The sequence below is a fragment of the Tauraco erythrolophus genome, chromosome 1 (assembly GCF_009769465.1).
Source record: "Tauraco erythrolophus isolate bTauEry1 chromosome 1, bTauEry1.pri, whole genome shotgun sequence".
In the NCBI taxonomy this organism is placed as follows: domain Eukaryota; kingdom Metazoa; phylum Chordata; class Aves; order Musophagiformes; family Musophagidae; genus Tauraco; species Tauraco erythrolophus.
This window is the reverse complement of record NC_141465.1, coordinates 118,908,968-119,030,863: the sequence shown is the minus strand read 5'-3', so window position 1 is coordinate 119,030,863 and position 121,896 is coordinate 118,908,968. Positions and strand designations below refer to the sequence as shown.

The 121,896-nt window shown below is 43.5% G+C and overlaps 2 protein-coding genes across 3 annotated transcripts in view; one reads left to right on the top strand and one right to left on the bottom strand.

Moving 5' to 3' along the window:
* Positions 1-548: 548 nt before the first annotated feature.
* Positions 549-58,367, bottom strand: ALKBH8 (alkB homolog 8, tRNA methyltransferase). Its single transcript, XM_086621786.1, has 13 exons — positions 58,342-58,367; positions 54,868-54,910; positions 53,442-53,582; positions 51,745-51,985; positions 50,652-50,783; positions 49,693-49,788; positions 48,178-48,282; positions 42,444-42,514; positions 19,331-19,437; positions 14,800-14,954; positions 13,745-14,010; positions 2,224-2,373; positions 549-1,246 (listed from the first exon to the last, which is right to left on the bottom strand). Exons 3-13 carry the CDS (start codon positions 53,571-53,573, stop codon positions 677-679), a joined length of 2,025 nt encoding a protein of 674 aa, XP_086477912.1. The 5' UTR covers positions 53,574-53,582; positions 54,868-54,910; positions 58,342-58,367; the 3' UTR covers positions 549-676.
* A 61,015-nt stretch (positions 58,368-119,382) lies between these two features.
* Positions 119,383-121,896, top strand: part of ELMOD1 (ELMO domain containing 1) — a 17,804-nt gene continuing 15,290 nt past the window's right edge. Inside the window, exons 1-3 of one of the 2 annotated variants that reach the window (XM_086613600.1) lie at positions 119,383-119,542; positions 119,703-119,731; positions 119,822-119,919. In XM_086613600.1, coding sequence (XP_086469726.1) covers positions 119,398-119,542; positions 119,703-119,731; positions 119,822-119,919 — 272 coding nt within the window. In that variant the 5' untranslated portion in view covers positions 119,383-119,397. The remainder of the gene's footprint in view (positions 119,543-119,702; positions 119,732-119,821; positions 119,920-121,896) is intronic. The other variant, XM_009992777.2, reaches the window with a different exon arrangement.

The following is a 121,896-nucleotide window of genomic DNA, read 5'->3' as shown; positions in this document are numbered from 1 at the left end:
GAAACCTGGGGAGTCCCATGAATTGTAGGTGCTTGAAGGTCAAGAAAGACAAAAAGGGCTGTGGTATCTCAGTGGCTTTCCAGTTCCTCTTGTGGAAATCATTAGTACTGAGACCAAGAAAAGAGTAAATTCCAAGCTGAAAGAGATCTGTGACCCCCGACAGATGCCAAAATGGGCAGGACCCTCTACTGAACTTTAGGCAATGTCTTGACTCTTCGGCTGAACTGCTTCACATGCCGTTCATTCCTTCCTGCCTGACCCACAGTTTTATACAGCAAACACCTTTACCTTTCCTGCCCAGAGCTTCATTCTAATTAGCCGTGGTCTGTAGGGAGATCACTACAGCTACACCCGCATACTGGTGTAAGAGAAGCGAGAACCAGGCCCTTTGTCTTTAAAAGCTCAACACTGGCCTTACTGATTTCCACAGCCAGTATTTTCCACTTAATCCTGTTCACTGTAATTCACAAAAGTAAAATAAACGCTCTGCAGAGGTAGTATCTGAGTTTGGCCATTATTTTGTTAACATATGCACACAGTGTTAGTTACTGTTATTAACTCAATAACAATCTTTATTCTGCTATTTTCAAAGAGGTAATAGCTGCAGTCTGGATCAAAAATACCTTTCACACTGTAAAAAACAAACCACCATAGGTGGTGGAGGAAACACCATAGGCTACAACTTTTCTAGCACCACACACCAGTTTCCCTGATCGTAGTAACTCTTTTGTACCCTCACACAATCCAGGGATCTGCATGCAGCTTCCAGTTCCCCTTCACAGAACACATGGTAATAGCGGTGGAAAACAGGGCTGGGTTCTTGTGATTCCTTGGAGCTAGCTGGAAATGAGACTGTACCGACACTTTCCCCTTTCCTTTTGGCGCCACCTTTCAGGTGCCAGGGAACCAGCAAATCTTGAGAGTGAAAGGAGGTTCGGTTAGTGTGGACAGGCAGTTTGGAGTCTGTGACTGGCTTTGCATCACAGCCTTCGTCCTTCGAGTTGCTAAGGACTTGGTCAGAACATGCTGAGTCTTGGCTGCTGCTATCAGGCATTTGATCACTAAGAGGTCTCTGGGCCATGCCAGTCTTGATTCGCTCCTCCTTGTCTTTACTGCCATTCTTTTCCTTAAGGTATTTAGACTTTTGGTTTTTGTGTTCTTGTTCCATTGCCCAGACATAAATGAGTGCCATTCCACCAGGTCTTAGAAGCCGGGCTAGTTCACGGATAGCAGCCAGTCTCCTCTCCTATAAAGGAAAAGCAAAAGCGTGAAGTTAGTACGTAAACAAAGAGACAGAAGATGGAATGGCAGCAACTCCTCCTTATTGTCCCCGCCAAGACCAATAAAAAACAGAGGAATTTTTTCCACTATTAAATTTTCATTCATAATATAGTCAATCACTATGCGCAAGCCAAGACATTTTCCTGAATGCAATCCTCTTTCCATTTGAAAACAGTGCTGTGCTGAGCAGGATTTCTTGGACGTATCAGCCTGGTTGGAAATGACACAGGCCTCTTCGAGAAGGTTGTTCAATATCTAAAATCCCTGATTCAGATCTACTGTACCTGATTATACACACCCTAAATTTGCAGCCAAAGGACTCAGATTTATGGCTTAAACACAGGTCGTCTGACCAACCAAACAAAGGTATATCAGCCTTCTCCAAAACAGACTTCTTCCTGCTTTTTATATTGCATTTGGAAACATTCCCTTAGGCCTCACCCCACATTATGGCTCCATGACCTAGAAGCTTGTTACAATCACAGAGCTCCTACCAGGAGAAGCTTACTACATAGCCCAAAGATATGACAGACTAGCGAGTAGTGTCCCTGTTGTTCTTTGCAGATGGACAATGAAGGCACAGAGGAAAAAACCATGAGATCTGCTCCAGATCTGAGCCGGGAAGTAACATATCTCTTGATTCCCAAAGCAGAGCCCCCTTCTCCAGTGTCATTAACTGTAAGCAAATGAAAATGAAACACAAACACCTAGATCAAAGTGCCAGAAGGAGCAAGGGCAGAAAGGAGAAAGTTTAAGAAGCAGCAGCAGCACAACAGCTTAACTCTGCTCTGACAACTACTTACATCAAGTGCGAACCTTCAATTTCCCCCATTTTCTTCTTCCCTTTTGCTCCCATAAGCCCAAACTAGCCGTTTTTTGTAGTATTAGTAGCTCTGCACAACAATACAACAGTACAGGGGAGTACAGAGTGGGGTGACTTACCGCTGTTGAGAAATGGTGGATTACAGCAATAGAGATGCAGGCGTCGCAAGAACCACTGCGGATCGGCACTGACAGGGCATCACAGACAAGAGCCTGGAAATTTTTTTCTCCACAAATATCCACCAGGTTTTTGCTGCGATCACAGCCAACCTGTAACAGAAAGTGTTTCATTAAGCTTTTCATAAAAGGATAATTACAAGACTGGAAATTGATTTTCACTTGATGCTTACAGTAACAGAGTCATCACAGTCTCCTACCGAGGTAACATATTTTAGTTAAAATATGAAAAACGAGAGCTAGTGTGAGAAAATAGCCTTAAGTAAGAGGAATATAGGGTTTCCACGTATAGACAAAAAGAAAAAAAAAAAACAAACTGATGCTTACTTGAAACGAAGATGGCAGACTGGGTATTAGACAGCTCATTATAGCACCCTGATTTTGAACCAGCTTAAGACAGAACAGGTTTCAAACTAACTTTTCCTCAAAATTGGCTCTTAAGATATCATGAAACCAGCAAAACAAGAGGTGACCTAAACTCAGTATCTTCTTTTCCTGTCAATTGCCATTTGTAACCCAGCAACATCTGAAGCAGCCAAACACTGAACTCACAAAAGCTGAATCTACAAATGCAAATGACAACCTGGTGACCTTACTGGCATCAAGTCCCACAGCTTCACTAACCACCCAGATTTTGTCATTTCAGTATAAGTAAGGAAGCGCTCAGGTACAGTCCTCTTCATTCTCAGTACCATAATCCACAAAAATTTAAGCACAACATAATTTTCCAAGGTTCTGTACAGTCCAAATGAAGTGATCCCTAGGAACTATTTCAGGGCACCTCGAAATGTTTCTTTTTTCCCACTTTGAACCTTGCCCCGTGTTCAGGTCAAAGATGGTAAGAAAAAGTATCTAGAAGTTTATGTGCTTGCAAAAAAACAATAAATCCAAACTGATCAAGATCCTTCTGGAAGAACAAATGCAGCAAGGCTTGCATGACCCTCATTTTCATGTCTGCCACGCACATTGAATACACAAAGCAAAGACTTGCTACCAAGTAGTGTATCAAACTAAGCTTGCATAAGACTATTAAATTTATTTTTGTTTTCAATGATCAGCAACAAGTAGATAGCAGAGAACAGATTCAGAATCCTAAATAATTACTGCTGACAGTGTTTATTGCATTCGACACAGAAAGAATACTAAACCGTCCTTGATGCAAGAAGAATAGCAAACAATTTGCTCTGGTTAATCAACCCCGCAGAGACAACAGTACTGTCAAAATTAAAAATCTCTTTTGCAATGATTAATGAAAATATATTTATTTTCCAATATAACTTTTCATCTTATCGGTTCAAATCATTTTAGCTTCCATCTACCATCCAATTTTTTAAGAAAACCAGGATTCTGTTCCATCATATATCCTGAAAGATTCCAGGTAAACTGCTTTCTAGTCAGGTCCCTGACTTTTGGTCCTAAGTAAATGAAACAGTTGTGAAAATGCCAACCTGACAACCCAAGATAATCCTCCACAAAATCAGTACTATGAATATTTATCTATTGCTCTGCCAATTAGCTCTAAACAGACCTGAAAAGATCAATCTTAGCATTGCTTTCTTCCCATTTATTCCTTGGCCTCATCTCTGTGTTTACTGAAGCACTGAGTGAGTAGTGTTATTTATGAATTAAAAAAGGTAACTCTTGTTCACTTGGAAGTAAACATAAATTCCCATCATTTCACACTGGAAGCCAACTGAAGTGTCTTTAAATTACTCTCATCATGGAATGGATTTAGCTGACAACCTGCATGTTAGAGATTCCACGCCTCATTACCAGTGCCTTCAACTACTTTTGCAATTAAGACATTAGCATGCAGTATTTAATAAAGCTCAAAGGACCAAATTCACTGCGGGCAGAAGGAGGGGGAAGAACACTTGCAACTTCCACTGACAACAAGCTTTTCCAGAAAGAATTGCTTCGGCCCAGCGTGTCTATAGTAAAAACGAGCTGGATAATGGAACTCAATCCTCCCCTCCCGAAATGACCTTGAAAAGGACTACACTCTACGTTGATGAAATCCAGTGAACTGAGAATGAGAACAAAGGTGTTACTGCCAGAATGTGAAGTCCTCATTTGCATCTAAATTATATCAAATAATTACGAAGTCAGGCTTACTTGTATTGTCATAGTTATTAAAGTGAATCTACATCCAAAGCAAAAAGATACTGTTTCACAATGAAAATGGAGACCTTGAAATGGATCACTCTGAATGCACAGCTGCTCTAAAACAGATATATCAAGCTAAAACTTTCTGTGGGTTCAAATGTAAACATTATTATAGGTGCTATGCATATATGCATAAATGCTGAACACAGGGAGTCACCACAGATATGCCTGATGCTGAAGCTATGCAAATTTAGCATCCTTACTAGAATTATCTCTGCATGATGTTTGGAAAGAATTATAATCACCACATTCCTGCATTTTGTAGCTCAGAAGAAACATGCATTCATTAAAAAACAAAATACATTCAGCCGCTTAGAAAACAAAAAACCAGCAAAAAGCAGCTAACTTCAGTGGTGCAATGCCAGCTCACAGCTGGAAAATGAGTCTATCCATGCTTTTTATAAATATAGAAAACATTTACAGCAAGGAGCAGAGACCTCAAACTCAATTTTGCTACTAACTGATTTCTACATTCTGAAGCACATGGAAGCTTTGATGTGATGAAGCTTCATTTACAGAAAACAGTTCAAAGGAATGTTTTAATTTAGAATATGTTTATTTTTCTCCAATTAAACATGTAATCAAAACATCAAAAAATAATCTCAAAATATAACGGGAATGCTTTAATTTTTGCCAGTTCATATCTCTAATTTTAATGCTCAGCACAGGATACTGTCCTCGCTGACATCTCTTCTAGAAGAGTGGAGAAAGGTAGATGAATTCAAGACCAGGTTGGATGAGGATTTGAGCAACCTGATCTAGTGGAAGGTGTCCCTGCCCATGGCAGGGGGGTTGGAACTAGATGATCTTTGAGGTCCCTTCAGCCCAAACCATTCTATGACTCTATGAGTTATTACTAGCTCAGTGTCCAAAATCAGAATCTAGTCTATCTCTTGGGGAACCAAGCTGTACACATTTTTAAGGTTCCCTATTTCTTACTATCTGTGAGTCTTCTCAAATACTTCTCATACCTGTTTTCCCAGTTTTCCACATCAAATTCCTTGCACAAGCACTCCCATTTCTCATATATATCTCAAATAGCATGGCTGACTATTCAACTGAATCCATCTCTTCACCAGTTCACCTCTCAGCAAGTTGCTCTACACCTTTTAGTTTCTCAGACTTTACTCCAAGTAGCCATTCCCACATCCCTGCCTTTTCAGCAGGTACCTCCACCCCACTCTCCACTGCTTTTTGTGATGTGGACAATGGATCACAGGATCTCCAGAGTGGCCACTGACACCTATATACAGGGGCTCAGACTCCACGTACATTTTTAACAGGGATTTCAGACACTGATTTTCACTGTATCTGGAAAAACACTAACTGCACCAAACTTTTGTTTCAAGCCAGGAAATCTGTATTAGCATGGACTCTGTAACTAGAACCCCAGCAAACAAAACTTATCAAAGAGGCAAAACCATGTGGAAGGGTGGAAGCAAGGACAGGTAGCCTGGGAAGAATACAGAGTGATTGTCCGAGTAACCAGAGATCAGGTTAGGAAAGCTAAAGCCCTGATAGAGTTAAATCTGGCCAGGGACATCAAGGGCAACAAGAAAAACTTCTATAGATATGTCAGTGATAAAAAGAGATCTAGGGAAAATGTAGGCCCTCTCCGGAACGAAACGGGGGACCTGGCTACCCAGGATATGGAGAAGGCTGAGGTTCTCAATGACTTCTTTGCCTCAGTCTTCACTGGCAAGAGCTCCAGCTGCACAGCCCAAGTCACAGAAGGCAAAGGCAGGGACTGGGAGAATGAAGAACCGCCCACTGTAGGAGAAGATCAGGTTCGAGACCATCTAAAGAACCTGAAGGTGGACAAGTCCATGGGACCTGATGAGGTGCACCCGCGGGTCCTGAGGGAACTGGCAGAAGAAGTTGTTAAGCCACTATCCATCATATTTCAGAAGTCATGGCAGTCTGGTGATGTTCCCGGTGACTGGAAAAAGGGAAACATAGCCCCCATCTTTAAAAAGGGAAAAAAAGAAGACCCAGGTAACTACAGGCCAGTCAGTCTCACCTCTGTGCCCGGCATGATCATGGAGCAGATCCTCCTGGCGACTATGCTGAGGCAAATGAAAAAAAAGGAGGTGATTGGTGACAGCCAGCATGGCTTCACTAAGGGCAAATCCTAATTTGGTGGCCTTCTATGATGAGGTTACAGCATTGATGGATAGGGGAAGAGCAACTGACATCATCTACCTGGACTTATCCAAAGCATTTGACACTGTCCCAACACAACATCCTTGTCTTTAAACTGGAGAGACACGGATTTGACAGACGGACCACTCGGTGGATAAGGAATTGGCTGGATGGTCGCACTCAAAGAGTTGTGGTCAATGCTTCAATGTCCAAGTGGAGGCCTGTGACGAGTGGTGCTGCTCAGGGGTCAGTACTGGGGCCAGTGCTATTTAACATCTTTGTTGGCAACATGGACAGTGGGATCGAGTGCACCCTCAGCAAGTTTGCAGATGACATCAAGCTGTGTGGTGTTGTGGACACACTGGAGGGAAGGGATGCCATCCAGAGGGACCTTGACAGGCTGGAGAAAAGGGCCTGTGAGAACCTCATGAAGTTCAACAAGGCCAAGTGCAAGGTCTTGCACATGGGTCGGGGCAATCCCAAGCACAAGTACAGGCTGGGCGGAGAATGGATTGAGAGCAGCCCTGAGGAAAAGGACTTGGGAGTGCTGGTCAATGAGAAGCAGCTCAACATGAGCTGGCAATGTGCGCTGGCAGCCCAGAAAGCCAACTGTATCCTGGGCTGCATCAAAAGGAGTGTGGCCAACAGGTCGAGGGAGGTGATTCTGCCCCTCTACTATGCTCTCGTGAGACGCCACCTGGAATACTGTGTTCAGCTCTGGGGTCTCCAACATAATGACATGGAGCTGTTGGAGCAGGTCCAGAGGATGGCCATGAAGATGATCTGAGGGCTAGAACACCTCTGCTATGAAGACAGGCTGAGAGAGTTGGGGCTGTTCAGCCTGCAGAAGAGAAGGCTTCAGGGTGATCCTATTGCAGCCTTCTAGTACTTAAAGGGGGCCTACAGGAAAGCTGGAGAGGGACTTTTTACAAGGGCATGTAGCAAGAGGACAAGGGGCAATGGCTTTAAACTGAAAGAGGGCAGATTTAGATTGGATATAAGGAAGAAATTTTTCACTCTGAGGGTGGTGAGGCAGCGGAACAGGTGGCCCAGAGAAGCTGTAGATGCCCCATCCCTGGAAGTGTTCAAGGCCAGGTTGGATGGGGCTTTGGGCAACCTGGTGTAGTGAAGGGTTTCCCTGCCCATGGCAGGGGGGTTTGGAACTAGATGATCTTTGAGGTCCCTTCCAACCCTAACCATTCTATGATTCTACGTTGTTATTCTGGCACACAGCACCCTTTCTTTAGGGCACACTGGGGCAAACCTTTAGACTAGTGGAAGTATCAAAAAAGACTAAGATGAAAGAGGATAAGGGAAGGAAGAAACAAACGTAACACCTGTGATTTGTCTGAGTTTGCAACAGCTCTGTACTGGTGTCCTGGGAATGAGATAACACAGGCAGATATTCCATCCTGCTCTTTTGCATTCCCAGCCACCTTCACCTCCTCCATTTCAGCCAGGAGTTGCTAAAGTAAGTTTTATAAAATCTACGTAATGCAGAGGTTTGGAATAGATCATTAGAGGGCAAAAGACACTAAATAAATAGCTTGCTTTGTAATGATGCTGCAAATCTGCAAGAGATAAATCCTCTTGCAAGCTTAAAGATAGGTAAAGACAGGTCGATGTTGCCTACCATTATGTATTTTCTTTCTATGTTATCTCACTATAACTAACACTACCTGGTAGAATTAGTTCATTTAAGTATCTGGAAACCTGATTGATTCAGCACATTAGAAACTGATGAAGGAAACGACATCTAATTCTGAAATCCAGCCGCCAAATAGAATTATGTGGCTCCCCGGAGAAACACCTCAGCTATAACTAATAGCACGAGAGCCTCAGGGAACCAAATTACATTCCAGCAAACACACACACACACAGAGAAAAAGAGACACAGCCATGGCAAGACAGACAAATCTCCTTGCTCCAGTTGGTCTGGGTCAGGCCTTTAGCATTCCTTTCACATAGTGTTTTGGTTTTCCATTCTGTACAGTCAGGGTGTCTGTGGAAACAAAATGCTATGTCTAAACCATGAAGTTCATTTCTCAATGACAAAGAACGTGAACCAAGTTGAGCAGTTCAGCATTTGTTCTGGTTTTGTGCTGTTGTTGCCCAGTTCCTTCTGAGCAATCTTCATCCCAGATCTCCCATCATTTTAATGATTCCTACTCACTGAGAAAAAAGGGCAGGAAAGGTTCCTCTGCCTTGCCCTCTGATCACTAAAATAGAGTGAACTGGCTCCAAATATACTCCTGCAAGTAGCTTAGTCCTTCCTGCTTTTACCCACTAAGACGATGGGATAGGAACCTGTTCTCAATCAACACGGACTCGGTATAACTAAAACCCACCCACCATTATGCAACCGTACTGCTGCAAATCTTCACCCTCTCGCTTCCCCACATCCTGGCAAAATCAAACTTTTATACAGTTTCAGTGGATTCCAGTTTGGAACAGTGATGCAGAAAACAGAGATGTACATCTCACAGCAAAAGGGTGTCTTACAAGGTGATGTGAAATACAAGCAACATTACTGATTACCTTGGAAGGACACGCACTACAGTAACAGGAATGTCCGTATTGAAGCAAAGCCTTTGGGCTCCTACATTGCCATCTTCTTTCTTCCTAGCATCAATATTCCGGCAAGGAGAGTAATTTCTTCATATATATAAAGAAAAAATATCTACCCAACTGCATTTTCAGTTGTTTGTTACTGGATTTCCCACCAGTTTATCAGTTCAATTGAAACTGTAAAACCACAAAATTGAAAGGCTGCAGTGTCTTTCACTCACACTCTAGCCCCATGAGGATGCCAAACACGCCTGTGGGGATTTACATATCACCACATCTACCTGAACACCGGAAAGTGGGAGACAGAGCTAAAGCTCATAAAAATTGATGAGATACATTGCAATGATGTCAACTAGCTCTGGAATGAAACCCTTGTGGTGATGGGGGCATGGGTAAGGCTGAAATGCAGCATTCTGTAAAAATAAAGGCCCTGCTTACAGGTATTAAGCTTGAAAGCCCTTAAATTTAAACTGATAAAATAATTCCCTCAAATGAGGTTGAGTGGGGAGGGGATTGTGCAAAAAAACCCCTAAAACTATTTCTCTCTGTGTTCATGCAAACATTAAAAAATCTGGGCAAGACAGAAAAAGTAATCTGAAACTTTATTAAATTCAATCTTTCTCCTGTTTTTGTCCCAGCTACATCAGACTTGGATTTCATCTCTCACTCAAACATTCTTAATCTGAATTTGTTTGTCATGAAATTGTTGCTCTTTCACTGTGTCAGAATAACATAACCACTGCAGCACTGTTATGGACTTGTGCATTTCATTGTCACACAACCATACGCAAGTGGAGTGTGGCCAGCAGGTCGAGGGAGGTGATTCTCCCCCTCTACTCTGCCCTTGTGAGACCTCACTTGGAGTACTGCGTCCAGTTCTGGAGCCCCCAACATAAGAAGGACATGGACCAGTTGGAGAGGGTCCAGAGGAGGGCCACGAAGATGATAAGAGGGCTGGAGCACCTTTCCTCTGAGGACAGGCTGAAAGAGTTGGGGCTGTTCAGCCTGGAGAAGAGGAGGCTCCGGGGTGACCTTATAGCGGTCTTCCAGTACCTCAAGGGGGCCTACAGGAAAGATGGGGAGAGGCTGTTCAGGAGGGCCAGTTATGATAGGACAAGGGGTAATGGTTTTAAAATAGAGGGAGGTAGGTTCAGGTTGGATATTAGGAAAAAATTTTTTACTATGAGAGTGGTAGAACACTGGAACAGGTTGCCCAGAGAGGTGGTGGATGCTCCATCCCTGGAGACGTTCAAGGCCAGGTTGGACAAGGCCCTGAGCAACCTGATCTAGTTGGAGATATCCCTGTTCCTTGCAGGGGGGTTGGACTAGATGACCTTCGAAGGTCCCTTCCAGCCCTAACCATTCTATGATTCTATGATTCTAAGTAGGTAAGTCTATGTGTAATTATCCAAATAAACTGAAGTAAATACAACAGCACAGGCCACAGTGGAGACATTTTCAGACAGTACTTGAAGATTAAAATCATCAGGAGAGCTACCTTAGCTTTGATCTACCATTAGTGCTTCTACTTAAAGTATCTTATCTAGAAATTCTTATCCTTCAGGAAGTGCTTGCCTCAGGTTTTCTGTGTTTCTGAGTCAAAATACACCAAGCTACATGGCTGTACTGACAGCCCTCTACTCAACCCCTAAATAACTCCTAATTTCACAGCATTGCTTTAGTGCTGCTTTCCCAACAGGACCTAGGCTAAGAGCTCTAGTGCATTGTGCATAAAAACTTACCATGAGCCACAGCAATTACTGTGAAGGAAAGGCTGCAGCAATTTATTAAGTTTCTGCCTGGATTTTATGCCCCTGTGTCAAGAGGAGTAAATGAAGGAGGAAACTGATTCCATGCATCTAGAGAGCACTCTCCTTACCCCAACGATGCACCTGATACACAAAGCATATTCTTTAACCCCTCACCCTTGAATCCATGTCCAACCCCTGGTAAATGGAAGTAAGACAATATGAGAAGCAGTCCATTCTGTTGAGCCCAAATAAGAACCCAGGAGGACAACAACTGGAAAGACTGCTCCTTTCTCCCTCAGATAAAAAGAACTGTTGAACAGGCTGACTCATGCAACACAGTCACTAGACCAAGGAGATGAACTACCAGTAATAATACTGGTATGTCGCAAACACTTGTTCTACAGTACTTCCTATAAGTCAGTATGGCAAGGGAATAGAGGTAAAAATCCCATTAAGGCACATATGAGTACCGGTTTCCTATAAATCCGAATCCACAAAATAAAGAACTGACATCAGTCACTCCCGCAGCCACAGAAATAGCAAAGTATTTAAAGCAGCACCTTGCTTCAAATATGAGCCATTACCAGTTGCTTTAGAGGAAGATGCGCACAAAAAAAAAAAAAAAAAATCATCGGGACAGCTCACTCTCTAAAAAGCTGAACATAAGAAAAATGTCTTGCTAAGTCCTGTCTACTGGCACTTTCCTTCAAGTCAAAGAACAAGGGTTTGCATTACCTACGAACAAAGTGATCTTATGTGTCTCAGAAGAATTTGACCCAATCCCTCTCACTGCTGCTCAGTGCTTTCTGTCATTTTGCAATGGTAAGTTCCATCCAATAAACGGCACCAAGCACACCCAAAGTATTTTGTCTTCTCAGCAGAAAAGAGATCGCTGCAGTTTAACCTGCTCCCAAACCGTCAGGTCCCCTTGGATCATCTCATTGTCCTCACTAGTAGCAACTATCCATGCTAAGTGGTGTGACACCCACTGACAACCCTTCATCAGTACTGAGTGACATCCAACAGTCCTACCTTCCTTTGTGCCCAAACCAGTGTAACACCACATCGTTCCTCTCCCCTATAGTAATCCAGTTCTCTAGTCCTTTTGAGATACCTTGTCAAAAGTTTAAAAACATCTGTAAACACAACATACACCAGTTTTTCTTTAACTGCACTTTGGCTGACATATAAAAACAAATATAGTAGCAAGAAGGAGTCACATCCATCCTCTTGAGACTCTCTGCTAGCCAGCAGATGAAAATAAGCAAATGCAAAGTTTAGAGTCTAGCTCCAACCAAGAAACAGTTGTTACCAGTAGAAAATAAAACGTCAAGAGAAGCCTTCTGAATGAAGCAATTCCCAGATTCTGTTTTTCAACTGTCTCAACTGTTTCTTTAAAAGTTTCCTCCCTTTCGCTGTTATTTTTCACCTTCTGGATTTCTCCTGCAGGAACATACGAAATGAGGTAACTCCTAAAGTAAAAGAGGAGAGGGTACGTGACCTTTCTTTCCCTTAGTCGGTTAGCTGTGGGGTCCACAACACAGACTGGTGCTGGCAATTTCTCGACACAGCATCTTGCTGAGATTATGCGTTAAAAGCCTTCCACGAACCTACACAACAGCAATTTACCAAATTCATTCTAGGACCAGGTGACCACCATGGTACTCTGACAAACTTTTCTCCTAATTAGGTTTTCTTACAGGAGTGAAAGACTAAATGTACTGATCATTAATAATTATTCTCAGGCTACAGCATTCAGGCATAAACATGCCTACTTCTGAATCAGCTGGTTTTGTTCTGGCTTATAAGAACAGTAATGGAAATAAATCCATTACTAATACACACAGGGCTGTAAATATCAACTTATGTTTTATAGTTGAATATAAATAGCAGGACAGAAACTCCTGAAACCGACAAACAAGTCTGACTTTTATTATTAATAATGAATGCTTTGCCTTACATAGAAGTTTTCAAGCCTGGTGGATTTCAAAGTGTTTCACAGTACAAGCATATGAAAAAAAAGTCACATAGATTGGGTAAAAACAACAGGAAGTTTGACCCTTGCAAAACTGGCTTTGAAACATCTGCAATAAAAATTATCTCTTGGTTCATATATGTATGTGCTTCATGTCTCCCTGACAGGAAGGGATAAAAGTAAAACTGGGCTAAGTACGGACTGCGAGACAGGGAAGGTGATGAGAACATCAGCAAGAATGATGTCAGAACTGTCTAAAAGTGCAGAAAAGGGAGTGAGAGAAAAGCCAGACATCCGCTGAAGTTGAGACTCCTCCATGAATTCTATGTTGGCATATTTACTGGGCCTATGCAGAGTCAGAGGTGGAATAGCTAAACATGACATCAGTCACAAGTGAGCCACGCCACCAGTGCAAAGGGAACTGAAGAGGATATATGAAAAGTAGTACAGCCCCTGGAGATTTCAGGGACATGTACATGGCATTCCCCACCCCCCAGCCAAGTGAAAAACTTGTTGGAAGTATTCAAACTGCCCAACCATTTTTCCCTTTTAATAAGCTTATTCAACAACAACAACAAAGGCTGAAGTATCTGTTACAATTTTTCAATCTATTGCACCCATTACTATTTTTTTTATGAACATATTTTGACTTGCAAAGCAAAAGTGGCTTTCAAAAAGGAAAAGGGTGATGCACAAAGTGAATGGATGTGGAAACCTAACACAATTGGTAATTGATCTTGGATCAGCAAACAGTTTTCTGTTCTTGGCACTCTTCCCACAACAGAAGCTCCAACGTGCTACAACTGCACGATGGGATAAACATCAGTTCCAATGAAAACAAACGAGAGTAGCTACTACTTACCATGTACAAATCCTTGTTGATGCCCAGGTACTTCCCATTACCACAACCAACATCAGCCACTATTGACCCTTTAGGTAGGGACCTGAGAAACTCTACAATGCGGGGCCATGGGCTATGCCTGGTACTGCTGAAGTGTGTGGCAATCTCTTCGTACACCCTGTGTACATAGTCTTGCTCCAGCTTCAAGGCCTCCACCTCACTGCAGGGAAATGAAGGTTCTACTTGTCTTTGCTGTCCTTTCTGGCTGTCACAGACAGACGGGTAAACTAGATACAGCAACAGATACACAAACCATAGATTTTTTTAAAGTCATTCCTTGTTGGTTAAACTTATTTAGCAAAATAAAATTAGAAGTAAAATATTAATATGCAAAAAATGCTCCATTCCTCCTTCACTTTTAAAAACTGAAATGCAGGTCAAGCTGCAGTAATGTTTGATGACCTTAAAACAAGCAACCTGCCCACGTGTACTAGAGGCCGCCTGCAGCTATCATTCATCCTGCTATGTTAACGAGGTTTATGTTTTCAAAAGTGAGACAGTGCCCCTAATATCAAAGATCATGACATCATTGCAATTCAGCCTCTGAAATTCTGTTCTGAGGGCACAAATGGACTTCAATTCCATGTAATCATTGAGTCACCTATCTATTATTACCTGTACTGCCCTAAGGCACTGACATGGCTCTGTCACTGCAGATCTGAGTGCTTCTCCTTCTCTAAGGTACTTATTTTCACAAAATTACAGTCCCATTCAAATAAAAAAAAAAAACAACAAACTGACAGCAACCTGAAGAATAGTAGCAACTTCTATTCTGTTGCATTATTCTGGCACTTGGGGTCCCAATGAAATTCAAGATTCCAGATTACTTGCCTGGCTCTAGAGCCAGACAAATGCCTTCCTGTAGAGAGAAACTCCAGCAACCACACAGATGCAACCAATTCAAGCCATACAGTATGCCTAACCCTGAGCCATTCAGGAATGGCTACCAGGACTGCCAGAACTATTATGGGTGATAAATAACAATTTTGACTTGAAGATCGCCTCAAGACACTTACTGCAATTGCAAGGGCTTCTCCTCACTTTCCTGAATGTAAACGATGTCCTTGTTTCTCTTCGATTTAGTGTTAAATCTCCAGCATTGGCAGTGATTAGTCCAACTTTTTGCCCAAGCTCAGATGCTTGAATGACATCATATTTTCGAGGCGTAATCCTAAAACAAAGTAACACCAAATAAAAGAATAATTCACTTTGCATCAGCAAAAAACCCCAATCTATCTTTATAGGAAGGCAATTCTTACAGACTGTGACAAGTGTGATGACAGCACGCTATTCAATGTACTGCTGCTTCTCAGTTTTCAACTACTCAATTTCAGAGAAAAAGAGGAGCTGACACAAACTAATGACATTAATTAGTGTTATTTATTTGCAAGTAATTACATTTCCCTTCCCTCCCTTCCTTTCCTTCCATGAAGTTTAATTGTTTATTTTGCTAAGACTTACATTTTTATATATATTTTATGCAAAAATATATATTTGTTGAAGATAAAATACACCACTAAAAACAGTAGCTATGGGTATAAAAACACAGAACTGGCTGAGCTGTACAACAGCAGACTGAAGTTTCTTGATACAAACGGGCCTCTACACCAAATTCTGCTTTGCAACAGAATGACTTTCCATTTATTGACAACAGAAGACGTAAAGAATGTAGCACTTGGGAGATTTGCTAAAATGCCTAAAGGGAGAAACTCTGCTGCAGATCTTTCTTGACCAAAATCTATCTATCAATCAAGCAAACTGGGAGCAGAGCTTCTTAAGCTACCTCCGGATTTGGCAGGGAACTTAATGAAACACAAAAACATTTTTGCAAGGACAAAATTCATAAAATGAAAGTAATTTGGAACTTTCTTAGGGTGACAAAAGTTTCAAATAATTTTATGAATAAGTTTAAATCACAAATAAGTACCGAAACCAAGAATTTTTAATAGCTTTACAAAAGGATCTCTCTCAAAGCTGAGAAGAGCAAAATGAGAAAGTAAAACATGAAACACAACACAAGACAAGAGAAACAGCTGCACCCACATGTAGTTTCCCCTAACTTGCACATTGGAAAAAGCAGATACTCTTGGAACAAAATGGAATCTTTTGAGGGAAACAGCTTAGCACTTCAAAGCTGTTACTGTCACTCGGAAACACTTCCTGAACTTAGTCATCAAGGAGATTAATGCAGAAATTTCATTGGGGTGGGGGGAGAATCTCTAAGGAATTGGCCTCTCAGTGAAGCCCCTTTAGAGCTGCTGACTTCAAAGTATCTGACTCCCAGCAAGACAAACTCTCGGTATAAAACTGACGTCCATGTTGGTTAGCTGAGTTTAACCCTCACAGGTTGAGCCAAAAGAGGAAAAAAAGTCTCACAACTATTAATAAAGTAGAGCATTCAGTTTCATCTCAAATTTCTACTGGAACTTTTTTACAAGTCGTTGACCAATAATGCCTGTACTTAACCAAGGAGAACCATCCAAATGCCGAGAAGGCAGCATGCAGCCTGATCAGCATTCCCATACTTTGCTGTATGCCATCTTTCCTACCACAAGGAAGCTGATCTCTAATCCAGTCACAAGGAAAAAGACTACAGGTCCTTTCTGTCCGGAAATCAGGAAGCAGCACGTTGATGCTCCATCTAGTTGTTGCAAAAAGGAGACACAGAGCAGCCCAAAGAATGGAAATCTCCCAAAGGCAGCCATGGAAAGGATGGGATCTAAAAAAGAGCTGCCTTGTTCGTGGCAGATAATGAAGCTATGATGAAATAATCAGCTGAGGATGTCTCTCCCTGGACAGAAGAACTTCAAATCCCAAGTTTGCAGATCTTCTGTTTAATTTTCTTTTGTTCTTGTAGCAATAAACTAAGCATATCAGCTAATGTTTTCAGAAATAAGTCATCTTTTCCAAGGTTCTAGTTTCAACATACATAATTTCCTTTTTCCTATACTACAAGCAAGAACTCTATATAAAGGCTGGGCTAAAAACAGGATTCCTAATGTCAAAAATAAAATGCTACACATCCTCTTGCTTGGCATAGTTATTTTACTATTGCAGTGTCAGGAATGATGTTTTGCCAGGTTACCCAACCAAACCCGAACCTCATCAGAAAAAACATCACAAATTAACCTCATCAGAAAGTCGTAATTTTACTTTCACCTATAAGAGAAAAAGAGCACATACCTTTTGCTCTCCTTGATGACACTGTATAGCTTATTTCTTAACCATATATTTCTCTTTCAGAGAGAACAGAACAAAAATCCTTTTCCTGTGCACTTTGTTAACAGGGTCAAAACGAAGTCTCCAATTCTCTTGACATCCAAATATACATATAGAAAACATTTCCAGAATAATTCCAAAACTGAACCTTTTGCTCTCTAATTTGACTTCTGAGGAGTAGATAAAGGCACCACAAATTATCTTAAATACATCCTGTTGTTACATATGCAAGAGAATTACACTTGCTTGCTGGACGATTCATGTTGTTGACTACAACAGTATGCTCCACTAGCATGCTGGAAAGCTTACCCCATTTCAGTATCTTGACCCACTACTGTTTGCAAAAATACACAGGAAAAACTATTTTTAGAAAAGGTTGACAAGCGCTGGGACAGGACTAAATTTTACATGAGCAGAAAAATCTGGGATCTTCATTTTAAATGTAGTTTATATCATTGATTCTCAAAAGACAACCATCACTTCATAGAACCACAGAATCATAGAACTGTCTGGTTGGAAGAGACCTTCAAGATCATCGAGTCCAACTAATCCATTCTCTGCCCAGCCTGTACTTGTGCTTGGGATTGCCACGACCCACGTGCAGAACCTTGCACTTGGCCTTGTTGAACTTCATGAGATTCTCACAGGCCCACCTCTCCAGCCTGTCAAGGTCCCTCTGGATGGCATCCCTTCCCTCCAGCGTGTCCACAACACCACACAGTCACAAGTGAATTAAGTAATAATCTCATTCCAGCTCTTAGTAGGCAGGTGCAGCACCCGAACCTGAATGCCTGCTGGCAAGTATTTCAAGTGTCCTGGGTGCATCCATCCCCCTCCTGGGAGCTGGGCTGCCCAGAGTCAGCTTGGAAAGAGCAGAGCTGGTGGCCTTGGAGAAAGCTGTCATGAAGACAGTCAGAGGCCTCAGCAAGGGCCATCCCTCCTTCCCCTGGGAGCTGCTTTCAAACGAAGGCTGTCCCGCTGGGCCTTCACCCAGCTACAGCCCCAGATGCTGTGTCTGTGCACAGCCACTGCCCCACTGATCTGGGCCTTGACCCCCAGGCTGACATCCCAACCTGGCCTCAACCCAGCCCCATGGAGCTGCCTGATGCCCGGGGTTGGGGGCTGCCCCCAGCTCCCCTGGCCAGCAACAGCACTGATGTGGAAACCACACTATGTTCTCAGAGTTGCAGGTAACCTTTCCAAGAGATGACTGACAGTATTTGACAGGATAGAGCAAGAAGCTCATAATGCTGGTGTCTGTGTTCAGTCTTGAATATCAAAAAACAAGACTTCACTGACCTGGGCTTCTATAACGATGCACATCAGAAGTACCAGCTGCTTTTTACAACTATTTAATTTAATGAGGGAATATACAGGTGGTATAAGTGCTCTATAAAAATGAACAATGTAAAGGTCATTGAGGAGTTCATATTCACACTTCTCCAGAATATAAATTAACCAGTAAAATTAAAAGGCAGAAAATCTTCTGCCAATAAAAAGGATTTGGTGTTTAATTTACACAGAACATAATTAGTCTCTCCAACTGACTGCTGCAACCACTGATGGCTTGGGTCAAAGGAAGAAACATTTACCATGGGTATTTCTGTCCAATATGAGGATTTCCATATTCTCCTGAAGTACACTACTGTCACTCTCAGAGCTTGTCAGGGTTTCAGCCTTTTGCTAATTTCAGCGCTCCTATTGTAAGTATCTCCCAGCAGTGTATGATTTAAAAAGTATGTATTTAAACTCTACAATAAGCAAAGTCTCACGATATATTTCAAATAATCTATTTTCCAGGATCCCAAACCTACTCTAGTACAATGCAGGCTTATCAGTAGTTAAAGTGTCCCTAAACCAGCTGGGAAGAGCTCAGAAAGATTCCCCTTTATCACCCTCATGCCCTCTGCACAGGGGAACTCACTCTCTTCTCTAAAGACTGGCATATGTGACCCAATGGGAAATGCTGTGGGCTGAAAAAGAGAGAAAGGAAATGGTGAAGCTAATTGCACTACAATCATTCTTTGCCAGCTCAGAGTCATTGAGGACTTTCACACCACAGATGTAAGTGAGAGCAATTTCCAAGTGAAACTTCACTTGTGACAGCAGCAGGAAACTGCAGCTCAGGGATTGGCAATTAGCTTCCCAATATACCCATTTTTTTCAATTTAACATGAGCAGCATCTGAGCAGAGGAGTGAATTTGTATAATAATTATAAAACTTCATTTGTTTCAGAGCAATTCTAAATACAGGATGTCATTAACAAAGCACATAAACAACATATATTATTCTGCTATTATCAGCAATGCACGGACTCTTGCACATACCCATGTGTCCACAGGTATCTGGATTCTCCAGCCATCACCAATAAACTGCATCTGGGCAGCATAATTGCCACTGTATGGCCATCAGGGTGTTTGAAATCCATCACAATCTAAAAAGAAACAAAACCAGCCACCACGAATGAGCATGACTCACAGAGCTTCATATACATGCCAGGCACTCTCAAGTCCTAGCTTTGCCTTTTCAATGTCTTTATCAGAATATCACCATGAAACAGCTACATATTTCCTAGGGATGCAAAAGCCTCGGGGTCGCTGTCCTTAAGATCTCTCCCTTTCAGCACTGTGTTCAAAAATTTGAGAAAGTCACAAACATATGTGTGTGTGTGTGTATATATAATTAAAATACTAAATATAGACATATACTTATTTTCTTTTCACAGTAATAGCTTTCTTTGGGAGGATATGGTAGCACCGTTTAATCTCTGTGTATCCTGCAAGGAAAGAATTACCACCCCTCAACTAAAGGCAACTGCATAAGAGGAGGAGAGGGCTCATTTGCTGTGACTCAGGCATCTGAAAGTTACCTACCTGGGCTAAGGCAGTCAGCTACTGTCTTTTTGTGAAGTCTATGGAGAGAGAGATAAGTATCTCCACAGAGTGAGTCATCCTAGTCTAAAACGTAGAGCTAAGTGATGTGGAATGACCCTATGCCCTCTGGAAATGCCTACCCATTCAGAGCAGATTGAGCCCAGACAATTAATTCAGAGTAGATATATAACATTTAGATAACCACTATTAGGCGAGAGAAATAATATCCAACTCGCCCATGTTTCTTGGAGGTTTACAGCACAACAAGCACACACACTCTCCCAAGATCCTGACTAACATGCCAACTACCAGACCATCCTCTTATTATTTGCCACCTGGCTTCTAGCCATGGCAATATACTGAGGTAACGCTTTCAGCTTTATTCCAATTTCACAGCCCAGATGGCAGCGCTACATTTTGCTTCTGCTTCAGCTAGGAATGTTATCCTTTTACATTCCCCAAATGAGAGAAACTCTTGCTGTGGAAAATAAGGAGCAGGCCCTTTAAGCAAGCCAAATGAGTTACAGAAGACTTACCAAAAAAGAAAAGTGGTCAAAAACTATTCAAGTCAGCAGTTCCAGTTATACTGGAGAATTAGCACCACGAAAGTGCTGCCACCTGATTTGTAACCTATGAAGTATGCAATTTAAAAGCAGTGCAGACTTACTACGGTATGCCAGATCAAAACAAATTAAGCAGTTCTGCTTCTGCATACAGATGCATTTAACAAAGAGAAAACAGTGGTGCAATGATCAGTCATTCAGCACAAAAAAATCAGCAAGACCGAAACTGAACAAGCAAGACTTTTAAACACTACAAATTACCTCTTACAACATTTACTATTTAACGTTGTGCACACTGAAGCAAACTACAGTGGCATTTACATTTTTAGGAAAAAAATTATTTATGCTGTAGTACCACCCACATAGAGTGACATAGCTTCTCCTGTTGAGCTATCTAAATTTAAGGCAAGAAATGATGATGGTGACAAAGAGAGGCCGAAAGGGGAAGAGAGATATCGGGGAACAGGAATAAAGCCTACCTATAAACTCTGATTAAAGATTACAAAACTTTCCAATAGCTACACAAAGAGATGAATGGCAGCCACCTGCTAATACACTCCTTCCCCTGCACCAAGTTATTTCTTCTAGGTATCCTCAAAGAAGCATGGGGTGAAGAAGAAGAAAACACAGTGGCTTCACAGATCTGATGGGGAGGCTGCCCCATAAAGCGCGACTAGGTGCAAGGCTCCGTAAAAAGATGTAGTTATCTGGCAAGGCAAAGAAACCAGAGGATAACTAATCAGGACCAGCAACGGAAAAGAAAAGGAAAGGAAAAGCATGAAAAGAAAAGAAGTGGAGAGAGAAGTGGTCAGATGAAATGGGTGAGATGGTATCTGAGTCTGTCTTTTACCTCTCTGGCTCACTGCTGTTGCGGGACAGGTGTGAGGGGACAAGACAGACTGGGTTCTTCAGAAGCATGGCAGAATACAACTAATGAATAAACCTGAGACTCTGTCCAGACTCCTTCCTGGAGGCTCAGTTACCCCACTGTCCCTCTTTCTGGGTCAGTAGTAGCTACAAAGCTCTGTTCTTGCAGATGATGTTCAAGAACTGCACTTTCTCCAAGAGTCAATGAAGAGACCTCCATGGAGTCCCCTACACTTCCAGTTCCCATCTCCCCCCAGGGCCCAGAAGAGGACCTCGTTCTCTTTCACTTCTGCACGTCAGGCTGGGGACTCTACATGAAGCAGAGGGAAGCAGTTCCTCCAGCCCCCTGCTTTCTCCGCTGCTTTACCTCGTGCATCTCCAATTCCCTTTTTCCCCCACCAACTGCACGGCCCCAGAGTCTCTTCATAGAAGATGCTCCTCAACCCCTGTCCTGTTAACAACTGCGCATCCGAAATAGCAGAAGCTCAGAGTGCTCTGTAACAGATAGCACGTTGGGAATGAGAGGCCACAAAACTATCCCTAGTAGCTGGACTTTCAGGCAGAAATGGCAGGAAAATAGACAGTAAAAGAGGAGAGCATGTCCTCCTGGTTGAATTTCAGCTATGCTAAGCCAACAAAAGAACACATGGAACAAAATTTCTGATGGTGCAGCATTTGAGGCTGAAAAGCAGGAGATTATCTATGTAACATCTTGCAAGTCTAGTCCTCACCAGCACAGGATCCCAGCTCTGTCCCTGCTCCCTTCTTCTCTGTGGAGGAAAAGCTTCTGTACTATCATCTCACACTGTGTGGCTGCTCCCCTTCTAAATGAATTTCATCCTTATGACAAGCTGTGATGATTTCGGGAGGAAAACATAAATAAAGGATTAATTTACTTGCAAACGGGCAATGACATTAAGTAATTAGCAGTAATTGGAAGAGTCAAAAATCCAAATCCAAAACTGACTTTCACTTACGAGGCAGACAGAGATCCTCAGCTAGAATATATTAGAATTGTGCACTTTTTCTATTAACAACAAATTTGACATTGCACTTCAAACAGAGAAGCAAATTTAAGACACCTAGTGTGAACATCTGAAGAAAATTAGTGCAATTCCTATGCTTCATTCCTTATCTAGAATAACTGCACCTGAATGCTTAAAAAAAAAAAACAAGCAAGAGTACTTCTATCCTTTGTTTACAGTACAGTAGAGAACATTTAACCTAGAAAGGTTTTTGAAGAACTCTGTTCTTATCTCTGAAAAGCCTATTACTGACTGAAGTAGATAACATTCCCACACTCCTATATGTGTCTTTATCCTGGCAGAAAATTCTAAATTGTCACTGTCCACACACATGCACACAAAAGATTAATACATTTGGTCCTCTTTTTAATTTACTAAGGACTCACAATCGATAAAGCAACTCTGCCACTGCTGAATCAATCTGCTTCATGACAGCTTTGCTCCACAGGAGCTATTTCCAATTACTATTTTCGTTTTTACCTATTTTCTTTTTTCTCTTAGATGGCAGAGTCAATAAAGATCAAATTTCCAGCTAGCCTATGGTGTACTATCCAGAGATTACATTCAAAAAATAAAAACAGTGGATGCTTTGATCTTATACAACTTCTATCTTCTTTCTTTGTGCTATGGAAAAAGTGTGTCTCTAAATATACAAAAAAATACTTAAAAAGAATCAAACAGCTAATAATACCTACTTGTGGTTTTAAATAACTTGTCATAATGCCAGGTTATTTAAGAGAGAGTGTTTATGACGAGGGAGCATAGGAAGCAGTAAACAGCTTTCAAGGATGGCTAAACATCAAAGCAAAGGGACACCCACACCACGAACATTGTTCCTGTGGCATAAAATACAGCAAAACACAGAAACCAGGAAAGAATCCAGCATAAAAGAAAAAGGGAAGAAAGTATGTTTTTCTTAACTCCTCAGGGAATGAGAAGTCTGCACTGCCTTTCAGTGCAATGATACTTTACTTCATGAAAGAGCAGGAGGATGGACGTGAATGACTGGTCTATCAAATAAGTAACGATCCAAAGGCAAAACAGAAATCATGCAACAGGGCTCTAAGGACAATGTCAATAAGGATTTCACTGCTACAGCTTGGAATGACAATATTGTTTCGCTAAGCTTTGTCTCTGATGCAATTTGTATTTGATGTTAATAGACTACCTTAGACAAAACATACTCTAAAACTGAAAAAAGTACAATGTAGAATGCTTCTCAAGTCTCTGACATTATTTACTGAATTTTCAGAGAGCAAAGACATATTATCAGCCTACATAGCAGTTTCCCACATGTAGAACAGATGAAATGGAATGTCTACTTCAAAGACAGCTAAGAGGTTTAAAGCCCACACACGGAGCTTGAACAACACCGTGGGGCTCCGTGCAGAGGCAGGAGCCTGCGGGCTTACACAGGACCGAGACAATCAATGGTGCCTTTAACTGCAAAAACCATGCTAAATTCCAAAATGTGGAATTCAGAAAAATGCTGAGATTTAAGGAGAAAGAGAATGGGATTATCTCCTCTGAATAATCTACCTCATAGGAAATCTATCTTATGTAACATATGCTGATATTTACATCCTATATCATGTTCATACCTAGCCATACTTCAGAAGATGAGCGCAACATTGACAATCATGATGATGAAATATTTCAGTGCTGCCTACCTCAAAAATCTCTCAACACATGCACAGGTCTCCCCCATATCAGATTTATGCCAAAGCACACCATCTCTTGCTAAGCCTGCTTATCTACTTAGGCACTACAGTGATGCTACTCACATGCTTACTACACTTGCTAGGTTTTCTTTCTTCAAAACTTGTATTCAATGTTCCATCCATGCAATACATTAGTATCTTCCTGAATTTTCTGTGTCACTCTAAGTATATATTTCTTCCTCTTACTTGAAGTCTATAGAATCATAGAATCATAGAATGGTTAGGGCTGGAAGGGACCTTCAAAGGTCATCTAGTCCAACCCCCCTGCAAGGAACAGGGATATCTCCAACTAGATCAGGTTGCTCAGGGCCTCGTCCAACCTGGCCTTGAACGTCTCCAGGGATGGAGCTTCCACCACCTCTCTGGGCAACCTGTTCCAGTGTTCTACAACTCTCATGGTAAAAAATTTTTTCCTAATATCCAACCTGAATCTACCTCCCTCTATTTTAAAACCATTGCCCCTTGTCCTATCACAACAGGCCCTCCTGAACAGCCTCTCCCCATCTTTCTTGTAGGCCCCCTTGAGGTACTGGAAGACCACTATAAGGTCACCCCGGATCCTCCTCTTCTCCAGGCTGAACAGCCCCAACTCTTTCAGCCTGTCCTCATAGGAAAGGTGCTCCAGCCCTCTTATCATCTTCGTGGCCCTCCTCTGGACCCTCTCCAACTGGTCCATGTCCTTCTTATGTTGGGGGCTCCAGAACTGGACGCAGTACTCCAAGTGAGGTCTCACGAGGGCAGAGTAGAGGGGAAGAATCCCCTCTCTCGACCTGCTGGCCACGCTCCTCTTGATGCAGCCCAGGATGCGGTTGGCCTTCTGGGCTGCAAGAGCACATTGCCGGCTCATATTGAGCTTCTCGTCCACCAGTACTCCCAAGTCCTTCTCCCGATCCATTCACCACCCAGTCTGTATTTGTGCCTGGGATTGCCATGACCCAGATGTAGGACCTTGCATTTGGCCTGGCTGAACTTCATGAGGTTGACACGGGCCCACCTCTCCAGCCTGTCGAGGTCCCTCTGGATGGCATCCCTCCCTTCCAGCGTGTCCACAGCACCACACAGCTTGGTGTCATTGGCGAACTTGCTGAGGGTGCACTCCATGCCACTGTCCACGTTACCGACAAAGATGTTGAAGAGGGCCGGGCCCAACACGGACCCCTGAGGGACGCCACTCGTGACCGGTCTCCACTTGGACATCGAGCCGTTGACCACTACTCTCTGAGTGTGGCCATTGAGCCAATTCCTTATCCACCGAGTGGTCCATCCATCAAACCCATGCCTCTCTAGTTTAGAGAGAAGAATGTCGTGCGGGACAGTGTCAAAAGCTTTGCACAAGTCCAGGTAGATGATATCCATTGGTCGACCCTTGTCCACCGATGCTGTCACCCCATCATAAAAGGCCACCAAGTTGGTCAGGCACGATCTGCCTTTGGTGAAGACATGTTGGCTGTCACCCATGTTGCCCTCCATGTGCCTTAGCATGGTTCCCAGGAGAATCTGCTCCATGACCTTGCCAGGCACAGAGGTGAGGCTGACCGGTCTGTAGTTGTTCGGGTCCTCCTTGTTCCCCTTTTTAAATATGGGGGTTATGTTCCCTCTCTTCCAGTCATCGGGGACCTCGCCAGACCGCCACGACTTCTCAAATACAATGGCCAGTGGCTTGGCAACTTCATCCGCCAGTTCCTTCAGGACCCGCGGATGGATCTCATCAGGTCCCATGGACTTGTGCACCTTCAAGTTCCTCAGATGTTCTCAAACCTGCTCTTCAAGTACAGCATGAACGTTTAAAAACTATTTCAACATATGGACAACACTTCATTCTTTTCTCTCTGAGGTCTCACCTTGTTATGATTTTCTTGATAAACCCGAGGAGATGGGTGTATCCACTGAACAGCATACCATAACTATTAGGTATGCCATTGACTCCACAATACAAATTCTCTTGTTGTTTTTACTCTGTTTACAAGATTCACATCGTGCAGAAGAAGAAACCTTCTGCAATTTCTAAGCCAACTCTTGTTGGATGGAGAAGCTTCCAATCCTCTGCAGGCCCTTGTTGTCACAGCTAGCTGGAATATACACCACTTTCCTTTTGTACCCGGGGATGCATCTCTTGAGGTTCACCAACTCCAAGATATTAGAAGTTACTAGTCATCCCACTAGCTGGATGGCAGCTCCTTATAGTGTCCAACAGGGTGGCTGCTCTGCCCAGCCTCAGTAGAGGTTGGGATCCTGGTGGCACATTTTGCAGCATCACATTAACTTGTGACTGCTGCTGTTCCCACTCCAAGGTCTCTCCCTGCCGCTACAAGTTCTTATGGTTCACTCATACGTCTTCTCAAGCTGACTCTTCTTTGTTTCAAAAGCCTCTTTGTAAATGCAGGGTTACTGTTTAATCATGCTGATTGAACAGCCAGACTAAAAGAAGAACACAACAAACCTAACCCATTAAAGATTACCCATCAAATATGCCAGTTCCAACTAACTCTAAAAGCATCAAGTTTCTTTTGTGTGTCAGGACATCATCACCTGTGGCCTTTGCACCTTCCCAGATCATTACCTGTGCTAAAACTCAATGTTGAATATTAGACTCCTACATTAAAGACCTTCAATCCCTACAGTAAAAGGCAATAGCTGCGTTACCACTGCTTCCATCTCTCTGCCACCACAGGAATAAATTTCTCCTTTTTGGAAATTGCTATCCAACCCCAGTATATGACCTTGATGTCCTTTTGTGAATCCAGAGACAAGGACTCAGTCAAGTTCTCAACAACATCAAGTTTATTCAATTTCACTAACATTCCATTTTCATCCTTTAACAAATCACCTCCCTAGCTCTTAGCTTAAACTCTTTAAGGACACAGAAAGCAAGAGGCTAATGCTGTTAGTCTTCATTTAATTTCTTTTATTGACTTAGCCTCCTCTGAAATATTTTCCATTCTTTCAGTCATATATCTTCCCTCACATCTGTGGGTGCTACTACACTGACACACAGAGAATTAAATCCACCTACACCAGGGCAGAATGCGCCCCAAATGTATGAAATCACTCATTTTTCTTTCCAAAAGAAAGGAAATTGCCAAGATTTTGTATCACTTGCCCTCTCATGGAGTACAGTTCAATGGAAGTGCACAAGAGGACTCTTACACTCTCTAATCCTAGTGGCCTCCAGAGGGCTCAATCTGTTCAAGATATAATGCCCAGACATCACAAGAAAGCAGTTCTGCATCCTCAGCCTTGCACTTAATGTATTACTCTCATGTCCTGAAACCAAATAATCCTTACTTACATGTTCAATGCTTACAAAGAGTCTATCAAGAAACCACTGGAGAAGTTCTTACAACACACACGCAACTGTTCCGTAATGTGTACAGCTTTATATGCAAGTACGATGATGTTTACAGGATCCTGGTATGCACATTGTACATGTGGTGCTGTGGCATATCTGTAATTCACACATTTAGAACTTGCAAGTTCAAGAGATTTTAAACATCTAAGCAGAAAAGGAAATACTTCAGTGTTCAAAAAGATTGTATCACATTTTTAAATCACTAATCATTTAAAAATATCTGTGGAAACACACTATAATCAGCAATTTCCATGTTACTAAGGTTGCAAATATATGTAGCAGGACTCTTTTCAACCATAATTTTATTTCCATGCCACCCTATCTGTACATTTATCATCCTGTCATTGACCATTACAACCTTTAATTGCAAGTTTTCTACAATAAAAGTGGTGTAAGGGACTGTGAACAGAGCCTGCACGTAACATAAACAACAACTGATACAGGACAAACCAGACCGTGGCTGAGTAATACCACCAAACATGGAATAAAACACCTACAGCAATGAGAGTCATTTACAGGAAAGAAGACCTCAAGTACTCAACGTTCAGGGTGTACACTCATACCACATCCTAGTGTGGCACAGACCAACCAGCTGTTGTACCAACCAGCTGTTGTACCAACCAGCTGTTGTACCATAGCCCTAGTTCTTACAAGGGTCAGGATATTTCAAGGCACAGGTAAATCATGCTGCATATTCATTATCCTGTATAGTGGAAAACCATCCTCCCTCACTCTCTACACACACTGGGATGTTCCTCAGACCTTACTCTGCCCTGCTGGTCTCAGCTTTCTGCTGCAATACTGTAGTACAGGAATCCAAGCTAAGTCATAGGGTAGAAACAGCCAATTCAGTTCACGATTAAGACATCTACGTTCGGATATAGATTTTTAAAAATCCTGTTTGGGACCTGAAACCTGTGAAACCAGACACTAGATGTCTAGCTCAGCATGAGCTCCATCACCCGCTACGCTGGACTGACTCAAACCCCATTCATTACAGAGGAGCTCAGGCATGCAGTGCACGTGCATGCACCTACCTGTAAACACTAAAATTTCAGTGTCTTGATCCTGGACTGAATACCACTGACAACACGTTATTTAATAAGGCAGCCAAGTATGGATTCAGCAGATGCCTCAACTCTGTTTAAAACAGTCCTGCCTTAATTAAAACCTCTTCCCGCACTATTATCATGATAATTTTGCCCCCTACATACTGAGAAAGTAGTACAGAAATAGTCCAGTGCTGAATATCTGTAATTCAAAAGGATGAAATGATAAGTTTGCTCAGCCTGAGTGTGAAACAAAGGTCAACTAGCCCTTCTCACAACTCCATCTAACACTGTCCCAGACACCATTACAGTAACAGAGAATTGGCAGAATAGAAGACACACGAACTGTGCCTTCCCGACCTAATTCTTGCGTCATACCTCACAAGAGCTGACAAGACACAGTTTTCAATCTATTGCTATAGAAACTACCATATGGCCTGTTCCTTAATCCTCTACATCTCCACTGTGAAAGGGAAATCTACTGAAGAACGAAGATCTGCGCATGAATTTTCAGAAATGGCTTAAATACATAAAGAAAAGTCATTCCTTAGAAGACAAGAGCATATTAACTCTCAAAAAAAAACCCAAACAAAAACCAACCAAACAACAATGAATGAAAGCCACGTTCTTGGTTAATGATGTCACCTAAGGCCATAAAGTATAATTCAAAACACAGCAGGACATAGAAAGACTTCTTTAAAATCATTTGAAGAAAAAAGTTTTATAAATTCACACAATTGCCATGTTTCACCTCACTGCAGTACCACACACCTGACACACACCTATTATTTTAAAGCAGGTAAAACAATCAAAAAGGAAAAACACGTTTTGAAGTTTGGATAGGCAGTATTCCAACACTGCTGATTTTCATCACAAGCAACGTCATCTCTTCTCTCATTCCCTCCTTCTGCTTCAATAGCTGAATGAGTGACTTTACATAATGCAGCCAAAAGTTACACAGAAGGGCTCTACCATGGCCTCAGCATCTGGCCCTGAATTTACAATGGCTTGCATGAAAATGCACTGCAGAGATGTATGCAGTAACAGAGGAAGAGGAGGAGCAGGAACAAGAACATCTAAGAAGGAACTGTGAAGTGTCCAGTTTTCACCACCTTCAGCTGCACCATCAACCTTTCCTTTCAATCATTCTTCTGTAGCCCCATCAAGCAGACCAGAGCTTCACCCACCTTGCCCCTGCACCACACCACGAGGCTGCCTGACCACCTTCTTCTCCACTAAGAGCACACCTCTTCCACTGCCTTGAATCCGAATCTTTCTGTTGAGTGTAAAAGCATCGCAGGTTTGACAGCTCTGGCTCCAGCACACTTTTAACCGCCCTAAATTGCCAGTTCCTCTGTGAAAATTTCCAGAGTTGACTCTACTGAAACAAGAGCTCTGTGGAGAATCTCCTCCTGAAACACTCAACATAGCTGGAAAGAAAAACAGACACAGAACATTGCAGTATGCGAAATGCTCAGATTTTAAAAGATATTATAAATGCAGGCAGACTTCAACTCCCATTTGCTACACTTACTGGTATTATCAAAGTCCAGTTCAAAGCCAAGAGAGACAATACACCACAGCAGAAGCTTAACAAGTTAAGCTTGTTTCTTTGCTTATAGACTACTTGCGATTATCGACTGACTTCTTGCCATTTCTACATGAAATTTGCCATAGTCTAAAAATAGGCTCCTATGACAATGGAGATGACATCACTGGCTAATGAAATTAGATTTCTTTATTGAATTCCAGAACTGAAGTACAGCTGAAATGCAACAGCTAAAGATAACGACTTTTTAATGCCCTAGAGTTCAGCCTGTTTGCTGTTAATTTGTGGCAGACACCAGGATTCCATTTCATGCATCAAGTTCTGATCTTCTAAAAATAACATGGGGAATAGAAACAGCTTCGACTGATAAATCTCTCATAGAAATTAAAAATTGTTTAAAAAAATAAAAAAATTACTAACTACTCAAACAACAATAGAGAGGTTTCTGTAAAAAAAAAAAATTGAACCATATTTCAAGAACGACAATCCAAACACAAACATAATTTCAGTTGTAAAAATATTAATTGAAATGTAAATTTAAATGCTGTTAGTTTTCTTCTATTACAATGATCACATTTTTCACAGGAATAAATAGCAATTTCATATTTAAACAGTTAATTCATCTCACCACCACTGAAAAGTAGTTCATGTATCATAGTGAAAGGTACATGGGGGGAGTGAAGTGGAACAAGAGGAAAAAAAGTTTTAATTTAAAAAAAGCATTTTTGTGCATCTTAATCTAGAGTTTGTTTGCGTTTTTTCCAAATTTTTATCTATGTACATATTTCCTACCACATGAAAACCAATTAGAAGTCTCCAGCAATAGCAGGACACTTTTTAGAGAGTACGTTTGCTTCCACTGACAAATTCAACATCTGTATCTGTGTGCCACAGCAAAGCCATAACAGCCAGACGTTTGAGAACTGGAAATGAAATGATGCTGTCTCAACACAAAAATAATCAGACTACAGAAACAGCAAATAGCCTGGAGACAATAGGTCTGTTAAAAACAGAATCAAGTTGGTAAAGGAATCCTGCAGAAGTTTTCCTTCATTATTTAGCAGCTATGACCACAGTCAGAAAATTGTAAGCCCTACTGCAAACTTTTTAGAAAGTGTTTCACTCACAGTAGGATTTTGGTGTGATTGTGAGAAAAGTAACTGGAACTATATGACATTTTTCATAGCATCTCTATATATTTTTCCATGGGATATTGAGTGGATTTCATTTTCAAATTCCTCCTAATTGCAATTTTTTTTGTCTCTTTTTCCATATTCACCTCAGACGCACTGCTGACACAGCTGCCCAGAGGAGTTCATGAGATAATGAGAACATTCTTCCCACGTCCCTTTCTCAACACCAACCACTCAAAGAAAACACAGGATGCTAAAAGAGCAACCAACTGACTGGGAAGAAAGCAAAGTGGTACAAATCAAGAGGTGCTGCAGCTCTGCCTTCCCTCTCAGCTGCCAAAACAATGGACCACGTGCAAGAAACATACTGCTACACAGAATGGAGTAAGGCAACTTCCCACTCTAGCACACCCAGGAGAAGTATCTCACCAAGTCACAGCATATTCCGCAGATCAGAGATCCCACAGCAATCAAACCACAGGCTGCCCTTTCTCAGCACAGCTTTATGGAAAGGCACGGCAGGTGACAAGTTTCTTTCTTTTGCGGAAAAGAAGGAAGGCTGGTATGCACCCAACAAAAGCGAGACAGGAGACAAAGCCCTGCAGAGCTGTTGGCCCAGTACTGGCCCACTAAGAGTAAATGCCAGACCTTGGAGACTTACCACAGGGACAACTCATACAAACAAGCACCTGGAAACTATGTCTCACCAATATGAAAGGGAGAAAAAAAAGATTATTTTTTACATATAAAAGTTTAAAATACAGGCTCTGTCATTGCTTAGTTTTGGTTTTGTTCTGCCCAAGTAGCTGGGGAGGTAGTGGAGAAGGTCAGATTTCCATGCTGCTATCTTGTTTCTCAAAAAATTACTGCCACACAGCTTCTAGAAAAATAATGTGAGTTCCGGGGGGCAATTCTGTCCAAATGCTGCTCTTGTAGCATCTCTGTGAAAATCAAGATTGATTAGCAGATTCCTACAGCACTTGAGAAACAAATGCTTGTCTGCATTAGTTGCACACAGTGGGTGCCTTGCTGTTGTTACCTTTGACTAAAATAGGAATTAGCCTATAAACAACCAAGGTCATGGAAGGAGGTGATTAGGTATTGCAGGACAGGTTCCCTCTGAGTGATTTACATGAAAGTTGGACTTTCAAGATCCTTACAAAGGTTAAAATAACTGATCAGGTGGAAACATCAGCAGGACACATTGATGCCTGTGAACAGAATCCTGTACGCAAACAGGAAGAGACATCCAGCACAGAAATAAAAACTCAGAACAGTATGTTTACTGAATATTCACCTTTCCCAAAAGAGACAGTAGAAGACTACTATAAATATTCCCATGAAGAGCTGTAGGCATTGTTGCTTATCTCAGAGGGCACAATTCAACATTCAATTACATCAACAGAAAGTTCTCCCTCGATTTTGACGGGTCTTGTATCTGATCCAAGCTCAATGAAAGTACATTATGGTATGACATGGACAGAAAGAAACACGCAGGACATATTTATACAGAGTAAAAGCAAACAGGAGAGACGGATTTATGAAGCCTGATGCATTTAACTTGTGGTGCTCAGGACATCTTTCACACAGAGAAACTCTTAAGTAGTTTTCAAAAATGAAATACGGCTTTAAATGGAACAAACCAACTAAACTTGGTATACAATTATAAATATAGTCCACTTGAGTTTCCAGCTAAATGATACAGAAACCAGTGTAAATCACTATTCTTCAAGAGCTGATAAAATCCATGACTGCTTAGAAGAATGCAGCTCAAGAAATGTGTCTCACGGATCTGTAAAGCACACTATCGAGCTTTGGGAATCCCCCCAGACTCACTTGAACAAACTTCTGAACTCAGCATTACATTGTAGTCGTTAAAATAAATGTCTTCCATTTGAGTTGAGACATTCTAGTTCTGCCAATCCAATTTCTTTTCAAATATTGATTGCTATTACTACTATCTCACCTACTATAATCATGCTGTTAGCATGGACAGAGGAAAAAACTTTGGTATAGCCACTAACAGAGTAATTCCTTAAATAGGTAAGATGCTTTCTGTCTTCCCTTAGAAGAAAAATAAAGCAACGTAAATGTAAACAGTAAATTAAACAGAATGAGAACTAACCAAGTTAGAGCTCATACAAGACAAGATACTAACTGCCAAAGGCTGGGTACAATCTAGACTTTCTGAAGGCTTCTAACAAAATCTCTCAAACAGCTATTACAGAAACAGCTGCTGTAAGAACAGCTACAGGTTTCTGTTTGTTAAGCAAGACAAATTAGAAATAGATCAACAGATAAGAAGCAAAAGTGCTGGAAAAATGGTCAATTACCAGCCTGAGAGATGAGTAACAGCAGCATACCTCATCCTATCAGTTCTAGGACGACCATCAGTCACACATACTTCAAAAGTCTGGTGGAGTTTTTCTTTGTAATGTTGCTCGATTTTCAAGGCTTAAGAGAGCCATGGCTTTTCTTTACAGATCAAGGCACTTAGTATCTGTAGGCTAAGGCATGATGAATATGAGTTCAGACAAACAGAAAGTAGGCAGCAGAGGTCAAGGATGATCCGCACACGGCCCCAGTTTAACCCTGAGCCACAAAGCTGACCCAAGACCCTGAAGCTTCCCTTTCGCAGACATTAGGTCAGGGGCCTAGCCAGAGCATCACAGCAGTTCTCAGTGTTTACACCAGCCTTCTGCCAGGCCAAGGCCCAGGGATAGGAAGCAGAGTAAGGCACTAAAGGAGGAAAAGCAGATGCTAAGGAGAAGAGAATGACAAGACTGGGGTTTCCACATCAGGGCTGGATATTAGGAAAATGGGACAGAACAACATAAGTCACAGTATGGTGCCAACACAACACACCCTTCAGGAAAACTATGGCTGTGCTTCACCTTCTGGTATGGGGCAGTGCATGTACCCCAGTCTTGGGCAGAGCAGGGTAGAGCTGATGAGGAGGGACTGCAGGGTGTCACTTGCTGTTTATTGGGGGCTAGATCTGCAACCAGGAAGGGAAAATTCGTTTATGGGTTGTATATACTCATTGTACTACTTAGCTCATTATAGAAACGCTACCTCTGTATTGCTAACAGTCTAATGAATCGAGGCTTACATGACAGCATGTAAAATGGCAAATTGGGAAAAGTGGAAAAACAGAAATCTCAATATTGATCAAGCTCCTGCTGCAAACCTGCAAAAGGAAATTTGACACAGCTGCAAACTTGGCCAGGCTCCTAAGATGAAATACTGTAAAATTACATATCTTTAGAGACACCAAATGGAGGCACTGAAAATAACACCTAACTCAAAACCAGAAAATTCTCAACAGAAAGGACTGCTCCCTGTTTTGCAATAACCTTCTTCTAACTCACGGACACAAGACATATGGTTTGCCATTAAGCTTAATAAAAATAACTCTGAACTAAATTTACCCCATTGCCTTTCCTCTCCTACTATGACAACTTTTGAATTAAAGAAAGTTGTATTCAATAACACATTGAAACTGATACTAATCAATATATTCAGTGTACCAGCTCCTATAAAGAAAGGGTGAATGTGATGATTTATAAAATGCCATGACAAGCCCATAGGATGTTCTGGAAGTTTCACTTTATTCTGCAGTTTCCCAGGAGATGCCAAAAAAAAACAGAGAAGTGATTAGCCTGAGACCCTCGTTTTTCCTGGAGTATTACAGACAAGACACATCACATGTCTCACTGCTCTGCCCTCAAACTATTTAGTAGTTTTCATAAGTGAGGCAGAAGTACAAAGTAATAGTGAGATATTTCTCCCTCAAATCAAGTATAATCCATCTTGTAAACTCCCCAAAACACAACGTATTGCTCCAACTAGAATAAAATTGAGCCACTTGATTTCTCTGTGCCTCTTGACAAAGCCGTTCCATGTGCATGAAATAGGAAAGAGATTGGAAAGAGAATCTCGCACCTCCGTTTCCACCTCATTTCATACAAGCGTTAAGAACTTGGGTTGCTGTACATTATCTGATGCAAGACAAATGCAGTGTTATTAAGAATCATGCCCTTATTTTCTTCTCAAAATTGTTCGTTCATATTTAAGATGAACGTATATGCCACATGCCAATAACTATTCCTTTTTCAACATAAATCATAGAATCATAGAATGGTTAGGGCTGGAAGGGACCTTCAAAGGTCATCTAGTCCAACCCCCCTGCAAGAAACAGGGACATCTCCAACTAGATCAGGTTGCTCAGGGCCTTGTCCAACCTGGCCTTGAACGTCTCCAGGGATGGAGCATCCACCACCTCTCTGGGCAACCTGTTCCAGTGTTCTACCACTCTCATAGTAAAAAATTTTTTCCTAATATCCAACCTGAACCTACCTCCCTCTATTTTAAAACCATTACCCCTTGTCCTATCATAACTGGCCCTCCTGAACAGCCTCTCCCCATCTTTCCTGTAGGCCCCCTTGAGGTACTGGAAGACCGCTATAAGGTCACCCCGGAGCCTCCTCTTCTCCAGGCTGAACAGCCCCAACTCTTTCAGCCTGTCCTCATAGGAAAGGTGCTCCAGCCCTCTTATCATCTTCGTGGCCCTCCTCTGGACCCTCTCCAACTGGTCCATGTCCTTCTTATGTTGGGGACTCCAGAACTGGACGCAGTACTCCAAGTGAGGTCTCACGAGGGCAGAGTAGAGGGGGAGAATCACCTCCCTCGACCTGCTGGCCACGCTCCTCTTGATGCAGCCCAGGACGCGGTTGGCCTTCTGGGCCGCAAGAGCACATTGCCGGCTCATATCGAGCTTCTCGTCCACCAGTACTCCCAAGTCCTTCTCCTCAGGGCTGCTCTCGATCCAATCACCACCCAGTCTGTATTTATGCCTGGGATTGCCACGACCCAGATGTAGGACCTTGCATTTGGCCTGGTTAAACTTCATGAGGTTGGTACGGGCCCACCTCTCCAGCCTGTCAAGGTCCCTCTGGATGGCATCCCTCCCTTCCAGCGTGTCGACGGCACCACACAGCTTGGTGTCATCGGCGAACTTGCTGAGGGTGCACTCCATGCCACTGTCCACGTCACCAACAAAGATGTTGAAGAGGGCCGGGCCCAAAACGGACCCCTGAGGGACGCCACTTGTGACCGGTCTCCACTTGGACATTGAGCCGTTGACCACTACTCTCTGAGTGCGGCCATTGAGCCAATTCCTTATCCACCGAGTGGTCCATCCATCAAACCCATGACTCTCTAGTTTAGAGAGAAGAATGTCGTGCGGGACAGTGTCAAAAGCTTTGCACAAGTCCAGGTAGATGACATCCATTGGTCGACCCTTGTCCACCGATGCTGTCACCCCATCGTAAAAGGCCACCAAGTTGGTCAGGCACGATCTGCCTTTGGTGAAGACATGTTGGCTGTCACCCACCACCTCCTTGCTCTCCATGTGCCTTAGCATGGTTCCCAGGAGAATCTGCTCCATGACCTTGCCAGGCACAGAGGTGAGGCTGACCGGTCTGTAGTTGCCCGGGTCCTCCTTGTTCCCCTTTTTAAAAATGGGGGTTATGTTCCCTCTCTTCCAGTCATCGGGGACCTCGCCAGACCGCCACGACTTCTCGAATACAATAGCCAGTGGCTTGGCAACTTCATCCGCCAGTTCCTTCAGGACCCGCGGATGGATCTCATCAGGTCCCATGGACTTGTGCACCTTCAAGTTCCTCAGATGTTCTCGAACCTGGTCTTCAAGTACAGTGGGCGGTGGTTCATCCTCACAGTCCCTGCTAGTTCTTTCCACAGCTTGGGTGGTAAGACAAGAGGCTTTACCATTGAAGACTGAGGCAAAAAATTCATTGAGTACCTCAGCCTTCTCTATGTCCCGGGTAACCAGAGCACCAAGTCTGCAGAAACAAATTAGACTTACAATGATCCCGCCAACAAAATAGTACGAAGTGCTTTGTTACTGGATATAAAATCCTTCACCACTGAGGAAAAGATTGATTCTCAATAATGGGATTTAGGTTGCAAGGTATCACTGAAGACGGCAGTGCCATCAAGGGCAGCTGGAGACACGTCACCAGCGGCATACCCTAGGGTTGAAACTGGGGCTAACAGTGTTTAACATCTTTATTATGACCTGGACGTTGGGGCAGAGTGCACCCTCAGCAAGTTTACAGGCAGTAGAAAACCAGGCAGAGCAGCTGATACAGCAGATGTTTGTATCATCATTCAGAGGGACCTGGACAGGCTGAAGAACTGGTGTCAACAAGAACCTCATGGAGTTCAACAAAGGAAAGTGCAAAGCCCTGCACCTGGTCAGCAATAACCCCAAGCATCACTATACACTGGAGCTGATCAGCCAGAAAGCAGCTTTGCCAAAAAGGACCTTGTGGTCCTGGTCGACAGGAAGTTGAACATGAGCCACCAATGTATTCTTGCAGAAAAAAAAAAAAAAAAAAGCCAACAGCCTCCTGGGTTACATTAGGAAGAGCAATGCCAGCAGGTCAAGGAGGCGATCCTTCCTCTCTCCTCAGCACTGGTGAGGATGCATCTAGAACATTGTGTCCAACACTGGGATAGACTGGGCTTCTCACTACAAGAAAGATATAGACCCCCTGGAGCAAGTCCAGCATAGGGCCATGAACATGATTAAGAAGTATCTTTATATGAGGCGATGCTGAGAGAGCTGGGATTGATCGGCTTGGAGAAGACATGGCTCAGGCTCAGATAAGATGCCTCTTACTAACGTGTATAAATATCTGATGGGAGGGAATGAAGAAGAGCTTGGCTCCCTCTTCCTAGTAGTGTCCATCAACAGCACAAGAGACAATGGGCACAATTTAAAACCCATGCGATTCCATCTAAACACAAAAAAATAGGTCTTTTTTTACTGTGATGGAGGTCAAACACTGCCCAGTGCAGTTGTGGAGTCTCCATCTGCAGAGATATTCGAAACACAACTGGACAATAGTCTTGGACAACCTGATTTAGCTGACTCTGCTTGAGCAAGGGCCTTGGACTAGGTGACCTCAAGAGGTCCCTTCAAACCCAAACAACTCTGTGGTTCTGTAAAGATAATGTAAGAACTTTTAGAACCTATGCTGATAACTAAGGCACTAGTCTAGGAAAGCACTTGTGTTTAGTCCCCTGCTCTGCCACACACTTCTTTTTCAGAAGCCAAAGCAGTGATTTTAGTTTCCAATCTCCCTAATGCAGATCCTGGAAGGGCAAACATACAAACAATCGAAAGAACAGCTCTTTCCACTACTTAGTATAAAAATAAACTATATGAGGTATTCTGCTTTCTTTTCTTCCTTTGATGTGCCCGGTTAGCCAACTTCCAAAACAAGATACACCACCAGCTGGGCTGTAAGGTTATTTCTTTATGGCAATTTTAAATGTATGCATTTACTATTGAGGAGAATAAAGAAAGGACAAGACACACAAATTCGTTTACATATGTTTTCCGTTACGTTGCAGCCTAATTTATGTTAAAAAAAAAAAGTCACACTACAAAGTGAAGAATAGTGAGAAGAAGAGACAGATAACAAAGCTTGATGATGTACATGCAATTCCGATTGTCATCAGTGTGTGAATTTTGTGCACAGTAAGCTTTAATGGGAACAGAGTACAGGGCTTCACTCCTAAAACAGCTAACACATATTATTGCAATTGATATTTATATTTTAAAATCAGATGAAGAACTAAGTGCACAAGAACTCATTTAAGAAATCAGCAAATGTTGTAAAAGTATCAGAAAGAGAAGCCATCAAATAATGCAGCATTTCATGGGTCACTGGCTTGTTTTGTGTGCTTTGATTGTCTGCACCTGAAAAGTGCATTAATGGCCCAGTAGGAGAAGGCACTGAAATTTGGGAGCTATCTAACAGACTGTATCCAATGCCTATGCCTGACATAACTAGAAGTGGCCAGGTCTGGCTGTTTCCCTGATTGAAACGTACACATTCCAATTTTTAACAGCATCATAACGCTCCAGGTAGTCCACTTCCCGGAAAGGTTTGTATTTCTCAGGTGATTAACATCACTCTGCTTCTGGCCATCTCTGAGACCATTACAAAGGTGTGCTGTAATATAATAATCCAGAAATGCACCGCCTATGGTGCCTCATGAATGAAGAAACAGAGCATCTGTGCCAGAGTTGGCCTTTTAATAGAAATGGAAAGGGTAAGAAAGCCTGGGGCTGCAGACTGAGGCAGAATATCTGAAATTACAGGAACAATACAGTTTTCATAAAGTAAACTAAAGCAACTTTTTTTTATTTATTTACAAGATCAACATAGGAACAGCTGTAACTTGGGGTCATCTACAGTTGCTGTGCTGCTGTGAATACTGAGTATGTATCAGAAAAATTAAACTTAGGATGGATAAACTGCGCAGAATATCAATTAGAGCCCTTGTCCTAAAGAAATTGCATGACAGAAATGGACATGTTACCTAGCATGGAGGTGTTGGTACTGTTAAAGACAACATTGCGGTTGATCAGAGGAGAATATACTATCTCTGAGACAAAGCTAAGTGCAGAAGCCACATGAGGAAGTGGCCCCACATTGGGAGATTCCAAGGCAAAAGCAGTAAGAACTCTACTGCCACTGTGCATATCACCCTCACAACTAATCCCAGACGTTCCTACTCTAGACTGGATGCTTTTGTGTGTGCTGGACAAACACATTCATGGCCAGGCTAAGAGGACTAGCAACACTGACACCCCATTTTCAAGTGACCAAGAACACAGATGTGCCACTGCCACACATGTTAATGAAAAAGCTATCCTTCCTTAGACTCACCTCTAGTCCTGGGAGCTCTACATCCACTACACAAGTTGCAAGAAAAGAGGAAGTCAATACCAAAGCCCAGACTAAAGATTCAAAAAATGTCAGTACTCAGAATATCCCGCCATGTTCCTCTATCTGCCTAAAGAGTAAGACAAACCAAGAGCAATAATCACAGTTGTTTTGTTACAGGAGAATGCTATCGGTAACACAAGTACAATCTATAAGCACACACATCTGTGTCATCTACACACCACTACCAGAAAAAACAAGTAGCAGATTAGAACATTCCCATACAGCATTCATAGCTTTTCAATGGAAAGATTCAAAAGTTAAACCTTCATTACCCACTGCAATAACTTGTTCTTAGCCTTGTTAAGCTTCTAGTTAACCAGTAATGTGGGAATGCAGAGCAATACATGTAACTCCCCTGTCACAAAAAGCCCAAGACAGCCATGAAAGCAGGCCTTGCAGATGTGTACAATATGCTATCAAGAAACGCACAGGAAGATGGGAAGGTGTGGTGGGTTGACCCTGGCTGGACACCAGGTATCCACTAAAGCTGCTCTATCACTCCCTTCCTCAGCTGGACAGGAGACAATACAACAAAAGGCTTGTGGGTTGAGATAAGGACAGGGAGATATTCACCCATCAAGGTCACAGGTAAAACAGACTCAACTTGGGAAAGTTAGTTTAATTTATTACCAATCAAATCAGAATAAGATAACGAGAAAATCAAATCTTAAAACACCTTACCCTACCTCTCCCTTCTTCCCAGGATCAACTTTACTCATGATTTTCTCTACTTCCTCCCCCACAGTGGCACAGGGGGACACGGAACGGTGGTTGCGGTCGGTTGTTTCTGCCACTCCTTCCTCCTCAGGGAGAGGACTCCTTACACTCTTCTTCTGCTCCAGTGTAGGGTCCCTTCCATGGGGTGCAGTCCTTCAGGAATAGACTGCTCGAGTGTTGGTCCCTCACAGGGTCACAAGTCTTGCCAGCAAACCTGCTCCAGCATGGGCTCCTCTCCACAGGTCCTGCCAAGAACCTCCTCCAGTGCAAGCTTCTCATAGGGTCATAGCCTCCTCCGGGCATCCACCTGCTCCGGCATGAGGTCCTCCATGAGATGCAGGTGGATATCTGCTCCATCATTAACATCCATGGGCTGCAGGGGGACAGCCTGCCTTACCATGATCTTCACCACAGGCTGGAGGGAAACCTCTGCTCCAGTGCACCTCTTCACGGTGCTTCTTCACTGACCTCGGTGTCTGCAGAGTTGTTTCTCTCATATCCCACTCCTCTCTCCCCACCACCGCACCGGGCCTGACCAGCCAGCAGCCCTGATGGGATGAGCTCCACCAAGCAGGCACTCCAGAGCTGGGAGCTTTGGAGTGCTCCCAGAGTTTCGACTGAGGGGGAATGAAGGCCTTTCACCAACACCGCCGGGCTGTGGGGAGCTGCTCCCTGGCCTGGGGCAGCCTGCAAGGCACCCCAGCCGCACCACTGCGGCCACCGCCTCACTGTCAGGCAAGGGGCAGTGGCCCAGCACAGACAGCTGCCCCACACCTCCTGTCTGTGCTGCAGGTTCCCCCAGTGCTCCCCACACACACTCTTTCCTTCTGAACTCTTATCCCGAGGCACTACCACCGTTGCTGATGGGCTTGGCCTTGGCCAGCGGCAGGTCCGTCTTGCAGCTGGCTGGCATGGGCTCTATTAAACACAGGGGAAGCTTCTAGCAGCCTCTCACAGAAGCCACCTCTGTAGCCTCACTGCTACCAAAACCTTGCCACGCACACCCAACACAGAAGGCCAAGTAGCAGACTTGCTGCAGTAGTGCCTAAGGCAGAGAAAGTAACAATTTGTAAAGCAGAGACGGGCACAGATGCAGCAGATGAATCCAAATAGAGTAAAAGTAAAGACGCTAATTAGAGCACTGAGACTACATGATACAGACTGTTTTCAGTCCTACTCTTGATACACTGCATGACTTCATGCTAGTCTACCATTCTTTGAAGTCTACCCCCTTCAAAGTGGGAAGGGTCCCACTTTGTCCACATCATCTGCATATGTTGGAAGCTCATGAGATCAGAGTCTACCTCTGACTAGTTCAGTAGGTTCAGACTTTGACTGAACCTTCCACAAATAGTACATCTACATTAGCCTACTGTAAACATACTGAACATAAAAATAATGGGAGGCTTACATAGACCAGAGGGAACAGCAGATGACACAGGGAAAAATTAAAATAGAAACATAAACAGGAGTGATACACTTTCTAAGATGAATACAAAATGAAGGAAGGTCAATGGAGAACTGGATGCTAAGATTTAAAAATACGGTATTTAAAAATCACTGGTATCACTGGCAAATCTTCCAGTGACAACATCTCATTGCAGTTACTTATTTAATTAGCATATCACATTACCTTATGTGCTTGATATTAAACTCAGATGAGTGTGAACAGATACCATGGAAAAAATCAAAGTAACTTGTATTAAACAATATAAAAATGATACTTCTCAGTAAAGCATCATCAAAACACACACAAACATTTTTACCTCAGCTCCTAAACTGAGAGAGATTATTTCATCCTCAAAAGCGGAATGTGTATCAATGTGAGGAGGAATTCCTGCATAAGAAAAACGAAAAAAGTCAGTATAATAATAACAAAGTGCTATCTCTGTTAGCAAGCTCTGTTTCCATGGATGTTCATATAGAAAACTGGGACGTATGGTTGAACAAACATAGTATATCATAAACAAAGGAGTTGCCTTCCAAAAGAATTCAGGACAATTGTCTCATTTACACACCCAGATTAGATGCACACAGTTAACATGTGTCCCATATCTATATTTCTGGAAATATCTATATTTCCACTATATATCTATAGTGGAAATATCTATATTCCTGGAAATAAGACAGTTCAGGTCACCCAAAGGCCTCACTCACCCTCCCTCTGAAGACACCAAATGCTCTCCGTGCTGAAGAGAGCACCTGAAATCACTATGCTCTCCTCTTCGGCAGTTTAGCACTTAGCACTGAGAGTTGTGCTATGTTAGGTGATTTGAGGCCTTAGTTCATCCATGATCATGTATTTCTCCCTCACTCTCTTCACAGAGAGGGAGTGATGTGAAACACCCCCTCCATTGCTGAGCAAACGACTGCGCTAAGGATCTCAGCTTCAGAACTAGGACCTATCATCATGAATGGAGGCGCTGTCAGGGTCAAATCCCGCCTCTGCTGTGCGGTTCCCGGCAAACTCCACAAGCCACTGCCAGGCTAATCGCTGGGCAGTACATCTGTTGGTGTGCGTACGAGTAAACATGCATAGTTGAGAATTGCCAAAAGGACAGCAATTTTTTTTTTTTTTTTAATTTTTCATTCAGATCTGCAGATTGTAAAGAAACTGCCATTACCCGCACCTCATACCACACATTTTAACACCAAACACTGAAAACAGCAGTGTGCATGCCACAGCAAGGCACCGCTGCACGGTGGGGAACTGTAGCCAGCAGTGGAGCAAGGCCAGCAGATAGCTTGGGAAGAACTGCAACTACACCTTCCTTTGACACCATAGCAGGCCCAGACAGGTGAGAGTAACTCCTATGTGATCCAAACCAAAGTAGTTATATTTGCTTACTAAAAACCTCGACTCAACGTTCCTTTTGGACACTATCAAATTATATAATCATAGAATGGTTAGGGTTGGAAGGGACCTGAGCTGAAAACAGTTTTTCCTAACAGTGTCAGCCAGCCCTACAAAGCATCCTTATTATATGCCAGATTTTACCTGCAGATGTAAATATTCCGAATTCCATTAGTTTCAGTGAAAGCAATACAAGTGTTTTATGAGGTCAACATTTAATCTGATAAAAAGAATCAGCGAGACTTGAAAACCAAGGACACATACCTGTTTGTTTGCTCATAACTTTGCCTCAGTATAAAGCACTGACACTGCCTTTAGATGCACACTGAAGTCAGTGCAATTCACTGTGCAAGAGGAGAACATCAACCACCCTCTTCAGCATCACCCAGACAATTCAATCAAGACCACACTGACCTATCTACTTGCTGTTTATACTTGTCATGGTTTGATGTGGAGGGGGTGGGGGTTCTGGTGGTAGGAGAGGGGTTTTGCTCCCTGCGACCTCCCCGGTTTTGGAACCGGGTTAGGCTTAGTTCTGGCCACCAGATCAGACTGCCATCCCCCTCGGGGTTGAGCCAATAGGGCGCCTCTGCGAATTGCCCTATTTAAGTCAGGACAAAGGAACCGGAAAAGGTGCTTTGCCCAGGAGCGAGCAGAGAAGGGAGGAGGGCACTGCCCCCACTCCCTGGCTCCCGGCCGGGCAGCTGCCTGCGTCGGGCCGGCGCCGCCCATGGAGAATGGCGGCGGCGGAGCCAGCTGGGGAACTCAGGGGCACCCCACTCCCAGGGTGCCCAGTGGGCTGAGTTCACCTGGAGAGGACTGAGATCTGAGAGAAACACCCGCATCGACAGCAGGTCAGTGAGGATGGAGCGGGAGGAGGTGTGCCGGAGCCGAGTTTCCCCTGCAGCTGATGGTGAGATAGCAGGCGGCCCCCCTGCAACCAGGACGGCCTCGGTGGAGTAGAGACCCACTCGCAGCCCGTGGGGAGAAGATGCCTGAGCCTGAGGATGGTCGTGTTGCGATGCACGACAAGGCAGAGAGGCATCTGGAGTCTGCATGACGACCCACGCCGGAGCGAGTGGCTACAACTCCCTAAGTATCCGAGACTCTGGTAAAGCCCACACTGGAGCAATCTGTGGGGAAGGATTGCTTCCTGTGGGCTGGACTCACGCTGGAGAAGTTTGTGGATTTTTCCTCGTGGGTAGGGGATCCACTGGAGCAGGGGAAAAGGGTGTAAGGACTCCTCCTCCTTTGAGACAGAAGCAGCAGTTAACAGCACGGAATGAACTGACCTGCACTCCCCCAGTCCCTGCCCCCTGTGCTGCTGGGGGGAGGAGGTAGAGCCGGGAGGAAAAGGAAAGGGAGGGGGGGAAGGTGTCGGTTTTAAGATCTGGTTTTGTTTCTTTCTGTCCTCTCGAGTAACCGGTTTTGTTTCCCTTTGTCCTTCTAAGTAACCATTAATAAACTGTTTTGCTTTGAGAAAGCCCTGTCTGTTTTGCCCGGGACCATGGTTGGTGGGTGCTCCCTCTGTTCTTGTCTCAACCCTCAGTCCCTTTGGTTTTTTTTTCTCTCCTCTCTATTTTACTGGAGAAGGAGAGACTGTGTGAGTTTTAGTTGCTGGATCAGCCTAAAACCACGACAATACTCCATATATGCAGCACACAGTAAGAGACAGACACCTAAGCAATCAAAAGTGGATGGTAACTTTCATGTGTAAATCTACTTTAAACATTATTAGACGCCTGAATGAAAACAGTGCCCTCAAAAAGGAGTTCGTTTAGCGTGTTTTAAGTGTGGCCGCTACAGCTTAGATACCCAAAGTCATCAGTCACTTTTTAAAATCTCAAGTGTAATTTTCAGTGACAATCTGGCCCAGAACACAGATACTAAAGATATCAATCTGACTGCCCTCTGTGCTCATTCATATCCTAACAATTTGCACTTAAGAAAGGGTATTTTGCTTTGGGTTTCTTTGTGGTTTGTTTTTTTTTTTCTCAGAAAAACTGCTTCTATTCATGATAGAAATCTACAATTCTAACTGATCTCCAATGTCCCAGCCAGAAGTACACGACTGTATCAATTTAACAGATTGTCAGATACATAAACAAATAGGATCAGCTTTTCAGACCTTTCTTTGGCAGACATTGTATTAGCTGTCAGACATTAATTCTGAAAGAAAAGCTGTTGTCCTTTCTTCCTAAGGACAAATGAGATACTCACTCTAGAAAGCAAGCCAGATACTTAGCCTTAATGACTGACCTTAGCAAAAAGCACAGCATGTGATTTATTCCCTAGAAGTGTGATTAGAAACTAAGTCCTCTTCAGATGTCCCCAGTTTGGGAAAGATTACAAAAATACAGTAATTTCTTATTCCTCAGATAAGGGAACACTAGTTGCATCGTACATAAGAGTCCATATATCACATATACGAACATGATATCATATGTTATTATAATAATATATTATATCATGTATCTTGCTGTTAGTAAGAGCAAGAGACATCTCCTGGAGACTGTATGCACAGTACACAGAGTAAGAAGAGTCTGGAATGAAAAAATGCACTTGACTACAAAACCAAATATGACTATTCATTCCTATATCTTTCTATGGTGAGTTTCCATGTTATGGCCTTGGACTCTGAAACATCATCAATTTCCATAACAGTGGTATCAAAAACTGTACTTCTAAACACAAGCTCCCGGGTTCAGAAACCAGTATGAAGACTTTCATTTTGATTCAAAGCATCTCTGGTGACAGAGGAAATACACTAAGCAGGTGCTTAAATTCTGTCTCTACACCATGTCACATTTCATAGAATCATAGAATGGTTTGGGTTGGAAGGGACCTCAAAGATCATCTAGTTCCAACCCCCCTGCCATGGGCAGACACGTTCCACTAGATCAGGTTGCTCAAAGCCTCATCCAATCTGGCCTTGAACACTTCCAGGGATAGGGCATCCACAACTTCTCTGGGCCACCTGTTCCACTGCCTCGCCACCCTCTGAGTGAAAAATTTCTTCCTTGTATCTAATCGAAATCTGTCCTCTTTCAGTTTAAAGCCATTGCCCCTTGTCCTGTCACTACACGCCCTTGTAAAATGTCCCTCCTCAGCTTTCCTGTAGGCCCCCTTTAAGTACTGCAAGGCTGCTATAAGATCACCCTGGAGCCTTCTCTTCTCCAGGCTGAACAGCCCCAACTCTCTCAGCCTATCTTCATAGCAGAGGTGTTCCAGCCCTTGGATCATCTTCGTGGCCCTCTTCTGGACTCACTCCAGCAGCTCCATGTCCTTCTCGTGTTGGGGACTGCAGAGCTGGATGCAGTATTCCAGGTGGGGTCTCACGAGAGCAGAGGGGCAGAATCACTTCCCTCGACCTGCTGGCCACACTGCTTTGGATGCAGCCCAGAATACAGCTGGCTTTCTGGGCTGCCAGTGCACATTGCCAGCTCATGTTGAGCTTCTCATCCACCAGCACTCCCAAGTCCTTTTCCTCAGGGCTGCTCTCAATCCATTCTTCGCCCAGCCTGTACTTGTGTTTGGGATTGCCCGACCCACGTGCAGGACCTTGCACTTGGCCTTGTTGAACTTCATGAGGTTCTCACAGGCCCACCTCTCCAGTCTGTCAAGGTCCCTCTGGATGGCACCCCTTCCCTCCGGCATGTCCACAACACCAAACAACTTGGTGTCATCTGCAAGCTTGCTGAGGGTGCACTTGATCCCACTGTCCATCTCACCAACAAAGATGTTAAATAGCACCGGCCCCAGTACTGACCCCTGAGGAACACCACTCATCACTGGCCGACATTGAACCGTTGACCTCAACTCTTTGAGTGCGACCATCCAGTCAATTCCTTATCCATCAAGTGGTCCATCCAACAAAACCATGTCTTTCCAGTTTAGAGACAAGGATATCATGTGGGACAGTATCAAATGCTTTGGATAAGTCCAGGTAGACGATGTCAGTTGCTCTTCCCCTATCCATCAATGCTGTAACCTCATCATCTATATTTCTGGAAATAAGTATTTAGATGATACTCTCTTCTGATTTTCGGTTACGTTGTACTGGTTTGGATAGAGTGAATTTTCTTCACAGTAGGTTATATGGAGCTGTTTTTTGCATCTGTGCTGAAACAGTGCTGATAATACATGGATGCTTTAGCTATTGCTGAACAGTGCTTATAGAGAGTCAAAGTCAAGGTCCTTTCTGGTTCTCACACCTCCCTGCTAGTGAGTCAGCTGTGGGTGCACAGAAGTTGGGAGGGGACAGAGCTGGAACAGCTGACCAAAGGGATATTCGTACCATATGACATCGTGCTCAGTCAATAAAACTAGAGGTGATGTTTACTGGGGATGCCATTACTCACAGGGACTGGCTGAGCATTGGTTGGCTGACAGTGAGCAATTATTTGGGGAGGTTTTTTGCATCACTTGTTTTTGTTTTGGTTTATTTCCTTTTTTTTAAAAAAAAAAAACTTATTAAACTGTCTTTGTCTCAACCCATGAGTTTTCTCACTTTTACCTTTCTGATTCTCTCCCCATCTCAATGAGGTGGAGCAAACTAGTGGCTGTGCGGTGCTTACTTGCCTACTAGGGTTAAACCACAACATAAGGTAAAGAGCTCAAAATTTTTGAGGGACAAATGAACTTACCTTGTCCAGGCTCATACTGATTTACAGTCAGTTGATCAGGTTTATTTTTGATATATCCCTGCTTCAAGCACTTCTCCAAGAACAGGTCACAAATTTCAGGAAGACCTAGTTATAGAAAAAGAGTCTCTGAGCAAGACAGGACAGCTTTTTATATTGTTATCTTTTCTTTTTATAATAAATATAATAACTGGAGAAAATACATGGAAACGGCTTTGTAGATATGTAAGTCCATCTTTAATAGTGATCACTCTGCATTTGTTGTAATACACCCATTGGAATTGTGTGCCTGATCTGCAAGTCTGATATATGTAAAGCATCTCCATAGAAAGGCCATTCCTCCAAGACCTCCACATTCAGAAGCAGATCATGCCTTACAAATGCAAATTGCACTATATCTACCCATAAATAAAAGCATATCAAATCAGAGGCAAAGTTTCCACCAACTACAGTAAAAAAGTTGCAATCAGGAAGCAAAATTATTATGCAGAAAGTCAGAAGTTGTGCAGAGAGCTCTCTAAAAAATTTACCCTCTCAAAATCTGTTACTGCATTAGATTAAATATAATAATAATACAAAAAACACCTGTTGCAAGTTAAACTGTTTTTGAAACGGGAATGACAGTTACAGTCCTTCACCAAAACTTCGGTTTGCTATTTCACCCGAGGACTTCATTATAAAATTCTGTTGGAGGTAACACTTACAAACATGTTAGTAATAGCTCTTCCACAAATCTATCAAATTTTATTTTTTAATCGTTCTCCCTCAATGAAGTGTTTATGCTTTTCTCAAACATAAAACAGTCTACCTGTGAGACCAGAAAACAGCTCAAATATTGATGCTTTTACAATTATAGAGCTACACTGTTAAAACCACAATGTAACCAGAATCCTTCTGTTGGAAGCTATATCCACCCCAATTCACATGCATCGCCTTAAACACCTTCAAGTTTTATAGGAATTTAACTCTCCTATTTACTATTTTTAAATCTAAGACTACAAGATGACTCATTTGTTTTGCTCTGACTCACAGCTCTCAATTCCAAATAAGACTTACTCAGACCTTTTCAAAATTGCTTTCAGTCCAAAGGAAATTTTATTTTGGCATGCATCCAGCAAGCTTCAAGCTAGTCAAGATAAATATACAGTGCAATACACACCTCAAACAAATGAGTATGTAATTTGTAACACATAATCATTTTAAGAAACAAAAGCTAAAAAGAGTAACAATTACAATTCAAAAAAACCTTATTTGAGGGGACCTCAATAAAGGGCAGCAACCCTTAGCTGGAAGGGACTGGAAAACAAGCTTCAAGCACTCACTGTAATTCGGAATGGATCTCATTCCAAAGCACTGTTCAGTGTGCACTTAAGATGCAGTGAAGGCTCTCCTTTTATTAGAATCTCACCTCCTCTTTAATTAGAATCTCATATCCATTTCTCAGCAAGGCTTAAAGGCTTTATGTAATGATTTAAACATCAGTGCAAAGTAAGCATGATTTAATAAGAAAGTTCTCACCTCCAGGCAAAGGTTTGTCTTTATCAACATTGTTGTTATCATAGCAAAACTCATATCCAAAATGTTTTACTCTTCTATGCTTTAAAGTCTTCTGGGCTGTAAAATACACAAGTTTAAAGTAAGATTAGACTACATTAAACAGTATAGGCAACTTGCTATGCTCCCCTATTCCATCTGACCTGCTACACCTAAACATTCTTTAATTAACAGTTAAAACAACGTATGTGACCCTTGTCCTTCACACTTCTACCTTATTACCTTTTGTATTTCAAACCTCATATTCACTGTTGCTTGAAGTCAAACTGATGGTGGTTTTGCATATGCAAGAAGTAGAGACAACCAATTTTCTTGAGCCATGCTTAATTCATCTTTATTCTTGGCCTGATCTCTGAACTTGCGCTTGATTAATATCCTATGGATACAGCAGGATCCTTCACCAATCACCAAGTTACATGTTAGCTACGGTCAACATAATCCTTTGTGTTGTTCCAAGGAACAAAATTTACACAGAAACACTGAAGTAAATTCCATGAACAATTCTTATTAAGAGATTCGACTCCACAGAGCTCAAGTGAAAGCACAAAAGCATCCAGAGCGTGTCTCGCTGACTTCTTTTTTTATTTAAGAGAAGACACAGTCCTTCAGTTGGACATCAAATTACAACGGTAACCTTCACAGAACAGTCTTGTGCTTGGTACAAGACACCTAAAAAAGACATTAGTTCTTTCTGGATACAGGAATATTATTCAAGTGAATTCATACCAGAATGCCAAATCCAAGTGCTCAGGGCAAGTGGCCTATGACCTGCAATATAAGACCCAATTTCTAAAATACTAAGAACAAACACACAGTGATTTCAAACAATACATTTACCAAGATGTAGGCTTCTTGTAAACTGAAACCGTAGGAAAAAACAGCATAAAAGTATGGAAGGTCTGGATGTCTATGGTTTTGCCCACCATTTTGAGTATCTTCATCTCCCATCCAGTCAATACTTTCCAACATCCTCATTTCTTCCTCTGGAGAAATAATCTTTTCAATGACCATTAGGCCTGGAGGCAAGCTCGTAGGAACAGCATTCTGCCAGAAAACTAGAGTGTATGGAAAAAGAGAATGTTGTCACTGTTTAGAGAAAATAAAACCACGTGTTCCCTATAGGGACATTTATTATGTATGAGAATAAAGTAAATATTTCTTCAGCTATACTAAAATGATACAATGGAGCCTTCATTGGGGTCTTATTTGCTGAATGATGATCCCTTTTTGGCAGGACAAAACAGGGTAAGTGACAAGTTATGCATCATGCAAAGCACCTTCTAAAGATTTTACTGCATAAGACCAACAAGACCCCACACTATTCAAATGCAAAACCAGTTGTGAATTTCCTGCCAAAATAATGGTAAAAAGAATTTCCCAATCACTTCCAAGATTCTACCTGCCTTTCATTGTAATTTTATAGAACTTTAGTGATTTACCAAATCGCCAGATTACACTCTGTACAGAGAAGTCATCTGTAATCAAATACGGAAGAGTATAATGCAATCCCTAGGTGGACACAAAATGCTGGTGATGTAGGGTCGCTCAGTTTGCTATCCTAATAGCTTAAAAAAGCTATTCGCTGGCAGAGCGTACAGACCAACACCAGGAACCCTTTTCACTAGACGCTATAAAAGTTCACAGAAAGAGCAACAGTTCTTGTACCAGATAGCTTATAGTCAGCCATAAAGAAAGTCTGGTGAGAAGGGGGAAAAGGAGTAAAGGAGTTGAAATTAGAGCATCCTATCATGAACTACAAGGAGCAAAGATTATTTTATGTCTGAAAGTCTGGTGAGAAGGGGGAAAAGGAGTAAAGGAGTTGAAATTAGAGCATCCTATCATGAACTACAAGGAGCAAAGATTATTTTATGTCTTGAATCTTAGATTCTGGCTTTCACTCTCTGTGTCTGCTTACAAACATTAGCATGCTTTTAGCTATACTTACAACCTAGGAAATAAAAGCAAAGGGAAGCAGTTGCAGGAAGCTGGATATATAACACAGCAGAAAAATTACACCTTTTTCCACAAAATTAATATATAGAACAATGTTTTGGCCAAAGTCTTCCAGTGTTACTTCTTTTCCATTAAGTGCATCGAAGGCTTTCTTGGCTTCTTCTGTTGTCCCATATTTCACAAACGAATATGGCTTATTCGATGGCATTAAGAGTGTTTCCACCAATCCATATTCTTCTACTATTCTGAGCAGTTGGTGTCTACTCATCCCATTACCAAGACCGGCATTGGCAATAACCAGGCTCTAATTGAAGAGGAATAAAAAAAAAAAAAAAAATGCAGAATTAGTGATTACTGTTAGTTCACTTAGAAGTAACACTACCAAGAAAGTAGCTCTGTAAAGAAAAATTAAACCCATGCGTACTCCTTTACGTATTCCACACAAGGAACTTACATTTCAATGTGCTTGGTATATGAGGCTGAGGTAACCTTTGTTTGCCCAGCACATATTCTTGCTTGTTTCATACACCACTTACTCAAATCTTCTGTCATTGATGAGCATCTAGCTGGACCCCAAAATGACTCTTTGGATAGATCACGTGGATCATCTGGTGTCTGGGGAAGTGTTGCAGGAAACAAGTCCTGGATTATGGACCCATTTCCAAGCAATGCTAGAAAAACACAGTCCCTACTCCAAAGAGCTTAAAATATATACAAAACTGCTGGGTCATTTTAGGTTATGTCCAGGTAGTGTGAAATCTGAGAGAAGACTAAGCCAAATTTTGTTACAAAGAAGTATAAAGATCTAACTGATGTTTCCCTGTTTGAATGGGAAAAATTTGCAGGATCGAGATGAACAAGGCTAGAGTAAATAACATTGTTCTACAGTGTTTCAAGCCATTAGCACCTCCCCAAAACCGATGGAGGGAAATCATAAACTCTCTCTCAAACTTCTTCCCTTTCTGTCTGCAGGTTCCTGTCACTTACTTTTTGCTACAGCAGGATCTGCGAGGTCACCCTCTGATTGCTGTAACTCTCTACTGTGGCAGAAAACTACAAATTAAAAAGCTGCGTAGTAGGTTGAAGTGGCTTATGGTAAAGTTCATTGAGCACCATAAGAAAGCAGAATTCCCTCTTCTCTTGTGCCCTTCTGTGCAAGGGAAGAGAAAGTTGTCCCCTTTTCAATAGCTGCAAGTGAGTCAATCAGTTCGAGTCCCACAGAATCACAGCCTAAATCAATTTAGGTGAAAAAAACAATGTGGAAAAGATTTTTAAGAGAGACATGTTTTTAACAGGGAGTTAAACAGATGAGACAAACTATACTTGATAAAGTAGTACAGAGGAAATAAAGATACAAAAGCTAATACCCAGAGAAGAACAGAACTAAAAAAAAAAAGAGAGAAAGAAAGAGAAGAAAAGTTTATCTACTTCAATAAGGTAACATTTCCCATGTTTCCTCCTCCCCAACCCAAGGAACTACTGTTTCAGATTAAAAAAAAAACCCAAAACAAACAAAAAAAAAAAAAAAGAAAGAAAAACAAAGAAAAAAAAACACCACCACTTATCCAAAGCCCATTAAAGTCTGTCCATAGACATTAAGCTGCTCAAGTACCATTCAGCTTTGAAATCAAAGTCACAGAAAACCCTCAATCTCAGGAAGTGCATTTTGGAGAACTGCACTTTAGACAAAGCATATGTGAGAATAGAACACAGATAAGCTGCATTTTCACACTACCATCAAAATCAGAACTAGCAGTCACCTGTGTGGCATGGGAGACACACTCAATGCCCTCATGTCTCATCAAAGTATGCTGAGCTCTGACCTGCTTCCTCAATACCTTCTTCTTCATTTTATGGACTTTCAAATGATCTTCACTGGTTTTAACTTCCATGCTGGTAATCTGGGAAGCAGAAGTAACAACACACAGTAAGTGTCCTGTTTGAAAAAAAATCCTTCAGTCTGCTCTAGAGATACAGCCTCCCCATCTCGTGTGTCAGCTCTAGGATAGCAATAGGACTTCAATTCCAGATTTTATGATTATTTGGGGCTGACAAAACTGAGTCTGCAAAGTACATTCTTCCTCAGTCAATAGCATGGTTTTCCCCATCTCTGAAGTTCTGTTATTAAACTCTCTTTTATTAAGAGGATCTCTCCCCCCAAAAAAAAAGTTTTTATAAAGATTGCCATGATGCTAGATGTAATTTTCCAGTTTTTCTCTTCCCCTTCACTCCTTTATTCGCAATATCATTACATCCCCTTGCAGTCGTTAACCTGCCTGCCCCTTCTGGTCTCATATAGTAGTTTCAATTAATTTTTTTCTCTCCACAGTAGAACAAGAGAAAAAAAAATGTGGAACTGCCATGAGATTTGTATCATCTTAGATCCTAAGTTATTCATGCCTTATCAAATGCTTAAGTTGGAGATGAACTGTTCCCATTTGGCTCCTTCTTCCTAACTGCCACTTTCATATGTGAATATGACATTCGGCAAAAATTGCCTTTTTTTCCAGAGTTGAAAAATGAGTTCAATACTTAGACACTCAAGAACTAGCAACCAGGATGTGCCACACCTCATTTAGCACATCTCCCAAGGCCAAATGTCACACAAATCACATTCCTGTCATAAGGAGGAAGAGAAAACTGTACATACATTAATTAACTATTGAAATTAGTGGCAACACAGCCAGTGTGTGCCACAACCTACCAGTGAGCTACTTAACGGTCACTGGCCTTCTCCAGGCTTTGTTTCATCTTTTGCAACTTCTGGTCTACTGCTACATTGAGATCACACAGTCCCTTCCTACATCCCTCTGAGCCTACTTTCTTTTTCTTTCTCCCTTTCCACTTCCTTCAAATCAAAGGGAAGAGTTCAGACCTCCGGTAAGACTATGAAAAAGCTCCCAGACATTGATGTGGCTAGACTCTGTCCTTCTCCTCTCCCTATAGCACAATCCTTCATGTGTATTCTAGGGTATTCATAGAATCATCATAGAATCACAGAATTCTTCTCTTCTTTCCCAAAAATCCTCCTAACAGTACATCTGGACAATTCACCTGCAGTTGTCTGTCCTTTTCCAGTCTTTTATTATCATTGATCTGATAATAATCCTTCCAAAAATGTTTTTGTTTCTGTTTTTTAGGAAAAAAAATCAAACTACTCCAACAGTGAGTCATCCACTTGCATACCTTCTGGCTTGCAAGACTGCGTAGCTGCTTCCCAATACCTAATCTGCAGACACAATCATGATAACATGATGATGTACCCCAGGAAAATTGCAAAGGTAAAAAAAAAAAAAATCATATTAGTATTTAATGCAACTTTATATTGAATGACTTTGCAAATTTTTTCTTTTAAACAAATGCAAATACGCTAGTAAAATTGTTATTACAATACTAAAGAGTTGCATAAGAGCTCTAAGTATGCATTCCCAATGACTGCTGCAGCACTACCACCATCTACACGCACAACTATTAATGGCACCAAAAGAGAAAAATCTTTAAAGGGAATCAGAGTGACAAAAACACCCCATGGAAATAACAGATTCTAATCCTCCAAAAACGAGCAGAATAAATGCTGCCAAAGAAGCCTCAGTCTTTTGCCACTCCTTACCATTTGTTGGCTCTTCCTCCTACCACTTTGCTCTTCTACTCCCAAACCCAATTTTACAGCAGTCTCAAAGGAATTAAAACACTCATCAAACAAAACGAATTGGCAACAACTTCAAGCAAACCTAGCAAGTTACTGGCATGGTAGGCTCCAACAATCCTGTTCTGAAATGGCTTCAGATGCCTGCTATCGAGGTTTGAGATGGCACACGCACGGCCCTAGCAGTCTGCACTCAAATAATGCTGTTTTGCAGGAGGTTAAAGTTTTTACACAAATCCTAGCCACATAAAGATCACATTTACATCCAAGCCTGACAAAAAAAACTAATAAATTACTCAGCACCAAGATCCATTCTACCACCATTAGACTCTTGCCAGTTCCTAGGGTCCCTTACTCAGCGCTAATAATAAGCATGCTAACAGGCCATGGAGGAAAAATGCATGAAAAGGAAACCTCTCAAGTGACAATACTCTAACAGAGCACAATTTCAGAAAAAGAATGAGACTATTGAAATAATTATTCCATGTGATTTCAGAAACATAAAGAGACTGAAAAGATCAACGGGTTACAGAGTCAATCTTAATTTCTGTAAAATAATTTTTATTACAAATGTCTTAGAAACTGTCTCCCATTTCCCTTCAAAGCAACAGTGCTCGCCAAGGGCTTTTTGTATATTTTATAATCCGATTTTCTCCCTTCCTAAATCTCTGGGTACTTTCTTAAATAATCTTTTCCCCTTCTTGATGACAGACCTGCACACAAGCCACAGCTCATTCTTTGAGAAAACCACACTTGCTTCTGAAGACAAATAGTTCAAAATAAGTTTTCTTGTTTAGAATTCTTCACTTAATCTCCAAATACGGTTAAACACACAGAAAGCAACGATCCTCTTAACCTTCATTAGTTTAATAACAATCAAGAAATCTCAAACCTGCTCAGACTAAAAAAGCACAGCGAGACGCAAAGAACCCAACAAAAGATAAATGGAAGCAAAGGTAGTACAGGGTGGGGGGGGGAGGAAGTTGCATAAAAAGTTTACATCAAGTACATTCCCCCAAGTCCATCTAATGGGCTACCCTTATCAGGATTCATTTGATTTGCCGGCTCGTTCAGCAAGCTTACCATGACCAAGCGGCCCAATTAACAGATCTGGTCCAAAAGGCTTGGCCTGTCCAACTTTATTTGCCATACACAGGTGAACAGAGACCAACAGCTTTACAGACCACCCATGCACAGGTGCTTATCTTCTGGGGAAGGTGACAAGCAGTCTCAGACTACTTCACAGGAAAGTATAGGAGAGACACATCCTTGGTTTGGTGAGGTGGAGTTACAGAAAGAGAGTAGAAATACGGGCTGAGTTTCCTCTTTGGAACCATGCAAATCCGGTTCAGATGGAAAAGCATGGAGCCTACGTACAACACCCACACTAGTCAGATCACTGCCATGCAGACTCTGCAGAATAGACCCAGCCAGAAGAAAAGGCTATAGAACTGAAAGGCTCAGGCCTCTCACGTAACATCTACACCTCTGCGCACTGGAAGACTCCATCTGATATCAGAGGAAAGCATGTCTGAGTTTAGTCAGGCCTTTAGTCAGGTCCTGACAAACTCCCACATTTTCCCGGCAAAAGCCAAAAATGGTCACATATTTGGCAAACTAGCACAGACACTGAAGTTGAAAGACTACTTTTCATCCTTTCATAATCCCTGAACTAAACAACAGAAGAAGGGGCAGATGAGGTGTGACTCAGCTGCCTAAACAATGGCATTTGAAACTGGCATGGATGCCCTATTCTGCCCAGAGAAGACCTTCCCTACATGCCATGTCATGCTTGCCAGCATCAGTCAGATGCCCCCAGCCCCTGAAGGCAGCTCAAACAACACAACCTGCATCGCTAAGACATACAGAACCTTCCCTTGGTCTCTGTCTGACCTGGACCTAAACTCTCTGCCTTGTCTGTTGCATCATTACTCAAGGCTCAATTCTACAGGCACAGAAATCAACAGTCTGTCTTGATTTCCGAGTTGAGGAATCACACTCAACTGTACAGAAGTGGAAGACTTTATTTGGTAGCGTCTCACACCCCCCCTTTACAAAGGCCAACATGACTACAGAAGAAAAAAGCATGCAGCTATGGATAATTCCTTACTGTTTTCACCTCCTTTCACAAGTACTAATAAAGAAGTAGCTCCTGAAAACACACTGAAACAGTCTCTCACGCAATGCTACCTCGGGTTACAGCAGGTCACACAACTGGCCTGAAATCCCTGCGAAGGTTAATGTAAAGCTTTAATGTGATCGGGGAACCTTGTTTGTAGCAGAAGCGACTTCTGAAAACGAAAGCGCGTCGCTACCGGAGCGGAGCCGAAGGGCCGCTGTCAGCAGAGGGAGCGCCGCGCTCGCTTACCAAGTTCGGCAGCCGAGTATTCCGTTTTGGCTCGGCTCCGTGCCGCGGACACGTACACACAAACGTATACAGCCGCTGCACACACACAGACATCAAAACTCGCCGCAAAAAAGAAGAAAATCAGGAGCCCTGATGGGAAGATTTAAGAGTCCCGGCACTGGCCAAATCGGACTGACGGCGCCGGTACGGCCCTGCGGCTGTCCCCACGCCATCGCCCCAGCGACAGCCAGCACGGAGACCTGCCACCCACACCCCGCAAATGCACGGACTCTTAAAAATAACAACGATAACAAGAATAACAACGGGAATGTGCGCGTGCTGTTCTGCGCTGACTAAACCCGGTGGGGGGACGAGACGGGGCGACGGACGGACTGCGAAAGCTGAGAGGCAGCCGCAGGGGCTGACCCGGCCTTGCCCCCTCCTCGCACCACCCCGCCCTGACAGCGCCGGGGCCGGCGCCATGCCGCGCGGGCTCGGCTGCCCCGCACTCGGCGGGCCGGCGGGGAGGGAAGCCCAGCCCGCAGCAGGGACAGCCCGCGCTCCGGCTGCCACCGCGGCGGCCGGCCTGCTCCCGCTCTCCCAGCCGGGAGGCGGGCGGGACGGGCGCCGCAGCCCCGGGCCCGGCCGGCGCGGCCCGGCACGTTACCTGGGTGGAGGCGGCCATGTTAGGGCAGGCGGGCAGCCCGCCACCGCCTCCACCGCTCCGTCATGGCGCCGCCCCGCCCCCGGTCCGCCCCGGGCAGGGGGGGCTGCGGTTCCCGCTGCCGATCGGGCGGCGGGTCTGCTGAGGATCGTTACCGAGGCAAAGCGTCTGCCCCGTTATCACACGGTGAAGGAAGCCAGACCTCTCCGACACCAAGCGCTGCTCTCCGCCAAGTTTCCCTGGTGACCAGGGCGGAGTTTTCCCGGGGCGTGCGGCCGCGGGCACACAGCGGCCCGGCGGAGGGACGCGTGTGCCCGGGGCTTGTGCCCGCGGCACTGAGGGGAACTGCCGGTATGGCGAGAGGAGGGGAGCGAGAGCGGCCCCTTTAGGCCCCCGCCTCGGGCGTGCACTCACTGTAGCGGCTCCATCTCCTTGTTCCGCCCGCTCGGTGCTGCCCGGCTCCGCCTGCCGGCCGGCCTTCCGCTCGCCACCTGCTGTCTCCGAGCAGAACCAGCTCTTTGTCGTCCTCCTTCCCGACAGAAGAAAAGCCATGTTTGAAACCCACCTGCAATAGAGCACCGTCCTTTGTCCCTCTTCACTGAGGGCCGTTTGGGGCAGAGCCTCCTCCAGTGCAGGGGATCCAAAAAGCGGACCCGCTAACCATACCTTCATAGTGCACCCTTTGACCAGCTCAGCCCTTTCCTCCTCCTTTATCTAAAATACTGAAGTTCAGCATTACTTACTTTTTCTGTCTTTACCTGACAAGTATTCTACTTCTCACTGTGGCTTACTTCCTAAAAACTGTCTTTTTTTTTTTTTTGCCCCCTCTCTATTTAAATACCAAGCTGATTTTTTAACCTCTTGTGGGTATTTAACCTTTCTCAAGATCAATTAGGTGTGTGATTTCCAGGTGGGTGGTACATAAGGTGACTGATGAGTCTGTAAACCTGTAGTCAGAAGCCAGCTCCTCAACTTTGTCCCAGGTCCACACTCTGGAGGAGCCTCCCCATACCATTAGGGAGGGCTATGCTTACCGAGAAAAAACATCTTTCTCTTTCCCTTGGAGCATATACCATCCCCTGTGTTAGGGACATGTGTGCAGTAGGTACACACGCACTACGGATGTGAGGCTGATGGGGCACATCCACCAGCTTGTGGAGATAGCATTTGATCAGAAAGGTGGTCCCACTTCTGTCCTTCCACCATAGTCTGTCGCATTACATCACTTTCCATCTTTGACCCACATAATGAGTAGTGAGGTGTTATGGTAGCACAAATCTTTTGCTTAAGTTTTCTCATATGTAAAATGTGAACATTAACTGCTTAGCTAGTAAGAGTATAGTAAGGAGCTTGTTAACCTTTGCAAACACTAAGCATTAGCATCATCTGGTCTTTTTGTAAGCCAGAATGAATGAGGGGAAAGAACAACCAGACAACTTCAACAGCTGCTGTTCTATTAAAACATTCTCTGAGGCCCTCAGCCCTGGAAACCGCCAAACCTGAAAGCTACTGAAAGGGTGATCCTAATGAAAACGGTTTGTAACTCATTACCAATTTGTTTTGACAAGTGGAAAATACCTGCCCAAAGGTTGTTTCTGTTAAGTGTCGACATTCCTGTTCAAAGCCCTGATTGTGTGGGCTGTCCGTTCTTCTACTTGGCTGTCCATGTGTCGTTTATCCCACTGGGATGCATTGTTGGTAGGTAAGAAATAGACATAGACTTAGTGGAATGTTACATCTCAGAGCACAAACCAAAAGGTTTTGGCAGCTGCCTGACTCTGTGCTCATCAATCATCATTTGGGGGTTATTCTGCTTTATTATATTGAAAACTGCTTTCTGGGGTAGACTCACTGTGCATTTTTTTCTTGAAATATCTCTGTATGATTAGCATTGGTCAAGAATTTGTGATGGATATTGCAATATTTCCTTTGCAAATGCATCAAGATTTTACTTCTATGAACAACATTCTCACACAGGAAATTTCCACTGATTAAAAGAAAAACAGTTAAAGGCTGGTTATGGGGTTTTAAATACAAGCTTATTTTGGTCGAACTGGAACTGTTACTCCCTTTATAATTTAAGCCCTGAAGCACTGTGCAGTCCCTTCTCACGCTAGATAAACATGAGTACAGAATCCTCCTACAGATTCCACAGTGCTTATTGACCACAAGTAAAAATACATCTTCATATGGTTAACAACATTGTCACTGACTAACCTACAAAATAGTTCACAGAAGTGGGGATTCAAATAAATTTACATGTGATGTTAATATAATCTCTGATTAAAAGTACTTTGGGAGAAATCTCAATATTTCTAAAAAAAAAATCAATTTTTTATAATTATAATATTTTGGTTTTAAAATTCACAAAATATTCTAGTTTGAAATTAAGTTTTCTTAGTTTTCTTAAGCAAAAAAAAAACAAACAAACCTGTTTATATCAGAAAATCTTGTCTCTGACTCTATTTTTTTTGATTGATAACCGGGAAACGACTTCTAAAGCAGAATGTCATGCTTGCACTTCCTCATGGGTGAGAAATAAAATGCTGCTGACTTTTCAAGGAGCAAATTACAATGCTCACTAGGCTGCTAGCTGTTTTATCTTCGCCACACTCCTAGGGAGAGCCAGGGCATCTGGCTGTTACTTCTAATTCCCCATCCACTTCATATGACAGTAAGTAAACAGATACTACCACTTGCTGTTCCTTAACGAAATATAGGTTACTGGTCCATACATGGAAAGACAATCTTACTACCTTTTCTACCACTGCAAGCCAAGCCATGCTTTAGCCTAATGTGATCACACTGGATTTCCGTCACTTTCAAACCCAATTGAAAGAAAATCACAGGAAGATAGTAGGATTTGCTGTACCAAATCTCTTGATTTAAGAAGCTGCAGTTTAAGAATCATGACAAATAGGATATGTTTCAGGATAGCAGTTTGTTACAGAAATAAGAAGAAACCTCTTAGTACAAAATCCAGCTCAAAATCTCCCGTGACTAGTACTGTAGAGGAGTACCATAGTAAATTATGAGACACAAGATGGATTGTTTTAGGATAGCATTCACTTAATAGTTAAGGACTTTGACAAATATCTGTTGACCTAAATTCAAAATGTGCTACTGCTGCTGCTTGTGATAGTAAAATTCTCCATAACAAACCTCTGCAATGCCAAAGGCTTATATTTTTCAGGAAGATAGCAAGGCTGGCTCTGTGCTGCATGTCATTTTGATGCTACATTTGTGCTGTTCAATGCTAGATTTCATCTTTCTTTCTAAAAATGAAAAACAGCCAAAAAACAACTTCAAGAATTTTTTAGCAATTGCGTAAGACCAACAAGAGATGTGAGAAATCTAAGCCCTGGTAAAATCAATGGGAGTTGTGATAATTATTACAAAGAAGGCAGGTTTTATCCTTATTTTCAAATACTAGCAAACAAAAATCTTTTCTTCTCAAGAGACTTAAAATGTCAAGCATATAACGTCAAGCACAAAATATGCTTTCAGATTTCTAAGCTTTAGGCTACACTCTCTTCATATCTCCAAGCTGTTTTCCGCAAACATAAGACTTTGGAGTACTTTTTTTTTCCTTTCCTTTAATAAAAGCTGAAATTTTTCTGAAATCTCTAGAGTCAGGGTAATGGAACTTTAAGAAATAAATTAAATAGCATAAATCTTATTATAAAATTGTAAGATTTTGCAACACCGGTTTTGTGGCACAAGTGCATGATTATTGGCAAGTTCAATTCCATCGTTAGGAGGTACCATCCTCTTGTGAAGCAAGTTTCTTTCGCGTGACAATCCAACTTTTTCCGAGCAGGCAGACTTCAGTTCTGTGCTGGGACAGCTACAGATCTTGTCATCCGGAGAACTGAACCAATCAGTGGATGTTTAAGATTGGGCAGAGGTTAGCTAAATTAAGCACTTTGCCATGAGATTGTACTCGGAGAAAGTTTTAACTTCTGTTGTCAGACACTGCAAAGTTGTGCCTACCTTGCTGGGTCACCATTAATATCCCTCTGGTACTGGGACCACAGTCCTATAGGCTTCAATAAACAGAAAATCTTTGACACCTTCCTGGAGAGTCCTCAGAAAATTCCTATGAGCTTTCAAGCGCAAGATAGAAATTACTGTAGTTATGATGCGCATGCTGCGCATGGAGACCTTTCATTATTGGTATGGCCAGTCCAAAGCTCCAGCTTTTGCAGGTTTGCAGATGACGCCAAGCTGTGTGGTGTGGTGGACACGCTGGAGGGAAGGGATGCCATCCAGAGGAACCTTGACAGACTGGAGAGGTGGGCCTGTGAGAACCTCATGAAGTTCAACAAGGCCAAGTGCAAGGTCTTGCACATGGGTCGGGGCAATCCCAAGCACAAGAACAAGCTGGGCAGAGAATGGATTGAGAGCAGCCCTGAGGAAAAGGACTTGGGAGTGCTGGTGGATGAGAAGCTCAACATGAGCCGGCAATGTGCACTGGCAGCTCAGAAGGTCAACCTTATCCTGGGCTGCATCCAAAGCAGCATGGCCAGCAGGTCGAGGGAGGTGATTCTGCCCCTCTACTCTGCTCTCGTGAGACCCCACCTGGAATACTGCATTCAGCTCTGGAGTTCCCAGCACAAGAAGGACATGGTGCTGCTGGAGCAGGTCCAGAGGAGGGCCACAAAGATAATCCGAGGGCTGGAACACCTCTGCTATGAAGACAGGCTGAGAGAGTTGGGGCTGTTCAGCCTGGAGAAGAGAAGGCTCCGGGGTGATCTTATAGCAGCCTTCCAGTACTTAAAGGGGGCCTACAGGAAAGCTGGAGAGGGACTCTTTACCAGGGCATGTAGTGATAGGACAAGGGGCAATGGCTTTGAACTGAAAGAGGACAGATTTCGATTAGATATAAGGAAGAAATTTTTCACTCAGAGGGTGGTGAGACACTGGAACAAGTTGCCCAGAGAAGTTGTTGCTGTCTCATCCCTGGAAGTGTTCAAGGCCGGGTTGGATGAGGCTTTGGGCAACCTGGTCTAGTGGAGGATTTCTCTGCCCCTGGCAGGGGCGTTGGAACTAGATGATCTTTGAGGTCCCTTCCAACCCTAACCATTCTATGATTCTATGATTCTATGATTCCTATAACACTTGCACATAGATGTCAACAAACAGAGAATTTCCTCATTTCATTAAGGAAGAATCTAAGAGATGTAAATTCCCTAAGTACAATTACTGGGAAGTATGATACCCATGAAGACCAGCTAAAAGGTCGCAATGCAGCTCCTGATATGCTGTCTCCTGCCAGCTTTTTCTGCTCACATAAAACCTCTGTGAATGGTCCTCATCCTTCAAAGTCCCACATGCACCAATACTAAGCAAATCGTCCATTGCAGACACTTATTTTGCCCTCAGTTTTAATTTTCTATATTTTCTGTGGCCATAAGCAATCTCGGAAGACTTTGGGCTTTAAATCTTTCCAAAGCCGTGCCTTCTCTGCTGTGAGAACGTACTGACATTTCCACTCTAGGACAGGAAGCCTCATGCAGTTTGGAGCAGTGGGCCACTGTCAGGTTCTCATCAAGCACCATGCACTTTATCATGACAGTTCTGTTTGAAAATACTATGAAACTATGATACTACATGATAGGTCCATGAACCACCTACCAGAGTCTTGGGGATGATTAAATCCATAAATGACTGCTGGAAACACTTCTCCAAAAAATTCCCGAATCCTCTAGTGGCTCTCTGCTGAACAGGAGCTGCTGCTTTCACTGCCTAGGTGACTCTCTGCAATTTGGACAAAGTCTGTGGAAGATCTTCTTATGCCAATCTAGTTCACTTTCCAGGGTGACAGAAAAGTAAAATGACGTACTGAAAGAACCATACAAAATATGGATTTCCCTCCAAATCACTGAACCCATCAACACATGGTGTAGTTGAGCCTCAAAAGCAACGCTGTTAGAAAGATTCAGACAAAATATTTCTGTTTTCTCTGGCACAAAGGCTGAAAATCATAATTTCTTCTTCAAAGCCTGCATGTACTTTACATTCTCTTCTTGCTTTTTATGCCTGTTTTCCATGATGAGACAGGAAATACTATTTTTTGGAATTACTGATTGAATTATATTATTCTCTTCTGGCCCTACAGTCAAAATCTTACACTAACCTGACAAAACCCAGTTCTGTCACAAGCAATTAGGATTTGGTAGGCATTCAGAAAGCAATGCGACCCTACACAGGGATCCTCCCTGATATCTACACTGGATAGGCAGTCTGCTTTCCTGCATATCCTTGGAAACCATCCTTTCTCAGAGTTATCCTTCAGGGCATAAATGTATCAATAAGGACGATCATGGAATACCAAGCAGTGAATTTGTCTCTTCATCAATCAGTTTTTAAGGATATAGTGCTTGCAGGCCAAACACAATCTTCAAAATTAATTTTTAAAGCCATAGTATTGTTTACATACAAGGAACTAAATATTGCATTTTCATCATAAGTGAGATTCTCAGTGCCACTAGTGAGACTGGAGAGAATACTGCAATGTATTCCTTAGACTGGGACTCTATCCTTTCAGCCCCTTTCAGGCATTATTGCAGTTCACATTACCTGTTGTTCATGCAATAGATTCACCTTCTTTGGAAGAAGAATAGCTGTGCAACCGTAAGTTAACATTTTCTACACAAAACCATGGTCAGTTTCTCAGGTCACCCCACTTGCTGCTCCTGTAAACCAGTTTACATTGACTTCTCTGGACCTGTATGCATACTTATCTGAAAAACAGAAGTTGTAAGTTTTTCAACTGAATAGGCCAAAAAAAAGAGATGCATCCAAACTTACGGGAATTTTTTTTTTACAAACACCACTTCTCTGTGACTGAGTTTGCCAATTTGTATGACATTTACATAAATATTTACCCAACTTGCCAAGGGTTGTGAATCTTCATGAATCATTGTTTGTGTAACACTTCGTAATCCTTGAATGAAATGTAGCATATGCATTCAGAGTATGGATCTGGTTAATGTCAGAGGATAAAGGAAAAGAAGAACAGATAAAAAATGATCACATTACTTTTTTTTCCCCGTGTTCAAGATTAATTTCAAAGAAATTCTCTCTTACAAATACAAATCTTTCTCTTTCACACAGACATAATATGGTTGGTACACATCTTAGTGAAGAAGATTAGGACACAGTCTAATGTTAATCAGCATTTTCAAGTTTGTTCACTTTTATTAAGATAAAAAGCAGGCGTTAGCATATAGTATTTGAAATTCACACCTACATCGCTTTATTTTACTCTTTCTGTATAGAAATATAAACAGAGATATTTAAATTAAAATATTATAACATTAAATGCTTTTAATTCATACATAGGCAAAGTCCTTTTTGGCAAATTTCTTTGCTTCAAGAGTCGGATAAACTAAATGAGCATACTGGCTGCTTCACTTAGCTGTCATCTCTGTAAAGGCTGTATGAGTAAGCCTGACACACTTCATCTCTCATGTTATCATCATCTACATGCTTTTGTTATTGTCTTTCGTGTTAAATTTTACAGCATCTTCAGTCAGTATGGCACTGTAAATGAACTAAATAACTAGGAGAGAGGTTTAAGAAATGATCATAAAGGTTATGTGCATCCTGCTTTAGTCGCTGTAATATCAGTGCATGAGAGCCATGTAATACACCATCTCAGGACAATTCTGTATTTGACACTTGTCCTGAGCTAGGCACAAAGAACTGCCAGCAGTTCAATATTTCGAAGTAGAGTGTTGACACATTTGAAGCATCACAATGATTTCATAATCATTGTGACATTTGAAATAGATACTCAAACTCAGCAAGAAAATATTTTTTAGTTTGAGAAACCAGATTTCTTAAGCAAACAAAATTATAGATGTTAAAGATTGGAAATATATTTTATCATTCTTCTCTTCACTGCAGCAGGATGGCTTTTTTTAACACACTTGTATAGTGTTCTGCAGCTCAATTGTAGGAATGCATTTTGGGCAGGAGGATATCTGCAGGGAAGTCCCCATACACCCACCAATTACACAGGACACTGTCCTAGGAATGAAATCAGCTGTGACATATGAAGCACACGGACTCTGTAAGTGCAAAGACAGAATTGAAGTTTATTTTCCCTTTACCATATTTATAGCATACAGAGCCCCTTCCCATGCTCCAATCAACAATGGAATCATGTATTTGTGCATTCTTAAGTTTTAGGCAGCAGTCCAAGCATGTACACACCTCCCTGTTTTGTTCCAGATGTTTTTGTCATGGGACGTGCACGGCCTTGATGCCGACCTTCCTGCATGCTTTGCTTTCTTAAACAACAATGTCCTTTGTTTGATCTCTGGAGCATCTTGATATTATTGCAGGGCTTGGAGACGAACAGCAGTAGGGAGAAACCCTGTCTTTTCCCTCAACTCATAATCCTCTTCTCTATCCACAATTCCCCCTTTTTTGTTTATCACAACTCCATGGATTACTAAAACCGCCATGACGCATGCTTCTACCTTTTGTGCTCATCTTATTGCAGTCCAAGGAAACTGAAACAACACTAGAAATAAAATCAACAACAACCTCCAACAGCAATAAGAATCCATATGCATGAGTTAAGGCTAGAGAACCAATTTTTCAGATTAATCCAGGATAAATCTTAGCTTACGTAATACAACTTGAAAAGATAGGATTTTCTAAAAACCTACAACACTATTCATTACATATCGATACATTTAAAACAGAGGTTAATGCAAACATATAAGGATGAGAAGTACATATCATTACAGAGATATTGTGTAATAATGTTAGATTCTCTTGAGTGCTACCTTTTGCCATGTGTACTTGAAACACTCATCTGTCAAAAAACGTCAAGGCTAATTTTCAACCTTGCTCATGGATGGGGGAATAAGACCCATTATATATAATTTGTAAAAGAGGCCTGGAAGACCCTCCGCCGTGTCATGCTAATGAATGACAACCATGGTGGAACAGTAAAACAGTCTCATTACCATCCCAAAACACTCCAAATTGCCCCCAATCTATAATCTGTTCCGTTGTATCATTTCGTGTTCTTGGGTTTCTTGAACGACATGGTTTCCAGCCAAATAATCCATGGACTTAAATGCCTTTATGCCAATGCGCGCAGCATGGGGAATAAGCAAGAGGAGTTAGAAGTGTATGCGCGCCTGTTGGGATATGATCTTATTGGTATCACGGAGACGTGGTGGGATGACTCCTATGACTGGAGTGTCAGAATAGAAGGGTACAGGCTCTTTAGGAAGGATAGGCAGGGAAGAAGAGGAGGAGGAGTTGCCCTCTATGTCAAGGACCAGCTAGAGTGCATGGAGCTGCACCTGGGGACGAATGAGGTCCCGACTGAGAGCTTATGGGTTAGGATTAAAGGCAGAGCAGGGACAGAGGACGTAGTAGTAGGGGTCTGCTACAGACCACCTGACCAGGAGGACTGGGTGGATGAGGCCCTCTACAGACAGATAGGAGCTGCCTCACGTTCACGAGCCCTGGTCCTTATGGGGAACTTCAACCACCCTGATATCTGTTGAAAGGACAACAAAGCAAGGCACAGGCAATCCAGGAGGTTCCTGGAATGCATGGATGACAACTTCCTTCTCCAAGTGGTAGAGGAACCAACGAGGAGAGGTTCTATGCTGGACCTTGTTCTCACTAACAATGAAGTGTCGGAGAAGTCTTCTGGCTGCTGCGTGGGCTAAATGAGCAGCACCTGTGGCTTGTTAAAACAGGTGCTGTGAGTTACCCTGGGAAGCCGGAAGCCACATGACCTATGGCTGGTTAAAAGTGAGGCGCTCCCTCCTGGAAGTGGGGTATTTTTCTCCTGGGTATTGGAGAGGTTGGAGTAGTGGCTGAAGCTCTCTTGTGATATCCAAAAGCCTTCTGAGTGAGATAACATGACTGCAACAACCCTTTGTTGTGATTCAGTGTGATGAGGATACCTTCAGTTTGTGGCATCTGGTGACCCTGATGTGATCTGTTGGGACATGAACTTTTTGGACCGCAGGGTGAAGTGCGGTAGAAATGAAGGAGTGGTGAAGAAGCTCTGACTTCAACTAGTACCAGAAGGTATGTGTGTTCATGTGGGGCTCCAGGGACAGAGTTTGGATTGAAAAAATGGGACAAAACCTTGTAAAAGAGAATCAAGCCTTTGCTACTCTTAAGTCTGTGATAATGGCTGTGGGAGCCAATATAAGTGATGAGGACCTTTATAAATTACTGGATTGGGCATTAGAGCAGGAAGGCCTAGTGAATCTTAGCACAGCCTTTAGCCTTGAGCTCTGGAAAAAGCTGGGGGACAAGCTACTCCTTGAGGCTGTATTTGAGCATAAGGACTTGACTGAAATTGACCTGCTGCGTACATGTGGGGCCCTGGATGTTTTAATACAAAAAGGGGTGGAAGAAGAAAATGAATTATCAGACTATAAATCTGTGGGTGAAGGTTTGGAAGGAGATAATGAGCTGCAGTGATCATGAAATGGTAGAATTCAAGATCATAGAATCATAGAATCGTTAGGGCTGGAAGGGACCTTCAAAGGTCATCTAGTCCAACCCCCCTGCAAGGAACAGGGATATCTCCAACTAGATCAGGTTGCTCAGGGCCTCATCCAACCAGGCCTTGAACGTCTCCAGGGATGGAGCATCCACCACCTCTCTGGGCAACCTGTTCCAGTGTTCTACAACTCTCATGGTAAAAAATTTTTTCCTAATATCCAACCTGAATCTACCTCCCTCTATTTTAAAACCATTACCCCTTGTCCTATCACAACTGGCCCTCCTGAACAGCCTCTCCCCATCTTTCTTGTAGGCCCCCTTGAGGTACTGGAAGACCACTATAAGGTCACCCCGGATCCTCCTCTTCTCCAGGCTGAACAGCCCCAACTCTTTCAGCCTGTCCTCATAGGAAAGGTGCTCCAGCCCTCTTATCATCTTCGTGGCCCTCCTCTGGACCCTCTCCAACTGGTCCATGTCCTTCTTATGTTGGGGACTCCAGAACTGGACGCAATACTCCAAGTGAGGTCTCACGAGGGCAGAGTAGAGGGGCAGAATCACCTCCCTCGACCTGCTGGCCACGCTCCTCTTGATGCAGCCCAGGACGCGGTTGGCCTTCTGGGCCGCAAGAGCACATTGCCGGCTCATATTGAGCTTCTCGTCCACCAGTACTCCCAAGTCCTTCTCCTCAGGGCTGCTCACGATCCATTCTCCGCCCAGTCTGTATTTGTGCCTGGGATTGCCATGACCCAGATGTAGGACCTTGCACTTGGCCTGGTTAAACTTCATGAGGTTGGTACGGGCCCACCTCTCCAGCCTGTCAAGGTCCCTCTGGATGGCATCCCTCCCTTCCAGCGTGTCAACGGCACCACACAGCTTGGTGTCATCGGCGAACTTGCTGAGGGTGCACTCCATGCCACTGTCCACGTCACCGACAAAGATGTTGAAGAGGGCCGGGCCCAACACGGACCCCTGAGGGACGCCACTCGTGACCGGTCTCCACATGGACATCGAGCTGTTGACCACTACTCTCTGAGTACGGCCATTGAGCCAATTCCTTATCCACCGAGTGGTCCATCCATCAAACCCATGCCTCTCTAGTTTAGAGAGAAGAATGTCGTGCGGGACAGTGTCAAAAGCTTTGCACAAGTCCAGGTAGATGACATCCGTTGGTCGACCCTTGTCCACCGATGTTGTCACCCCATCATAAAAGGCCACCAAGTTGGTCAGGCACGATCTGCCTTTGGTGAAGCCATGTTGGCTGTCACCCACCACCTCCTTGCTCTCCATGTGCCTTAGCATGGTTCCCAGGAGAATCTGCTCCATGACCTTGCCAGGCACAGAGGTGAGGCTGACCGGCCTGTAGTTGCCCGGGTCCTCCTTGTTCCCCTTTTTAAAAATGGGGGTTATGTTCCCTCTCTTCCAGTCATTGGGGACCTTGCCAGACTGCCACGACTTCTCAAATACAATGGCCAGTGGCTTGGCAACTTCATCTGCCAGTGATGATACTTAGGTGTCGGGGAAGTTTCCTGGCTACTATATGGGAAGCACCTGTGCCTTGTTGAGACAGGTGCTGTGAGTCACGGTGGTCAGCTGGAGACCATGTGACCTATGGGAGGTTTAAAGGTGGGGCACTCCCAAGAGGGAGTGGGGCATTTCCCTCCTAGAGTGTGGAGTGGTAGCAGCCCCTGGAGAGTGGTGTTTTGTAGCTCTCTGTTAGAAGTCTTTGATTGTGGTATAGACCTTTGGAGTGAAACAAACCTTCTGATATACGAGGAGAATCACAACGGCCTTCTGGGTTGTGATTCCCGAAGACGAGATACCAGCGGTCCACGACATCTGGTGACCCCGACGTGATTCGTTGAAACGTGAACTGCCTGGACCGCAGGGTGAAGTGCGGTAAACACAAGATACAGAGCCCAGCGAAGCTTGAGAAGTGGCAGAAGCTGCAGACCGACCTAGACACCTGGAACAAGGTGAGCCGTTGGGAGTTAAAATGGGCCAGAATTTTGTCAAGGAGAATCAGACCTTCACTTTCCTTAAATCTGCGGCAATGGCTGCGGGGGCCAATATAAGTAATGAAGACTTATATTATTTACTTAACTGGGCAGCGGGACACGAAGACCTAGTTGGCCTCACCTTCACCTTTAACCTAGAACTTTGGAAAAGGCTGGGGGATAAGCTACTTTGTGAAGTAGTCCTTGGGAAAAAGGATTTAACCGATATTGACCTGCTGCGTACGTGGGAAGCCCTGGATAATATAATTCAAAAGGGGTCGGCAGAAGAGGAGGAAGAGGAATTAACAGATTATGTATCAGCGAGCGAAGGATATGAAGGGGGCAACGAACTGTCTGAGGGAGACGGTGTGGACAGCGAATTAGACGTATCCTCGCTGTTCGCGGAAATCAACAAAGTTGCGGGGACTATGCAGGAAATCTGCCCCACCCTCCAGGAGATACTGGAGCGTCCCCCACCCTTTGCCCCAGCAGCCCCCCCTTCCTCCTCAGGAGGTATCGAGCCTATGGCTCCGCCGCTTGATTTAATGACCCCACCCCTGGCAATTTCATATCCGGCAACATATATGGCGCAGGTACGAGCAATGCAGCCGTTATTAGTACGCCAGGCCATGACGATGCTGCAAGGTATATCCCAACAGTTAGCAGCTGTAGTAGAGATGCTGCATCAGGCCATGACCCCCCCTACAGTAAAAGAAATTATAAAAGAAACCTCTGAGGTGAGTAACAGCTCAGCTGGGGAGCTACTGCCGGTTTCTCGACCAAGGAAAAAGTCACCAAAACCCGCCTGTTTAGTTGAACCAGACCCCCTGGGAGCCCCCAAAGCAACAGTTCAGCCTCGTGACCCAGTCCGTTACTGGGACGAGGTTCGGATAAAAGCAGTAAAGGGTGGAGACTGGGACTTGGTCCAAGCCCTGGGGGTACCAGTTGATAATAAAGATTCAACTGCAACAGAAATGGGAGGAGGGCCGGGTGTATTCCCTGTAGAACTAGCCCTCCCGGGCTCCAACCAGCCCAATCGACACTTGGGCTGGTCCTGGAAGGTAATTCAAGACATGCAGAAAGCGGTAGCACGGTACGGAGCGAATTCTCCAGCAGTAACACAGTTATTATGGTTACTGAACTTAGAAATACTAGTGCCATATGACTTCCAACATCTGGCTCAGGTGATGTTCCAGCCGATACAGTGCTCCGTTTTCATGAATGTCTGGAGACAGCTGGCCGACCATCAGGCATTAGAGAACATCCAATTGCCCCAGGGTGACCCCTGCTATGCTGTAGGCACAGACGTATTAATGGGGACAGGTCATGTCTTTAGTAATCCAACAATCCAGGCGCAGTGGCATCCCCAGATTCTTGAACAAGTCAAACAAATAGGGATGCAAGCCCTTATGCGCACAACAGAAATGGCGGAGCCCAGGGCGAGGTACTCCACGATCAAACAAGGAGCCAAGGAGCCCTTTCTACAATTCGTAGAAAGATTACAAGGGGCAATAGAAAAACAAATATATGACAGTAAACTACGGGCACTATTGACAAAACAGCTGGCAAAAGATAATGCCAACCCCGATTGTCGGAGAGTTATTGAAGGATTGCCGGGGGACCCCTCTCTAGAAGAAATGGTGATTGCATGTGCCAAAGTCGGGCCCGTAGAAAGCGAGATGACCACATTGGCCACTGCTCTAACTAAACAAAGATGTTATATTTGTGGGAGAATAGGTCATCTCGCCAAAAACTGCAAATCAAACGGCCGGCCGGGAAACAGCAGAAAGAGAAAGCGTGCACAGATGTCTTATGGTCCAGGCAAGCCCTTTGCGGGAACGCTGCAACAGCCGCAGACCAGTCCAGAAAAGACCGCAGAGGGAATGTTAAAGCAGCCGGAAAAGCAGCCAGAGCAGCCAGGGTGGATGTATCCATCGTCGTCAGAACAATGGATATATCCACCGCCAATGTGGTATGATAAAAAAATATGAGAACGACTTCCCCATGACCTGGTTCCAAGGTGTTTGACAAACGGCGATGGAAAATGGAATCGAAATGTTGGAAACCCCTAAAGGCTGCGAGGCATTTTTTTTTTAAAAAAGAAAGGGGGAATTGTTGGGGAAGTTTCCTGGCTGCTATATGGGAAGCACCTGTGCCTTGTTTAGACAGGTGCTGTGAGTCACGGTGGTCAGCTGGAGACCATGTGACCTATGGGAGGCTTAAAGGTGGGGCACTCCCAAGAGGGAGTGGGGCATTTCCCTCCTAGAGTGTGGAGTGGTAGCAGCCCCTGGAGAGTGGTGTTTTGTAGCTCTCTGTTAGAAGTCTTTGATTGTGGTATAGACCTTTGGAGTGAAACAAACCTTCTGATATACGAGGAGAATCACAACGGCCTTCTGGGTTGTGATTCCCGAAGACGAGATACCAGCGGTCCACGACACTTAGGGAAGCAAGGAGGGTGCATAGCAGGCTCACTACCCTGGATTTCAGGAAAGCAGACTTTGGCCTCTTCAAGGATCTCCTTGCTAGAGTACAATGGAATGAGGCCCTGAAGGGAAGAGGGGCACAAGAAAGCTGGTTAATATTCAAGGATCACCTCCTCCAAGCTCAGGAGCGGTGCATCCCAACAAAGAGAAAGTCAGGTAGGAACACCAGGAGGCCTGCATGGATGAATAAGGAGCTCCTGGACCAGCTCAGGCACAAAAAGAAAGCCTATAGGGGGTGGAAGCAAGGACAGGTAGCCTGGGAAGAATACAGAAATTGTCCGGCCAACAAGAGATCAGGTTAGGAAAGCCAAAGCCCTGATAGAGTTAAATCTGGCCAGGGACATCAAGGGCAACAAGAAAGGCTTCTATAGATATGTCAGTGATAAAAAGATCTAGGGAAAATGTAGGCCCTCTCTGGAAGGAAACGGAGACCTGGCTACCCAGGATATGGAGAAGGCTGAGGTTCTCAATGACTTCTTTGCCTCTGTCTTCACTGGCAAGAGCTCTAGCGGCACGGCCCAAGTCACAGAAGGCAAAGGCAGGGACTGGGAGAATGAAGAACCGCCTGTTGTAGGAGATCAGGACCGAGACCATCTAAAGAACCTGAAGGTGGACAAGTCCATGGGACCAGACAAGGTGCATCCGCAGGTCCTGAGGGAACTGGCAGATGAAGTTGCTAAGCCACTATCCATCATATTTCAGAAGTCGTGGCAATCTGGTGAAGTTCCCAATGACTGGAAAAGGGGAAACATAGCCCCCATCTTTAAAAAGGGGGGAAAAAAGAAGACCCAGGGAACTACAGGACAGTCAGTCTCACCTCTGTGCCTGGCAAGATCATGGAGCAGATCCTCCTGGCAACTATGCTAAGGCACATAGAAAACAAGGAGGTGATTGGTGACAGCCAACATGGCTTCACTAAGGGCAAATCCTGCCTGACTAATTTGGTGGCCTTCTATGATGAGGTTACAGCATTGATGGATAGGGGAAGAGCAACTGACATCATCTACCTGGACTTATCCAAAGCATTTGATACTGTCCCACACGACATCCTTATCTCTAAACTGGAAAGACGTGGTTTTGATGGATAGACCACTCGGTGGATAAGGAATTGGCTGGATGGTCGCACTCAAAGAGTTGTGGTCAACGGTTCAATGTCCACGTGGAGGCCAGTGACGAGTGGTGTTCCTCAGGGGTCAGTACTGGGACCAGTGCTATTTAACATCTTTGTTGGAGACATGGACAGTGGGATCGAGTGCACCCTCAGCAAGTTTGCAGATTGACACCAAGTTGTGTGGTGTTGTGGACATGCTGGAGGGAAGGGATGCCATCCAGAGGGACCTTGACAGGCTGGAGAAAAGGGCCTGTGAGAACCTCATGAAGTTCAACAAGGCCAAGTGCAAGGTCCTGCATGTGGGTTGGGGTAATCCCAAGCACAAATACAGGCTGGGCGGAGAATGGATTGAGAGCAGCCCTGAGGAAAAGGACTTGGGAGTGCTGGTGGATGAGAAGCTCAACATGAGCCCGCAATGTGCGCTGGCAGCCCAGAAAGCCAACCGTATCCTGGGCTGCATCAAAAGGAGTGTGGCCAGCAGGTCAAGGGAGGTGATTCTGCCCCTCTACTCTGCTATCGTGAGACCCCACCTGGAATATTGTGTTCAGCTCTGCAGTCCCCAACACAAGAAGGACATGGAGCTACTGGAGCAAGTCCAGAGGAGGGCCACGAAGATGATCAGAGGGCTGGAGCACCTCTGCTATGAAGACAGGCTGAGAGAGTTGGGGCTGTTCAGCCTGGAGAAGAGAAGGCTCCGGGGTGATCTTATAGCAGCTTTCCAGTACCTAACGGGGGCCTACAGGAAAGCTGGTGAGGGACTTTTTACTAGGGTGTGTAGTGATAGGACAGGGGGCAATGGATGCAAACTGAAAGAGGGCAGATTTAGGTTAGATATAAGAAAGAATTTTTTTGCATTGAGGGTGGAGAGACACTGGAACAGGTTGCCCAGAGAAGTTTTAGATGCCCCATCCCTGGAAGTGTTCAAGGCCAGGTTGGATGAGGCTTTGGGCAGCCTGGTGTAGTGGAGGGTTTCCCTGCCCATGGCAGGGGCGTTGGAACTAGATGATCTTTCAGGTCCCTTCCAACCCTAACCATTCTATGATTCTAAATACTGCAGCTCTGTTTTCTCTATTAAAAACTTTATGGTATGCAATTCAAGCTCGAGTTCATCCATATTACATTCCGCGTATTCATAGTCATACCAATTTGCCAGGTTTTATGACAGAAGGCAACGCCAGGGCTGACATGCTAGCTAACCCTGCATAGGTAGCACTTCAGCCTGATAAAATCACACAAGCCAAGGCATCGCATAGTTTCTTCCATGAAAGTGCGCATACCCTGCAGAAACAGTTCCACTTAACGCCCACTGAGGCTCGGGACATTGTCAGCGCTTGCGCTGACTGCCACGGACTTGCGGCACCTCTGCCATCGGGGGTAAACCCCAGAGGCCTAAAGGCCCTGCAGCTTTGGCAGACGGATGTAACGTATGTTCCTGAATTTGGCAGGTTTAAGTATGTGCACGTGTCTATTGACACTTTCTCCTCAGCCATGTGGGCATCTGCTCAGACTGGGGAGAAAGGTTGCGGTGTCATTGACCCTTGGAAACTCGCTTTTGCGATCTTGGGCGTGCCTTTTTCTGTGAAAACCAATAATGGCCTGGCCTGTGTCTCACAGAAGACATGGTAGTTTTTACACCTATGGGGTGTAGATCATACTTTGGGTATTCCGCATTCTCCTACTGGCCAAGCCATTGTTGAACGCGGTCATGGCACCTTGAAGCGTGTTTTAGAGAAACAAAAAGGGGGAATGCATGGAGAAACCCCACAGAGTCGTCTAGAAAAAGCATTATATACAATTAACCATTTTATGGTACCACTAAATTCAAATAATCCTGTTATTCTGAATCACTTTCTTTCATTACAGTCTTCAGGTGAGACACACCTGCCCCGAGCGAAAGTCTGGGTATGGGACCTACTCATTAAGATGTGGGAAGGCCTGTGTGAGCTTATTGCTTGGGGTCGTGGGTATGCTTGTGTTTCCACAGATACTGGGGTACGATGGCTACCTGCGAGATGCATTCACCCTGACCTGCGGCACCAGAAGCAGAACGGGCAATGTTCGAACAATGGCCAGAATGCAGATCATCAATCAAATGATCCTTCTAATGGAAATAATGACAGAGATATCAGCCGTCAACCCATTCCTTCTACAAGCAGAGACTAAATTTTAAGTCTTCTTTGGAACATTGGTCTGCTTGGAGCTGCCTGAAGCCTTCCCGTTGCGACAACTGGTGACCCTGATGTGATCCGGCCGCTACTAAGATCAGAAGGTACGTGCTTCTGTAGATGGGGCTCCAAGGGACGAACTCTAGATTAGAAAGATGGGACAAAACTCTGCAAAAGAGAGCATGATGTTTTCCATACTTAAATCTGCAATAACAGTCACAGGTGCTAAAATAAGTGATGAAGCTCTCTGTGAGCTGCTAAATTGGGTGGCAGAACATGAATGCCTGGCTGACCTTAACACCCCCTTTAGCTCAGAAACATGGAAGCAGCTAGGGGATAAGTTAATTTATGAAACAGTGCTTGGATGAAAGATCCTGACTGGCCTATTACGTATTTGGGGGACTGTATATGATGTGATGAAGAGATGGACAGGAGAAAGAAAGGAAAAAGAATCGCCAGATTCTGATGAATCTGCAACTGAAGTTTCTGAAGGGGACGATGAGTTATCCGAAGGGGGACTGACCCCGAACAGCACGGGCAGTGCACCAGTTGTGCCCTTGCTGTCCTCAGATACTGAGAAAGTTGTGGGGACTGCACGGAGGCTTTACCCCTCCTTGCGAGATTATGTCCTAACCAAGTATCCTCCTCCTCGCGATTTTATGATGCCAGAATACTCCTCCAGACAAGACAAAGCATCAGAGCGTCCCCCACCCTTGGACCCAACAGCCCCCCCTTCCTCTTCTGCATCACAGCCGGTTACTTTGGCCAATACAGCAGAACCTGTTCTTCCTACTGCTCTGCCATTTGCCCCTCAACCGGGCCAGGCACCACAAGGACCGTTCCCGGGCATGGCACCCTGGTTTTCTGCAACTTCATGTCCTGCGCCATCATCCATAGCACCCGGCTATCTACCACGGGCACACGTGGAGCAACCCCCAACAATGCATTTTGTAATACACCAGGTTATGGTAGTATTGCAAGGAATGTCACAGCAACTAACAGCATTGATGGAGATGTTGCGGCAGGTTACTGCTGCTGGATCTGTGCCGGGACAACCTGGGCTGGCTGTGCCAACCAGCCCAGCAATGGCCCCGGAAGTGGCACCGAGCATGCCACTGACAGCTCCGGCAGTGGCACCTTCACAGATAGTGGTGCCGCCACAAGCTTCAACAACCCGAACTTCATCTCCGTGGACTGCTCCACAACCAACCACAGCCTCTGCCTCCACACCACCCATTGGCCCAGCATCTGCACCCTGTCAGAAACCATCGGACACACCCCTGCCTGATGATGTTTCAACACTGCAGGAAGCCGTGGCAATGGTCAGACAACAGCAAACATGGCCGGCCCACAACCATCCCTGGACGCTTCCTGAATGTAAGGTGACTGTACGTCCAAAAAATTCAAAACGGTTTTGGGAAGAAGTCAAGAGGCGGGCTCTGGAGGCTGGGGATTGGGACCTAATAGAAAAAGTCGGGTTGCCTGAAAAGGGGCCTGAACAGGTTGTTGAACCAACAGAGGATATTATCCAAACCTTTCCAGTACAAAAAGCGCTTCCCAACTCAGGCCAGATTGATAAACATGAAACTATTGCCTGGAAAGTAGTCCAAGATCTGCAAACCAAAGTAGCACAATATGGACTAGACTCTCCTCAGGTCATGCAGATTATCAGGATATTGAATACTGACCTACTTTCCCCATTTGATATTAAACATCTAGGTCAGGTATTATTTCAACCTGTGCAATATACTGTTTTCGAGGCCAATTGGAGAAGAATGGCTGGAAGAGCTGCAGCTGGGAATATGCAGTTACCTCCAACTGACCCTAGATACGGAGCTCCAGCAGATGCTCTACTGGGAGCTAATGCTTTTGCTGATCCCGATTTCCAAGCTACATGGCATCCTCAAGTTCTTGAGCAAGCTCAAAAGATCGGCATGGGAGCCCCATTGAAAGGCATAGATATGGCTGCCCCGAAAACATGATATGTGAAGATGTATCAGGGGCAGAAAGAACATTTTTTTGTTCTTTGTAGAGAAAATTGCTGCAGCCCTCGAAAAACAGGTTGAAGATGAAAACTTGAGACAGCTATTATGCAAGCAGCTGGCAAAAGACAAGGCCAATGAAGACTGTAGGAAAAGCGTAAATCCTATGCCAGGGGAACCCACACTGACAGAAATGATTGAAGTGTGTTCTAAGCTGGAATCCGAAAGTTATAAATCTGCTCTGGCTACAATTCTGTGGCCTATTCAACTCAAAAACTCTGATCTGGAACCGAAAAGACAACCTAAGAGTGAGAATAGACAAAGACAGACCAGACAAAAAAGAAGAAACAAGGATAACAGGAGACCTGCTTGCTGTATAAGATGCGATAAGCCAGGCCATTCTGCAAGATACTGTGAATCCTTGTACCACGCCAATGGTCGACCTCTGACACGCTTGGGAAACTTCCCCAGGAGCGCAATGGGGATGTGCGCTCAGACAGAAATGTTTCCCCAGGGCATGGTACCAACTCAGGCCTACTCAGCCAGCTTACAGCCAGCCCCAAGGGATCAGCTGGAGTGGATGTGCACACCGCAACAACAGTCGTGTTAGAATCCTGTTGTGTCTATAAGGTTCCCTTGGATGCATTTGGGCCTCTAGGACATGGGCTGAGTGCATTGTTGGTGGGAAGATCTAGTGCCACCATTTCAGGGATCTTTGTGCACCCAGGAATTATTGATGCCAACTTTACAGGACAGATTTGTGCCATGGTTTCCACACCCACTCCCCCTGTTACTATTTTGGAAAAAACTCAAATCGCTCAACTTGTGCCCTTCAAGTCATGTGTTCCTAAGGCAAAACAACAAAGTCGTGAAGGTGGTGGCTTTGGTTCTACAGGACTTCCACAGGTTTATTGGACTGCAGATATCTCTAGCCAAAAGCCACAGATGACCTGTACCTTAATATTGCCAAATGCCCAGCCGTCCAGGATTCGGCTCCAAGGCTTGATTGACACGGGTGCTGATGTGACAATCATCTCCTTCTCTGCGTGGCCTCCTACCTGGCCTTTAGCCCCTGTGGGGTCAGCCATTGCAGGACTGGGAGGAACTGCACAGAGTTATCTAAGCGAACGACCTGTGGTGGTGAAGAATGCAGAGGGTCAAACAGCTACGATTTGGCCCTATGTCACTACAGCTCCGTTTAACCTCTGGGGGCGGGGTGTCTTGGCGGCCTGGGGTGTACAAATTGGGACAAATTTTTGATGGGGGCCACTGTACTGAAGGGCGCACAGTATCCTACGTTGCCTTTATGGTGGATAGCAAACAAACCCATCTGGCAACCCCAGTGGCCCCTACTGAAAGAAAAATTAGTCGCCCTTCATCACCTATTTAAGGAATAACTACAACAGGGACACCTTGAACCTTCTACTAGTCCCTGGAATACTCCTGTCTTTCTAATTAAGAAGAAATCAGGAAAATGGAGATTGCTGCTAGATCTCCGAAAAATCAATGCAGTTCCACTAAATTAAAATAATCTCGTTATTTTGAATCATTTTCTTTCATTACAGTCTTCGGGCAAGACGCACCTGCCTTGAGCGAAAGTCTGGGTACGGGACCTACTCACTAAGACGTGGGAAGGCCCGTGTGAGCTTATTGCTTGGGGTCGTGGGTATGCTTGCATTTCCACAGATACTGGGGTATGATGGCTACCCGCAACATGCGTCCGCCCTGACCTGCAACATCAGAAACAGAACAGGCAACGTTTGAACAATGGCCAGAATGCAGATCATCAATCGAATGATCCTTCTAATGGAAATAATGACAGAGATATCAGCCATCAACCCATTCCTTCTACAAGCAGAGACTAAATTTTAAGTCTCGGTTGGAGTCAGAATGTTAGAGCCCTTAAGGCTATTTAAAATTAATAACTGAATGTATAACTGGTTTGCTAGATGTATCTCCCATGGCATTGCTGGAAAATCTCCCTGCCCACTTTAAATTAGTCTTAAACAAAAAGGGGGAATTGTGGAAAAATCTTCTGGCTGCTGCACCATCCTGTGAAAGTTCTTTCCCCATGCAGACCAGCTAAGAAACACCTGTGGCTCGTTACACTGGGAAAGGTGCCTTAAAACAGGTGCTGTAGCATTCAGCCAATCCCTCTGGGAGATGGTCAAATGACCAATAGCCTTGACCCATCTAGTAAACCATGTGACTTCTGACTAATTAAGGTGGGGCGTTTACTCCTAAGAGTGAGGCATTTCCTCCTGAGCCTTGGAGGAGTGTGGGCTTGCCTTAGAGTAGAGCCTGAAGCCTTCCTGTTGCATTGGAACATTGGTCTGCTTGGAGCCACCTGAAGCCTTCCCGTTGCGACACCCTTGAGCAAATTAAACAAGGGAGAAAGCTCTTCAGTAATTATGCCAAGTAAAGGCCTAACCCAATTAATGCTTCCGAGCAACTTTTGTAGATTGTTCAAAGTATTAACATTGCTACTAAGCAAATATTTTGAGGAAAGATGTGTAATTCATAAAGTTTCCACCCTAAGTATTTCCAGGGAGCTTCCAATTGTACCTTCTCCTCAGCAATCCAGTTTCAAATGCCTGCTGCAAAGCTTCTTTTGTTTCCACAGCCAACAAAATATCATCCATACAATGATACAACATGACCTTCTTGTGTACCTGTCTGACCTGATGGAGAGCATCATCTACCACCAATTGACAAATTGTGGGACTATTCATCATTCCTTGATGCAGTACAATCCAATGATATCGTTGCATGGGTCGTTCATTGTTAAGTGCTGGAACTGAAAAGGCAAATCTAGGACAATTGTCAGGGTGTTAAAAAATAGTAAAAAAACAATCTTTTAAATCAATTACCATCAAATGCCAATGTTCTGGAATCATAGTAGAATTTGGTGACATGATTGCATGAATAGTTCTTAAATCTTGTAATAATCTCCATTTTCCTGATTTCCTTGGGATAACAAATATTGGAGTATTCCATGGGCTAGTCGAGAGGACTATATGCCCTAATTTGAGCTGTTCATTGACTGATTTTTTTTGAGCCCACTCCAGCCGCTCACCTTTTAATGGCCACTGATCAACCCAGACCGGCTTGTCAGCCAACCAGGCCAGCTTGAGTTGGGGTTGGACACCAGTGACCTGCGCTAAAAATTTGTAGTTAGATTCACATTCCACTGATTTAGCAGATCCTGACCCCACAGTGTACATGGAACATCAAGAATGTATGGTTTCAAAATAGCTTGTTTGTTATCTGGGCCTACTACCAAGAAGGATTGTGCACTCTGCTGTGGGACCTGTGTTCCACCTACTCTGATTACAGCTGCCAGGGCTTGTATTAGAGGCCAAGAGGATAGCCATTGAGATTTTTTTTTTTACTTTAGACACATCAGCCCCCATGTCAACTAGGCCAGAGAAAGCCTTCCCGTTAATGGTTATTGTTAAAACAGGTTGTTCAGCTGTGACTTTCTGTGTCCAAAAGATTTTTGGTTGGCCTGTAATACCAAATGCTCCTGTACCTCTATCCACGTTTGATAATGGAGATGATGTGGTGCTTTGAGGCATCAAAAGCAATTGTGCTATTCTCTCACCAGCTGGAATAGTAGTACATGGTGGAGAAGGGGTCCATGCCATGATTTTTATTTCCCCTTTATTAGCAGAATCTATTGCCCCCGTGAGTACAAACAATCGTAACTTCGTGGTAGATGATTGTCCCAGCAATAGTGCACATAATCCTTGTGGTATAGGACCAAAGACACCAGTAGGAATTAAATGCACTGACGTGTCAGTGATTATTGTTGATTTTGTTGTGGCCAAATCCAGCCCTGCACTTCCCAAGGTGGAGTGCCGGAGGGCACCCACAGTGATGGATTGTTCAAATCTCCTGGACCCTGTGTACAAACGGGGTACATTACAGGTTGATTGACCCTGTTGTGTGTTTTCAGGGCACCAGGTCGCGCACCCCTTTTTCCATTTCCCAAAATAGGATTGCCTTGTTTATCCAATTTGGATCGGCATTGGTTTCCCCAGTGATATCCCTTATTACAACGTGGGCAGAGTTGAGTTGGAGCTCCCCTTTTGCCTTGATTTCTATTTTTAGGACAATCTTTTTTGATATGCCCTTCTTGTCTGCAGGAGAAACATTTAACAGCTGCTTGGGCTGCAACCATCTGTTGTGCCAAAGTGGCTGCCAACATCTCTGCCTTATGCTGTACCGATCTCACATTCTGACACGCCTTTAATAAATCTGTAATTGTATTTACCTGATTTCTAATAGGATCAATAGCTCGCCGGCAGTCTACATTAGCATTTTCAATCGCTAACAGGAATACCAAGACGTCTGCAGCAGCCTGATTTCCCACTTGTCTCTGAACTGCCGTTTGCAGACAATCAAGGAAATGTTCGTAAGGTTCCTGTGCTCCCTGCCAAATGGAAGCAAAGGAAGCCTTCCCTGTCCCGGAATCAAGGACACGTCTTAATGTTCTTATAGCCAATTCAGTCAGTTGTTGGAAAGCCACCCGTTGTAACCCTGCCTGTGCCTGACCTGTGGCATACGGACCTTCCCCCAAAAGCTCATTCAGACCCACATTAATTCCAGCGATTACGTTATCTATAACCTGTACAGTCACAAGCTCTCTTAATTCAGTTAACCATACGGAATATTGGGCAGCAGATAACACCAATCGCAACACGAATTTCCAATCAGCAGCGATGATAGTATATGATTCCCCAATGGCCTGAAATAAATTCATAGTGAATGATGCCTGAAGTCCGTAGTCCTCAACAGATTTACGCAACTCTTTAATGACTTCAGGTGGCAAATGCACAAATTGCAGAGGTCTATTAGGCTTATAGATCTCTCGCACCACTTGCAGAAGCTGCATATCCCCTTTCTGTAATGCTTCCACACGACATTGATCTAATAGTCCAGTAGATGTCATCAAAGGCACACACTGAACCTTCTCCTTTTCATGGAAGCCTGACCAAGCCGGAGCAGGAGCAAATGGAGGTGCAGTCGCTGTCAGTGAGGGTGTTCGTTGTTCCAGTGTTCTGTAAAGGAAGGGATATTCTACTCTCATGCTGCAAAATTTCTTTAGCAGTCGGTGCTGCATTGGCCATGGCTTTCGCAGGAGTTAAAGGTGGATATAAATCAGGCTCCTGTTCTGTATCAACAGGCCCCGTATCTAAAGGATCTTTAGGCAACAGGTCATCCCCAGCTGGGGACCCTTGAGAATCGAGCACCTCATCATATTTTACCTTCTCCTGTAGCAGTTCAAGAGATGGATCATTTTGAGACACGACTGGCTTATCAGTCATAGGACATGGAGGGGGCGCCGCAGCTGTTTGCAAAATGTCCTCAGCTGGGCATAAAGCCCTTAATGCTGTATAAACTACCCTCCATGTCACCAGTAGTCCTTCCGGAACGTTTAACTGCAAGTCCTTTTTTGTTTGAAGCTCCTCTCCAACCTTTTTCCATAACTGGCTATCATAGGATCCCGTAGCAGGGAACCAGGGGCAATAATTCCGGACCCATGCAAGCAGTTTGACTAACTGTGAGGTCTGGACCTTGAACCCCTGGTCATTGAGAATTCTCTGCAGAATCTTAGTGTGTGATTTCTGCTCTTTTGTAGCAGTCTGCCCCATCGTAATGGCAGATAAATCTTCCCCCAGCTGCTCACCTTGGTCATCCAGCGACTGACGATGTCGATGATAGTTTGCACGTGCGGTCAAGCTGTCCTTCTCCGTCCAGCTGGGGGTACGCCACTGGTCTGCCTCTTTAAGTCGTTACTTTTCTTCAAGCCCGGTTCAGGCACAATTTGTGGCATATGAAGCACACGGACTCTGTAAGCGCAAGGACAGAATTGAAGTTTATTTTCCCTTTACCATATTTATAGCATGGTCGTGGTTTAGGCCACTCTGACCACTAAACTGCACACAGCTGCTCACTCACCCCCCCGCCTCTACCCCCGGGGATGGGGAAGGGAATTAAAGGAGAAAAGGGAAAGAGACCCGTGGGTTGAGATAAGAAAAATTTAATACTACTACTACTAATATATGAATATATATGTGTATATACAATGATAATAATATATACAAACAAGTGATGCACAGTGTAATTGCTCACCACCGCTTGACTGAGGCCCCTCTCCTCTTGGACTAACGATCCCGAAACAGGTAAGTCCCAACACTGCAATCCTGGGCAAGTGAGAGGCCCAAAAAGAGAGCAAGACAGAGAGAGCACTCCAAGAGTCCGAAAGTGAGAGTCCCGAAAGAGCAACTTTCCGGCTGACCCTCATTTTTATACTGGGCGTGATGCTTCATGATATGGAATGCTTCATTGGCCAGTTTGGCCCTCAATACTAAGTCTAAGTACAAATCATAAGGGGAGTCATGGACCCTTTGTCCCGGCCATGCTCCCCCCCCATCCTGTTGTGCTTCTGCACACTGGCAAGAACACAGGAAGCTGAAAAGTCCTTGAGACCTCAGTGCCAACTATAAACATCAGTGCTCTGTCAGCATTCTTCTCATAACAAGTCTCAGACTGAAACCAAAACTCTTCCAGCTCTTTCAGCTGCTAAAAAGAAGAACTAACTCTGTCCCAGCTGAAACCAGGACAAACAACAATGTCCTTTGTTTGATCTCTGGAGCATCTTGATATTATTGCAGGGCTCAGAGATGAACAGCAGTAGAGAGAACCCCTGTCTTTTCTCTCAGCTCAGAATCCTCTTTGCTATTCACAATCAGCAGCTACTTAAACGTACATGGAGACCAAAGAAGGGAGTCCTTGACTGCATCACATAATTCAGGATTGTGCTTGCTACCTGAGCACTGCTTGGAATGGGCAGGAATGAACTACAAACCCCAGATCCCACCTGGTAAATCCCAACATGAAAATACATGATTATATAGTGTAAAAACAAATTGCTCATACATATGTTGTGCAGTATCAAGCATAAAACGGAGGTGCTAACTCATGGTAGCACATAAGTATCGCTCCAAAAGCGTGGTAATTCTTACATATAAGTAAATCTACAGATGTTTAGTACTCCGTTTCCAGATTCTCACGGACCCCCAAGAGGGCTTGCTTCTGAATCTTTTGTGTTTTTCTTTTATTTATTACAAGTAAACTATAAAGCTCCAGGCAGATATATAAAAGTTTCTGCTATGCTAACATAGGAGTAAGAACTGTCCAGCTGCATACATAGTACAGTACAGCAGCTGGAAATCAATTTACTATAGACACCTCTCACTACAAAGCTTGCAATAGTTAACATACCTCTCACATGATTCCTGCTCCCACTGGTAGCCTCCAAGGCTCCAGATTCCTTCCCTGCAATGATCCCTACTGAAGACTTTTTTCAGCAAATAACTTATTACACCCCCAATGCACGTGTGCAGAATGGTAACAAGCTGCACTCAGACAAATGTTGTCCTCCCATCTGCACTTTTACCTGAGTGTCCGGTTCACCTGGCCCATATGACACCTCCCAGAAGACATAGCTGGATGTTTGCTTGATGACATCCTACACCTAAGGTAATCTGAGCTTGATTCTTCTCTGAACATCTTGACAAAAGATGTAGTTAGCATCAGACTCACTAATTACAGCATTCTTTTGTCATCTGCTTGCTACTGCCTTTGGAAAGGCTCCGTTTCACCACTGTCCCAATTTCACCCTGCCAGCAACTGAACGGCACACAGCTGCTTGCTCACCCTCCCTCAGCCCGGAGAATGGGGTACAGAATTAAAGGGGAAGAGGGAAGCAGACTTGTGGGTTAAGATAAGAACCATTTAATAATAACAATAATATCAAATTAGAAGTAATAATGATGAAATAATAATACGTGTATATATATAAAATATTATAATAATATATACAGAAAAATTGATGCACAGTGTAATTGTTCACCACCAGATGACCAACGCCTGTCCCATCCCAGCAAGCGATCCCGAAACAGATGAGTCCCCACACCACAATACCAGATGAGTGAGAGGCCCAAAAAGAGAAAGAACTCCAAGAGACCGAGAGTCCAAGAGATCCCTCAGAATTCCCATGCTTCCCGGTCAACCCTCATCTATATGCTAGGCATGACATTGCATGATATGGAATATTCCATTGGCCAGTGTGGCCCTCAATCCAAACGATTCAAATCACAAGGGAAGTGGTGGGCCCTTTGTCCTGGCCATGCTCCCCTCCAGCCCCTTGTGCTCCTGCACGCTGGGAAAAACACGGGAAGCTGAAAGGTCCTTGCTGTCTTAGTGCCAACTATAAACATCAGTGCACTATCAACATTCTTCTCATAGCGAATCCCAGAATAAAACCAAAACACAGAGCTCTTGTAGCTGTGCTAAAAAGCTAGTCCAGTCGAACCCAGGACAATCACACACCAGTGCTTGGTAATTTCTTACAGAAATCTAACAGCAAGATCCCGTATAGTTTCATATAAACATGGGTTTCCAGATGACGAGAGATGTGATGCATTTTCCTATGGTGCGAGGGCAAATAGCTGTTTAAACTGAAATCACATATCGTGTGCCTCCAGTGCTAGGAGAAAGGCGTAGCCTTTTTAATGCAAAGCTTTTCCCCACAAGCAAAAAAGTTCGATCAGCTCAGTCAAAGTAATAAAGAAACACAGCAGCTGGTCTTGCAGTACTTAATCCACTATTGTTCCTTTGATATTACAAGTGTCGTTATACTTAGCAGTACGCTTTCATTACAGCAATTTTCTTAGAAATGCACAGCACTGTCACCAGTTGCCTAATGTACTATCACCTCTTAAATCATGCCTGGCTTAACAGACCCAGAAAATGAAACACTAAGAAACAAAAATTAAGAACTTTTAGCTGATCCACAGGTCTCAGGAATATTGCTAGCTGACTACAGACAAGGGTGTGGTTTATCACACCCTGATAATGCCCAGCTGACAAAAGGGTCCCTTGATGCCTAGGGTGGTTGAGGAGGGTTGAAAGTAGCCTGAGAAGACTTTAATTTAGCTTGAGAGTAGCCTGTCTCATCCTGAGTAAAACCTAAGCAGATTGATAACCTGGACTATAGATTTTGAAAACTGAGGTAAGAAATTTCCTTATGTAAATAGGGGGGTTGTTTGTATTCCTTCTTTATCTTTCCTTACGACAACTTCTAAGGCTGTTCTGGGAGTACTAGGATTGCTAGATGAAATATATTCCTTTTCTCATCTGTTTTAAGTAAAAGAATACAAGTATAGCTAAAGTCTTTCTACCACCATCTGTATTATCACAAAATGAAAAATGTTACTTGTTAAAAAGAAAACAAAATACTACTATAAAAGCATTGACTGAAGTGTACCTTCTTATGGTGCATTTAATAATGCTCGGGTGACGTGTCTTCTGAGAAAAGTGCTGGATGGTGTCAAAACACATTAGGTTCTTCACAAGGGCATAGTATGTGTGCTCTTTATCGGTAAATGGTGCAACAGCAAGAGCTTACATCCAAAATAATGAGGGTCTTAAGCTTTTGATTCTTCACCAATAACTGAGCTAGGTATGTTGCTATCTGTTTTTTTGCTGCTTCTGTCACCTTTTTCCCAACACTAAATTAATCATGCAGGTGACCTTGCTGGTTTTTATTACGCACAGCAGGCTGTATAAGCTGTTGCTGGAAAAGCGTGACATTGCTCAACTAGTGGGGTCCTGTATCTATTTTTTCTAATATGGTTTTCACTGTCGCTTCTAAATACAGGCTGTATTTCTGCTGTCATGCATAGTTTCTTTCATTTGCCATAAATTAAAAATAATTATGCTGTTAGAAGAAAAGTACAGCATGGTAAAATGTTCTCTAACTGGTTACAATCAAAAGAGCTGAGGGCTTTTTTCTCTGGGCTCCTGTTAGCTTTAAAGTGTTATTTTGCCTCAACTTTCTGTGAGAACAATGATGCTGAATGTAGGAAGCATAGTAACCTGGGTAACTTCCATCCCAAGACATCAAGTGAATGGGTACATACATCAAACTGCCATTTGATAACCAGGGTCTTATAAAAATCCAGTCAAGTCTGAAATGGCACTGCATGACTACAGTATAGCCGGGTACGGCTGCTAGCTTCCAGAGAACGGGCAGGAGGCCATCTGGAAACTCCAAACCCACTAGTCTGATCCCCTAAATTTGCCATAACAGTAAGGGACTGGAGACGATGAGCCTTTCCAGCTTTCATTTTGAATTCTCCCATGTTTGTGGACAAGAGTATGGCATCTGCAAAGGTAAGGCTACTTCCATAGCATGGATCTGACTTTTCATGTTCATGGTGCATCTTGCATAATTATGAATGAATGCTCTCACAAAGCTCTGTTCCCAAAATAAGTTTGGGAAGCATAACTGAATTCTGCTACTGAAGCTCCTGAAAAGTTCCCTAATACTGGGTTTACCCTGTTCAGAGATGTAGTGACCTGAGGTGGCTCCTCCCATGCATTGCTAGAGCAGTCCCTGACAGACTCAGGAACTGAGAGCAAGGATCAGGAACAGGGGGAAGGGAATCATTGGGATGTAGTTACTAGAAAAAAACACCGTAATGCAGGAGATAGGAGAAAGAACTACTTTTCTAGTTGCATTGATGCACAAAATTAAGCTTGAAGCCTTATTTCAATGTGCAAAATGTCAGGCAAATAAGAGACGATGAAGTAAAGCTATGGTTTGATACCCATCGTTTAGTGGGTTCCTTTGAGCATTGGACCTTGGTTGCTAACAGACAGCATGGCCGGAGTGCAGGCTGCTGAGACCCATTCCTGCTGTTCAATCAGCTCTGCAGATCGCAGCATCTGTTAGCTGGGCACATCAGGCATGCTGATGTCAAGAATTGGAAGAGGGACTACATAGCTCCAGCTTGGAGGAGGATGGAGAAGGAGACTGCTTTGCCTTGAGCATAAGACGTGAACAACATTTCCTGGTCATTAAGTGTTTAACTTGGTGACCCTAGTGTTTCCACCATACTCCTTGAATGTGGTAGTCGATTATGGGATCAAAATGAGTGGAAAAGGAGATTGGGAAGAAATTAAACCGTGTCCCTTTTTATCAGGCATGCAGAAAGCTATTTTCAGGTTAGGCATAGAAAACACTTTGAAAAAGAGGTTAATTAGCATTTTCAAAGGGTATCTGAGAACCGAGACTCTATTGGGCAATGTGGGGATGCCAATGTGGCCTGACAGCCTGCTTACAGCTTCAAAGGAACATCTGGACAGCTGCTTGCAGCAGTGAGGATGAACAGAAACACAGACTATTTGCCTAGTGGCAGTAGTTACAGCACCGGGCAACTTTAAATGATTCTGTGGATGCTTCAGACAACAGTCATTATTCTCTTGGAGGGATGAGCCGTATAAATAGCCTGGCATGCCTGTGATCCTGATTAGCACATTTTAAACTTTGAAGATCAAAAGCCTCCAGGATATACTGCTGGGGAAGAAGGGAATGCTCATCTCCTTGACAGGTGGGTGGGATGGGATATGGAGGCAGGATTCTGCCTCGTTGGATACGAGGGTGTTAAGGTCCCTAGCCTAGCTGGGACCTTAACACCTTGGAGATGGCTTCCTCTTCCACCCTTGTAGGACCCTAACTGTACCCCTGTGACTGGACTCCCTTCAAGCGCAGACAGGTATCGCCTTTCTTCGGCAAGCGGGGAGGGGGACGGGAGGGAAGATCTGGGAAAATCCAGCTTCGTTTTGGGACAGGGGAAGGTCATCCTGGGCCGGGGACCGCCGGCAGCCGGAGAGGAGGGAGCCAACGGCTCCTGCTCCGCGGGGCGGGCTCGGGCCCCGCCGCAGCCTCCCCCGCGCTCGCCGGTAGGCGGCACCGCCACTCTCCTTCCTTCCTCCTCCTCCTCACCTTCGCCGGGTGACCCAGATCACGGCGGCGGCAGTAGCGCCCTACCCCGCCCGCCGAGGAAGGACGACCCGGGACGGCGGCTGCGCCGCGCCGCGCCGCGGGGATGTAGCGGAGCGGTGCGTGCGCGGCGGCGGCGGCAGCGGGCCCTACCGGCGGCCCCGCGGGTCGCCTAGCGACGGGAGGCGGCTCCGGGCATCGCATCGCAGCCCCCTGCCTCCGGTCCCTCCCGCCACCCCGGCGGTGGGAGCGAAGTTTTGCCCCTTTGAAGGCGGGACGCTCTCTGGGAAGACCTTGCGGCGTAAGGAAACCGGGGGGGGAACGGGGAGTGTTGGGGGGGGGGACGACGACACACGACACGGCGGGTGGTTTGCATATTTGGTGGGTGTTTTTTGGGTTGATTTTGAAATTTGATTAGATTGTTTGGGTGTTGGTTTGTTTTTTGTTTTTTGTTTTTTTAACGCCCCATCCTTTGTAGCGCGCGAAGGGGCGGTCGGAGGCGGCCAGCGCTGGGCGGCAGCCAGGGGCACGGCTCTGCGGCTCCGCAGTGGGCTCCGCGCCCTGCCCCGCCAGCCCGCCCTGCGCAGGGGCCGCCGGCCTGGCCGGCCCTGCCCGCCGCCGCGGCGGCCCGCAGCTGCCCTCGGGTCTGGGGACTTCAGTTACACCGACGTGTGGACATGATAATGATGATTTTTATTTTTTTTCTCCATGGCACTGTCTTCCTCCTTGCCTCCCCTTCATCGCCCCGCATGGTCATTGTGTATTGAAGTTACACTTGCTCCTAAGTTAACTCTAGGATTGACTTCTATGGTCTTTCATGTTTCTCTTTGTCTTTACCGTTTCTGCTTTTCTTACCGTTTCCATGCAAATGACTGAAAGAGAGTAGCTAAACTATATGTCAGAATGGGAGCGGGAGGGGGGGGGGGGGGGGTGGGGACGGACGGACGGGGACGGAGGACGGACACGGAAGGCACAACACCTTTGTCCCAATTCAGTCATCTCAACAGTCAGATCACAACAAGCTGGGTTTTATGACACAGGCGTTTGAAACAAAGGAGCCATTTTAGAAACTGAAAGAAATTTATTTTGTGGCGTGCATGCTTTGGTAAATCCAGGTTTTCATTCTTCTCTCCTCTGCTCCTGCCCCCGCTACCCTAGTTTATCCTAAAATGAAGTAGAATAGAAGAAATGGCATCTCTTAAATCCTGCATCATTCCTACGCACTTCAGCAAGCATACTGTTTCAAATATTTTATTATGCATTTTTAAAGAACATTGTTTTGTACTGGTAGATCCTTGAATAGTTGAAGCGGTTGACTGTGCTTGTGATAAGAACATCTTGTCTCCCTAAGATGAGAACAGCAAAAGATTCGTTATGTGCAGTAATCTGGTAGGTGTTGCATACTTATGTCTATTTAGAATTTTTAGCAAAACACAAGTACAGAAGAGACTTACTGATTCTTAGGGAGAGCCTGGTTTTCTCTGACTTTCTTAAAAAATGTGGACCACTGCATTTCCAAACCGAATAGGTGGAATTACATCTAGAAATATCTTTTGACTTGTTCAATTATCATAATTTGCATATAATTTAAAGCAGTATTTCAGCTAAAATTAGTGCAAAATCACATTGCTGTAGCAATTGACTTATCACCAAGCCTAATAGATGCTCGGAGACAGAAAGCCTATGATTTTCAGGAGTGAAATCATGTGGCAGCATCAGATGTATCACTCTAGACAGAAAACCAGCAGAAAACACTTCCAGGAAAGCACTAAACAACAGAAAATCATGTAACAGAATATGTTTGTTAACTTTCTTGCTGATTCACTGATATATGGTAAAAGATGGTCTGCTAAAGTAAAAACCTGCCAAGGCTAAGCATGTAACCGAAGTGTCCATGAATCCCTTGCCTGCTCAGCCCTTGAGACAGGGCTTTATTACCCATGGGACAGTGTCACATTAGCTGTGCTGACTCTCATGAACCCAAGAATTTCCTCTAATCAAACATCTTTCTGTCACTCCTGCTGGGGAATTACAGCCCCTTGAGCTAAGCTATATTTAAGCGAGGAAACTTCACGGCTATGTTGTGTTAGGTGGTTATTTTGTTATCTATCATCTTCCCTGCGCAAACAAGAGTCTTGCTGCTGCTGCTTGCAGTGATGGAAGCAGAGAAAATGCTGTTGCACAAATGCTAGTGTGTGTAGGGCTCCAGACTGCTGCTAGGATTTAAAGCATCTTGTATTTTAAGGCTGTCTGGAGAACTCGTACTTACAGTTAAGCTGTGATCAGTTGTAACCAGTGTGAACAAAAGTTTTGTTTAGTTGTACAGGCAGGGCAAAAGTGCTATATTGAGCCAAGCAAGCTTTATTTTTCCCAAGGGATCATTTGAAGTGCTAGCAGAAAATTGCAAGAAGGGCAAACTTGGGCTGCCTGGAGATCAAATCTTGTTGGATTTAATGCCCTCTGGCTCATGAGACTTTTTTTTTTTAAATGAACATCTGCTCAGCCTTCTTGATTGGGAAGCTTGTTTTATTTGACATTCCTTTGAAATCTTTTGCTCAGCGATGTAGGCCAGAAGACTGCATGAAATATGTTACCCTCCTTGAATGCAAGCTTTCGGAAGGAGGCAGGAAGAGTAAACTCCAGGGTAGGATTTGCTGAAATACTGGGAAGGAAGCCAGGTGGTGAGATTCCAATCAGGAAAGAAGGATAGAGTAAAGAAAAAAAAAATGAGACTGATGTAAAGAGATGTGGAGAACGATTGCGGTAGTGCAGAACTGAGGCTGTGGTTTGGGCTTAGCATCCTCAGCATCCACGTAACATGATACGAGCTCAGCCACATAACTGAGCTCGAGTGCTGAGCTGTGCTGCGCCGCAGGATTTGCCAAGCCTGAGCCTGAGGTGGAAACGCTGCTTGTCCCTACCAGGTGGTAGAAAGAGTAGTCTGACAGCAGAGGCTGTGGGAGCAGCTTCCTGAGTCACTTCATGCAGTCCCGTGTACCACTGAGAGCACTCTTCCTTTTCAAGGCAAAGCAAGTGTTTTAGTGCTGAACTGACCTATTTGACTTTGCCTTGAAACAAATTATGGATGTGTTTACGCTAGCGATTTGGCTCACATCCAGCTTGAGTATCCAACACATCCTCTGGAGACCTTCTCCGGTTGCCTCGAGCTGGTTCAGGTCTCAGAGCAGTTGCGCTACAAGAGACCTGAACCCTCCCAAGGAAAGTAAACCAGGAATCCCTCTCTGGGAGTGCTTCCACTCAATTACTGATTCTTGCATGAAAGATAACGGTTTCTTAAAAGTACCTCTCAGCTGTAATTGGGGGAGCAGTTCTCATCCACTTTAGCATAAAACCAATGAAGAGCCCCATACCAAGTTTGTTAGCACCAAACCCTTTCGCAGTTCATTCTGGAGTGCTGTGTCCCACATCCCTGCAAAATGCGAGCAAACACTTCTCATATTCTGTTATAGCTGAAAGGCCCTTGAAGATGATTGACAGCACTTAGAGTAGGTATAGCACCTGAGTGGAACCAAGTGGTTGTGTGTGGTGTTTATAACGTGCCCTAATTTGTCTGCGGATCCTCAGGCTGAGCACTCCATTCTGGTTCAGCCAGCTACAGTCACAGATGTACAGTCTGGAGGATATGAGAAATACAGGAGGTGCAAAGACTGGAGTTGAAAACAATCATCTCATTGAGCAGGTGAAATTGTAGCTTGTTAGAGCAGATTTAGGAGGTACAGGATTCTGTGGTCCTCATGACTGTGCCTATAGGAAACAGAACGTACCTGTGAATGCAATCTGTCCTTCTGTCCCAGGGACCAGGCCGGAACTACTCCGGTGTCTGTATCAGGTGTTTTGTTTAAAAACAAACAACCTTCTCTCCATGTATGTAGTTTCAATTTCAAATACTTGGCACCATTTTTTTTCCTTGGCAGAGCCACTTCTGTTGGTCTGTGCTATGCACTGATGTAGCTGTAGCTCCTGTGGTAGGTATGTATTTTGCTTCGTCAGGGAAGGATGCTCAGGCAGAGAGAATAAGGGTCAGGACCAATACTAAGAAAATTAATTATATGAGGGCCTGTCTCCACAGCTCCCTGTATCGTGCTGCTAATCCACTCACAGATAACTGGTGTCTTCTGAAGGTGCATAAGGAAGAAAAGCTGTTTCTGTAAAGAATGCCTATTTAGGACTGTGTGCAACTGGCTACCAATTTCACAAACATAAAGAGTTTTTCCTTAGCATATATACCATCTGCCACACAAGCCCATATTGTGTGTCTGTGTCAGAGCCTGCCAAAAGTGAACTGATAAATTTCATAGGACTGCTAAATTATGATGCTACTGGGATCAGCATATTGAGCAAGGGCTTCTGTGGCCGGCTCCAGGTCGCATTGGTAGCGAACAGAAGATTTAACACTGATTTTCTATTTTTTTTTTCATAGTAGTCTTATTTATATTTTTAAAACCAAAAATAAATCCCTACTTTTCACTGTCCTCCAGAATGCTTCAGGTACTGAGACTTGTTCATGGTGTAGCAACAATTTGTTACTGCACTGATAATACTTGCACAACCGAGTAGGCGTGCAGGTGATAGGAATTGGGCACCTTAATACAAAGCAGTCCTGTGGTCATGGAAACTGTAGTCCTCTTCCATTGCTCTGGTAGGCAGTTATAAGAGCAAGTCTCTTATTCCCTCTCCCACTCTGCTTTCACAAAGCCATATCCATATCAACATTGGCTTGGATGTGTGCCATCAAACAGGTTGTGCCTCTGGAACACTTAAGATCAATGTGGGGTTTGTTAAATTTGGGCTTGCTAGGCCTTCACGCTGTCGGTGTTAAGGCAGCCTGAGGAGAACAGATGGATTGAAGGAGGAAAGAGGAGTTCTTGGTGAACCATTTGAGGAAGAGAGAGGAGCGAGGAGGGGAGAGGAGAGATGCTGCTCCCAAAGGAAGGTAAAGAAAACAGGACATACCCTGGGCACAAATTAAGAAAAGGACATGCAATCTGCTCCAACTGTTTAGTGAGGGACCATGATGATCTCTCCAAGATCTGAGATAGTCATGTTCTGCTTTCAACTTTGTTTGTCCTGACCACCTTCAATACAAATGCTTTGGGTTAGGGCTTTTTGTTTTTATACAACGTCTTTGGAGTCTTTAGGCACCTATATGTGAAAGAGATGCCCAAGAACTGCTGGACTGAGGTTTCCCTTTGGAAGGGGTTTTTGGGTCTGCACGTTTTGCTATATCATGCGATTTACCATCTGAAGGACAAGATCAGTTCATATTACTGAGTTATTATGGGTGTGTCTGCTGCAAGTGTTCTGGAAACTTGTCTATTTATTTTCTTTTAGAAGTTTTTCTAACTGTCGCTTTACACTTATGAGGTAAAGGGTAGGACTATAAAAAAATTATGCCCCTCTGTTCGAAGTAGAAAGAAATGCTGAGGGTAGAAAACTTTGTGTTGCATTGTGTTAAGAATAGGTGTGTTATGCCAGTGCTGTCAATCATCCTATCCTGGTTTGTATTCTTTCTGGTTCTGTTTTGTTCTTCTTTCCCCTCTGCAATGGTGTTGCAGGAACAGTTTCCAATGGTCTTCGTGTCCCTTTTCTCCCCATGTTGTCTTCTCCCCAATCTTCTGCTATCAAATCTCTGCCAGCATTCTTTTCTATCTCAGAGTGAGCACCTAAAAGGAAGCAAACACCTGGTAGGACCAAACAGAAGTGGCAGAGGGAAGGCGAGCACCATGGCAGCTCACACTTCACTTGCCTCTGACTTTTTTTTCCTACTTGGTTGAGAAAGTGTCTTGCACAATTAGTACTGAAGGATGGTTCCTGGGCCGTGCCTGAAAGTGTGTTTCATCAGTCTTGCTTACCAGCTCATATAACTTTGTTGATCTTCAAACCATTCTTTCCATCTTTACCTTTTCCAGATCTTCATCACCTTTTCCTTTTGCTTTGTCATGTTAGAAATGTGTTTGCATTACTGTGTCTCTCCTTGCTGTGAATGTCCCTGACACCAGACTCCGTCCTAGCTTTCTTTCTCCACTACTTATAGAAGCAGTGCTTGATTTTTGGTGCTGCTTGGATTTGGCTTAAGCTACAGAAGAGTGAAGTGAGTCGAAATACAGTCACTTTTATAGTTGTTCACAATCTTTGTTAATGGAAACTAAAATTTGGTAAGATACTTGTGAATCTTCAAGTTGAAGAGTCAAGTGGTAGCTGCTGGTACACAGTCCTGTCTGAGCAACAGACTCAGAAAGACACTCTTAAAGTGATGATTTTTTTTTTAATTTATTTTTTTACCATATTACCATTCAAAACTTTTCCCTAAAGAAGGCCTTAAACTTGTTTCAACCAAAGCATGGAGTTTGCAATATTTATTGCAGCAATTTAAGAAAACTTTCTGCTTCTACGGGCAAACAGATTATTTCTTTCACTTCTCACCCAGACATTGGTAAAAGCAGAGCAATCTGCCCTGCACTTGTTCTTGTGGGCAGCAAGCACATAACCAGAACTTCCAGCAAGGTCATATACTTACTTGGAGCTGTCCTGGTTTCTTTCCCCCTGGGATGCAGAACATCTCACTGAGCAGCAAACGGGAGATGAAATAGTAGGCCATGAAGTCTGCAAAAAACTGCAGTGGGATTTTCAGTCCTCTTGACTGCAGATAAAGTGTGTTGCTCATTTATTGTAGTCCCTCTGCAGATTGCAGGACCTCAGGCAGGTAGCAGTTGGTGCATAACACTTGCTATGGGATGCTCAGTTTCACAAATGTGGTGCTTCATGATATCAGCTAACTGGCTTACTGCATGGGAGGTCTTTATTCTTGAACGCTGTCTTAGGGAACAGTGCATCTGTAAAATTACAAGAGAACAGGCAGAAACATTTATGTGCCCTATCTCGGAGGGCTCCATGGAAAAGTTGTCACCTGCATGCCAAAGTAATCTGGATGCAGTGATGGGAAGACTGAGCACCACATGGAACAATTTTCTGTTAGGTCAGTATGAATTGTGTCTGACCTTCACCAAGTTCCTGGGTAAATCAATTTGTTTATGCTTCTCTAGTCTGAAAGCATTATCTGGCCTTTGTCCTGACGCACCTGGTGTCCTTGTCTTACTTTTTTTTTTTTGTCAGTTGAGAAAATAACTATGAAAGTCCCTAGTTCTATATGCTTTCAGGTTGATGCTTGGTGTGAGGTTGTATTGATTTGATGGCTGAGTTAACTCTACCTGGTCCAAGCAAATAAAACAGATGTTGGAAAGGTGAAGGAAAGGATAGAACAAGTGCCTCTGGTGTAATGCTCTTGGGAAGGCAAGAGAGCATCAGTCATTCGCTTTTGGAAGTAGTCATTTAGGGTTTTTTCCATGGAGCTTCTGCAGTAGTTTGTCTGGGAGCTAACCAGGCAGACTCTTTGCATTTTATGCATCTGGTCTCACAGGATTTATTCTAAACTTGAAGGAATGTTGCTACAAAGTGAGATGTTTTATTTAGAACAGACTTCCTTGCAGTACAAGCTGTTGTATGGTGTGTCTGGAAACAGAGCAAGTAGGCCAGAAACATTGCACTGCAAACCATGTAGGCACACGTGAGCCACCCAGATGACACTGCTATTCTCCTGGTTGTACTCATCACATGTCAAGTGAAAGTTCATGAGAAGTGGCTAAAAATGATGCCTTTCTATAATGTGTGAAGGGGGAAAAAAAAAAAGTTGCTGTGTGTTGAAGGCTGTTTGCAAGCATGAGACTTCATTTTTAGCTGATATATCATCTACTCAGGCCTCTTCTGGATAAAATACATTTTCCTCAATAAGTAAAGTAAGCTCGTTAAAGATGGAAACATCGTACACAGAGACAACAGTTGGATATTTTAGTTCCTGCTGAAGTTAAGCATCTGATTACACTTCTAGAAGTTTACAGTACTCTCAGGTGTAGAAAGCTTCCTCTCTGCTTTTTAACTTCATATTTAGTATTAAAAATAGAATGTACCTAGTGAAGTCTTCACTGGTGACCTGAAGTGACTTTATACAATTTTTTTCCTGAACATCTTTCAGCATTGTAATAGAGCAGACCTAACAGAAATTGCCAAAAGTAGATTACCACAGTTCTGCATGCAAAATATGTCTGTCTGCATGTGTCTTCTCTGTTGAATTTTGGGGATTTAGTTTGCTTTAAAAAGTCAAGTACAGAACAGTAGCCCTTTTCTTCTAAAGGACAAAGATCAACAATGAACTGTGCAGATGCTTCTACAGCACTGAGTTTTGATTTGATGTTACCTGCAGCAAACTGTGGGTTATCACTGGGCAAAAATCTACTGAGGAATTGCAGTGTGTAGAGTTAACTGGATGGTGTTAGAGGTAACTTGCCATATGAGATTTGGCAAGTCAGTTTTCTGGAATCCAAGTGCAGTCCCACGTGACTGCCTGTTACAGGCATTGCAAGACCCTCTTGATGCTTCCTTGTTTCTGTCTTATGTCTGTGACATTATTTACCATTTTAAAGAGGCAGCAATAGACTGAAGTGAAGCGCTAGGTTAGGACATCGGATTTGGAGACTTTCAGAGCACTGTTCTGTGGTTTGGGAGGGTGGTGGGTGGTGGTTTGTGCTCCTTCCCTCCCCCCTCCCCGAACTGTGCTGTGATTTTAGGCTTTTACTCAGAGCTCTTTCTTTGTATTGCTTAATCATGTCATGTGTGCTCATGCTCACAGGCTTTTTTAGACAGGACTAAAATTCAGTGAATTTTTACTTCATGCCTAGCCTTTCCCTCACTCTCCGAGTGAAATACAGAAACGTAAAATGTCAATGTGTGATGGAGATTAGGAGAGGAAAAAATCTTATTACCTGTGACAGTGTGATTGAAGTCAAGTCTTGCTTATTAGCTTCATCAATCAAGTCTGACATTTTGTTTCAAGACTTTCTTCTGAAGAACGCTTGAAGCTGAACGCAGCCTTGTCTTGGGCACACGGAAATGAAAATACCCTTCTGTACTGAGCTGGGAAACTGAGCTCAAGCAGAACAGGCATCTGCTGTTGATCTTTGAGGTGGGTCTGGCCAGTGGCTGCATCTGTTGGTCTTGGGCAAAGCCACTTCTGAGCCAACAACAAAGGGCTTTTGAACTCCATGGAACGGGGGTTTGAGGCAACCTGTTCATGACAGCCTTTTTAGCCATGGAGCCATTTCACAGGATGGGTTCTGAGTTGGAGAGGTCTGTGCGCTGTTCTTGCTATAACTTTCAAAGACCTATAAATGACTAAGCAGCAACTGAGATGGTCAAAGATACTGTGCTGATTTTGACTTGGATGGAGTTAATTTTTTCCATAGTAGCTTGTATAAGGCTATATTTTGGATATGTGCTGAAAATAGTGCTGATAATGCAGAGATTTTTTTGTTACTGCTGAGCAGTGCTTGTACAGAGTCATGGCCTTCTCTGCTTCTCACAGCACCTCACCAGTGAGTTGGCTGGGGAGGCACAAAAAGTTGGGAGGGGATGCAGCTGGGGCAGCTGACCCCAACTGACCAAAGGGATATTTCACACCATGTGACGTCATGCTCAGCGTATAAAGCTGGGGGAAGAACAAGGAAGGAGGGATGTTTGGAGTTAGGGTGTTTTGTCTTCCCAAGTAACTGTTAGGTGTGATGGAGCCCTGCTTTCCTGGAGATGGCTGAACACCTGCCTGTTGATGGGAAGTAGTGAATGAATTCTTTGTCTTGCTTTGCTTGCGTGTGTGGCTTTTGTTTTACCTGTTAAACTTTTTGTCTTTATCTGAACTGATGAGTTCTCTCACTTTTACCCTTCCAGTTCTCTTTCCTATCCCACTGTGAGGGGAGTGAGTGAACAGCTGTATGGTGCTTAGTTGCCTGATGGGGTTAAACCACGACAATCCTCTGTTTTTACTGGGATTTAAAATATATTTTTAAAGGGACTTTTTTTCCACCTTTGGGCATGGATGAAAGCTGGAAGGTGCAAGTAGGTATATGTCTATTCCATGGGATAGCCTGATAAACAATACTTGCTGAGAATTAGTATAGCTTGACCAAACTCATGTCCTAGAGTTCTTGGGGGTTTTTTGGGTTTTTTGTGATATATTGATACTGGCAGGACTCTTGTGACACTTTTTTTTTTTTGAATTATATGTTCCTTAAAATGACTTGTTTATGGTCAGATTGAGTGGTGGAGGCTTTCAGATGGGAGTGGTGGGGAGAGACTAGGTAGAGGGAATCATCTTGTTGCATCCTCAAACTTACCTTGTTCTGTGGGAAACCCTGCAAATTATACAGGATTTTAGTGAGAAGTTGGTAGCTCTTAAACTAGTAAAATAGCAATGAGTTGGGCACCTGTCTGTTTGTATAGAGTACTTGGGACTCAGGATATCTGAGGTCTCCCCGTAAGAGCAACTGTGGGGGAAGCAGAGAATCAAACGCTGGCAGGGACCTCAGAGGGTCTCCAGCCCAACCTCTTGCTCACAGCATGGTCAGCTCTGAGGTCAGGCTGCTCAGGGCTTCATTCAGTTGAGGCTTGAAACATCAAAGGCTGAAGACTGCACAACCTCTCTAGGCAACTTGTGCCTCTGCCTGACTGTTCTCATGGAGGAAAAAATTTCTCCTTATATCCAGGCTGAGCCTCTCCTGTTTTAGTTTATGCCTGTTTTTCACCTTCCTGCTCTGCACTGCTGTGAAGAGTCCTTTTAAGTCTTGATGACCTCCCCGTAGGCACTGGAGGTGCTGTTAGGTCCTCCCAAAGCTGTCTCTGCTCCGGGCTGAAAAAGCCCATCTCCCCCAGCCTCTCCTCCATCATCTCAGTGGCCTCTGCTTAACTCTCTCCAGTTTACTGGTGCCTTTTGTGTATTGCTGAGGCTTCAAACTAGACAGTGTCTAAAGAGTGCTGAGTAGAGGAAGATAATCCCTTCCCTCAATCTGCTTACTGGCTCTGCTTGTGTTCATGTAGCCCAGGGTGCTGTTGTCTGTCGTTGCATAGTGCTGGCTCGTGGCCAGCTTGCTATCCACCAGGACCTCAGGGGACATTTCATGACATGTGTCAGCTATTCTTCCCCTTTCTGATTCTGGTTATTGCACATTGGTGTTCAGGAATTCCTATCAGGAAAAAAAAAAAAGGAATATGCAGTAGCAAAACACTTTTGGTGGCATAAGATTGTTGTCCTTGACAAATAAATGCACATAGGCTTTTGAGGTGCATGAGGGATAGGTGGCAACCCAGGATGCTACTGCAAAGAAAAGCTGCAACTTGAAATCAGCATCATGATGGTAGCTGATGGCACTCAGCTCAAAAGAACCTGCTTTGAAATTGTAACAACTAAACCTAAAAATAAATGAATGAAACTTTTTTTTCCTCTGCACTCAAGATGACTGATGCAATTACTGCCTTCTATTTCAAACACATGGTTTTTAGGGATTTTGGGCTGGTTTTTTTTTTTGTGAGGAGGAAAGTTTGGATGAACTGTAATCTAATGATCCACATAAACAAAGCCCTGTATTCAGCCTGCTCATCTTAATGGTTCTGATGATTTGTCTCTTCAGCACAGCTATTCTTTCTTTATAATTAGAATATAAACCTTCTAAAAAGGTTTGCAATATGCCAGGTGAGTCATTAGCTTGCAAGACAAACCTTGTGAAGAAAACAACATTGGTTTTATATTTTACTCTGCAGATATGGTGATTTATATTAAATATTACATTTTTTTCCCTCAGCTGTATTTGCTGCTTTCTTGAAGACAAAGTAAACCCTCAGCTTCAGATAAAAAAGTGACTTTTAAGGCTTACTGTTGACTTCTTGCAGCCTCCAGCAACTGTTACCCTTTCAGATTGATGCATGTTTTGCTTTATTATTTAAAAGATCATAAAGAGCCACAAGAATCCAAATAGTTAATGTCTATTTAAGGAAAGCTTCATTTATATGTTGAGACAGATCTTGCAATAGTATCATTGTGGTAGTACTGCTTCTCTTCCAAGAAAAGCTGCAGCTAGTTTTAGGAGGGGAAACTCCTCTCTGGTTTAAGATAAACTGGATGAAACAATTGGCAGTGAATGGGTACGCGGGTGTGTTGTGGGAGGGAGGAGGAGGTTGGTTTATGGAAGTAGTGTGGTTGGGGATAAAATCCTGCAAGCTGAGAATCTCGAGCATATAGGAGATCTAAATCATGTCCTTGCTCCATCATCCTCAATCTAGAGCCTTAGAACATCAGCCTCTTCAAGTCAAAGAGCAAACTTTAAATATTGGGCCAAGAGGTTTTCAGTGGTGGACCAACGTTGTTGGTGTAAGCTACTTCTAGGGAATTAATGGAAGATAGCTAGCAAAGTCAAACCTACTTGTCTTAAGGCTTACTCCAGCTGCATGACTCAAAATTAGAAAAGGCTGAAAAGCTGCCTACAAAAGGAGAAGAGGGGAAATATTTTACAGGTTCCTCAGTAAGAAAATGTGTTTATATCTTAAAGCTGGAACGTTTTCTTAAGCTGCAGAAAAACACAGATGCAAGTTCACATGAGCGAAACCATGTCAAAGTGCAAACTCAGATTCTCAGAGTGGTGGTGGGTGCTGCGGCCAACAGGCTGCTCCCCACTGGGCATCCTCTGGCTCAAGGCATCTTGCCAGAGTCTGGCACTTTGACAAAAGTGGTGTTGCAAAAGTGCAGGAGGTTGAGTCATCAGAAACTTCTATTTCAGTCTCCCCAAATCCATAACTGCAGTCAACTTCTCAACTAAACTGTGTAATTGTTGTGCTCTTTCTTTCAACAAGCTCACAAACATTCATTATCCTGATTTATCTGTCACTTGTACAAATCTTTTTCTCATATCTGTCTTCCGTTCTCACAAGTGGACCCTGAAAGCCTTCCTGATCTGCAGACATTCAACTTTCTGAGGAAACTTTTTCCTTAAGAAAACAGAAGGCTGTATGTCAAGTCCCTCTCTCTGACCACAAATGCTTTTCATTTTTCTTAAGCACACCTATTCGCAGCTGACTGAAACTTTTCAAGCAAAACTCTGTATAGCTGTGCTTCTTGTTCACTGGGATGTCGTAACAACTTTACTGGAAATAAAATGGAGTATTAGTTTTCTACGGGATTTTGTTTCTTTTTTTCACTTAAAAGAAATCTATTACATTTTGAGAGGAAAAAAGGTTGGCAGAAATTAGATCTTGTGGCTCTACAGGTTTATGAATACTTGAACTTATTCAGCTGTGAATTGTGGTAACAGTCTTTTTCAAGAGTTTAAACATTGTCTTTTTTCACAGAAAATCTTTACTGAGCTCCCCTAGACGATCACTTCTGGAGGTATATGGAAATGGGAAATGCAGCCCTCCAGCCTACTTGTTTGAAGATGACCGTAAATTTTTGCCTCCTGATATGGCTTCCCAGTTTAGCCTGGATGTCAATAGCTAAATGCCATGTGTATGTGTGTGTCCACTGAAGTGAATTGTTGCAGAATCGCAGAGCGTGGCATTAATTTCTATCCCGTACTTAGCAGATGACAGCATTTACAAAGCCCATCTGCCAGACATAAAACTTTACCTCATGAACCCAGAATCACAGCAGCATAGACTCTGTGCTTTTGTTTGTGTTGGAAGGCTTGCCTCTAGGTCTTGAAAACCTTCTTCGTAGAGTCAGGTGGAATTTGCTTGCTTTGTGCTCTAGTGGAGGAAGCTGCTTTGGATATCATAGCCTTCCTGTGGTCCTGGTTATTGGCTGCGCCTGTGCTGTGGGGCACTAACTGATGAAGCCTGAAGGGTGAACTCTTCCTCTCCAAGCTGGAGGGCTTTGGTGTTGACTTTTGTGCCATCAGGACTTCAGCTCTAAAGTTTCTTTCTGGTGACTTCCTCTCCCAGCCCCCTTTTAATTAAAAGGGAGAGAGCAAGGAAAATTACTCATGTAATCCCATGGGTGGTCTTTTAGAGAGATGGAAAATCGGCACTTTTAACCACTTGTCATGCTTGTTGTGTCACTTAGATATGCTTTTTATTTGCAATCAAGGGCCTTCCTTTGAGTTTAGCTTTCTGAGTAAAAGGCAGGGGTTTATCATTGGCAGTGTTGACTTCTTAAAATACAGTTTTTGAAACAGTCTAATTTCTAACGAGCATTCAAGAAAATTTATAATTGACTGTAGTTAGTAATTGTTCTTGAAGGAAGACTGTCTTGAAGCTCTTAACTATGCCATGCTTAGAATCATAGAATGGTTTGGGTTGGAAGGGACATTAAAGATCACCTAGTTCCAACCCCCCTGTCACAGGCAGAGACACCTTCCACTAGATCATCTGCTTGGATGAGTCAGTTTTGGAGTCCAGGCAAGTGTAACTTCTCTTCCTTTTAAAGCAGTAGTAAAGATGCAGCATCATTTTCAGCAAGGACCTTGATGAGAATCAAGAAGGAGCTGACCTCAGAGGCTGAGGCCAGCACACACTTTTAAAGGGGGTTGATTTGACAGCTCCTGGCACTTCTGGTGTGTTCCTTACACTGCTGCCCTTATGGGTCAAATACTGTGGTGAAGCTTCCTTTGTTCAAGTTGATGCTAAAAAGCTGAGACTCAGCTGTGAGAATCTTTCACAAACTGTATCTTTTAAACAGCAAATTATTAGACTGGAGAAGGGGAGCAGGTTACATCCCCTCCAGTTTTTTTTCGTATCTCCTGTGTGCTCCCTGTGCTCGCTGTCATTGAAGACCTATCAAAAGCTGTAGCAGGCAGTGTTGGGAGCCTGCCTACTGTGTTCTTTAATGAAGTAGAGTTTGATGTTAGCATCTCTCTGCCCTTGCAAGCAGGTGTCACTGCAGCCAGCACCAATTACAACTGTATTCAGGGGACAGCAACATGATTCAGCCAGTCAAAATCAATATAAATGAAGGAAGCATTCGCAGTTCAGGGATTATATATTTTTAGCAAGCTGCATGTGATGTAATCCAACAAGATAGCTGCATTTTTCTGAACTTAAGTGCTTGTTCTGTTCCTGTCCGCAGGCAACAGCATAATATAAGACTTGCAAGTTACAAAAGGGAAAGAATATGAGAACAAGGTAGGGTAAGAAGATTTTTATCTCATCAGTGCTGTTAGGTCCTACAAAAGAAGATAGATTTGAGGTTCTCTAGATTTATAACTTTGTGACAAAAGAGGCCAGACTTTGAAGGCCTCCACTAACTTTTCAGAAAACTAATGAAAAATGGGCTCTTAAATGATTTCTTAACAGCACAGCTTTCATCCAGGCCTTCCTTTGTGTGTGGTTTGTACTAGTACAGAGCTTGAAAGTGTGATCTTGTTCCTTTTAAATCTTAGATTAAGCTGTCCCCATAGCAGACATATGTAACAGTACTCTGTTTTCTAGCAGCAAGTAAAGATGTTGTATTGCCTTTTACAGAATATAAAGTACAGTAGTCTGAGAAGTCAGCATCTCTTAGTCAAATATAGCTTATATGTGAATACTCCATTTTAGAAGTAAAGAAGTGGTGACTGGGGAGAGTCTGCAGTACGTGGGCAGGGTTATATTTATGATGTTTCTTCTTGAATTCTTCCTGTTCCTCTCCTCTACTGGAACTAAATGGTAATCCTAATTTTCATTAAGTGTAGGATACCAGATCTCAGAACGGATGGGCAACCAGGTCAACTGTGTCTATGTCAAGCCCTCCTATGTATCATTTAATAAAGTTGGTCACCAGGAAAGTTGATTACCTGACATCTCCAATAGTGAATTAAATCAGGACCCAGTAGTAGCTCTTTGCTTACATGCTACTTTTACACAAGGTCTCCCAAGTGCTGTTGCAAATTTTGAGGAACAGAGCGCTCTTAACAGCAGAGCGAGCTGAGTGTCTCTTGAAACTGGCACTTGGAAGCTGCAGTGAACCAGACAGATGTTTGAAGAAGACAAGAAGTGTTTGAAATGATCGGGATTTTTCTGCAAGCTTTCTCACTAATTCTTAGCTCTCTTATTCAAATTTTTGACTTTTCTGAAGAGAGATATGGATAGTATAGTCTGGTCAAAGTATGTGCTCATGCTGAAGAGCATGAACAAGTTATGATTTTTCATTTTGATTTTATTGGCATGAGATTTCTTAACATCTTCCCATGTATTTCCATAGATGTTGGTTTCCAGAGCAATTTAGAAAACTGAAGTACTTCACTTCTTTTTCTCTGTTAGTAAACACATCTCAATTCTATTTCTACAGCACGGATATCGCCTACAAAGAAGAGGTCATCAGCAATCAATAGTTTACAGCTTCAGCAACACGAGCCAAACCGTCACCATGAAACACTTCCTGAGGTAACTGTTCTGCATTTTTTCCCAAATGTTAAATTGTTCGAATTACTTCTTTGCTGCAGTGAGTTAAGTGTTTTAGCTGTTACTAGTAGCATGGAAGGTGTAAACTGGTTTATACTAGATTGCTTTCTGTTCACCTAGATTTCACTATATAATTAAAGCTGTTTTAATTTTAATTTTCCTTTCCAATCCTTTATAGAAGCAAAGAATGTGGGAACTGTCTTATGGGATTGGAGCAGTGATGCATGAAATCAGTAGTGCCAAATATGTCAGGGGAAAGTAGGAGAAACAGTAACATAGAACAGTGCTTGAATTTTTCTTTCCTATTCTTGTCTGCTGTCTGGATTTTTGGACTATTACTTGTGAAAGCAGAAAAGGAGAGATGCTTGGTGAAGGCGTGCGGATATTTTGCGCTCAATTTGGGGAGAAATGTCTGTTACTTATTCCTACCTATGACTTGCAGTTGTTTCTCTATAAACTAGGGGTAGGGTGGAGGACTTGCAGCCACCAGCTGTGGGTGCAGAAAGCCTGTGTTGTCTTTGTTCTGCAGTCAGTGAAGAGAGTAGAGCATCCCTAGAAACTAGTACAGATCAAGAGCTTAATTGTGTATGCACCAGAGAAATCGTATTCTGTCTGGATGGAAAAAACCTTTTCAAGAGGGCTGAAGCGTATGCTTCTGTGTAGAGCATCTGTCACTTATTTTTCTCTCTTTTTAGACTATTTATAGCAAAGAATCTTATATGCTATGGATATCAGCATCATTACCTCTAGGTAACAATCTGTAACAATTTTGCTACCAAGCCAGCCTTGGCTTAAGCATTTCTGTGGAGTGTTTGGGTCAGCTTTCTCAGGTATCTTGAGCCAGCTGCAAAAGCACTCTGTAAGCAGGACATACACAGGTGAAAAGTATTAAGCAATTATTTATTTGCCGACACCCACAGAAGATAGCTAAAACTTAAAGAGCTGTTAGGCTAAGCGTTAGTGTGGTCACCACCCTGATAGGCACCAGTCAGGAGGGAAAGGGTTGGCACCTGCAGCTCTGTGGCACAGATCACAGATAGTCCCAAGTCTTCCACCAGCTCTGTTGATATGGGTCCAGTGACGTAATGGTTCACAGCTAGCCCTGCAGTGCTTTTTTCCATTTACGATTTTATAACATCTTGTGTTGGAGCTTTCTCCTTGGATCCTGCTAATGATTTCCATCTCAGCAGTCTAACCTCTATAATTTTTACCTTTCTTTCTCTGTACAGACTTACTCAGCAGCCTGGTCCAAGGGCACAGATTGATGCCATGTGGGATCTGGGCCATGAATCCTGCACAAATGAGATTCTGCCATCCTGTGGGTAGGGTGGGAGCCTCCAGCTGGGTCACAGAGGGTGTTGCAGCTTGCCCTAATAATGGCCTGGTATCTTTTCAGCATAATGTAATTTTGCTTCCTCCTGATGTAGAGGAGAAGCTGAGCTACTGACATCTTCAAAGCTGCTAGCTCTTCCCTGACTACACTAAACACTTTGCTTCTCCCTTTAAACTGCCTGTTCTGCCCTCCTTTGGCTGTCCTGGCCCCTTGGTGGTTTTTCCATGTTGGAGAAAGTGTGCTCTTTTGAGTATTGGGTCCCTGAGGCTGTCTTGAAGAAACTACCTCCTACTTCTTTCCATGGAATTTCTAAAGTCAGCGAATCCTAAAATATTTGAGAAGTCTTGATGGTGTTAGCTTCTTTTAAGTAGCCAATGTAGATCTTCTGACAAGTAATTGCTTATCTGAATAGCACAGCATAGGACTTTGTTTTGGGAAGTCCAGTATTCCAAATGCTGAACAGAAAATTGGATTTAAGAGGTGGGGTGGAGTACAGAGCCCCTCAAATAGAACAACACTGTTGAAATAGGAAAGCTATTCTTTTTACTTACAAACGTCTGAATTTTCTTATTTTATATTAATCCTTGGACATGAATTGATGAGTACTATACTCCTTGCATTTTGTAAATATAGAAGAAATACGGGGAGATTAAGAAAAAAACCTGGAGTCATCCTCCAAGAAAAGCACTTACTGGGGATAGTGGGTTCTGTTGTATGTGTTGTGGTTGCAAGTTTATCTGATGGGGAATAAGGCAGTGAAGCTTGGAGTTGCAGGGAGGTTTATGTGCAAGACAAGGATATTAAGCCTTCCAGCTTGGAAATCAGCTGGAAAATAAACAAGTTAAGTATATTGTGTTCCCTAGTGTTCGTCCATTACCAATAGCAGCAGCTGCCTGGGAGCTTGCTAAAAGCATCCTTAACTGTTTGTGAAGATCAAATGCAGGGCTGAATATGGTGTACTGATGCCGAGGAGTGCTCAGTGGCACAGTGTTTTCCTTGTTACACAACATGGAGCAGGCACTGGACTTGCTGATGGCATAGATTATCTCTGTGTTTAAAGTGAGGGTGTTTAGTTAAGTTTACACAAACTGCAAGTCATCTCGTTGACTGCAACACAGAAAATGCTATAAAACAGGTGGAGAGAGTGTCGTGGTTTAACCTGGCCGGCAACTAAACTCCACACAGCTGCTTGCTCACCCTCCCCCACTCCTCGGGGATGGGGAAGAGAATTAAAGGGGAAAATGTAAAGAGACCTGTGGGTTGAGATAAGAACAATTTAATACTAATTATAATAATAATAATATATGAATATATATATGTACAATGATTATAACATATACAAACAAGTGATTCACAGTGTAATTGCTCACCACCCCTTGACCAAGCCCTGTCCTGTCCTGGCATAACGATCCCGAAGCAGATAAGTCCCGACACTGCAATCCTGGACGAGCGAGAGGCCCAAAAAAGAGAGAGAGAGAGAGAAAGCACTCTGAGAGTTTGAGAGCGAGAGCCCTGGAAGAGCAAAAGCCCTTCTTTCTGGCTGACCCTCACTTTTATACTGGACAGGATGCCGCATGATATGGAATACTAATTGGCCAGTTTGGCCTCAATCCTAAATCTAAGTATAAATCATAAGGGGAGCCGTGGACCCTCGTCCTGGCTATGCACCCCCGCAGCCTGTTGTGCTCCTGCACACTGGCTGGAACACGGGAAGCTGAAAAGTCCTTGAGGTCTCAGTGCTAACTATAAACATCAGTGCTCTGTCCAGCATTTCTCTCAGAGCAGGTCTCAGACTGAAACCAAAACACGGAGCTCTTCTAGCTGCTAGAAAGAAGAACTAACTGTCCCAGCTGAACCCAGGACAGAGAGGATCAAGGCTTTCATCTGTAAAGTTAAGATAACATCAGCTGCTTGCTGAGTAATTTTCCCTGCCCATGGCAGGGGGTTGGAACTAGATGATCTTTGAGGTCCCTTCCAACCCTAACCATTCTATGATTCTAATGACAGTAATTTACCTGCAGCAACTTCAGGCAGCAGATATTCACCTGGAGACTCAAGGAGGACTTTCAACAGTGGTTTTCAAATCTAGCCTGTTGTACGAGAAGACTCTCACCTGTACGCAAATCTTACTACTCGGCTCTGAGTTATGTTTGTGTACTGGAGGCACACTGTAGTCTCTGCTGCTACTATCAAAGGGCATGCTGCATCAGGGCTCTCTGATTGCTGCTGGAGTTTCTTCTAAACAAAACATTGCAGATGTGAGTACAGATAATGAGGAATTAGTGTAATTTGCATGCTGCTTTTGCTACGTCCACTACTCATCTGTTGGACATGGCTTTTTATAATCAGCTTGACGTCTCCCGTTTCTCTTTTGACATGGTCTATTTGGTATTTAATATCAGTGAATTGTCTTTTTTCCCCCAGCCCTTTCTATTTAAGAAACCCTGTTTAGTCTTCAACCCTCTGTGGTTAGTGAGGTTGAAAGACAGCTTTGAAAATCATCAAGTCCAATCCCCTTGCTCAAAACAGTGTCAGCTACAGCAGGTTACTCAAGGCTTTGTCCAGTCACATGTTGAACATCTCCAAGGATGGAGACTGCAGTCTCTCTGAACAACCTGTTCCAATTGTTTGATGATCCTGATGGTTCAAAAACAGTAACAAAAATTTAAAAAAATAAAACACCTTTGTGTTGAAATGTAACTCCTACATTTCTTTCTGTGCCCATTGCCTCTGGTCCTGTCAATGGGCACCACTGAGAAGAGTCTGGCTTAGTCTTCTTTACTACACCCATCAGGTATTTCTGCATGTAGATAAGATCCCTCTGAGCCCCTAGCTCTGTCCTTCCATGGAGATGCTCCCAGTCCCTTAATCACCTTCATGGCCCTTTGTTGAACTTCCACATTTGAAGCAATTGCTTAGTTTTATACCAGTAATAAATGTATAGCATCTTCATATTGAAAGGAAATAAAACGATGTTTGCTTCTTGACATTGACAACATTGGCTAAACTATGTTTTATGTGAAGGTGATGAATATGTTCTTGCTGATACGTAGAACAATAGACAAGTATGCAATATCCTTTTAAAAACTTGTGACATAATATTTTATTGCTTTTGACATACTTGAGATACGGGGTGGATGGTTTAGTTTTGGTTTGTGGAGGTTTTTTTTTGTTTCTGTGTGTGGTTTTTCTCTTTAAGATGTACTCTGAAAGGTAGTCTTTACAAACACATGTTGAGAAAGGCTCAACTCTGAAGTTTCCCGTCTTCACTGACAGTCACTCACCATCTCTAACTGGAAAGTGAAATTGTCATTGTAAAAGTAACTTAAACATGTCTCTCAGTACATTTCTAACACAAAGTTCAGCCATTTAGTGAGACAATAATTAAAAATATACAAGAAGATACATGTTGTGGTGTCATGTAGTAAGACTTGTTTTAATAAACTGAAGTCCTACAGTATTTGAACAATTGTAAATCTTCAAAATAAGTCCTAATTTGAATCGGTTGCTTGTACAGTCTCATTTCTCAATCTGAATTACTTCTATTCCTGCTTTTCTCAGGACTGTATTGCACATCAGAATAGCAAAGAAAGGGGCTGTGCTTGCACAAATGGCAGCAACTTCGACATATAGATCTTTTATGAGAATATAATTTTTAGACTGGGGCATCTTTAATGACCAGAAGTTCATCTCTAGCTTTTCATTTACCTGCTTTCAACAGCTGCTGCTTTCCAGTGGAAGGAGAAGCTTTTTTTAAACAGTCAGTCTAGTACTTGGAATAACTCTAAATCCTTAAATTTAGGGAGTGCTGTTGGCCAGTAAGCTACAGGACTGTTATGCTCCTATCTCTAATCCAAGGCGATGTCTAAATGAAAATAGGTTTTAGGTTGTTCTAGGTTTCTTTTCTTTCTCAGCTTGCTCTGATAAGAATTATTCCTAAACTCTGAAATATTACATATAAAATTATAAAGCTGTTTCTCAGTGAAATATTTAATCTTTCAGTGCTTTCTTTTTTTTTTGTTAAGAGGTTTTAAGGAGTCAGTCAGTGACACTTGAACTTTGACTGTAACTTATCTTAAACATCTGAAATAATAACAACTTGGAGAACCAACTGTAGCAGACTTATGTTTTTTCAATAAATCCTAGAAACTTGACACCTTCTCTTGATCTACTGCAAAACAGTCTGTAAGCACTAGCAGATTTTAAGCATAAGTTCTGTCTTATTGGAGTCACATCAGATAAAATGAAAATCAAGTCAGCAAAAAGCAATACCGGGGAAGTGTGGAAAGCTGCTGTTAAAAATTACTCTTATGTCTTCCTTAGTTGCCACGGTGACTTGCTTTCATGTCTAAATGGTGAGATAAGGTGGATTTCAGTTGTCAAGTCTACAAAAGCACAGAATTAAAAAAATTTCGTGTGTTTTAAAGGAGACAATAGGAGGTCTGCCTATGGCAGAAACAATGGTTGGTACATTACTTGCCTGACCTTGTGTACAAACTGTAAATTATACAAATAAATCAATGATAGTCAAGTTAATTGGCTCCTAACAGGGTAGTATCACTTGCTTACTCACCTATTGGAGAGGGACTTTCTACAAGGGCATGTAGTGATAGGACAAGGGGCAATGGATTTAAACTGAAAGAGGACAGATTTAGACTGGATATAAGGAAGAAATTTTTCACTTAAAGGGTGGTGAGGCAGTGGAACAGGTTGCCCAGAGAAGCTGTAGATGCCCCATCCCTGGAAGTGTTCAAGGCCAGGCTGGATGAGGCTCTGGGCAACCTGGTGTAGTGGAGGGTTTCCCTGCCCATGGCAGGGGGGGTTGGAACTAGATGATCTTTGAGGTCCCTTCCAACTCTAACCATTCTATGATTCTATTTGAACAGCCTGTCATCCATAACTAACTCGTGTGTCTTTGACTTCTCAAGACATAACCAGAATTCTCAAGAAGGAAATATTGATGTGTAACGTTTTCTCCTCTGAGCTGAGTGTGTCCTTCAGGAAAAACAGTTGTGTGAGATTCTTTCCTATCCATAGGACCTAAAACAGGACACACAGGAAAGAAAATGATGTGTAAATAGATTCAATGACTTTTATTTCATTCTTTTGAGCTACTGGATTTTGGGATTGGTGGCTGGGTTTTGCTTTCCTTTTTTCCCCTCAATTTTAAGTCCAGTCACTAGCATTAAGTATCTAGTTTAAGTTTTCATTTTACTCAGGGTATTTGTATTGTTTGTTACTGGTCCTGAAACTACCAGGGAGAGGGAATAAGCACCTTGTATTTTATTAGTTTCAAAAATCTTGCACAGGAATTAACCTCTACCTCCCTTCATGTCAGTGAAATACTGTATATTGCATTGTATATACATCTTGCCATTTAGATGAACATACCTCACCCAGTAAAGAGCTTCACAGAAGCATTAGACAACTTTGGAAACCTTTGCTCAATTTTGCTTCTGCCCGTTTATCACAGACAAGACTGGCCAGAGCCAGTCACCTTTAAATAAAAAGCCAGATTTCATGAAAATGTGATGCCTACTGTCATTGGAGACAGATGTAAATTCTAACAACCATCGCATGTGTCATTCTCATCATGCTGACCCAATATCAGTTGGGCTAGTCTAGGGCAAACTTTGAGAGGCCTTGTTGAGAACTTCTGTCCTTCCTTTTGAGAACTTCTGTCCTTCCTTTTGCAATGTCAGGGTGTGAAACAACATGCTCAGTCCTCTCTGCATCTCACTGCTGTGTGCTTTCTTACTCCAGGCAGAACAGCACGTGCTGTGGAGGGTAGAAGTGCTGTGACTGCAGCAGTGGTGCTCCTACTTTGTGTTCTTTTTGGCTCTAAATTTCTCTGTCTTGCAAGGATCCTAGCAATTGTAAAACCCCCTTTCTTCATTCCCTCCCTCATCAAAGAGGGGTGAATATTCATATTCATACAGCATCCTTGGCAAGGGAACTGCCTGTTGATTGGGCCTGTGCACATCAGCATCTTATTATGCAGTTTTTTCTTTGTTTTACCTGAATAAATGTTTGTATGAACTCTTGTAATGCACTTTGCATGTTTAAACACAAATCTGTAGGTCTGTACAGGAGGAGGAGAAGGAGCTTGTATGAGGATGGGCAAGAGTAGAGTGTAAGACTTTGAGAAACACTTTCACTTCTGTAATACTTCTGTTCTTAGGGCTCAACTCAGGATCTGAAGTATCGATGTACATGCACTACACAAACTGCTAGTGAAGCACACTACTTTCTATGCTGTGAAAACATTCAAAGGCAAGCAAGAGGAAAAAAAAAAAAACAACACTAAAAACACAGAAGAGATTGAGTGGCAAGGAGGTTTGGGATCAGACTCTAAAACAAACCAGAAGCTAATGTCACTGTGCCATAATCAGACATGGGGTTCATGCTACGCTTCCACGTGGATTCTTGTTCACGTTTTGCCATGTTTTGTTTTATGGCTGTCAGTGTCTCCACTTTGCTTACACGAACTGAAGTGCATAGGGGCTGAAATGAAACTTGTATTATTTAATCACTAGTGTGCTTTTATTACAGGACTTCTGCAAGCAAGGATTCTCTTTTATAAAGAACAACCTCTTGAAAACAAATTTGTGTTACTTTTTATGCTGTGCGCGTTACAAATGGAAGATTTCAACTGTTGTAAGCTTGAAATGGATGAGTAGTAGAAAATTGAAGGTATTCACAAAGGCTAACTTTCTTCTATAAGTTACCTAGTCAAAACTACTGTTTGTTTGCTTTATTAGTAATAGCTGTGACGTATATGTTAGTGAATCACAGATGTGGTGTTTGTGTACTATAGTGACATGTTTTTAGTAGATGTGCTTTTATTAGTTAGTCTTCGTGCACACCACAGCCAAAGCAAAAACTTTAGTGGGGAAGGTGGTTACAACCATGGAAGGTCACAGCTCTATCACATTTAGAGATTTTTCTTTGATTTGCAAATCTGTCATTTAGCCTAAAGGCAGCAACGTATAATTCAAATGCAACTAACGCCTCACCCCCCATCACCTTATCCACATCACTCAACACAGTAAGAAGCAAGGTTTTGGGTAATGAATTAGGTTGTGACGTTTCAGCCCTAGAGGTAACTAAGTGTAGGCATGAACTCCTTTCTTAAAGAGGGTGTGGGTTTTATGGTAGCTATCTTGCTTATTATAAAGAAATCTTCTCACGTTGGCTGTTAATATGAAGTTTAGGGAGTCTTTCCTCCCTGAATGTGCTCTCTGGGTAGTGAGTTGCTCTAATAGAGACCTAACCTTTGGAAACAAAGTAGGCCAAAAGAAAGCAACTCTTAATTTTTACTACCAATGTATGGTGAAAACATAGACTTTGTTTTGTCACACTCCACCTTCCAGTTTGGCATTAATCTCTTGTATTCGTTTCTCTGGACCTTCCACCTGAGTACAGAGCTGGGGTGTGATGAGGAGGCTGAGGGATGGCTATAGGTTGTGTTTAGATTCTTCAGGGATGGTGGACTTCAAATCTGTGAAGGCTGATATCAAATGTCTACTGGAAAACTAATATGTCCAGTGTTACCCTGAGGGTTTTTTCAAGCCACTGTTAAAGGTCACAGTTGAAGGTATTAGTTGACTTTATATGAGATTGACTCTTTAACTGACTTACACTTCTGACTGTTGGAAACTTGAAGGATGGTTGCTTGGCTGATGATAGACTTGCCTCCTGGTGTCTGGTCTTGTTCTTAATACTGAAGGTGATCATCTGCTGTGTGTGTACGCATGTATGAACTCTTCACAGTAGTGTGTTCTGGTACATCTTTTGGGGAGGGGGACCTAAATATTTCGATGTCAGGAGCTGAAACTTTTTTTTCTTGTCTAAAACTTCATTCCAGCGTGGGAGTGATTCCTCATTCTTTAGGTTTCACTTTGTATCTAAAATAGTCTTCCTGTTGCAGAAAAACAGGGGGGTTGCCTACATGCAGGCATTTGGGAGCGTTAAGTGAATTAACTAAAAGTGTGAAGATAAAGTGTATGCTTCTGAAGCATGTTAAATACTTGTGTGGATGCTCTCCATTTAGACATAAAATGGCTTTAGTTCCCTTAGCTTAATCCTCCTTCAAGGGGGATTAAGCTAAAGTGAACATAAAGCAGATTAAACTCCTGTGTGGACATTAACATGAGTTATCTTCCCTTCCCTGAATGTCCTTCTACACCATGCCCTTCAGGATTTTTTCAGGAAGTGTAGGAGTTCTTCAAGCTTTATTCAAGCTGTAACTGATTGGAGTATCTGGAACTCAATATTTCAGAATAACCGCCGCACTCCATTGAAAAGGATAATACAGAGCCTCCTAACAAATAACTGTTCTCTGAAAGCATCAACAGCATGAGGTGGAGATAGTGGGCTAATGATGAATACACATACGTACAGGCTTAGAACATAATGGACCAAATTATTTTTGACCATCTAATGGCAAGCTAGCCTATCAGAGCTGTATTGATGTTTTCCCATAATATGATCATAGAATATAATCACAGAGAGTTTGAGGTTGGAAGGGACGTCCGGAGGTCATCTAGTCCACCCTCCTTGCTCTATCAGGGCCACCTAGAGCCAGTTGTCCAGGACCGTGTCCAGATGGCAAATGCTTCCATTGTCAGGTCTTTGCAACTCGCCTTTTCGAAGATCACGGAATCACAGAATGTTGGGGATTGGAAGGGACCTCAAAGGATCATCTAGTCCAATCCCCCTGCCGGAGCAGGACCACCTAGATCAGATCACACAAGAACGTGTCCAGGCGGGTTTTGAACATCTCCAGAGAAGGAGACTCCACAACCTCTCTGGGCAGCCTGTTCCAGTGTTCTGTTACACTTACTGGGAAGAAGTTCTTCCTCATTTTTAAGCGGAACCTCCTATGTCCCAGCTTATATCCATTTCCCCTTGTCCTATCATTGGATGCCGGTGAGAAGAGCCTGGCTTCATCCTCATGACAGTCACTCTTTACATATTTATAAACATTAATGAGGTCCCCCCTCAGTCTCCTCTTCTCCAAGCTAAAGAGACCCAGCTCCCTCAGCCTTTCTTCATAAGGGAGATGCTCCACTCCCTTAATCATCTTTGTGGCCCTGCACTGGACTCTCTCAAGCAGTTCCTTTTCCTTCTTGAACTGAGGGGCCCAGAACTGGACACAATATTCCAGATGCAGCCTCACCAGGGCAGAGTGGAGGGGGAGGAGAACCTCTCTCGACCTACTAACTGCACCCCTTCTAATACACCCCAGGATGCCATTGGCCTTCTTGGCCACAAGGGCACATTGCTGACTCATGGTCATCCTGCTGTCCACCAGGACCCCCAGGTCCCTTTCCCCGTGCTGCTCCCCAACAGTTCAGTCCCCAGCTTGTACTGGTACATGGGGTTGTTCTTACCCAAATGCAAGACTCTACACTTGCCCTTGTTGTATTTCATTAAATTTCTCCCCACCCAACTCTCCAGCCTGTCCAGGTCTCTCTGAATGGCAGCACAGCCTTCAGGTGTGTCAGCCACTTCTCCTAGTTTAGTGTCATCAGCAAACTTGCTGACCATGCACTCTATTCCCTCATCCAAGTCATTGATGAATATGTTGAACAATACAGGTCCCACTACCAGCCCTTGAGGGACTCCACTGGATACAGGCCTCCAACTGGACTCTGTCCCATTGACCACTACTCTCTGGCTTCTATCTTTCAGTCAGTTCACAATCCACCTCACTATCCGATCATCCAGACCACACTTCCTCAGTTTAGCTGTGAGGATGCTGTGGAAGACTATGTCAAATGCTTTACTGAAGTCAAGATAGATCACATCCACTGCTCTGCCATCATCCAGCCACTGGGTGATGTCCTCATAAAAGGCTATCAGGTTTGTCAAGCATGACTTCCCCTTAGTGAAGCCATGTTGACTGCCCCTAATGACTCTCTTATCCTTGATATGCCTAGAGACAGCACTAAGGGTAAGTTGTTCCATTATCTTTCCCGGGATGGAGGTGAGGCTGACTGGTCTATGGTTACCTGGGTCTTCCTTCTTGCCCTTTTTGAAGACTGGAGTGACATTTGCTTTCCTCTAGTCCTCGGGCACCTCTCCCGTTCCCCACGATTTAGCAAAGATGATGGCGAGTGGTCTGACAGTGACATCCGCCAGCTCCCTCAGCACCCGTGGGTGCATCCCATCAGGACCCATGGACTTATGGATGGCCAGGTTGCTTAACTGGTCCCTAACCAAGTCCTCATCAACCAGGGTAGACTCCTCCTCTATCCTGACTTCCTGCTTCTGAACTCAAGGACTGTGGGTGGATCCTACCCCACCTCAAGTCCTGGTGTACCTCATGGCAGTTGACTGTTGGGTAACATGGCAGGATCTGTGCCTTCATAGCCGTAGAAACAAGAAAGCTAAATTATGTCAAAATAATTTGCAGCCCATTAAAGCTGGTTTTGAGGTGTGTTATGTAATTGTGGTAGCAGTATGTGGGCTTTGGTAGCAGCTGCAATGCTATCAAACTTTAAAATAGAGTGTTTCTTATGTACGCAGCCTTTTTCAAGCTTTCATAGCATCACAGGATAGTTCAGGCTGGGAGGGAACAAGATGAGCTCCCCCAGCCTCTCCTCACAGGGCGTGTGCTCCAGCCCTACCATCTCAGGGGCTTCCACTAAAATCCCTCCAGTTTGTCAAAGATTGCCTTGTGTTGCTGAGCTCAAAACCGGAAGCAGTATCTAAACAAGGGCTTCCTTGGGTTACTGTCAGTTCTGTACTTTGAGAAATTGCATCGCATCGGCACTGTGTAAAAGCTGATCTTGGGAAGAACTGGCAGCCAAGAGAGGTTCTTAAATACCTAAGGAAAACTTTGTTTTCCTTAATCATCACTCTTTGGGACCTGACATGGGTGTTGATTCGTGTTTGTCAGGATAACCAGCCACTCTGCTGGGAGCAGCTGGATGCAGAAGCAGAGCAAAGCCAGGGTGTAGTGACTCCCTGGATGCCCAGCAGCCATGACAACAGAGTGAGCTGTGCTCCCTTCTCATGTAGTCCTGTTTCCCCAAAGCATTAACAGAAATTACATGGCCTTTTATTTTAAGAGGACAGAGAGTTTTCTAGAAATACTATTTTGAGAGCTCTCAAGTTGATTTATTCTGTGCCTCCGGTTCTGGGGCTTTGTGCATGGTTTGTTGTTGCTAAGACTCAAAGCGTGATTTGACACTTACCAGGATAAACCTTTGCAGTGTGAATGCTGCTTTTTCTTTAAAGGTGCCCTTAGACAATGGGAATTTGGGGTGAAGAAGTATCTTCTGTTTGGGTGGTGATCTTGTTGAAGCAAACTCTGCTCAAGACTCTTATTTTCAGGCTTCTTTTTTTTTTGGCCAGGATGTTTGTCCAGGTATGCCTGTACTTCTACTGCAAATGCTTGTGGCGCTGCCTGAAATTTGTGGTCAGGAAACTAACAGGTCGATGTGAATTGCAAAGGATCTGTTACAATACCAAACCTGGAGCTGCCAGAACTATGAAAATAGGTAACTGCAAAATACTTAGCTCTGCATGCCTTTGTACCTTTCTGCATGTGCTAAATATAGTATGGCTTCATTCTTATAAATAAATAAATAAATAGTTAAATGAATCCAATATAAACTTAGCTTGTCTGACATGATGCTTTCAAATACTGTTCTCTTACAGAGGCATCACTGAAAGGTTCAAAAAGTAAGGTGAGTGAAAGGTATTGCATTTACCATTGTTAACTTCTGTTGAAGAACAGCTTCTGTAAAAATTAATGTCTGTTTAAAACCTCTTTTTAGCGGCTGCAAACTTCGGTAAGCGTTCACCCTGATGCTATTGAAAAAACTATAGATGACATCATGGAGCTGAAAAGAATTAATCCAGATATAAATCCACAGTAAGTTCATGGTTTCCTTACAAAACAAATGGGAATTATTGATTTCTTCAGTACCTAGGTCCATGGAGAACTGGTTTTCCATAGCTATTGTGGCACACAATTTGAAGATGAATTCTCTCTCTCAGCATAAAACTACAAATTCAACTTTGCTGTCAAAAAGCTGATGGAAAAACAAATTATCTTTTACGGTAACTGTAATAGGCAAGTCCTGAGTCTCTTTTTGCCTAGCTGCTTCCTGAATCATGCTGTCTTAGTATATCGTTGATGCCTTGATTTGTTGGGGCCACTTACCCAGGGATGAAATACCACCAAGGCAGGTAGTCCTGGCAGTGACAATGATGGCTTCTTAGCAAGGCTGTGTGCAGTCTTTTGAGTAGAGAAGAAATCATCCTGTTGTAACCTATAAAAACAGTGTACTGGTTTACCTTTTAAAACTGCTTTGAATTATCCAAACACAAATCTTAATGATACAACATAGCTAATATCTCTTAATGCTACAAGATGTTAGTGGTAAGAGGAGATTGACAGCAAACCGTTACGTTTACAAGTGTGTATTTTAGGAGTAAGTGGCAACATTTTTGTGATTGCCTTACCTCTCAGCCTCTAGCTTAAGGCACAAGATGGTCTAGGTCATGAATCAGTGGGAGAAACGTAGACAGTTGTATTATTCAGGTCATCATCTGAGATTCGCTTCTCTTCCCAAACTTGAAATTGCTGTATGTAATCCAAAATGGACATCCATAAATTGGTAACTGCTTTTGTTCAAGTGGGCAGCAGCAGCAGGTAAGGTGATCCCAAGGTCTTGCTGGAACAACAAAAACCAAAAGCTCAGTTGGAAAAATATAAATTGTTCTGTCTCATTACAGGAATGACTCCCCACCTCCCTCAGTGAATATGACAGTAACTAGGTAGTCTTAAAATGAGGTTCCACTCATCATAGAGGAAATAGAGGACACTGTGTGTCTCTAACTTGAGACACAACTGTTGTGAACATGACCACTGTCCCCCTGGCTTGAAAAATGGCCGTCAACATTAAAGAAGAAAAGAAAATAAAAGAAATAAAACAACTCCTTATCATAGATGAGAGCCCTGTGAAGATTTTCTGGAAGTGGGCCCAGAAGTTTTTCAGGGGTGTCACTTCACAAGACCTTGCCCACACGACCTTCAAAGGGAGGGTGATGAAAGAGCAGCCGCCTCAAGTGGATGGAGGGCCATGCTGAGAGGCTGCCCATCTGAGGAGGGTGTCACAGCACTGGTGCTTTTGTGTACCACACGATGCCAATAGATGAAATTCAGGAAGAAGTCAGCAATGGCAAAATTAGTAATGGTGACATATGAGGAATAACTGCAGGATGTAAATGTGCAGCTCAGAGCCTGGCCCGTGGACATCAGTAACTGCAGCAGTAGCAATCGGGCTGATTGAAGTATTCGCTTCTCAGTGTTGGACCCTTGGGTAACAGGATGCAATAATTCCAAGAAAAAGCAAAGAATTCATTAAAATAGTATTTTTTTGTGACACTGGAGATCACCATCTGATTCTCCTCATGGCACTGCCTTTGACCTCTGAAGAAATGCTGTCTTCTCGAAGAGAGTGAGTGCAGAGGTGCAGATGACTTCTGCTTGCTTGAATTAGGCCCCTGAACCTTAAGTAACATATTGAGTGATCTAGTCCTAATATAAAAAAATATATATAAATAAATAACGCCCCCCTAAACTATATTGTGTTTAATACACATGGTGTTCATATGCTTAGCACAGAACAAATCATAGAATGGTTTGAGTTGGAAGGGACCTTCAAGGTTGTCTAGTTCGACCCCCCTGCCATGGGCAGCACGTTCTCCACTACATCAGGTTGCTCAAAGCCTCATCCAACCTGGCCAGGGATGGGGCATCCACAACTAAAGGCTTAATTGTTTTTGAACTAGAACTCTTGCACTCAGCATTTTGCAGGACTGAGTCTTTCATCCCCTCCTTGAC

Bases quoted from the DNA above. Each gene is read 5' to 3' on its own strand.
- ALKBH8 (XM_086621786.1), bottom strand. From the start codon at position 53,573: ATGGAAGTTAAAACCAGTGAAGATCATTTGAAAGTCCATAAAATGAAG. The intron at 50,784-51,744 runs GTGTAATTTTTC...CATACACTCTAG, and splicing joins TATTAATTTTGTGGAAAAAG to TTTTCTGGCAGAATGCTGTT. The intron at 1,247-2,223 runs GTAAGTCACCCC...TTTCCTTTATAG, and splicing joins TCCACCATTTCTCAACAGCG to GAGAGGAGACTGGCTGCTAT.